Raw genomic sequence first — 144,179 nt, 5'->3', positions numbered from 1 at the left:
CCAGTCCATGCCGAGTATGATCTCAATCTAAATTAGTCCCAACTGCCTGCTCCTGGCCCATATCCCTCCAAATCTTTCCTATTCATGTACTTATCCAATTGTCATGGCAGACAAGGGAAAATTAGTGCCCACTTTGTGGGCAGGGCCTTGGAGGTCCTGCTGCATGGGGTGATACAGTGACAGGATGTCGTCTTTCCCCAGAACCAGCAGTGCAGGCTGTGACACCTGCCCATGCCAGCCTGTCCGAGGTTGTCTCCTGGGTTCTTAAAGTTTCAGCTGCCCGAAGGAATGCCTAGCGCTGTACAAAGTAGGTCAATGTCCTTTGCCACTCTGTCAGCCTAGCCGCCACCATCCTCCATCTCATTCCTCACACATGCATGCCTATGCTTGGCTTGGGCTGCTATGGTTACCTTGTCCCAGTAGCCCAAGCCAAACATAGACACGCACGGGAATTCCTAGAGGCATGGCTCTCCACCCATACTTCAATCAACAAACATATAGAATTGGACCCCGTGTATAAACCCATACAAATCAAAGCCAAAAATGGCACTAACTCACCATAATGGACCAGACAGTATAAATTACAAGTAGAGTGGAATAACATCACTTCATCGGAGGCCTCACAGATGATGTCATCTAGCATAGTGATGAAATGTCTGAACAAAAACAAGCCAGTTTGGTGAGCAAGTCAACAACTTTCTCACACTCTTTCAGATCCATAAACAATAAAAACAATGGACACAGGAACCAGATAACTGCATGAAATGCTGAGATGTAATAATTCACAGAGAAAGGAAATTCACATTAACACTCGATTCAGGAAGTAGGTGAAAAATAGGCTCACAACCAGAAATCTAAAATGATACTTGATATTGGACCATGGAGTAACATCATGCTTTCAATGTACACCAGAAGATCTACCTAATTCTTTGTTTGAAAAATGGGCACCCAAAGGACAACGAGATAACAAGGTGTAGAGCTGGATGAACACAGCAGGCCAGGCAGCATCAGAGGAGCAGGAAAGCTTTCTGCTTAGCCTACTGTGTTCATCCAGCTCTATACCTTGTGATCTCAGATTCTCCGGCATCTGCAGTTCCTACTATCCCCCAAAGGACAATGATCTGAAAGTGAGCAATGTCAAATTTGGTGGCATCTGCATTATGGCGGCTTCACACATTATGGATGCTTCCAGCTGTTATATTAGTCAGCTCCAGTATTATAAAATACATTGTTTGAATGAAATGCTCTTACGATAGGTTCTTTGTCAGCAAACTGTTGGCACCATAGTTCCTATCATTGAGGCCACATCTATTTGGCTGCCACAGAACCTGTTGGAAAGACTTCCTATGCAAGAGTTAACGCTCCTGGTCCTGTCACTCTGCGATTTCTCTCCAAGCCTATTTGAATTCAGTGCCTTAGGGTTGTCAAGGCACTGACCATTGAGTAAACTGCTCATGTTTATCTGGCCAGTTCTAGCAGGACCTCCAAGAAAGCTTTGTGAGAACCTAGGGACATGTCTGTCACTCACGTTGAATGACCACTCCAAAACAAAATCAGTCAATAGTCCCTTTCGAGAGGTACATTTCTGCTTCACAAGTCAGAAAGTCAGTGCCAAGTCTATGAGTCCCACTGGTGAGACTATAATCAGGCCCCTCAGTTAAAATAACAAGACAACAAAATGTGAGGCTGGATGAACACAGCAGGCCAAGCAGCATCTCAGGAGCACAAAAGCAGACGTTTCGGGCCTAGACCCTTCATCAGAGAGGGGGATGGGGAGAGGGAACTGGAATAAATAGGGAGAGAGGGGGAGGCGGACCGAAGATGGAGAGTAAAGAAGACAGGTGGAGAGAGTATACGTGGGGAGGTAGGGAGGGGATAGGTCAGCCCAGGGAAGACGGACAGGTCAAGGAGGTGGGATGAGGTGAGTAGGTGGATGGGGGTGTGGCTTGGGGTGGGAGGAAGGGATGGGTGAGAGGAAAAACCGGTTAGGGAGGCAGAGACAGGTTGGACTGGTTTTGGGATGCAGTGGGTGGGGGGGGGGAAGAGCTGGGCTGGTTGTGTGGTGCAGTGGGGGGAGGGGATGAACTGGGCTGGTTTAGGGATGCAGTAGGGGAAGGGGAGATTTTGAAACTGGTGAAGTCCACATTGATACCATATGGCTGCAGGGTTCCCAGGCGGAATATGAGTTGCTGTTCCTGCAACCTTCGGGTGGCATCATTGTGGCACTGCAGGAGGCCCATGATGGACATGTCCTCTAGAGAATGGGAGGGGAAGTGGAAATGGTTTGCAACTGGGAGGTGCAGTTGTTTGTTGAGAACTGAGCGGAGGTGTTCTGCAAAGCGGTCTCCTAGCCTCCGCTTGGTTTCCCCAATGTAGAGGAAGCCACACCGGGTACAGTGGATGCAGTATACCACATTGGCAGATGTGCAGGTGAACCTCTGCTTAATGTGGAATGTCATCTTGGGGCCTGGGATAGGGGTGAGGGAGGAGGTGTGGGGGCAAGTGTAGCATTTCCTGTGGTTGCAGGGGAAGGTGCCGGGTGTGGTGGGGTTGGAGGGCAGTGTGGAGCAAACAAGGGAGTCATGGAGAGAGTGGTCTCTCCGGAAAGCAGACAGGGGTGGGGATGGAAATATGTCTTGGGTGGTGGGGTCGGATTGTAAATGGCGAAAGTGTCGGAGGATGATGCGTTGTATCCGGAGGTTGGTAGGGTGGTGTGTGAGAACGAGGCGGATCCTCTTAGGGTGGTTGTGGCGGGGGCGGGGTGTGAGGGATGTGTTGCGGGAAATACGGGAGACGCGGTCAAGGGCGTTCTCGATCACTGTGGGGGGAAAGTTGCGGTCGTTGAAGAACTTGTACATCTGGGATGTGCGGGAGTGGAATGTCTTATCGTGGGAGCAGATGCGTCGGAGGCGGAGGAATTGGGAATAGGGAATGGAATTTTTGCACGAGGGTGGGTGGGAGGAGGTGTATTCTAGGTGTATCCTCCCACCCACCCTCGTGCAAAAATTCCATTCTCTATTCCCAATTCCTCCGCCTCCGACGCATCTGCTCCCACGATAAGACATTCCACTCCCGCACATCCCAGATGTCCAAGTTCTTCAAGGACCGCAACTTTCCCCCCACAGTGATCGAGAACGCCCTTGACCGCGTCTCCCGTATTTCCCGCAACACATCCCTCACACCCCGCCCCCGCCACAACCGCCCTAAAAGGATCCCCCTCGTTCTCACACACCACCCTACCAACCTCCGGATACAACGCATCATCCTCCGACACTTTCACCATTTACAATCCGACCCCACCATCCAAGATATATTTCCATCCCCACCCCTGTCTGCTTTCCGGAGAGACCACTCTCTCCGTGACTCCCTTGTTCGCTCCACACTGCCCTCCAACCCCACCACACCCGGCACCTTCCCCTGCAACCGCAGGAAATGCTACAGTTGCCCCCACACCTCCTCCCTCACCCCTATCCCAGGCCCCAAGATGACATTCCACATTAAGCAGAGGTTCACCTGCACATCTGCCAATGTGGTATACTGCATCCACTGTACCCGGTGCGGCTTCCTCTACATTGGGGAAACCAAGCGGAGGCTTGGTGACCGCTTTGCAGAACACCTCCGCTCAGTTCTCAACAAACAACTGCACCTCCCAGTCGCAAACCATTTCCACTCCCCCTCCCATTCTCTAGAGGACATGTCCATCATGGGCCTCCTGCACTGCCACAATGATGCCACCCGAAGGTTGCAGGAACAGCAACTCATATTCCGCCTGGGAACCCTGCAGCCTAATGGTATCAATGTGGACTTCACCAGTTTCAAAATCTCCCCTTCCCCTACTGCATCCCTAAACCAGCCCAGTTCATCCCCTCCCCCCACTGCACCACACAACCAGCCCAGCTCTTCCCCCCCACCCACTGCATCCCAAAACCAGTCCAACCTGTCTCTGCCTCCCTAACCAGTGTTTCCTCTCAGCCATCCCTTCCTCCCACCCCAAGCCGCACCCCCATCCACCTACTAACCTCATCCCACCTCCTTGACCTGTCCATCTTCCCTGGACTGACCTATCCCCTCCCTACCTCCCCACGTATACTCTCTCCACCTATCTTCTTTACTCTCCATCTTCGGTCCGCCTCCCCCTCTCTCCCTATTTATTCCAGTTCCCTCTCCCCATCCCCCTCTCTGATGAAGGGTCTAGGCCCGAAACATCAGCTTTTGTGCTCTTGAGATGCTGCTTGGCCTGCTGTGTTCATCCAGCCTCACATTTTGTTGTCTCGGAATTCTCCAGCATCTGCAGTTCCCATTATCCCTCAGTTAAAATAGCCCAGTGCTATTTTCTGGTCCATACGAATGAGTTTTACGAGCACCACATTACCTACGGCCAAAATCCAACCACAGTCAAAATCGATACCTTTGAGTATATTTACTTTTTGAATAATTTTAAACAATTAGTGATAGCTAGGCAATGTTTGCGGTCCATGATTCAGTATTTAAATTTTAAGCAGTAGCCCTCTAGTGGCTGATTTGGAATAATTTGGAGGAAGATTTAAATTTTTTTAGAGGACTCACTCATAATAATCAATGGTAATTCTTAGAATGTTGTGCTATTCTGAGCCATGATTTTTGAAAATGAAGTTGCCTTGGTTTCCTCTGCATCTCCATTCACACAGGGACCAAGCTTGTAATTTGTTGATATTTTCTCAATACTTTGGAGGTGCAGTCCAATGGATGTGGACAGCGAAGTTGTCGTTTTGAGGTTGGGAAACACTGAAGGATGAGCTTCCGAAACGCACTGTAGTTTTTGGTCACATGGTTCCCTTACATTTGTTCTTTCAGTTTTGTAACAATTGACAGCACAATTGACGCAGCAGGACAGCAGAGCAGCATGGTTCCTCAGTGGTTAGCACTGTTGCTTCACAGCGCCAGGAGTCTAGGTTCAATTCCAGCCTCAGGTGACTGCCTGTGTGAAGTGTACATGTTCTCCCCATGTCTGTGTGGGTTTCCTCTGGGTGCTATAGTATTCCCTCCACTGTGCAGGTTAGATGGATCGGCCATGCTAAGTTGCCCAAAATGTGTCCTTTTTTTTCTATCCATTTGTGGAATGTGGGCATCACAAGTCCACTGATAGAGTCAGAGAGACATACAGCATGGAAACTGACCCTTCTGTCCAACTCATCCATGTTGACCAGTTATCCTAAATAAATCTAGTCACATTTGTCCAATTTCCCTCAAATCCTTCCTATTCATATAAATATTATAATTGTTCCTGCCTCTGGCAGCTCATTCCATACACTCACCAGCCTCTGATTAAAACATTGCCCTTTAAGTTTCTTTCATATCTTTCCCCTCTCTCCGTAAGTCTATGCCCTCTAGTTTTGGACTCCCCTACCCTGGGGAAAAAACATTGTATATTTACCCTATCCATGCCCCTCATGATTTTATAAGCCTCCATAAGGTCATTCTTAGCCTCCAACGCTCCACAGAAAATAGCTAAACCCTATTCAGCCTGTCCCTACAGCTCAAACCCTACAACCATTTGATGGTGATGCATTTTGGAAGGTCGAATTTGAAAGCTGAGTACAGGATTAAGGATAGGATTCTTGGCAGCGTGGAGGAACAGAGGGATCTTGGTGTGCAGATACATAGATCCCTTAAAATGGCCACCCAAGTGGACAGGGTTGTTAAGAAAGCATATGGTGTTTTGGCTTTCATTAACAGGGGGATTGAGTTTAAGAGTCGTGAGATCTTGTTGCAGCTCTATAAAACTTTGGTTAGACCGCACTTGGAATACTGCATCCAGTTCTGGGCGCCCTATTATAGGAAAGATGTGGATGCTTTGGAGAGGGTTCAAAGGAGGTTTACCAGGATGCTGCCTGGACTGGAGGGCTTATCTTATGAACAGAGGTTGATTGAGCTCGGTCTCTTTTCATTGGAGAAAAGGAGGAGGAGAGGGGACCTAATTGAGGTATACAAGATAATGAGAGGCATAGGTAGAGTTGATAGCCAGAGACTATTTCCCAGGGCAGAAATGGCTAGCACGAGGGGTCATAGTTTTAAGCTGGTTGGTGGAAAGTATAGAGGGGATGTCAGAGGCAGGTTCTTTACGCAGAGAGTTGTGAGAGCATGGAATGCGTTGCCAGCAGCAGTTGTGGAAGCAAGGTCATCGGGGTCATTTAAGAGACTGCTGGACATGTATATGGTCACAGAAATTTGAGGGTGCATACATGAGGATCAATGGTCGGCACAACATTGTGGGCTGAAGGGCCTGTTCTGTGCCTTCTATGTTCTATGTTCTATGTTTAACCCTGGCAACATCCTTGTAAATCTTTTCTGAACCCTTTCAAATTGATTGAAGAGGCATTCAATAATAGGCTGGAAGTGGAGGCTGTGTAATAGTAATCGGGGTTGGGTATCAGAGAGGTCAGTGGATTGGTTTTGGGTGTCACGGAGCCCCATACTGGTTGGGAAGGAACAGACAGAGCACAGAGCTTAGTCCAAAGATAATCAGGTGAGCAGACACATTGTGAGAGGTTCTGGCTCTTTTTTTCCCACAAGCAGCACTGTAAAGTACCTCAAGGATTTAGCCCTTCTTGCTCCTTTCATCTGCCAGGTATAATGGGAAATCCAGCTGACATGAGGAAAAAACAGGATGACTTTTAAAATGTAGGAAAACCACCTCATTACCATTTTAAAGTAACCAGTTGCTGTCGTTGGAGGAATTTGGTTGCCTATCCCTGGACCCACCTGCGTTAGAACTCATTTGATGTGGGTTGGGTTCTTGTTTCAGAGTTTGTTAAATAGACCTAACCCCAAAACAACCAGTCTTGGAAAATACTGTTCAACCCATTCGTTTCAGTCACTTCATTCAATGAACTAAATATTCTGCTGTGCCCAGACATGGCTCTTCTTCAGTTCATGGCCACAGATATTTTGAGAGAATCATCATAGAATCCCTGCAGTGTGGAAACAGGCCCTTCAGCCTAACAAGCCCACACTGAACCTCAGAGCATCCCACCCAGACCCAACCCCATAACCCACCTAATCTACACATCCCTGGACACTATGGGCAATTTAACATGGTCAATCCACCTAACCTGCAACATCTTTGGACTGTGGGAGGAAACTAGAGCACCCAGAGGAAACCCACGCAGGCACAGGGAGAACATGCAGACTCCACACAGTCACCCGAGGCTGGAATCAAACCCGGGTCGCTGGTGCTGTGAGGCTGCAGTGCAATCCACTGAGCCACCATGTCACCACTCAGAGTGCCAGCACTTTCAGCAATCATTGGGAGAACTGTTTTCCATAGGACAGACCAGTATTTGTGGAAATGCCTGAGAATATAGCATTACAACATTTTCAGGGTTTGGAGTGTAGGTCTTCTGTAAATAAATAATTGAAAACATTGAGTTAAGCGATTAGATTGTGTCATAATAAATCACTCATAATAATCCATGTACCTCTCCATGCAGGCTGTCTCATCCTAAAAAAGTATTTCATTTCACAGCAGGCCCATAATTACAGAGCCGGCCTCATAAACTCGCTACTGTTCAATTACCGAATGTTGATGTGCAGGACGCTGGAACAACAACTTGTAGCGCCCTGTAGGAGAGGGGGATAGGTTTCCTTTGCCCTTTCAGTTACTTTTCCAATTTCTGAAAGGTTCCAAAGAGATACGCAAAAAGCTAAGAACTTGCATTTAACTAGCACCTTTCCCAACCTCAAGATGTGCCAAAGTGATCAATAACCAAATAATTACCTTTTAGAAGCACAGTCTTTGTTCATGGTGAAGATCATAAGAACCATAAGATATATGAGCAAATTTGAGCACATTGAGTCTGATCCGCCATTTGTTTCTCAAATCCATTCCCCTGCCTTCTCCATGTAGCCCTTGATCCCCTTACTAATCAAGGACCTATCTGTCTCTGTCTTAAATACACTCAATGACTTGGCCTCCATAGCCATCTGACGATAAGTTCCACAGATTCACCGCCCTCTGGTTGTCTTCTCCACATCCACTCTAATCAGGCCTCTCATCCTACTAAACTCCATCAAGGAAAGGAGGAGAAATGTGTATGTAGTTGCCCTTCACTGGAATGAAGGAAGGGGAATGTGCATGCCATCATTCTGTGAACCCACTGCTACAATGTCACTCCAAATCTTACCATAGAGGTGAGCATGTTAACAATTGCGGTCGGAAAATATTTAACCAGTCAACTTGTTAGCTCATTGGTGACTTAAGTATTTTCTACATCCTGCTCCATCTATGCTTTAATTATGGCACGTCTGCACCTTCATTTTCCGTCACTTTCCACTAAAATTTATTGAGTTTTATTTCCCTAGAATAAATAAATTGATTCATCTAGTCACATGTTTGGTGGCATGTTCTGGTGTACCAGAAGCAAATATTCTTTTACATGCATTTAACCCGAGTAGATAGGGCATGATTGGTTCTGGTTCTTGTGGTATGTTCTTTATATCACACACGAGGAGTGGGATTTTTAGAACCAATTATTTCCCCTTCCAAAATTTTTGTTGAGATTCTCTAAGACAGAAGAACGTTTGTGGCTGTTTTTGCACAAAGAATGCAAACTATCACAGGAGTGCAAAAAGAACGGTGGCCAAACCATGGAACCAATCAAGGGAAGTCAGTGATAGTATATCACATAAGAAAAATGCATACAAATTAGGAAGAAAAACAACAGACCTGAGAGCTGGGACCAGATTAGAAGTCAGCAAAGGAAGAAAAAGAGATTGATTAATAAGAGCAAAATAAAGTATGAGAGTACGCTTGCAGGGAGCACAAAGAACTGGCTATAAAATTTTTTATAGGTATGTAAAGAGAAAAAGATTGATGAAAAGTAATGTAAGTCCTTTATAGTAAGAAATGGGGAAATTTATATGGTGAACAAAGAAATGGCTGACAAACTAAATGCATACTTCGTTTCAGTCTGTACAAAGGAGGACACTTATACCAGAAATGGTGGGGAGCAAAGGGTTTAGTGAGAGGGGTGAACTGAAACAAACCTGTTTTAGTAAAAATATGGTGTTTGGAGAAATTGATGGGATTGAAGGCTGATAAATACCCAGGATTTAATAATTCACATTCCAGAGTATTTTAGAGAGTGGCCCTAGAAATAGTGGATGCATTGGTGGTCATCTTCCGAGATTCTTTAAACTCTGGAACAGTCCCTGCAGATTGGAGGATAGCTAATGTAACCAAGCTATTTAAAAAGGGAGAAACCAGGGAATTATAGACTGATGTCAGCATTGGGGAAACTGCTGCAATCCATCATCACTGATTTTATAGCAGAGCACTTAGAGAATTTCAAGGGAGTCAGGGGACAGGCATGCATTGTTAAAGGATAAATTGAAAAATAAAATAAAAGAATTATAATTTGCCAGTTCAATAACCATTTCAATGATGAATACCAGGCTTTCATGAAATTCTTTGGCAGTGGTTTGTATTACAGGTACATAATATATCGTGCTTGAATTCTGAAGCCGCCAGTCTATAGGGTTCTTTTCTCTGAACTTTCAACAGGTCAATAAATGGAAAATAAATAGGGAGAGTAAAATCAAAAACTCAGCTTCTAAAGCAAAACTGCTTGCTGCCCAAAACTCAATCAAAGCCAGTCAATTCATTGTTTTCTCTTTATTTTTCAACATTCTCTGTTATTGGCCAGCACTGTTCCTCCAGTGATTGGCTATTCAACATACAACCAGCCATCAGTCTTTGAGCATAACAACATCTTCGTGCCAGTTCATCTACCATGTTCTGAGACCAGTAATTAACTTGCAGTATCTTTCCAGACCAGGTCCCATCTGGCTTTTGTTCTCTCCTTTTTTTTAGTGGAAACTGCTGTTGAAAATTCAATGTTCAATTCTCCACATCAACTCACAATTCCAAACCAAAAGTGAGAAAATGGTGATAGTCTCAACAGTATGAAAAGAGTGCGTAAAACACCAAATTTGGTACTAAATTGGTAATTTCACTCAGAAAAACCACTGATTGGTTGATATTAAGAATTGGAGTACATTACCTTCAAACAGCAGGACATCCACTCCTAAGACAGGCGCAAAACTCCTTTGCAGGTGGAATCATATTGACTCTAATGAATGTAAGCAAAACAGTGTTCTTCATTCCATTACAAGATTTAAGCATTGCTGGAATTATTGCCATTATTTCCCTTATTTAACAGGGAAGCTGGTTCTGGGCCTTCTTTTCCAAATGCAGCAGACTCTATGAAGAATTGTCATGCTACATTAAATCACTATGTAACTTAGAGGGCTATTTGGTGTTGATGCTACTGACATGCTGCTCTTGTCATTGTTAGTGTTGGAGTTATGAGGTTTGTGGGTGAAATCGAAGAAGCTTGGGTGCAGTGTATCTTGTAGGTGGCACACATAGCAGCAGCTCGGGTTTGACAGTGGTGAGTGCTTGGTTTAGTGGAAAGGGTGTCAATTACATTGATTTCTTTGTTTAGAATGTGTTGGCCCTCATCAGTGTTGTTGCAGCATACTCCAGATTTTCCCCTGTAGTGTGGTAAACAGGGTTTTGAGGGTCAGGAGGTAAATTATTCACTTACAGAACAACTGACCCACTCTAGTAGCCAGGATATTTCTGATTATCTCCAAAATGCTGATGGTGAAATATTCCAAGATGTTAATATTGTTGCATGTTAAAGAGATGGTTAGACTCCTTCTTCTTGAAGGTGACCATTATCTGGCACTGATATGGTGCTAATGTTATTTGCCATTTATCAACCAATATTTCCATGTAGTCCAGATCTTGCTGCACAAGAGAATGGACTTTCTTCAGTACTTCAGGGATGACAAATACTGCATAATCTTCAATGAACCTCCCAATTTCTGAAGAAAATAATATCATTGATGAAGCAGACAACTGGCCCCAAGGTAGTGGGCAGCAACATCCTTTGATTGAAGTGATTGGCCTCCAATATTTACTAGCATCTTCCTTTATGTGAGAATGATTTCTCTAGTTGATCCCCCAGGAATCAGTGGGCAAAATGATCTCTTTCCGTGCAGTAAAGACACTCTGATCACTTGACTTCAGTTTAGGTAGGGTCACAGCTATCTTAAAGTCAAGGGATTTCACTTTTTCCACCTCAGTTCAGTTCTTCCACCCAAGTTTGGATTGAGGCTGCAATGAGTTTCAGAGTTTAGTGGCTCTGGCAGAACTGAGCACTGCTTATTGATGAGTAAGTGCCTTTTGAATAACTGCTTATGACTTTATCACTTGGCTGCTGTTTGTACAACTAACTAAGTACTATTTGTTCTACTTTGTGTGACAAAGCATATTGGGCAATTTCTTTTTAAGTTTTTATTTTTCAGTTGGATTAATTGTCACTTGCAAGGCTGGTATTAGTTGCTCGTTCCCAATTATCCTTGGTCTGATTGACCCTTTCGGCCATTAGGATGTTTCAGAAGGCAATTAATAGAACATAGAACATAGAAGAGTACAGCACAGTACAGGCTCTTCGGCCCACGATGTTGTGCCGTGGCATATTCCTAATCCAAAAATAAAATAACCTAACCTACATTCCCCTCAATTCACTGCTGTCCATGTGCATGTCCAACAGTCGCTTAAATGTCACTAATGACTCCACTTCCACGACTACCACTGGCAAACTATTCCATGCGCCCACAACAATTAACTGTCAACCACATTGCTTTTGGACTAGAATCACATGTAGATCAGGCCGGGCAAGGAAGGCAGAGTACCTTCCCTAAAGGACAAGTCACACATTCCACCTTTTCAGGTAAATGCCAGTGTTGTAGCTCAACTAGGGATGCAGCTAGTTCTGCGGCATGCAGGTCACAGAGTCATAGAATCACACAGTGCAGAAAAGGTCCTTTGGCACATCGAGTCTGCACTGACATATTTAATAAGATTCTACCAATGGCCAGATAATGCTGGGGCCCATAACCTGTCCAGTGCACTCAGCCAATTCTTGATGTTAAACCAATAAATCGAATCAACTGAAGACTGGATTCTGTGATAGTGGGGACTCCATTACACATGGTGAATTGATGCAAAAAATTGTTCTGTGTTTACATGTCCAAAATGGGATGTGTTCCTTTCTCTGGGACTAATCTCTTCAGTTTTATAAGTTAAGAATCATGTCAAAGGTGATTCCTGGGATCATGGAAAAATGTTGATGTTCCTTTCCATTTTTGAGGGGCCTCATGCCTTCTTTAGCTGTAAGGAACACCCGGGGTAAATGTCTGGCTCCATGTGTGCCCATAAAACATATCCTACTTCTATAATTTGTTCTCTAGTTTGGTGTTTTGTCTTTCAAAAACCTTATTTTTCACATTAGAGTAGATCTTTCTTTAAATTTTAGAATAGAACTTAGAATTAATGCAAAACATAACCCAGCATCCACTAAACAAACCTGTGCTTAGTGTGGAACTGCTGTTCAGGAATAAATGCACTTACAGAATGCGTTATAGCCCTGTTTTGCATAAGATCACGTATGTGAGTATCACTTTGAAAATATGGATTCCAGCTGTATTCTGTATCTTGGTAAGGTACTTAGGATTCCTTTCAGCTGCCCCAATGAGCCGTCAGTTCAAAGCCATCTACTTCTCTAATCAAATTTCTTCAAATGGGTGAATTTTGTCTGATGTAATTTGCTTCCTTTAAAGCAGGATTTACTCATTTTGTTATCTTTTACCCAGGGAGTTCTTTGCCCAATAGGGATAAGGGGATTATATTTTGAGTTGAACATGGCTTAATGCCATGTTAAACACATGAATAATGAGGTCTACCTCAATCTCACAAAAAGCAGTGTTTCCTGGCAGCCTGCTTTTTCCACCACTTATTGCCAACACAAACTCTATTGGTTCTTTCAGGGATCAAAAAGCTCAAATTCTGCTCATCAAAGTGATTAATTTGCATTTTTCTTCTTATTTGCTTGAATGGTTTAACTAACTGTCAGTGGCATCTGCAAACAGTGAGAAGAGAAAATTCCGCACATTCAGGGTATTGGCAACAAATTTACTGCTGATTTATCACCAAAATAAGAATGCATCCATGCCTCCAGTCCATATTTAGGATTAACATATATCAAAGTGAAATTCATTCTGGTCTCAAGACATGCTCCAGGAAATCAACGTACAACCAATCATAAAACACGAAGGATGCCCATGTAAAAGCAAAATGCTGCAGATGCTAAAAACCTGAAACAAACACAGAAAATGTGAGAGAAACCCAGCAGGTTTGGCAGTATTTGTGGAAAGAGAATCAGAGTTACCATTTTGAGCTTAGCATGACACTTTTTCTGAAGAAGAATCTTACCAGACTCAAAATGTTACCTCGAATCCACAGATGCTGCCAGACCAGTTGAGTTTCTCCAGCAGTTTCTGAGGATGTCCAAATAGTCAGAAGTACTATTATGTTATTTCCAGGCAATGTGTTGATAGTCTTCCATTTTGAAAGATTTTGCTTTCATTTATTCGCAACTCAATCAACAACTTTGCTTCCTTTCCACTGGTTTCTGTGGCTTCATTTTGTTTGCATTCCTCCAGTTGAGAACCTGGTATCGATTGATCCCATTTGGTACACATCCCAAGTCAAAGCCATGGGCTCTAGAATTTCCTCCCTAAAACTCTCTGCCTCTCTCTTTCCTCCTCTAAGATATTCCATAAAACCAATTTCTTCAGCTAGTGTCTTTTTGTTTCCTGCTCCAGAATCACCTTATTTGGCTTGGTGTCAAATTTTGCTTTATGATGCTCCTTGTAGATTATCTTGGAGCATTTTATTATGTTAATCAGGTTCTGCAAATATGAGTTGTTGTCGTTTTATTGTCGTTGTATTATTGCATGGAATCCAGACCTGGCAGGCAGTTTACCTCAAGATAGTTACATGACATGACATGACATGTGATACTGCTCTGTACATCTACCATATCCCCTTCACTCACACTCTCAGTGCAATGTAGTGTTCAATTGGTCAGCTGTGTAAATATAATGTACAACAACATCAGTAAGAGCAGAACCCAGTCTATCTGTAAGTCTGTGATATTATAAATATTTGATGTTGTTTATAAACTTCAAGACATCAGTCTCAATAAGTACTTAGTCTTTGAGGCAGATGGTACATGAGCTAATGAATAGGACAACATTCAGACTACATCATACTTGCTGTTGCGTTTGACCCAAAAAATCATGTCAGTTGCTGTCCAGATTGTCTATGCGTGGATTTGAATCTAGTTTGTTTATAGTGTACATTTTTCAATTGTTCATTGATCCATAGACACAACACAGATTCCTTCATCAACTCTGTTTCTGGTTTCTTGTCATACCTGCTTCCCTACAACTAACTCTAGGTGTTAGGTTTTTAGCTAAAATATGGTCACAAGAAGTGAGTGGCTGAAAATTATTTGAGCTCAGTCAGGAAGCAGCTGACTTGCTGAAAATTTCTTTTTTGCAGAACTTTGGTGCATAAAAGCTAAAAGAAGTAAGGGCTCCCTAGCTCCCTGAAATATTAGCTTCTGCACACACTGAAATGGAAAGTTGATCTTCCCACCATTGGTTGGGTAGCAAGTTGAACAGCAGCACAGTGGGTTTGGAAACTTAAAGAAATAATACATTGGTGGGTAACATGTGAGGCTGTATAAGGGGTTGGTTGTGGAGTTGGAATAGCTATCTAATTACCTTAAAGTCCTGAGGTAGCAGCAAAATGTTAATCACTCTGTGATAATAACAAAATCTGGTGAGCAGCAAAAGAGAACACAGAATTTTCATCTCTAGTCAGATGCATGGAACTCATCTTAGAATGCACATTGTTAGCCAGTGTTGAGCACACTTTATCAGAAAGTGGTACCTACAAAGAATTAATTCAATGCATCAGTGGTCAATTGTGAACCTTTGAACAGGTAAGGCACAGCTTTAAATGCCAATTCACGCCATTGCATTATGATGGCAATGATCACAGCCCACTTGTGGAATCCCTCCACCAATTCTTTTTAATGTTATATAATAACCGAGTATGATTTTAAAGAGTTTAACTAACTGATTACTCAAACGATTAATGGTAGAACTGATCTCTATTTAACTATATTTCTCATAAATTCTTTGAATGTTAATTAAAGGCAGTGTCATGCATACAAAGGTATAAACTGGCAAAGACCTCACAACCAGTTCTGGCAACAAAATCCCATTCAAATTCATTAGCCTTTCCCAAAACTATGAGTCAAAATTTGATATATTCAATTGTATATGTAAGAGGTGAATCTGAACTCCTGCACAATGACAGTGAAGTGGATGGATTTGTTACAATTAGGCTAGCATGTTACCAAATTCACATTCAAATTGCTGTAGTAGGATTTGAACCCTTGACCCTAGAACAATAGACTGGGTCTCTGTAGCACTAGCTCACATACATCATTGCTAGGTCTCCACCTACTCAGAGCACATCCATAGCCACAGTTGCAAGAGAACGTTGCCAGAGCTTGATTCTCAGCCTGCTCATAGATCATAAAATCCCTACAATGTGGAACAAGTCCACACTGACCCTCAGAGCTTCACACCCAGACCTATCCCCCAATAACCCACTTAATCTACACATCCCTGAACACTACGGGCAATTTAGCATGGCCAATCCATTTAGCCTGCACACCTTTGGACTGTGGGAGGAAACCCACACAGACATGGGGAGAATGTGCAAACTCCACACAGTCAGTCACCTGACGGTAGAATCAAATCTAGGTCCCTGGCTCTGTGAGGCAGTCTATTTCCTCCCTTATGTGTATAAATGTGTGCAAGAACATGACACATTTGCATCTGTTCTATAAACTGTTAAATATTGGTGGACCCTCTATTCCTAGAAATGGAAACAGAGAGATCAAGGAAGGCTGGGAAGATGGGCTAGGTGAAGGTGAGACAAATGGTAAGCAAAGTTGAATAACTTTTCCAATTCCAGACAAGGGCAGAAATCAATAACATCTTCGATGTGCCAAAGAAAGAATTGTGGGTGGGAACTCGAATAGGACTGGAACAAGAAATATTCCTCTTATGTGACAAAGTGATAGGTAGAGCTAGAACACATGAGGGTACCAGTAGCCACGTTTCTGACCTGAAAAAATGTCTGACAAGTTAATGAACAAGTTGTTCAAAGTGAGAAGAAGAGCAGCCAGGCATAGGAGGCTGGTGGCGGATGGAGACTGTTGAGGCCTTTTTTCAAAGGAGAAACAGAGAGTCTTCACACCTTCCTGATAGAGCATGGATCTGTAGAGGGATTACACATCCACCATGAAGAGGAGGCAGCTAGGGCCAGATAACTAGAAATTGTGACACTGGTGTGAAGCGTAAGAAAAATCACGAATGTAAGTAGAAAGAGATTGAACGAGAGGGAAAAAGCAGTGAAAATCAGAAGAAATAAAGTCAGTGGGGCAGGAACAGACCAGAACCATGGGTCTACTCAGACAGTCCTGTTTGTAGATTTTGGGAAGGAGGTAGAAACTGGTTGCCCAGGGTTGGGGAACTAAGAACTGGGAAGTTGCTGAGGGGAGATTTTCAGAGGAGATGAGGTTAGTAACCGTCCTGGCAGCAACAGCTTGGTGTTCTGTGGTGGGGTCATGAACAGGGGAAGATGAAAATATCTAAAAGTTGGCAATCAGCCTTTGCAAAAAAGAGAGTGACTCACCAGATGACAACTGCACCCTCTGTATCAGCAGGTTTAATAACAAAGTCAGAGTTAGACCTGAGAGAACAGAATTCAGACAGAGGGACCAATCCATCTGTGACACACTGTTCCATTCCTCTGTCACTCCTAACATGTTTTCACCTCATCCCTTCTGTGCAATCGAAGAATGTGGAATATTTGCCTGTTTTCCTGCTCTATCCTCACTGTCCAAGGCATTGTGAGGCATTCCACTCCTGCACATCCCAGATGTCCAAGTTCTTCAAGGACCGCAACTTTCCCCCCCGCAATGGTCGAGAACGCCCTTGACCGCGTCTCCCGTATTTCCCGCAACACATCCCTCACATCCTGCCCGCTCCACAACCGCCTCAAGAGGATCCCCCTCATTCTCACATACCACCCCACCAATCTCCGGATACAACGCATCATCCTCCGACACTTCCGCCATCTACAATCCGACCACACCACCCAAGACATTTTTCCATCCCCACCCTTTGCCTTCTGGAGAGACCACTCTCTCCATGACTCACTTGTCCGCTCCACACTCCCCTCCAACCCCACCACACCTGGCACCTTCCCCTGCAACCACAGGAAATGCTACACTTGTCCCCACACCTCCTCCCTCACCCCCATCCTTGGCCCCAAGATGACTTTCCATATTAAGCAGATGTTCACCTGCACATCTGCCAATGTGGTATACTGTACCTGGTGTGGCTTCCTCTACATTGGGGAAACCAAGCGGACGCTTGGGGACCGCTTTGCAGAACACCTCCGCTCGGTTCGCAATAAACAACTGCACCTCCCAGTCGCAAACCATTTTAAAACCCCCTCCCATTCCTCAGACGACATGCCCATCATGGTCCTCCTGCAGTGCCACAATGATGCCACCCGAAGGTTGCAGGAACAGCAACTCATATTCCGCTTGGGAACCCTGCAGCCCAATAGTATCAATGTGGACTTCATAAGCTTCAAAATCTCCCCTTCCCCCACTGCATCCCAAAACCAGCCCAGTTCTTCCCCTCCCCCCACTGCATCACACAACCAGCCCAGCTCATCCCCTCCCCCCCACTGCATCCCAAAACCAGCCCAGCCTGTCTCCGCTTCCCTAACCTGTTCTTCCTCTCACCCATCCCTTCCTCCCACCTCAAGTCGCACCTCCATTTTCTACCTACTATCTCATCCCGCCTCCTTGACTTGTCCGTCTTCCCTGGACTGACCTATCCCCTCCCTACCTCCCCACCTATACTCTCCTCTCCACCCATCTTCTTTTCTCTCCATCTTCAGTCCACCTCCCCCTCTCTCCCTATTTATTCCAGAACCTTCACCCCATCCCCCTCTCTGCTGAAGGGTCTAGGCCCGAAATGTCAGCTTTTGTGCTCCTGAGATGCTGCTTGGCCTGCTGTGTTCATCCAGCTTCACACTTTATTATCATTTCGCTTGTACTTCTTTCAAACTAGTCTGCTGCATTTGCTGTTCTCACTGTGGTCTCCTTTACATTGGCAAGAGAAAAAATGGGGTGGCTCTTTGTGGAACACAGCAGTTCAGTCTATGAGAATGATCCCGACTTGCTTTTGCTCCTCCTCTGCTTCTGTCCACAACAGCTCCTTTTTCAGCTCCTTTTGAGTTCTAAAGCGTAGTTATATTGAACTAAAAACATTAATTTAGTTTCTCCCTCTGCAGATTCTTCCCAGAACTGTTGCTTTTCTCTAGTGTTCTCTGTGTTTACTTTAGATCTCCAACATCTACAATATTTTGTGCTTATTTGACAGTTTTGTGGAGGAATGGTAGTGTGAACAATACATTATTCACAGACGCTACGGGCACTCCCGGGGTGTGCCAAAAGTGAGTCCTCTGTGGAAACAAAAAAAAACTCCGTTCTGGATTTTTCTCTCAGACAATAAAAGGGTCAAATTGTCTAATCACAACATATGGCCTCCTACACAGGCCTCTGCCATAAATCTGCCAGAACTGAGCAACAAAATGGGGGCATATGGTGATAAAGTTACCACAAAACTTTGTCTGACTGGTGTCCATTTTCTTTCTTTATTTATTTATGGCGTGTGGTGACACTGGCAAGGCTAGCATTTGTTGGCTATCCCCAGTTGCCCTTGAGCTGATTGGGTCTCAGGGCCATTTAAGAGGGCAAATTAGAGTTAATCACATTGCTGTGGGTGTAGTGTCACATGCAGGCCAGACTAGTCTTGTAGGCTGGTTAAAAGAGGGTCTCACATGGCGGAATTCCTCATAGTGAAGGATCTCCCCCAACACGTGAAATGATGGCTTAATGAGAACATAGTAAATTAATACTTCATTGACAAATTAATTTTGTATGACTTAGCAAAATGCTGTTTTGTGTATCTGCATGGCATGAGCAACATACGGCAAAGTCCAAATCTCAGGCCTGATTCTGGAATGGAGAAAATAGGTTTTAAATGGAAAATTGCTCATTTGAGCTACTGTTGCAAATCACATCACTGGTGATTAAAGAGAAGCATTTCCAGGCCTTAGGAAATTTTAGCCAAGTGCTAACATGTAGATGTCTGAGATTTCAAAAGGCAAATGTAAAACATCAAGGAAGAGGTGACCCTTTAGAAGTTTTATACAATAATTAGGTGTATAGATAGGGTTAATGGTAGGGGTCTTTTCCCTAGGGTGGTAATTTAAGATTCAAGATTAGGGAGCACATTTTTAAGGTGACAGGAGGGAGGTTTAAAAAAAGATATCAAGGTGAATTTTTTTACACAGAGTGTGGTTTGCATGTGGAATGAACTTCCTGAGGGAGTGGTGGATGTGGGCACAATTACAACGTTTAAAAGACACTTAGATAAGTACATGAATAGGAAAAATTTGAAAGGATAAGGGCCAGGAGCAGGAAAGTGGGACTAATTTAGTTTGGGACTATGTTTGGCGTGGGCTTGTTGGACCAAAGGGTCTATTTCCATGCTGTATGATTCTATGGCTCTCTAACTTGGAGGCAATAAATAAGATTTTGAAATATAATTTTTTTCAAAATCGATATATTTTGTAAAAATATCTCAATATCATGTTTCATTGCTGGAACAATAGAATACTGGACACCCAAGATTTTCACATCCAAGGTTTGGGAAGCATTTAAACTCAAATTACCACTGGGCAAGCCTTTCCATTGTTCGAGTGTTGAAGTGTTGAACTTCAAAAGTACTTGTGTGTCCTTGTTCATGAGTCAATGAAATTTAATATGCAGGTACAGCAAACAATTAAGAAGGCGAATAGTATGCTGGTCTTTATATTACGAAATGATTTGAGTATAGAAGCAAAGATATCTTACTGCAAAATATATAGAGCCTTGTTGAGACCACGCCTACAGCATTGTGTATGTTTTTGATGACCTTACCTACAGAAAGTTTACCTGCCATAGACAGAGTGCTACAAAGGTTCACCAAATTAATTCCTGGAATGGAGGAATTGTTCCCTGAGAAAAAAAAAATTAAACAGGCTGGGCATTTATTCTCAGGAGTTTAAAAAAATGAGCGGTGTTCTGATTCAAACATACAAAATTCTTCCTTGGATCTCCTGAGTAAGTGCAAGAGGGATACTGGTTGGGTTATCTCAAACAAGGGCCATGACCTCAGAACATATAGCAGGCTATTTAGGTCAGAGATGAGGAGGAATTTCATCATTCAGAAGGTGGTGGATCCTTGAAATTCTCTGTTCCTGAGGATTTAGGACAAATCTGTCCAACTATAAGATTGATAGATTGCAAAATGTTAAAAATATCAAAGGTTGAGGGAAAAGTGAAGGAACATGGCATAGAAGTAAAAGATCGACCATAATATCATTGAATGGTGGGTATTCATAGACGCGTTATGAAAAGGAACTCTTTGCAAAGCTGCATTTTTGACACAGAAGAGAGGCAGGAAAGACTGGAAGAAAAGCTGTGCCATAATGTAAGAGAATAACATGTACAGCAGTCATGGCAAACTCAGTCCATTCTGTCCCATAGGCTAAGTGAGAATATTACGTGGCAGAACAATACAACATTGAGACTATAATGGAGAATCATTGGTGCATTTGATAACAACAACCTAGCAACGCCAGAAGAAGATAGCAGTAATATTCTCCCCAAAGCAGTTATCTCAGTATAAAGCTGTCAGCAATAACCATTGAGCACTTAGCAGTTCTTACTGTGGCACAGTGAGCATACAGAAGTCCCTTTCAAACCTGAACCTTTTCCAAATCAACAAGATTTTTTCCGTTCTCCAATTCATGAATTGAGACAGATTATCTTAAATCACAGAGGTAATAGAATAGTCATCCCAATTTGTTTAATGTAACTTAATGCTACTTGCTGACATTGCAGAACAATGAGAACTAGTAATGTGGCCCTAATTTAATCACAGCAACCCACAACCCTTTGATTTTATGGCACAATATCAGTATAGCTGAACTTGATATTCAAATACTGCATTTGCCTGAAAATTACCCGTGGTTTTGTGAATAAATTACTTAAGCAAATTGTGCCCCATGATGATAACTGCCCAGAAAGATTTAACTTCAAAAAGTTGGCAAACAATAATTATCTGCAAAATCCTAGTCCTTAAGTGTTAGAAATTAAATAAAGTGCAATTAATCTAATGCATCTTCCGTGTAAACGAGGCAAACTTCACACCATTATACAGTAATTCAGTTCTCACGAGGTGATGTAATGGAAAAATGGAATTACAGATTAATCACAGCTTAGTCATCTTCAAGAACTTGGTTCCAATGTTCTAATTATGGTGCAGGCACTTATGCACTTATGTCATTGAGAGTGATATTGCTTTTTACGATGTCAAGGAATACTTACTCTGATAAGTCGCTCAATCACCTGACTATTCCTTAATAAGTATAATATTTCACAATGATTTCAAAGCACTGATGTTTATTCTTTGTTGATGTAGCCAAATTCAGCTTTGTGTATTGTGATTGCAAACTACATTGTTACATAAATATTGTGTCATATGTTGGAGTGACTAATCATGTAAATGACTTGTCCTAATACTTTTAGCTGAGCACAGGAATTAGGATCAGTATTGGCTTTTCAGCCATTCAATAAAGTCATGGCTGATTTCCATTTCAACTCCACCTTTCAATAACTGTTCTCCCATACTTCGAACCCCTTACCGTACAGACATCTGTCCGTTCTTGTCTCGAATAACTCAACAATGAAACAGAGTGAGCGCAGTGGGGTAAAGTGAAATGGTATGGTCTACTAAAAAAATCTGCACCTCTTCTTCATTTTTTGTTGGCAGGCAAACAATGAAATTATTTTGTGATTTAGCAGCAAACAAACCACTAAGAAGGAAATGGATACTTGGCACCAGAACAGTGGTTCAGAGTTACTTTCACTTTGAATATCAATTTCTGTAAAAAATCTGATCGAAGGAGCAGCATGGATGTAGTGGCACTAATACCCAAAACAAAAGAAGAATTGGGAGCAAAGCTAAGGTTTCATTTTGCCACCAACTGAGTGTTTCATTTCTTGATTTGGTTTTGCAGGATCATGTTGATGGTTGCATGACCGGTACAGAATCTGTGCTCATTTTCCTGTTACTCCATTGCTGTCCTCTTGATCTGCGACTGTTTTACATAATTTCCTCATGACTATCATATTCTTTCTACATTGTGTGCCTGTGTAGGACCATGGGCAATCTAGGTTCTAAATTTCCTCACAATCTTCAGCATTTGCCACAATGAGTAGTAACAGAATTGTACTCCAGTACAATCTGCAATGTAAGGGGCTTGCATGATCCCTACTTGCGCATTACCATCAATCACGGGTCAACCCTGGTTTGATGGACAGTGCAGAAACACAGCACCAGTCAAACCCCTAAAAATGAGGAGACAACCTTGTGAAGCTACCAAACAGGACCACTTGGGTGCCAAACAGCATAAACAGCTAATGATAGACAGAGGTAAGCAATCCCACATCCTAAACTCTGCAGTCCTGCCACGTACATCATCGTGAATGATGATGGACAATTAAACAATTCATTGAAGATGAGGGTGTATAAATATCGCCATCTTCAACAAGGGGAGGGGAGACCCCAGCATATCCATGAGAAAGACAAAGCTGAAGCATTTATTCAAACTTTCAGCCAGAAGTGCCACATGGATGATCCATCTCAGCTTCCTACAAAGGTCCCAAACATCATGGATTCCAGTCTTCAGACAATTTGATTCACTGCTCATGATATCAAGAAATGGTTGAAGGTTCTGTGAGAAGGTTGAAGAGTTGTGAGAGCATGGAATGCGTTGCCAGCAGCAGTTGTGGAAGCAAGGTCATTGGGGTCATTTAAGAGACTGCTGGACATGCATATGGTCACAGAAATTTGAGGGTGCATCCATGAGGATCAATGGTCGGCACAACATTGTGGGCTGAAGGGCCTGTTCTGTGCTGTACTGTTCTATGTTCTATGTTCTATGTTCTATGTTCTGGATACTACAAATGCTATGACAACATTCTAGCAATAGTACTGAAGATTTGTGCTCCAGAACATGTCATGTGCCAAGGTGTTACAGTGCAGCAAGAACACTGGCGTCTAACAATATGAAAAAAATGCCCCAGTATATTCTGTACCCAAAAAGCAGGACAAATCCATTGACCATAACCTAAACTGAACTATTCATATCAATACTGTAGCTTTAAAAACAGGTCAGAGGCTAGGAATCCTGCAGTGATTAACTCACCTTCCAATCACAGTCGCAGAGCCAGTCCACCACCTACAAGGCACTTGCCCGGATGAGTGCAGCTCCAACAACACTCATGAAGCTTGACGCCATCCAGGACAAAGCATCACGCTTGATTGGCACGACATTTACAATTGCTCACTCCCTCTCCCACTGACACTCACTAGCAGCAGTGTATACTGTCTACAAGATGCACTGCAAAAAATTACCCAGGCTCCTTTGTCAGCATTTCTAAACCCAAACCACTTCCATCAAGTTGGACATGGCAGTGGATGCAGAGGAACACCACCACCTGCAAAAACCCTCCAAATCACTCACCATCTTGACTTAGAAATATAATGTTCTTCCTTCAGTGTTATTGGGTCAAAATCTGGACTTCCTTCCTTAAATGCATTGTGGGTATACTTACATCAAATGGACTGCATTTGTTCAAAAAGACAGTTCACCACCATTTTCTCAAGGGCAACTAGGAATGGGTAATATGAGAAAAATTATGTTTAACACTTTGGTACATTTAAGTGCATTTTTGTGTTGATCTTTTTAATGGTGTACATCCTGTGACAATTATAGTTCCCCTGAGTTCATTTGGAGAGGTTCGCTGCTCACATCCATGGATATTTCCTGGGATTAGCATCTCCTGCACAGAGCATAAGTTACAAACCAACATATCTAGTGTTACAGCTTTCATTGTCATATCAGACTACTGTCAGAGTAGAGTTGGTGTGCTGAAGAGGGAAACCAACTTCATTGATTACCACAGGCTTCCAATCTGTTGAATCACAGACTTCCAAACATCTCAAGCGGAAGGGCATCCAAAGCTGGCCCTGTCCAAGGCTGAAATTGGGAATTTCTCCCACTGTCATTATGAAGATTTACAGACTCATCATGATGTCACAACTGCTCTGCACATGACAATTAATGTTGGGAGTAGCCTCAATCTTCCTGCTTCCACTTTCCTCCCACCACCCACAGCACGTCTGAATAATGTATGTTAGGAAGCTGTCCATTGCGAGAAAGCCATCCTCTTATCTACTTTAAGAGTAACAATAGATGCTTCATGCAGTCTGATAGTTCCACCTGAGAGGCTATTGAATTGATTACAAGTCAATTAGGCAGAAAAAGTAATAAACAGTAATATTGTACTTTGAAAGTGAGAAAAGTACTCTCCCCAACCAGTTGAAATTTCTTGACCTCCTGAGAATCAATATCCTGACAATTCATCTACAAGACACTTCACTATCTACTGAGAATCCACTGCTTTCAAGACCATCACTCCAGCCAAAGCATCAACTTGTTTATAAATAACACATACCTCCCAGAAAAAAAGACTGAGGCAATTATACAACAACATGAATGAAAACAAAAATTGCTAGAAAAAGTCCCAGACCCAACTTCTTGACCCTTGAAGGGTAACCAGACATGAAACGTTAACTCTGATTTTTCTTCACAGATGCTGCCAGACTTGCTGAGCTTTACAAGCAACTTCTGATTTTATTCCTGATTTACAGCAGCCACAATTCTATCAGGTTTTATACACCATCATGAAATTGTTTTTGTTTTCTCATCTTTGTGTGAGGGATAGTGTGTGCAAATGGAGTGAGTGAGGCCTTATATTTTTAGACCTCTATGGTGAGCTTGGGGTCACAAATAACCTTTTCTAATCCAAGGTTCACAAAAAAATCTTCTTGCTGGATTAATATAAATTTGGACAATCTCTTTGAAGATGGAAAACACAAAACTCATATACAAGATACAGTGACCGTGGCCAGCAAGAGAAACGCAGAAATTCTGACCAGGATTGTTCATTCTTGGGACTTTGACATTTCAGGGGATGTTAGTATTTAGTGCTGTACCTCAATCTACTCATGAGAAGTTGGCCATACATTGTCTTCTCAGGTCACTGCAGGCCATGGCCCTTTCATAGTAATTGTACAAAAGCAAAATACTGCAAATGCTCGAAATCTGAAACACAGAGAATGCTGGGGAAGCCCATCTATAGAGAGAGAAACAGAGTTAACATTTCAAATCCAGTATGACTTCAGAACGGCTTCTGTTCTGAAGAAGAATCATACAATACATGAAAAGTTAACTCTGTTTCTTTCTCCATAACAATTATACACACAGTTCAGTTGTATTTCCAATCAATGGTGAACCCTAGGACAGTGATGTTGGCGACCTGGATCACAGTAATATCATTAAATGTTAAGGTTAGATGCAAAACCCCATATGTAAATGGTCCCAACTCTGATCTTATTATGGGAAGGTAATTAATGAAACCATTGAAAGTGGTTGGGTCTGGGACCTGAGGAGCTCCTGCAGCATTATTCTGGGACTGAAATAACTGGCCTGCATTAACCACACACATCTTCCATTGGGCTCGGAATAATTCCAGTCCTTGTTAAGTCTCACTCTGGACCATGTTAAATTCCGTTATACCTGGGCTCAATCTGTAAATTGCATTAATATAGTTACATCAATATTGTACTCATGTTTACAGTGGTTCAGCTCTGACTCTTGTTTTATATGGATCTTGCCAGTGCTTACATCAGTTTATCAAAACTACTTTTCACCAGCCTGTTTGTACATGTTATGAGACACCCCAAGGGCAAGTGGAACTTGAACTTAGGCTTTCCTGTCACAAAGTGGAGACACAGCCACTGCACCACAAGATTCCCTCTGCTTTCAGTTTATAAGCCAATTAAATTGCTTTGAATGTTGATGTGCAACCCCCCTCTACTGGTGAATTGTGTATCTTTTAGTGCAATACTAATAAGTAACTGAGCTGTGCAAGAAATTCAAAGGCCTGATGTTTATACTCTTCTGCATCTGTGAATACTAATCATTCTCAAAATGATTTTTTTTGTTGTAATGCAGGAGCAGAACTGGTCATTGCCAAATTAAAATGTCAAAAACTTACATTTTTGTAGCACCTTTCAGGTAACACAACATGAGGAGTAGCTGAATAGCTGCAAGTCAAAATTAAGGGACAGGCACTGAGTGATGAGCATCATACAAAGACATTTGTGTGCAATTCCCTGTTACAGCAGGGACATACAAATTGTGAAGGAAAGTCAACACTGAGCAGCACAGCAACAAATTACAAGAGTGCAGTAAAAAACTTGAAGAATGTGTATTGAAGTGGCAAATAAATTGCAATAGAGGTGAGTATGAATTGCTATGTGTTGGTGGAAAAAAAGATGATATGCTACTTTGAAAATAGGAATCTAAAAACCTATGTTGTATAAGGAGTTAATATTCTTGTTCCTTTGAGCTCTACCCAACCTAGATATGTCACACAGTCTTTCAGTTCTGTGCAAGTGCTCAAACGGTGCAGATGCATTCTACAGCTCTCAAGAGTCCTTTGTAATTATGCCTTGCAAGTTAATATAAACTGTCTCTATTGCTATCATGCAACAAACTACCTTGTTATGTAAGACAAGTGCCTCTTCTGTTTAGACTCACCAGTGGACTATTCTCTACCACTGACAATTAGCCAGGCCCTAGACACAGCAGAGAGGAAGGAGGACTATTGGCAGTGAGGTATCCAAACAGACTGCCTCATGTTAATGGAAGGGGTATCTGAAATTGTGACATGGGAGAGGAGCAAAGAGATGTGGAAATATATGTATATAAATAACTAAAAGTTGTTAGGTCAATTGAGCCATAACAAAAGTAAACCAAACACAGGGGTTTAATTGAAAAACAGGGAACTTATGTTATGATTATGTAGAATCTTGGGAGTTATCTGGACAACATATTACAGAAAGGATGATAGAGGCACAGGAAAGAATGATAAAGTGATTTATATTGATGCCAGAACTGTGATGTTACAGCTACTATAGAAGGGTGAACAACCTGGAAAGACGAGGCTATGGGGTAATCAAAATTAAAATTATGAAGGTTTGACTGAAGCATAGAGGGCAGAATTTTAATTGTGGCATGCCTTTCCCAACAGTGCAACAGGAAGTGGAGACTACTTCTACCCTGTTGCTTTTTACTGGTTCCCATGAAACCCTAATTAAAATGTAAAATGCTAGTCTATTCATGGGAGACACATGAGATCACGTAGCAGGGGAAATTATTTACCACAAACATAAGACTGATCAAAAGTGCAATGTTGAAGAGAGGGTTTTCCAAATTCAAATATTACATGTAAGTATTTCATATTATATTGGTTTCACTTCATTCAAACGTGCATCATCATGATTTGCTGAAACTAGATTAATCAGAGAATTAAATGCACTGGCACATGGTTGGCATGCATTGATGGTTACAGGGAAGTTAATGTTATTTCTCTATGGGGGAAAAATGTTGAGAATGTGTTTTTTTGGGTCCACTCTTTACTGAATGTTGGTGTTTGGGTTTAGCGTCGTACTCATCACTCTGTGGAACATGATTGAACTTGTAGGTTTAACTGGCCTTCCCTTCCATGCATTGTAAAGAACGTTGCCTGAGCTTGCTCTCTGCAGGATAACAGAAATGTTGTAGGTGAATGTGAAGCCCTTTAAAGACTCTGCCAGCCAACGCTCTGACCCATATGTAGACAGTACTGACCCTACCCCTGAACATCTTCATTTTCTCACCATGGCTGACTGTGTCCAGCACTCATCACCAAACCAATCTGTTTATGTTTCGAATTCTACGTCTCCATGTATCCCTGATAGTCCTTGATTCCCCTGCCTAGAAGAATCCATCCACCTCTGAATGAAAAATAATCAATGAGCCTACTTCCACCACCTTCCAAGGCAGAGAGCTTCAAAGTCGCACAGCCTCTGAGAGAAAACAAATTCTTCTCATCTCTGTCCTTATTGTTCTTTGTTTAAATTATACTCTTTTTTAAAATTATTTTTGCCCAGGTGAACAACTTTACCCATATTAGACTCCATCCGCTAGATGTTTGCACTCTCACCCAATCTATCTGTATCCATCAGCAACCTCTTTCCATCTTCTTTATTCTTACAGAAACAACGATACCAGACATCGTCACATTGGATCATTTATTACCAGTAAAAGAAGACAAATGGAAATCGAAATTCCTTCAAATGCTGTTGGCAATTTTAGGTAACAATGATAAATGTGATACACAACTTGCAATAAACTAGAGGCATTAAAACCCTCTTCATTTTTAAGATAACAAAATAGGATCAATTGGTTCTACTTTGATTGTGACAATTCCTTTTTCAAAAATTAACATTTTTACATATTTTGGAGTGAAATAGATTTTACTGAACAGAATAAAGTAAACTAAAATAAATAAAATATATATCCTCTTTTCAAGTTGCAACATGATGATAACATTGTTATTCATTACATTTCACATTTCTTACTAATCGACACTTCGGCCTATGGCCTAAAATAGAGAAAAGTGTAGTTTGACAGGACCTCAAAACCATCTCAAAAGAATGTTCTAAATAACTCCAAATAAGATTAAATCATCAGTCAAAAGGGCAGAATTGGCAAAAAAAAATTATGAGCTAGTCATACATACCAAGGTATAGAGGTGGATGAACACCAAGCAACATCAGAGGAGCAGGAAGGCTGACATTTCAGGCCTAGACCCTTCTTCAGTCTAGGCCCAAAACATCAGCTTTCCTGGTCCTCTGATACTGCTTGGCCCGCTGTCTTCATCCAGCTCTACACCTTGTTATCTCAGATTCTCCAGCATCTGCAGTTCCTACTATCTCTGAGCTAATCATGGTTTCTTTACAACAGATTTTTTTAAAAATTCTTTCATGGGACCAAAATTATATCTATAGATTTACATTTTTAAAAAATTCATTTAGAGGTTGTGGCATCACTGGCTGCATCAGCACTTTTTGTTCTTCCCTAGTTGTCCTTGAGAAGGTAGTGGTAAGCTGCTTCCTTGAAATGCTGCAGCCACTATGCTGCAGGGAGACCCACACTGCTGTTAGGGAGGGATCTGCAGATACACTGTTTTAGGATACTGTACCAGATGGAGTGGCTGCACAAAAAATACTGCCAGGACTTGGACAACATTTAAGCTCTTCACCTTTGAGCTTTGCCCTTGCAGATTGTGTTGTAATATAAATAGAAAATTAATGTTCCACATTGCTGAAAATATAATGTGCATTTGATAGCACAGAATATCTCACAGCTTATTCTGTTAAAGTAGTTGCACCACCTGTGAATTGTGTATACTTTGTAGGGATGAGAACTTCCATTTTCACTGCACTGTTGTTTGTATTCTGGTGAAATGTTGGCCTCAGTTGCTGCACTGCTGGCAATAATCAGGTTATTTTTGTTTACATTGCCCCACCTCCAACCCCAAGCAATTTAGCATTCAAGGAAAATAATTATCTACCAGGTTTCTTCATATATTTGGAGATGGGGTAAGACAGAAGAGCAATACAGTCAGATGAAAAAGCCCATGACCACTTACTCCCACCTCATACTCAACTGCTTACTCATGTCCAATTATTTTTCCAAAAGCATTATCACAGAGATGAAAATATAACTCTCGACTTTTCCAGGGAAGATGTTATCCTTCCTCTGGGATTAAAAAAAAACGCAAAGTGAAAATGTGAATGAAGTTACAAAATGTGGGCAGGGGGTCATGATGCTCGATTAACTTGCTTTATTTGTTGATTTGTAGGTAGCGCACAAGCCTTATGCTAGCTGCTCATTATAATGGTAATAATGTCCTAACCATCGTTATTGCTGTAGCTGTAGGCCTCATCAGGGAGTCCAAGTTCATGTCAGGCTAGCATCACTTAAAACTAGTCTCTGTTACTTAAAGCCAACTCTTATCTCTTAAAGGGATGGTATATTCGGACTGCAGCAGGAGATACAAGTGTTACAGAATAGCACTTAAGCAGAAAGGAGATTAGAAATGCAGCAAAGTGGGAGAGAACTCTGATGCAGCACTGGAGGACTTGAGAAAGGTGCACAGAGGGAGAGAGGCCCCCTACCTCCAGAATTGGGCAATAAATTGTGGTGCCCACATATTATAAAGAAATTTTACTGACTTTGTTTCTTCTCTATAACTCTACCCTTATAGGCTTTACATAGACATTAGCCCCTCAGAAAATGTTTTATTGTTAATATATCCAAGCTACACTCAGTAAATTCCACAATATTTACAGCTGGTTGCAAAAATATATGGCTTAGTCTGGAGTTGCATGATTTGGAAACAGATGGAAAAGCTTGAAGAACTTGTTTGAATTCCTGGCAGACAGCTTTACAGTGACTTTTGGCTGGCATCTAAATCTAAATATACTAATAGTGCTGTATGATGGAGTGCTAGGGTGGAAAAAAAACCTGACCAGCCAAACTCACTCAGCTTTAGCACTTGCATCAGCAATTCTCTTATATCTTTGATTCCATTGCTTGTAGTAGGAAAGAAAGTAGAGCTACACGTCCAGGTATCTGCTTATTGACCTAAGCTGATTTTGTACCACTGGCCCAAACAAACTTTACTCCAGTAGCAAACAGAATTGTATTTCACAAACCAGGGAAGATCACATGGTGTATTCTAACATTTTATTTGTTTTCCTACATTGTCTTTAACTAAGTTAAGTTGTATCCTTCATGCCACCCCTCACCATCCTCAAAAACCACTTTCCCCCTTTTACTTTAAGAACTTCCTCAAAAGCCACCTCATCACCTCCACTATTCCTTCCAGATATCTCCCACTTTGACTGGCAATCCATTTTTTTTGTCTGATTTCACTGCTGTGGAGCATTTTTGAATGTTTTTCTACATTCTGGTGCTACTTCAATGTAAGTTGTTGTTAACAATATTTTGCACTGGGGCCACTGTGTTTTTCAAATGAAGAAGTCTGTCACAAACAAAAGGAATGTCCTCAAAGTGGTCCATGAAGAGTATCCCTCACTTAGACCTCTTTCAATTTTCAAGCCTATGAATTTGAAGGAAATCAGCAGCATAAATGTATGCTTCAAATAAGATAAAAGGTTAATTTCTTATTCAACTATCACTGAAAATTATTTAGGATAAAAAGTGGGGATGTTATGAACAAAAATTGCAGATACAAAAAGATTTAGGGTAAGCAAGTGTAAAGATTAAAACAAGATCAATCTCTAAGATTGTTGAAAGCCCACTACTCATTTGGAGATTCTCCTTCCAAAGGGAAGATGTTGCAAACTTAAAGTCAGAATTCAGCAGCTGCAATGACTTTTGTAGTTGAATAGTTGGAAGTTAATTTTGTAAGTGGATTCAAAAGACAGAAGCATTGCAGAGAGTAAGGAAATGATCCCTCTCTTCGTAGGATTGTGAGACTTGAAAACTGCTTGGAATCCTTCTCAGCAGAACAGAGAGGCTTCCTGGGGACATTATTTTTCTGTAATTCTGAGTGATAGAGAGAAAAACCCAACTCTCACATGCTGTTCACAGCTAGCTCAGCTGGTGCAGTGGTTAAAGCTGTCTTCACATATCCTCCAGAGATCTCTTCACACTGAGTGGCTATGTCAGGCAATTTTTAATCAAAATCAAACAAAATGGTTTTGGATGTTAGCTTAGATAAATCATTGTTCCACAAAGCAAAGTCAATTATCCTGAAATTCCCTGCAGTATCCTTCCAATCTCCTGTTCAACTCTAAAGAAGCCTTTTGAGTCTTCGTATATTTTGAGGTTTCAATAGACAGTCCTGGCATTCATCGAATTATTTAGTGACCTTTTGTGATTGACTCTTAAGTCTATGTCTGCCTGATTTCAACTGCACTGTATCAACAAGAGCAATCATGTACTTCTGGGAGCCACCTTGTAAGTTTTTGTCTCAACTTTAAAGACAGCATTGCCTTGTTTACAAATACACAACTATGACAAATCTCTGACATTTGGAAGAAAAATCTGCACTGGAATCTAGGGGTAAGGGACAAACAGGTCAAGTCCCATATTGGTGAAATATATCTCCTGGCAGGCCACCAGACAAACCAAAAGCTGAATGCTACACAGTTACCATGTCCAGTATGGTACTGAGTTTATGTTTTGCACCATTCTTCCTTCACCGAAGCATCACTGATCAAAGTCACAAAATATCCATTTATTTGCAAAGGGTATCAAACTCACATCAATGAATCCACGCATGTCAGAGAATCAAACAATCTCTCATGGGCTGCAATTTAAGTGTTTCTTTTGAGGAGTGCGAAAACCGTAGGGCTGTTTCATTTCTGTCTGCCCAAAGATCGATCCATACCGTGTTTAAAGCCAGGACGCCACGGGCACAGTTTTCCTCTGGGCAAGCAGTAAAATGTTTATTTTTGGTGGTTTACTCCAGGAAAATCCACTTCTAGCCAATAACAGCACTTTTAGCTTATGGGCGGAAAGATAAATATTCCAGGATACATTTTATATTAAACTGCCCACTGAATTAACTCACCTGTTGTGAATGGCATTTTTGTTTTAGGAATGACCTGAGGGAATATTGGGTGATACTGCCACTATCACAGTAACTCTGCCTTCATAGTAAGCATGTCAATTGTTGAAGATTTTTTAAAAAGTAAATCAATTTATAGCTTGCTGTGGTCATAGCTGGTGTCCCAAACCACAAGCTGCTGAATGTCAAATGTATCGTGAGAAATTCACAAGCCCCACACTCAGAAGTGAGCTGTGTATACAGCTTGTCTACAAATGAGAAAAATTCCAAATCAAACGTCTTACCATAATTAATTTGCTGCAGATATGACATCAGAGCAAAATGTGATTTTACATCTGCTCATTTTGTTTTAATATAAAAGAACTTTGAGGGCCTTTCTGAATATCTCCCGGGATGAAATACGTTTTAGGCAGTAGTGCAAATCAGGTGAGAGCACAGATTCACAGTCCATTTTAGATCCTGTCTAATTTTCTTCTTCTTTGCAGTGGGTAGATAAAAATAAATTAGTTTGGGCTATTGTCCATTTTGCATCATTGTCCAAGGCCAGTGTTACCCTCTCTATGCCTTTTTGCTAATCACCTATTGTCACTTTCCAGAAGATTATGGTCACTGCTCCAAAAATTCTATTTCCGTGCACATATAAAAATTATCAACATCTTAGGTATCAACAGACAAATCTGAATAATTTGTCATGCAGCTATTTTAAATTTATGGCTCACTGTCATTTGAAATGAATAGAAGAGTGAGTGGCACAATGAGTTAATCGGCAGTCAGCAATCCACTTACCTTCAGAGTTTTAGGTTTTAATCCAATATCATATGGCATTGGTTTGGCCAACAGCAGAGGGAGCTCTCTCATGAATCTGGACTCGCGGTTACTTAGCCATGAGATAACACAGAGTGGAGCCAGAGGATCACTGCAGGCCAGGCAGCATCAGAGGAGCAGGAAAGTTGATGTTTCGGGTCAGGAACCACAGCAGGACAGGCGGCATCAGAGGAGCATGAAAGTCGATGTTTCGGGTCGAGACCCTTCTTCAGAAAATGATGTTCCTCTGAGGCCGCCAGTCCTGTTGTGTTCGTCCAGCTCTCCACATCATGTTATCTCTGACTCCAGCATCTGCAGTTCTTGCTATCACTGAAACATGAGTTCTTGTTTGGCAGTGGTCGGGAAGTGTGATATTTTCTCGAAATGTCACACTAAATTTAAATGTTAGCACGAGCAGAATGTTGCATGGTCCCATGGAGACCTTAATTAATTCTTTAAAAACACATAAGTTATCTATCCAAAAACATTCAAAGCAACCATATCACAATTCAGGTGTCACCCTTCGGACATGAGCACCAAAATTTCAAGGGTTTAATAGAAATGAGAGAGAAAGGTAGACACAGTATGCTGATTTTCTTCTGATTTCAAACTGGAAATTCATAATTAATTTTGTATCAAGCTAATTTACCAATAATAATTTTATTTGTGGTCTCCTCAGGATGCTTTAACAAAGAGCAGCTTTATCTTGGAACACAGAATTAGCCAATTCACCCTTCCAACCCATTCTGCCATTTAATCTTTAACCCAATTTTCCTCATATCCTCTAATGTCTAACTCCTAGGATAATCGGTTTTATTTCATGAGAAAAAAAAATTCAATTTCAGAACATTGTTAGCGGAAGGTAAGTGTAGGTTACTGGTGGATCATTGTAACAGGAAATGGGTGCTCCTACGAAACTGTGTGAGGCGGGAAAGCTTTGTGATTAATATCCAGCAGTACTTTTAAAGTAATAATCCAGTCCAGACTCTGCTGATGTCCGTAAACCTCATTATTTGCAATAACATAAAAGGCTTATAATCGCATTGCTGTTCTCTCATGAGGTGAGGTGAAACTGACTGCCCTTGACATTAAAAGGGTCAAGCAGCCTGGAAAAGGTGGAGTCAATGGGAATACACTCCGCTGGCTGAGGTCACACTAAGCTCAAAGTAACACTGTTGTGGTTGTTAATCATTTCAGTCACAGGACATCATTGCAGGAGCTCCTCAGGATAGATGTTTATCAACCTGTTCAGATATGATATTTTGTACTTCTGGGTGGGACTTGAACTAGGATTTCCTATCTAAGAGGTAGGGGGTGCTACAAGAGCCCTTGAACTCCTTGATAATAAAGTGTGAAGCTGGATGAACACAGCTGGCCAAGCAGCATCTCAGGAGCTTTTGTGCTCCTGAGATGCTGCTTGGCCTGCTGTGTTCATCCAGCTTCACACTTTTTTATCTTGGATTCTCCAGCATCTGCAGTTCCCATTATCTCTGATACATCCCTTGAGCTCCTTGGTGTGGTATGCTAAGTCCAACTCTCCAGCTTCTTCATCAATACCACAAAAGTCAAAACGGGGGCTGTTTGCTTATAAGTGTACAGTACTCAATACTATTCTCAACCTTTTAGTGTTAAAGCAGTCTACGTATATACATGATTCAAACTTGGGCTGATAAGTAGTAAGTGACATCTGTGCCACAAAAGTACTGTGCCTTGTCATGATCATCTCCAACCATCCTCCTGTGCCAATCACTCACATTACTGTCCTGACCAGACCCGAGGTGTGTTGTGATAGTTCAGATAGGATATCCCAAATTGTCAAGCTTCAGTGTGAGTAGGGGTGAACTGCTTCATTCACAGTCCTCTTGAATGGCCATTATAATGTTAATTTACAAAAGACCAATTCTGTGATGGATACCATTCTTCCAGAAAAAATGTTTCAAAGGAGTTAATTTAACCAGGTTTTCCTGTGTTCACAAAAGAGTGAGTTTATTAATTGCCAAACATGAGAATAAGCAATTAGGTAACTCATATACATTTGGATCATGAGCAATGAGTCCAAAGAAAAAGTTAAATGTTAAAAGATATATCAATCAGTCTCTGGGTCATTCATGAAGAGTGGCAAATGGATTTTGATGGTTAAGCAATTGATTTAGGATTCTTGGGTCTGCAAGCGAGTTGAATTCCTCTTGACTAGCTGGCTAGCTTCAAATACTCAGAATGAAAACATCCTTTATCTATATCACAGGGGTGACTAATGGGGAATAGTGTGGTCTTCAGCTGCGATCTTCCTAGTATACTAGCGCTCAAACACAGGCCAATTCACATGAGTATCTCGGCTTAATACACATCTTGACTGATACAATTAAAAGTAGGACCTTGAGTAGGGTTGTAAAACAAAGAGACCTGGGGGTTCATGTTCACAATTTTTTGAAGTTTACATCACATATAGACACGATGGTTAGGAAGGCATTTAGCACACTTGCCTTCATTGTTCAACCTTTGAGTATAGGAGTTGAGCCGACATGTTGAGTTGTACAGGACATTGATGAGGCTTCTTCCGGAGTACAGTATTGCTGTTATAGGGAGGATATTGTTAACCTGGAAAGGATTCAGAAGATACTTACTAGGCTATTGACAGGGATGGAGGATTTGGGTTATAAGGAGAAACTGGATGGGCTGGGATTTTTTTCACTGGAGCATAGGAGATTGAAGGGTGACCTTTAGAGATTTATAAAACCATGAGGGGCATAGATAACAAAGTGTGGAGCTGCATGAACACAGCAGGCCAAGCAGCATCGTAGGAGCACAAAAGCTGATGTTTCGTACCTAGACCCTTCATCAGAAAAGGGGGATGGGGATAAGGTTCTGAAATAAATAGGGAGAGAGGGGGACAAGAGAGTTGCAGTGGGAGAGAGATCCTTTGAGGTTTGTCCGGAGGGAGGAGGGTAACTTCTTCAGGTTAGGCATCCCTGGAAGAGGCTTCGCAGTGAGGTTAAAATTGTATCAGAGATAATGGGAACTGCAGATGCTGGAGAATCCGAGATAACAATGCGTAGATAAGGTGCATGGGAGGTGTCTTATCCATAGAGCCAGGATTTCAAGACTAAGAGGCATATTTTTAAGGTGAGAGGGGAAAGATTTTAAAAAGACAGAATGGGCAATTCTTGTTATACAGATTGTGGTTCATGTGTGGAAGAAACTTCCAGAGTAAGTGGTGGATGCAGGTACAGTGACAATGTTTAAAAGACATTTGGATAAGTACATGAATGAGAAATGTTTGGAGGTATATGGGCCAAGAGCAGGCAGGTGGGACTAGTTTAGTTTGGGATTATAGTTGACATGGACTGGTCAGACTGAAGGTTCCTGAGTTGTATGGCACTATGGCTCTATGAGTAGCTCAGAACACCAGAGCACCTCAGTCTACTAGCACACTTTCAATCACTAGCACACACAGCCCATAGTTGAAATGGCTTTTAACTCCTATCCTCATGTATTCTTAACAGGAAAAGACACAAAACATGCCTCTTACTCAGACCACAATCTCTTCTCCCATCATGTTCACCATCTGAGATAAATCCCAGGAGATTACAGTTCAGTTTGTCATCTTACTCTTTTAAATCCATCTCTTTGAAGCTTCCATGAAAGTTCATTAGGTCTGATATTCCAGGGAATCTGCCCCTCTCTAGACTGCCACTGAAATTATATCACCATCATCTGTAGGCTGTACATCCTTTTATATAAAAAATAACAATTAAAAGTTCAATGTGCCTGTAAGTACTTCAAGGTTCCTCTGTTGTCACAACAATTACTGCTGCTGAACTTCCCAGTACTAGCAGCTTGCAGACCAGAAACTGAACTGAACTAACCATATAAATACTGTGACTACAAAAGAAGCCAGAGGCTGGGAATTCCAGGATGAGTATCCCACCTCCTGAATCCCTAAAGCATCTGTAAGTCATGAAGTCAGGTGTGTGATGGAATACTCTCCACCTTATTGATGGGTGCATCTACAAACACACAAAGGAAGCTGAAATAATTTTGGACAAACAGTCTGCTTTTTTGATCCCCCATCAACCAACTAAACATTGAGTTCCTCTCTTGCCAACGCACTGTAGTGTATAGCATATGCAAGGTGCATTGCAGCAACACAGACTTGTTTGATGGCACCTTCCAAGCTCTTTACCAGCCCATAGCAGACCAAACACCTGCAATTTCCCCTCCAAGACATACACCATCCCGATTTTGATCTGGAGAATGACCAGGCGATTGGAAAACGCGAGGATGACATGCCTATTTAAAAAGGGATGGAGGCAAAAGTAGGGTGACGACAGGCCAACTGGCCCAATATCTATTGTTGCAAAGGTATTGGAATCATGGTATTGGAAGTCAGAAGAGAATATTTGGAAAATCATTAACTAATCAAACAGAGTGAGCATGGCTAAACAAAAGGAAAGGTATGTCTGACTCATTTATTAGTGTTTTGAGGAAAACTCAACCAGGTGGATAGAGTAGATGTGTTGCATTTGGACTTCAACAAGACATCTCACAAAATGTTAAGCCATAACAGCCTGTGTTGTTAGGGTAGTATACTAGTATGGATAGACAATTGGCTCCTGGGCGTAAAAAGTCTGTGAGAATAAGTGATAATGGGAACTGCAGATGCTGGAGAATCCAAGATAACAAAATGTGAAGCTGGATGAACACAGCAGGCCAAGCAGCATTCCAGGAGCACAAAAGCTGACATTTCGGGCCTAGACCCTTCATCAGAGAGGGGGATGGGGTGAGGGTTCTGGAATAAATAGGGAGAGAGGGGGAGGTGGACCGAAGATGGAGAGAAAAGAAGATAGGTGGAGAGGAGAGTATAGGTGGGGAGATAGGGAGGGGATAGGTCAGTCCAGGGAAGACAGACAGGTCATGGAGGCGGGATGAGGTTAGTAGGTAGGAAATGGAGGTGCGGCTTGAGGTGGGAGGAAGGGATGGGTGAGAGGAAGAACAGGTTAGGAGGCGGAGGCAGGCTGGGCTGGTTTTAGGAAGCAGTGGGGTGAGGGAACGAGCTGGGCTGGTTTAGTGGTGCAGTGGGGGAAGGGGAGATTTTGCAGCTTGTGAAGTCCACATTGATGCCATTGGGCTGCAGGGTTCCCAAGCGGAATATGAGTTGCTGTTCCTGCAACCTTCGGGTGGCATCATTGTGGCACTGCAGGAGGCCTATGATGGACATGTCGTCTAAGGAATGGGAGGGGGAGTTAAAATGGTTCGCGACTGGGAGGTGCAGTTGTTTATTGCGAACCGAGCGGAAGTGTTCTGCACAGTGGTCCCAAGCTTCCGCTTGGTTTCCCCAATGTAGAGGAAGCCACACCGGGTTCAGTGGATACAGTATACCACAATGGCAGATGTGCAGGTGAACATCTGGTTAATGTGGAAAGTCATCTTGGGGCCTGGGATGGGGGTGAGGGAGGGGGTGTGGGGGCAAGTGTAGCACTTCCTGTGGTTGCAGGGGAAGGTGCCAGGTGTGGTGGGGTTGGAGGGGAGTGTGGAGCGGACAAGGAAGTCACGGAGAGAATGGTCTCTCCAGAAGGCAGACAAGGGTGGGGATGGAAAAATGTCTTGGGTGGTGTGGTCAGATTGTAGATGGCGGAAGTGTCGGAGGATGATGCGTTGTATCTGGAGGTTGGTGGGGTGGTATGTGAGAATGAGGGGGATCCTCTTGGGGCGGTTGTGGCGGGGGCAGAGTGTGAGGGATGTGTTGCGGGAAATGCAGGAGATGCGGTCAAGGACATTCTCGACCGCTGCGGGGGGAAAGTTGTGGTCCTGGAAGAATGTGGACATCTGGGATGTGTGGGAGTGGAATGCCTCATCCTGGGAGCAGATGCGGCGGAGGCTGAGGAATTGGGAATAGGGGATGCAATTTTTGCAGGAGGGTGGGTGGGAGGAGGTGTATTCTAGGTAGCTGTGGGAGTCGGTGGGCTTGAAATGGACATCAGTTACAAGCTGGTTACCTGAGATGAAGACTGAGAGGTCCAGGAAGGTGAGGGATGTGTTGGACATGGCCCAGGTGAATTTGAGGTTGGGGTGGAAGGTGTTGGTGAAGTGCATGAACTGTTCGAGCTCCTCTGGGGAGCAAGAGGCGGTATCGATACATTCATCAATGTAACAGTTGAAGAGGTGGGGTTTGGGGCCTGTGTATGTGCAGAAGACGGACTGTTCCACGTAACCTACAAAGAGGCAGGCAGACATTCACCTGCACATCTGCCAATGTGGTATACTGTATCCATTGTACCCGGTGTGGCTTCCTCTACATTGGGGAAACAAAGAAGAGGCTTGGGGACCGCTTTGCAGAACACCTCCGCTCCGTTCACAATAAACAACTGCACCTCCCAGTCGCGAACCATTTCAACTCCCCCTCCCATTCCTCAGATGACATGTCCATCATGGGCCTCCTGCAGTGCCACAATGATGCCACCCAAAGGTTGCAGGAACAGCAACTCATATTCCGCTTGGGAACCCTACAGCCCAATGGCATCAATGTGGACTTCACAAGCTTCAAAATCTCCCCTCCCCCCACTGCATCCCAAAACCAGCCCAGCCTGTCTCTGCCTCCCTAACCTGTTCTTCCTCTCACCCATCCCTTCCTCCCACCTCAAGCCGCACCTCCATTTCCTACCTACTAACCTCATCCCGCCTCCTTGACCTGTCCGTCTTCCCTGTTCTGACCTATCCCCTCCCTACCTCCCAACCTATACTCTCCTCTCCACCTATCTTCTTTTCTCTCCATCTTCAGTCCGCCTCTCCCTCTCTCCCTATTTATTCCAGAACCCTCTCCCCATCCCTCTCTCTGATGAAGGGTTTAGGCCCGAAACGTCAGCTTTTGTGCTCCTGAGATGCTGCTTGGCCTGTTGTGTTCATCCAGCTTCACACTTTGTTATCTTGAGTGAGAATAAGTGTTCTTTTTCAGGGTGATGACCCATGATGTGTGGAGTTTCATGGGGATCAGTGCTGGGAGCACAACTGTTTACAATATAAATTAGTGACTTGGAGGAAGGAAGAGAATGTAGGCAAATTTGCAGACGACACTAACATAGGTGGAAAAACAGATCATGAGAGGAATACAGCAATTCACAAAGATATTGATAGATTAGCTAAATGGGCAAAATGTTAGAATATGGAATATAATATGCAAAAATGTAAAGTTGTTCATTTTGGAATGAAGAACAAAAGAACAGAACATTATTTTGTCCAGACCAAACCCCTTTCAGATATACCTATGAGACAGCTTCGAACCCAACTTTTATCTTATTTAAAGGCAAGTGTAAGGTGCTGTGTTCCAGAACTAATTCGATTGGTTACACTATTCGACTTTAAGCACTTCAGTTTTACACTATAGTTAAAAAAACAAACAAAACAGGAAATGGGATAACTCCGATTCTATTGGAAAACTTAACAGAATAATGGATTTTTTTTAACTACTAAACAGCAACTGTTCCAATACAGTAACATCCAATAGACAAAGCCGTGGTAAAGGCAAATTCAATAAATAAGATTGTTTCATATGTCATGTTTCTTCAGTCCAGGAGGAAAGAACATCAAGAAAAAATTTTGGCGTAGAGACAGTGAACTCAAGCATTTTGTGGTAGCTGGGAGAGATGTATAGCAACTTCCAAACCCTAACTACTGAAAGCTAAACAAAAACCCTGGTTCCGTGGGAGCCTGACCCCACCCATTCAGGCTGCTTCTATTCTTCCAACTTTAAAAAAAACCCAAGGCCTCACAAGCTGTTTGCTTTATTGTCTTGAATCATGCTGCTTTGTATCTCTGTCTCAACCTCTCTTCAAAAGAAAAACTAGAACAAAATACACCATTTAAAGCCATAATATGATCACAATTTAGATGGAGGGAAACTGCAAAAAGCTGAAACACAAAGGCACTTGGGGAATATTTGTGCATGAAACACAGAATCCAAACACACAGGTGTTGCAGGCAATCTGGAAATCTTATGAAATGTTGGCGCTTATTTCAAGGGGATTGGAATATAACAGGAGGAAAGTCTTGCTACAATTGTGCAAGATGCTAGTGAGACCACTTCTGGAGTATTCTATGTAGTTTTGGTCCCCCTAATTAAGGAAAGATATCATTTCATTGGCGGCAGTTCACAGAAGAATCAGTGGGATATCCCTGGAATGGAGAATTAATTGATTAAAAGATTAATCAAGTTGGGACTCTACTCATTGGTATGTAGAAGAATGAGAGGTGTTCTCATTGAAACAGATAGGTTTCTTAAGGGGCTTAACAGGACAAATGCTGAAAGAATATTTTCCTTCATTTAGAAGTCTAACATAAGAGGACATAGTCTTAGAATAAAGGGTGTCAATTTAAAACTGAGGTAAAGAGGAATTTCTTCTCTGACAGTTGAGAATCTTTGGAACTCCTTGGCCATATTTAAGGCTGAGATAGGTAGATTCTTGATCAATAGGAGAATGAAGGGTTATGGGGAAAGAGAAGGAAAGTGAATATGAGGAATGGTGTCAGATCCTATTGTACGGGGGAGCAAGCTCAATGGCCTGAACGGCTTACTCCTATTTCTATTTCTAATGGTCTTATGGACTCCCTCCTAAACAGCACTGTGTACTGAAGCTCACCTTCATCATCTTAAGGACGGCTCAAAATGGGCAACAAATGCTGATATAGCCAATCTGCGAGTCACTGTAAATGTTAAATTAGACAAAATATCATGCTGGTAGTAAAATTTGCATATTCTTCTGTCAGTCATTCAATATTACTTTAATACTTCTGGCTTTGTACTTTCAGCCTTCTGCAGAGTTCGGGGATAATTCTGATTATGTGAAGACTTTTAAAACGTGAGATAGTAAATCTGAGTTCATACTTCAAGCTTAGAGAATCTGAGATAACAAGGTGTAGAGCTGGATGAACACAGCAGGCCAAGCAGAATCAGAGGAGCAGGAAAGCTGAAGCTTTGGGCCAGATAATAAAATGTGAGGCTGGATGAACACAGCAAGCCAAGCAGCATCCCAGGAGCATAAAAGCTGACGTTTCGGGCCTAGACCCTTCATCAGAGAGGGGGATGGGGTGAGGGTTCTGGAATAAATAGGGAGAGGGGGGAGGCGGACCGAAGATGGAGAGAAAAGAAGATAGGTGGAGAGGAGAGTTTAGGTGGGGAGGTAGGGAGGGGATAGGTCAGTCCAGGGAAGACGGACATGTCAAGGAGGTGGGATGAGGTTAGTAGGTAGGAGATGGAGGTGCGGCTTGGGGTGGGAGGAAGGGATGGGTGAGAGGAAGAACAGGTTAGGGAGGCAGAGACAGGTTGGACTGGTTTTGGGATGCAGTGGGTGGAGGGGAAGAGCTGGGCTGGTTGTGTGGTGCAGTGGGGGGAGGGGACGAACTGGGCTGGTTTTGGTCTGAAGAAGGGTCTAGGCCCAAAGCATCAGCTTTCCTGCTCCTATGATGCTGCTTGGCCTGCTGAGTTAATCCAGCTCCACGCCTTGTTATCTCATACTTCAAGCAGCTCCATTCAGGCACCACAGATTCTGTTCTAAAATTTCAATCCAACACAATTCAGTCATTTGGTAATTCATCATTAGTAGAAAAATGACAGGCTTGAGACCTCTCAAGCAACCTGGGCAAAACAAAATATTGAATTCCCAAGAGGACGAGAAAGGAATTAAAATGGGGGCAAGATTTATCTTAATATGTTAGAATAATTTTACGGAAAAATATTTAGGAGGAGACTAGTTCCAATATTACTTCCTTCCTCCCAAACCTGTTTGGGAACTTGGTAAAGCAGCTTGTTTGTTGGTTGCACTCCAGGCAATAAATGCTGATCTAGCCAGCGACGCCAACATCCCATAACAAGTAATTTAAAAAGATACATTTTGATTGATGATTTGGTTATAGCTGATGGTGGCGGAGGGGTTGGATGCTTGTGGGTGGATGCAAGTAGGCTGCTTTGTCCTGAATAAAAGCCAGACTTCTTGAATGTTGTCAGACCTACACTCATCCAAACAAGTGGAGAACTGCAAATGCTGTAAATCAGGAACAAAAACAAAGTTGTTGGAAAAGCTCAGCTGGTCTGGCAGCATCTGTGAAGGGAAAAACAGAGTTAATGTTTCGGGATAACAAGGTGTGGAGATGGATGAACACAGCAGGCCAAGCAGCATCTTAGGAGCAGGAAAGCTGACGTTTCAGGCCTAGGCCCTTCAACAGAAATGGGGGAGGGGAAGTGGGTTCTGAAATAAGTAAGGAGAGAGGAGGAGGCGGACAGAAGATGGATAAAGGAGAAGATAGGTCGAGAGGAGACAGACAAATTAAAGAGGTAGGGATGGAGTCAGTAAAGGTGAGGTCAAAGGGGCGGGATGAGGTTAGTAGGTAGGAAATGGGGGTGTGGCTTGAGGTGGGAGGAGGGGATAGGTGAGAGGAAGAACAGGTTAGGGAGGCGGGGGCGAGCGGGGCTGGTTTTGGGATGCTGTTGGGGGAAGGGAGATTTTGAAGCTTGTGAAATCCACATTGATACCATTGGGCTGCCGGGTTCCCAAGCGGAATATGAGTTGCTGTTCCTGCAACCTTCAGGTGGCATCGTTGTGGCACTGCAGGAGGCCCAGGATGGACACGTCGTCTGAGTAATGGGAGTTGGAATGGTTAGCAAATGGGAGGTACAGTTGTTTATTGCAAACCGAGCGTAGGCGTTCTGCAAAGCGGTCCCCAAGCCTCCGCTTGCTTTCCCCAATGTAGAGGAGGCCACAACGGGAACAGCGGATGCAGTATGCCACACTGGCAGATGTGCAGGTGAACTTCTGCTTGATGTGGGGCCTGGGATGTGGATGAGGGAGGAGGTGTGGGGACAGATGTAGCACTTCCTGCGGTTGCAGGAAAAAGTACCGGGTGTGGTGGGGTTGGAGGGGAGTGTGGAGTGGACAAGGTAGTCACGGAGAGAATGATCTCTCCGGAAAGCAGACAAGGGTGGGTAGGGGAAAATGTCTTTGGTGGTGGGGTCAGATTGCAGATGGCAGCAATGTCGGAGGATGATGCATTGTATCCGAGGTTGGTGGGGTGGTACGTGAGGACGGGGGGGATTCTGTTTTGATTGTTATTGTGGGGAAGGGGTGTGAGGAATGAAATGCGGGAGACACTGTCGATGATGTTCTTCACCACTGAGGAGGGGAAAGTTGCAGTCCTTGAAAAACGAGGACATCTGGGATGTGCGGGAGTGAATGCTTCATCCTGGAAGCAGATGCGGCGGAGGCGGAGGAATTGGGAATAGGGGCTGGAATTTTTGCAGGAGGGTGGGTGGGAGGAGGTGTATTCTAGGTAGCTGTGGGAGTCGGTGGGCTTGAAATGGATATCGGTTTGTAGGTGGTTCCCCGAGATGAGACAGAGAAGTCCAGGAAGGTGAGGGAGGTGTTAGAGATAGTCCAGGTGAAGTTGCTAGTGACCCTTCCTCACAACAATGTGTTCATTGGAAGAACCCACATTGACTGTATGGGCCGAATTGACACCATCTGCACTGTGACTAATTCTGTCATTTCAACATTAGTCTTCAACCCACTGCTGACTCTTTCTGAGAGCAAATCGAAACTTAATCTCGCTGCCCGTTGTTCTGGAGAATGGAAAGAGAAAATACTTCCTACCAAGACGCAGTTAGAAACAAGCCTAACAAAGTGTGAGGCTGATTGAACACAGCAGGCCAAGCAGCATCTCAGGAGCACAAAAGCTGACGTTTCGGGCCTAGACCCTTCATCAGAGAGATCCTCAGACATCCTCTCTGATGAAGGGTCTAGGCCCGAAACGTCAGCTTCTGTGCTCCTGAGATGCTGCTGGGCCTGCTGTGTTCATCCAGCCTCACATTTTATTATCTTGGATTCTCCAGCATCTGCAGTTCCCATTATCATAGAAACAAGCGTATTGCACAGAACCCGGCCTTCCAGCAGGAGGCGCAGGCACTCAGCAGGGGGCGGAATGCGGGGAGGCACGGGCGGTGGCGGTCGGCAGGGGGCGGAATGCGGGGAGGACCGGGCGGTGGCGGTCGGCAGGGGGCGGAATCCGAGGAGGACCGGGCGATGGCGATCGGCAGGGGGTGGAATGCGGGGAGGACAAATCGGTGGCGGTCGGCAGGGGGCGGAATGCGGGGAGGACAAATCGGTGGCGGTCGGCAGGGGGCGGAATGCGGGCAGGATCAGCCGGTGACGGTCAGCAGGAAGCGGTTTGCTGGGAGTTCCTGTCCCCCGGTTGCTAGGCTGATTAATCGTGCGGCGGTTGATTGAGGGTCAGTGCCGGTGCGGAATTTGCTGATCCTCCCCGTACACACCCACCGGCTTCCGGGAAGCTGGAGCGCGGTCTCGGTCCGTTTTACTGGACGTGGCTGGCGTCTCGGCTAGTTTCGACATTAGAGCCGCCGGTTTCGGGCCTGTGACTGTGGCGGCGAGGAGCAGTTCCCTGGGGAATGATGTGAGGAGGAAGAGGCGGTGAGATCGTGCGCTGGGTGAAGGATGGAGGATAAATACACCAACAACATCATCTCCAGCACCAGGCTGGGCCCTGTGGATGCACCCAGCTCCAGGTAAATGTGTCCCGGGACTGTCAGTGAGCCGATCAGTCAAAATATCAGGAGCGCCAACGGACTACATAGGACGGAACACGTTTTCTTAACAAAGTGGTCAATTACCAGAGGTAATAGATTGCAGAGTGAGAGGGAAACTGAGTAATTTATTCACCCAAAGGGTAGTAGCGATTGGAACTCCCTAAAAAGCTCTTGGAGCTGGAACGTCTCATTGCATTCAACCACATCACTTTGATATACACATGATCCCCCCCCCGCCCCGTCAAAATCCCAGGCCTTATCTTTCCTGAAACGTCAGCTTTTGTGCTCCTGAGATGCTGCTTGGCCTGCTGTGTTCATCCAGCCTCACATTTTATTATCTTTAAACTGTACTGGGCATGACTAAAGATGCAGTTCTCAAATTTAAACAGGTGTGGAAAAATTGATTTGCAGATTTAGAGTTTTCTCATCTACTTCATGACTGTTGTTGGTATTGGGATAGCAGGGTTAATATTCTGTATACTTTTAAAACAAAATGTTGGCATGATCCAAAATTCTGCATGTTCTATTTCTGCTGCTCAATTTCTGTGAGGGTTATGAGGAGTAAAGTAGGAGACAGCATTGTTTTTAAATTTATGAATATTTATTTATATTTATTAGTCAGTTTTAAATTATGTAGGATTCGATACTGTCTTGTAAAATATTAAATAATTATGACTGCATTTAGTTTAAAGTAGCACAGTGATTAAAAGCTACCTTAAAAGAATGAGTCTGACAGCATCTGTGAAGAAAAATCATGTTACTGTTTCATGGCCAGTGTCCCTTCCTCAGAACTGATGGTAGCTAGGAAAATGTCAGTTTATATTCCAGAAGATAGGTTGGGGGGTGGTGGTAAGGAGTAAATGTCAGATAGGAATAGAGCCCAAAGTGACAGAGGAACAGTTGGACAGTCAAAGGAGTTGATAATGATCTGGCTGGGAGGGTGAATTGTTGTTAACGGGGACTGTTAGTAACGAACAATTGGTAGTGTCTAATGACAGGCTATGTGATAACAAGGCCTGGGGTGGGGGCTAGGACATGGGAGATTTTAGGCCCTAAGATTATTGAACTTGATTTTGAGTCTGGAGGGCTTCAGGGTCCCCAAATGGAAAATGACATGTTCTTCCAGCTTGTGGTGTGCTTCACTGGAACACTGCAGCAAGCCTGAGACACAGATATTGGTTAGGGAACAGGGTGTTGTGTCAAGGTGGTAGGCAACTGGAAGCTCAGGATCTCTTCTGTGGGCAGAATGTGGGTGTTTTGCAAAGCGGCCATCCAGCCTACCCTTCGTTTCCCTGGTATAGAGGAGACCACATTCTGAGCAGTGAATACAGTAGACTAGATTGTGGGAAATGCAGGTAATGTGCTGCTTCACCTGGATGATATGTTTGGGCCTTTGGAAACTAGGGTGGGAAGAGGTAAGTGGGGTAGGTATTACACCTACAGCAGTTGCAAGGGAAGGTGCTGTGGGCAGGTGTTGGGAGTGAAGGAAGACTGGACCACGGTGCCCCAGAGGGAACGGTCTGTGCGGACAATGGAGGGGAGGTGTGGGGGGCGCGGGGGATATGTGTCTGTTGGTGGTATCTCACTGGAGGTGGTGGAAATGGTGCTGATGATCTTCTGGATGTGGATGCTGGGGGTGGTAGATAAGGACAAGGGGTCCCCTGTTGCTGTTCTGGGAGGGAAGAGAGGGGTTAAATGCAGAAGTGTGGGAGATGGGCCAGAGGACTCTTTCAACAACGATGCTGAAGAATCCAAGGTTGAGGAAGAAGATTGACACTGGAGCCTCCGAAATGTCTATGTTGGCATCATCTGAAAATATGTGACAGAGTCGGAAGAACTGAGAGAATAGAATGGAGTCTTTACAAGAAGAAGAGTGCAAGGATATATAGATCAGGTAGCTGTGGAAGTCAGTCGGTTTATAGTGGATATTAGTGGCCAGTCTATTCCCAGAAATTGAAACAGATAACGAGGAAGTGAAAGGAGGAGTCAGAGATAGACCAAGTGAAAGTGAGGGCAAGGTGGAAATTGGAAGCAGAATCAATGAACGTTTCCAATTCCAGATGAGAGAGGGAAGCAGCACCGATGATATCATCGATATAGCAGAGAAAGTGTTCCGGGTGGTGGCCAGAATAGGACTGGAGCAAGGAATGTTCCACGTACCTCACAAAGAGACAGGCATAACTGGGACCCATGTAGGTGCCCATGGCCACCCCTCTGGCCTGAAGAAAATGAGAGGAGTTGAAAAGTTGTTGAGGGTAAGGATGAGCTTGGCCAAGTAGAGGGTGGCGGTGGGTAGGAACAATTCAGGCCTTTGCTCCAGGAAGAAGCGGAGAACCCTGAGACCATCGTGGTGGGGGATAGACCTGTAAAGGGATTGCACATCTATGGTAAAGAAGAGATGGCAGCAGCCACTTCTGAAACTGGCATAAAGTGTCAGAGGATTCACAAATGTATGTTAGCAGGGACTGGACAGGAGAGAAAAGACTGAGTCAAGGTAGGAACAGATGAGTTCTGTGGGGCAGGAGCAGGCTGACACAATAGATCTGCCAGGCAATCCTATTTGTGGATTTTTGAAAGGAGGTAGAAGCAAGCTGTGCGGGGCTGGGGGCCTGTCAGCTTGGAGGCAGTGGGGGATGAGAGATAACCTGGATGAAATGAGATCAGTTACCTGATATGCCATGGTGAGGTCATTGTACTTATCTCTTCCTGCCTTGACTCGGTCTTTGGCAGGGACTGAACCAGGGGAGAAAAGGCTGCACATATCTTAACATCTAACAGAGAAATAATGGCATAAACCCAAGGGTAGGTAAGAATTTCTTTTATGCAGCAAGTGATTATGACCTGGAACAAAAACAAAGTTGCTGGAAAAGCTCAGCAGGTCTGGCAGCATCTGTGAAGGAGAAAACAGAGTTAACATTTTAGGTCCGGTGACCCTTCCTCAGGTTATGACTTGGAATGCATTGTCTAAGAGGGAATTGAATGACAACTTTTGAGAGGGAATTGGGAACACTTGTAAATTTTGCACGACTGTAAGTGGCAAGGGAGTGCAGCTTATTAGATAGCTCCTTTCAAAGAGAAGACCGATGGGCTGAAGAGCCACTTTCTGTATCATTCTTAGAGGCTAAGAATGTTGTGCATTGGGAATTTTGAAAGGATTAACTATAATGTTCAATGTATAAATAATAAAATGTTTCTTAATCTGCACCCATGTTGCTGAATTTGTATCCATAGTTTAAAAATTAGGACGGTTACTATAGTTTGTCATTTATCTTATTTAATTCACTGGTATATAAAACAAAAGTACTGATCTGTCTTCTCTGATGAAGGGTCTAGGCCCGAAACGTCAGCTTTTGTGCTCCTGAGATGCTGCTTGGCCTGCTGTGTTCATCCAGCCTCACATTTTATTATACTGATCTATCTTTGGTATTTTTGCTGCAGGTTTACACGATATATCACACTGCTGTGCCTGGCCAAGTTCCTTAAAGTTATTGGGATTTTTGAATCGTATGACCTCCTCAAACTTGTCCATATTGTCCAGTTTGTCTTCATAATCCAGCTGGGGTAAGTTTTTTAACATGAAAATCATTCAAAGTCACCTGCAATGATTTAAGAACAATCTGGCAATTGGATGAACATCTGTGATTCTGTAACTTTACAGTTGCTTTAAAATGTATTATTATTTTGATAGCATTGTAGACATTCATAAGGGCTATGTTATAGTAATTAAAAAGCTCTAAGATTTTTTCTTTCTTAATTGCAATGAAAAGCAAGGGATAGGCAGTGTAATTATCTTAAATTTATTCACCTTTATGATCTCTTTGCATCTGGGCTACCTGTACAAGAACGTGAAACTAGTGGGATAACAAATAATGCAATGTTTCAAAATTGTCATCACCACTTTGGTAATTAATTAACAAGTTTATCAAATCTGCTTTAGGAAGGGTGTATCTATTTGGGAGCACTTATTCTCTAGATCTGAAGCAGCGTCCAGATTCAATAAACAATGCTATAGATGACATAAAGGAATTAATTATCTTTTGATAGTAAGAATAGAAAAGTGGAATGCTGTTTAAATGAAGAAAGATTGTAGAACAATGAGGTACAAAGGGATCTAGTGTGCTGATACATGAATCACAAAGTTAGCATGCAGGTATGGCAAGTGATAAGGCACATGGAATATTAGTATTTATCGCAAGGGGAATGGAACATAAAAGGAGGGAAATCTTACTCTGACCATATCTATTTTATTGTGTACAGTTTTGCTCTCCTAAAAATGAAAAATGGTATTGCTTCAGAAGCAGTCCCAAGATGGTTCAGTTGATTAATTCCTGAGATAAGTGAGTTACCCTGTCAGGAAATGTTGATCAAGTTGGGCTGTATTCGTTTGAATTTATAAGAATGAGAGATTATTTTGCAGAAACACAAGATTCAGAAGAAACTTGATAGGGTGATACTAGAAGTATGTTTCCTTTTTGGAGTGGGAGGGAGGAGAGTAGAGCTGGGGACACAGTTTAAGAATACAAAGAATCCCTTTATGACAAAAGTTGTGTTTTGTTATTTCCTCAAGGTTGCTGGTCTGTGGAACTCTCTTCCCTCAGAAAGTAGTGGAAGTTAAGCTTACTCAGGCAGAACCATTTTTGCTTTGGTTTATTATTGTCACATATACTGCATGTAGTGAAATACATTTTATTGCATGCTAACCAGACAAATCATACCTTACATAAGTACATCAGGGTAATAGACCAGGATGCAAAATATAGCCTTGAGAAAGACCAACACTACCATGAGGGTTCTGTTCATAAGTCTAACAGCAGGGAAGATGTTCTTAACTTTGTTGGTATGTTTTTTTCAAACTTTTGTATCTTCTGCCCAATGGAAGAACATGGAAGAGAGTATAATCAGTGTGTGGGGGTGGAGTCTATGATTATGTTGGTTGCTTTCCCAAGACGACAGGAAGTGTATACTGAGTCAGTGGAAGGGAGGCTGGTTTTCGTGATGGGCTGAACTGGATCCACAACTGTCTGCTGCCATACCAAGATGTGATGCATCCGTTTTAGGATGTTTTCTATAAAAACTGGTAAGAGTCTTTGTAGACATGCCAAATTTCCTTAGTGTCTGAGGGGCATTGATGTGACTGGACCAGGATAGATATTTGGTAATATTTACTTCCAGGAACTTGAAGCACTCAACCATCTCCACCTTAGCACCATCGATACAGACAGGGGTGTGTCCTTGACTCTGTTTTCTAAAGTTGATGACCAGCTTCTTCATTTTTGCTGACATTGTTGCCAGCTGAGATTGTCGTCTTCACACCATGCCAGTAACCTGTCTGTCTCCTTTCTGCACTCTGTCTCGTTGTTGTTTGAAATCCGTCTCACCACAGTGGTGTTATCAGCAAATTTGTCAGTGGAGTTCGAGCTGAATTTGGCCACACAGTTATGAGTATGTAAGGAGTATAGTAAAAGGTTGAGTGCACAGCCTTGCGGGGCACCTGTGTTGACGATTATTGTGGAGGAGATGTTGACACTTATCCTTATCGATTGCAGTCTGCAGGCCAGGAAGTCATGGTTCTAGTTGCAGAGAGGGGAACAGAGACCTAGGTCTTGGAGTTTAAAATGTTTAGAGTTTAGAATCATGGAATGCACTGAGCTCATTGGAGAGGGATGCATTGTTGTCAGCAGTTATACTCAGCTTCACATTGTAGCCCACTATATTGTGTAAGCCTCACCACAGTCAACATGTGTTCGTATGGTTAGACTGGGAGTCTAGTTCAATCTGGTATTGTCTCTTGGTGTCCATGATAAATTTGTGAAGATTGTACCTAGGTTTCCTCTATAGGTCAAGGTCACCCGACTTGAAAGCCTTGGACCCAGACTTCAAGAGGGAATGGATCATCCAGCTCATCCCTGGTTTCTAATTCGGGAGTACTGGAATTAACTTCTTTGGCGTGAAATCCTCTGCACAGTTACTGAAGAAGCGTGTGACAGTAGTGGCATACTCATTTAGGTTGGCCACTGAGTTCTTGAACATGGACCAGTCCACCAACTCCATTACCTCAGACCAACATTGTATGACTTTCCATAACAGATCTTCAAGCTTCAGTTTCTGCTTGTAAGCCAGGAGAAGGAACACAGCCTAGTGGTCTGATTTACCCAAAAGGATACAGGGAATGTTGCAGTAGGCATCCTTGATGGTTGTATAGCAATGGGCAAGGGCATGTTGGCCTCTAGTAAGACAGGAGACGTGTTATTGGCATCTTGATAGCACACTTTTGAGGTTGGCCTGGTTGAGGTTACCAGCTATAATGAACAAGGCCTTGATATTCCATCTCAAGGCTGAATATGGCAGTGCACGTTTCATCCAATATGCTTTTCACTTCTGCATAGGGTGGGATGTTAACTGCAGTTAGGATAGCAGGAATAAACTCATGCAGTATGTAGTAGGGACAACACTTCACTGTTAGATGTTCTAGGTCCAGGGAGCAGTAACTTGTCATAGTCATGTCCGAACACCAAGAGGTGTTGGTCAAGAGGCCTTTGCTTTGTCTGAGGACGTCACACAGTACATCTGGTAGATTAAGAAAGCCTCCGATTGTAAGGCACGGTTAAGTGAAAAAGGAGTGGGCCATATCTCTCTAAACCAATGCATGCAGTCGTCTCTCAATTCTGTTTGGTAAGTGAGTCTCTCTTTAAGTTATCCAGCTTGTTTTTAATGGCTTGGATGTTTGCCAGGACTAGTCTGGGGAGGGAAAACTTGAAACTGTGTTGTTTCCATCTCACCTGCAGGTCGGTGTGTCTCCCACATTTCCTAGGTAAGTGGCTGTGTTTGTTTGGGCCTGGGAGTTGGAGTGATGGTCTGCTGTTCGATGGGGTCCTCAGCACTGGTTGTGGCCTCGGGCACACCGTGGTTTGTTCTCGGTTTTAGTCAACCCTCCATGTCAGGGAAGGGCCCTAGTGACAAGTCAGACCTTTGTGAAGCCAGTAATTGATAAGCCACTTTGTGATCACAGTCACAGTTCCAGCATCGGCAGTCAGATCCCATTGGTTCACGCAGTCGGGTGCTCCCTGTGGCCCTGGCCTTCGTCTGGTCAAATCTAGTCAGGCCATTGGTTGTTTCCAAAGATCGAAAAATCACCAGACCTGTAAGTAAATTTAAAAGAACATTGTTAGTAATTCTGACAGATTTAGAATTTAGCTTTAAGACTAAAATGATTATAAAAGATGTAAGGGATGACCTGCTTGGGAGAGCTTGCTTAGAGTGGCTGATCTCAGGCACCATATTGGAAAATTAGATGGACTGTAGGAAGATAGTGGAATTGAGCAAGTATCCAGATCAGTCATGAGCTTATTGAAAGTGGAGCAGGTTGGAAGGGCCGAATGGCCTAATGTTGTTTCCATGTACTATGTTACTGTATAATCAAATTGTTTGTACTCTTGAGGTTAGCGTCAAATGCTCTACATTTGCACCTTCTGTTGCTAAAGGATCAAATGTGTCAGATTTGCTCCAGGAAGGAGAGTACCCATTTGGATAGGACCTATACTCGAGATCTGAAGTTGTACCCAGATTCAATAAAAATGGTGTGGATGAGATAATAAATATAAAAGAATTAATTTGTGAGGAAAAGCTCAATGTAACAAAAATTCATTTCTCATGATTCTGTTCACCCATTCAGCTGATAGTGAGAAATGGAGATGACTACATCCACCACCTGTTTTACTTAACTAATCATTTATCCAAGTTGGAAAACTAGACCATTCTAAAGCACTTATTCTGTTTTCTCTGTTGTCAGATCTGCGATATTCTTGGTTTTATTTCAAAAACCATTTTCTACTGGCAAACCAATATCAAGACGGCTGGTGAGTTACATTGTGTTTCAAGAAGATAACTGCAACTGTTATTCACTATAACCTTACCTCAGCTCATCCCTCTGGCCAAATTTATTTATGTTATTAATTTTGTTGATTGGGATTTGGCATTCTGGATTAGGACATTGTCTTTGTGAGTTATAGCTTTAAATGTAGGAAAATAATGAAAGTAGTTGAAGAGTTTATATTTTGTTGTAATTATGGCCATTCCAATTGGTCTTGTATTTATTGACAAATACTTGTAATAAAAACCTTTTTTATTACTCAAGTGCCTTGTCATGTTAACAGAAGCTCAGTTATATAAACTGCGCTGCCATTTGGATGGTTAAACTGCTAATCTTGTAGTTGTAGTTACAGCATACAAAATTTGAATCTGCAGTAACATCCTAGCATCGTACATGTTAGTTCACCACATTCTATATGTGAATATTAAGATAATTCAACTTTTCAGTTTATTGTGCTGTCTTTGCTTCAAACATCAAATTAAATATTGTTGCAAATCCTACACTTGTCAATCCTGATTACACTTAATAAACTGAATATTTTTCATATCTAGATTTAATTTTTAGCATGGTGAAATAACGTTAGTGCTCTCCCTTTGCAGGGGACGGCAGAATTGAAGTCCGTTTTGTACCAACGCATTAAATGTTTTAATGTGCTCCATTACAAGGATTTACTTAAAACAAAAAGAACATTTTTAACTCCATGATATTAAGCACTTAAGTTCAATGATGATGAACTGGGAAGTTATTTTTGTTGTACGTTAGCACATCACTATCCTTTGTTCAGTGAAAGGTTAATTTAGATAACAGTGAGGTATTGCATTTTGGTCAGGCAAATCAACACAGGACTTATGAACGTAATGGTGGGGTCCTGGGGAGAGTTGTCAGAGACCTTGGGGTGCAAGCCCATAGCTCCTTGAAAGTAGAGTCGCAGGTAGACAGAGTAGTGAGGAAGGTGTTTGGTACCCGAACCTTTATTGGTCAGTACATTAAGTGTAGGGGTTGGGAGGACATGTTGCAACTATACAGGATATTTGTGAGGCCACTTTTGGAAAGTTGAGTTCAATTCTTGTCTCGCTGCCATGGTCAAGATATTATGAAACTTGAAAGGGTTCAGAAAAGGATATTGCTGGGGTTTGAGGGAGTGATGTCTAGGAAGGCTGAATATTTTTCCTGGGGTGCCAGAGGTTGAGGGTTGACCTTAGAGGTTTATACAATCATGAGGGGCATGGATAGGGTGAATAGCCGCGGTCTTTTTCCCAGGCTAAGGAAAACTAGAGGGCATAGGCTTAAAATGAGAGGGGAAAGATTTGAGAGAGACCTGAGGGGCAATTTTTTCCACAGAGCGTGGTGCATGTATGGAATGAGCTGCCAGAGGAAGTGGTGGAGGTGGATACAATTACAGCATTTAAAAGGCATCTGGATGCGTACATGAATTGGAAGGATTTAGAGCGATATGGGCAAAATGCTGGTAAATGGGACTGGATTGATTTAGGATACCTGGTCGGCATGGATAAGTTGAACTGAAAGGTTTGTGTCCATGCTATACTTGTCTAGGACTCTATCTAAGACTTGAGTTGGAATCACCTGAGATTTATGTTGTGTTTTTATTTTTGAAAATTTTGTAACAATATTTTGTTCTTTAGTTGTGTTTCAAATAACTTTATCAAATGGTGGAGCAGGCTCAAGGGACTGACTTGCTGACTCCTGTTCCTAGTTATGTTCTTATTTCCAGCAACATAATCTGGTGCAGATTGTACTATCCAGTCATAAAGTGGTCATATCACAGCTGGCTATTTGGCCTCTTGCGTACTACACGAACAATCGAGCTCATTCTGCTCTCTCACCTTTTCTGCGTAATGCTTCAAATATTTTCTTCCCCTTGTCCCACCAAGCTCTTTCATATAAAGCCCACATCCAGTGTGCCTTTTTAAACTGGCGTCTTAATCTACCCACTCACCTCACTGATTTTGGTTAATGTACTCCTATGTCTCCGTGTTCCTGCGTCCTGACTGTACCTTGAATTTTAAATTACCTCTTCTTGTTCTTCTGACCTAAATGCACTGCTTTGGACTTTTTTACATTAAATTTTGTTTGTCATATATGTTCATTCCACAGTTTGTCAGTAGAGTACAATGCGATTCAGCAAGCAGGAATTGAGGTAAAGTTACCATTGATCTACTGAACCATTGGACTACTCTGTCATTAGAGATGGATGACTGGTAGCGGTTTAACCGGAGGGTCACATGCCTTAGACAGGGCAGATCTTTAAAAGGAGAGTCCTTCATGGTAACTTCAGCCAGTTGCGGGAATTGAACCCACACTGTGGACATCACTGTGCATCACCGACAACTGTCTAGCCAACTCCTAAGTAAAGCAAGCATAGTAAGTGTCCGATTGATAATGCCCGGCTGACTGTAGAAAGTTCACACTGATAGTAAAGAAGAAAATGAGTTTGAGAAGAGACCAACAACTAACACAAGAGAATCCAAAAGTCTTCAATGCCAGATGAGCATTAGGGAGAAGGAGGGGTGGTGCTGATTAGTGACTAAAAAGAGTATGTGCCAATAGAGGTAAAAGGCATTGCTGGGGTACTTCATAGCTGGTGATGCTGCACTAGATGTAGTGGAGGAGGAGGCAGTTGAAGTACTGGACGATCGAAAAAATTTTCGAGGAGGAATTGGCTGTGCTCCAATATTAATAAACTACCAGGACGAGAAGGGCTGCATGTCAGGATAGCAAGGGAAGTAATGGTAGAAAATGTAGAAGCACTGGCATAAGCTTCTAATTCTCTGAAGGAATCGAGGTAGTGCCAGAGGGTTGTTAAATTGCTAAAGTTGACAGCAGCATGCAAGGATAAACCCAGTCAGTTTAAGGTCAGTGATGGGAAAGCTTTTAGAATTTATTATCTTGGACTATATTACCAATCGTTTGATCAAAGGTGAATTAATTTAGGAAAGTCAGAATAGATTTGAAAAGCAAATTGTTTAACTAGTTTGATAGAGGTTTTTGAAATTTGTTTTTCAGACATGAGAAATATCTACAATAGTGTTCCCCCAAAGTTCAGTCCCAGGAGCACTTATTTTCTGGAATGATATTAACGTTTAAGACAATTTCAAAGTTAACAGATGAGCAATACTTGCTTATTCCCGCAACAAGCTGAAAATTGGCTTTCTCAAGTCTAATTTATGCACTAAACTAGATGTGCTCATTGATATTTGTATATGGTGCCAAACCAGTCCGCAATAGAGTCTCCCAGTTCTGAAGAAGGGTCCCGACCCGAAATGGTGACTTTCCTACTCTGATGCTCCCTGACCCGCTGTGTTTCTCCAGCTCCACACTGTTGTCTCCATCCACTGTAGATATTTTGCTAGGAATGCAGATTACCAAGGGAGACTAATAGCACAGATTATAGTGCAAAGCCCTTTGTGACGATCATATTTAATTTATGATGGGGTGACAATATAAGAGCCATGTGTATCTGTTTCACCTGGTTGATTACACTGTTGCCCCTTAAAAGTACAGAAGGCAGTGAGTGTAAAAATCAGCTGACAGTATGTAGAGGAGAACTGGATTTTTAAAAAAATTCAGCAGTACTATATATACATTGTAGAACTGGTCAGACAGGTAACTGGTTTTCTTTCATTTTCAGGTTTCAGCATTTCCTACTTAAAGCTTTACTCAATAGATTATGTAATCAGGTAGAGTTTATTGGGTTTATGACAAATTTATGATCAATTTTATTTATTGAGTTGTGCTTTAGCCTCATGGGTCTGATTCAACCCACATGTCCCAGCAGATTTAACATTGTATTTGAGACTGTATTCACTTCAGAATGAAAAGTTTAAAAAGCATTTTTAATAACAGAGTCACATTATGAAGCCATGCTTTATGTGAAAAATATATTGTTATTTTACTGGTCAGAAAACACTTCAGATTTTTTTTAAAAATCTGAATCAACATTCCGGTAACATGAAGCCAGTGCTCCTAAGAATATTTGCGTCACCGTACAGTATAGATTCCAAAGCCATTTTGCAGAGTCAACCCTAGGTGATATAATTACGTTGAAGGATAATAAATAGGATCATCTCCTGAACCTGTTTACACAAGATCAGACAGTCACCTAGGTTGGGGGCATTAGATATAATAACCCCCACCTCGACTACCCAATACATTACCATATTAGAGTTGCTGGTTAGTAGGAGAGGATCGTATGATAAGCAAGCTATATAATTCACACTCAATGGCAAGAAACCTTTTCCAAAAAAGCTGCTGTCATCAATTGAGTCCGTTAATTCAAGTGAACTGAATATCAAGGGTTGATGGTTAGATTCTCTTTTGTTTGAGATGTTATTGCCTGATATGTGTGTATTGCAAATGTTACCTCCCATTTATCATCCTTGACTTGTCCTGTTATCCAGGTCGTGCTGCTTTTGAGCCATGAATGGTTTTAAGCATTGAGTAATTATCAGCAAACATCTTCACTTTTGACCTTCTGATGGAGGAAAGGTCATTTATGAAGCATTTGAAGATGATTGTGCCTAGGATGGTATTCTTTGATTTATTGTTGTCAATGTACCAAAAAGAGTGAAAAATGTTGTTTTATGTGCCATATGCGCAGATCATTCATTACAAAGTGCATCAGGGTAGCAGAACAGAGTCAGAATACTGTGTTACAACAACAGAGAAGGTGCAGAGAAAGAAAATATAATTAACATTTGAAAGGTCTGTTCAAAAGTCTGATAACAGTGGACAAGAATCTGTTCATACATGTATTCAAACTTTTACATCTGCCTGATGGAAGAGGGCGAAAGTATGAATAACCAGGTTGGGACGGGGTCTTTGATTATGTTGGCTGCTTTCTCAAGACAACAAGAACTATAGATGGAGTCAATGGATAGCAGGCTGGTTTGCATGATCAACTGAGCTGTGTTCTGAGGAGCACTTGCAATGACATCCTGGAACTGAGATAAGTAACCTCCAATAACCACACCCATGTTCCCTTTTTGCTATGTATGACTCTAGCCAGTGGAAAATTTTCCCTTTATTCCCAATAACTCTAGTTTTGCTGGGGGTCTTTGATTTCATACTTCGTCAATACTGCCATGATGTTAAGGGCATTCTTACGTCATCTCTGAAGTTTAGCTTTTTACAAGTGTTTGGAGTGAAGCAGCAGAAAGGTCAGGAACTGAGTACGAATTAACAGACTATTGCTGAGCAAGTCACAATTGAACCAGGGTTCACCTTCTGGCTTCACAATAATAATAGAGGCGCAATTCTGTAAATGTGGCTATTGCAGTTGGTTGCTTTATTAGTCTGTGGGACAGCCCTGTAAATTTTGGCAGAAATTCCCAGATACTATTAGGGAGACTTCATTCCTTAAGGGGACATTTGTAAACCAGACGGGTGTTTGCAATAGTTGACTATGTTTGCATCACCGTTACACTAACTTCTAACTTTGATATGACAGCTGTACTGAAGGAGGGCACTATGGAGGATTTGAGCAGTGAGGCAATATGGGCAGAACTCTGAAATAGGAAGGGTGCAGTAACCATGTTGGGGCTGTACTGCAGGCCTCCCAACAGCGACTGTGAGATAGAGGTACAAATATGTAAACAGATTATGGAAAGGTGTAGGAGCAACTGGGTGGTGGTGATGGGAGATTTTAATTTTCCCAACATTGACTGGGATTCACTTAGTGTTAGGGGTCAAGATGGAGCAGAATTCGTAAGGAGCATCCAGGGGGGTTTTCTAGAGCAGTATGTATGTAGTCTAACTCGGGAAAGGGCCATACTGGACCTGGTGTTGGGGAATGAGCCCGGTCAGGTGTTTGAAATTACAGTCGGGGATTACTTTGGAAATAGTGATCACAATTTCATAAGTTTTACAATACTCATGGACAAACATAAGAGTGGTCGTAAAGGAAGAGTTCTAAACTGGGAGAAGGCCAACTATACCAAAATTCAGCAGGATCTGGGGAATGTAGATTGGGAGAAACTGTTTGAAGATAAATCCACATTTGATATGTGGGAGGATTTTAAAGAGAGGTTGATTAGCATGCAGGAGAGACATGTTCCTGCGAAAATGAGGGATAGAAATGGCAAGATTAGGGAGCCATGGATGACAGGTGAAATTGTGAGACTAGCAAGGTGGAAAAAGGAAGCATACATAAGGTCTAGGCGACTGAAGACATACGAAGCTTTGGAAGAATATCGGGAATGTAGGGCAAATCTGAAACGAGGAATTAAGAGGGCTAAAAGGTGACATGAGATATCTTTAGCAAAAATGGCTAAGGAAAATCCCAAAGCCTTTTATTCATATGTGAAGAGCAAGAGGGTAACTAGAGAAAGGATTGGCCCACTTAAGGTCAAAGAAGGAAAGTTTTGCGTTGAGTCAGAGAAAATGGGTGACATTCTTAACGAGTACTTTGCATCAGTATTCGCCAAGGACAGGGACATGACGGATGTTGAGGTTAGGGATAGATGTTTGATTACTCTAGGTGAAGTCGGCATAAAGAGGGAGGAACTGTTGGGTATCGTAAAAGGCATTAGGGTGGACAAGTCCCTAGGTCCAGATGGGACCTATCCCAGGTTATTGAGGGAAGTGAGAGAGGAAATAGCCGGGGCCTTAACAGATATCTCTGCACCATCCTTAAACACGGGTGATGTCCCAGAGGACTGGAGAATTGCTAATGTTGCCCCCTTGTTTAAGAAGGGTAGCAGGGATAATCCGGGTAATTATCAACCGGTGAGCCTGACATCAGTGGTAGGGAAGCTGCCAGAAAAGATACTGAGGGATAGCATTTATTCCCATTTCGAAGAAAACGGACTTATCAGTAGTTTTGTGCAGGGAAGGTCATGTCTTACCAACTTAGTAGAATTCTTGGAAGATGTGACAAAGTTGATTGATGAGGGAAAGGCTGTTGATGTCTTCGCAAACACCTTACTGAAGTCCACGTGAAAGGTTCCCCATGGCAAGCTGATGGAGAAAGTGAAGCCGCATGGCGTCCAGGGTGTGCTAGCTAGTTGGATAAAAAAATCTGGCTAGGTAACAGGAGACCGACAGTAGTAGTGGAAGGGGGTTTCTCAAATTGGAGACCTGTGACCAACGGTGTTCCATAGGGATCTGTGCTGGAACTACTGTTGTTTGTGATATATGCAAATGATTTGGAGGAAGGTATAGGTGGTCTGATCAGCAAGTTTGCAGATGACACGAAGATTGATGGAGTAGCAGATAATGAAGGGGACTGTCAGAGATTACAGCAGAACATAGACAGATTGGAGGGTTGGGCAGATAAATGGTAGATGGAGTTCAATCTGGGCAAATGCGAGGTGATGCATTTTGGAAGATCTAATTCATGAGCAAACTATACAGTAAATGGAAAAGTCCTGGGGAAAATTGATGTTCAGAGAGATTTGGGTGTTCAGGTCCATTGTTCCCTGAAGGTTGCAACGCAGGTCAATAGAGTGGTCAAGATGGCATCCGGCATGCTTTCCTTGATCGGACGGGGTTTGAGTACAAAAGTTGGCATGTTGCAGTTGTATAAGACTTTGGTTCGGCCACATTTAGAGTACTGCGTATAGTTCTGGTTGCCACATTACCAAAAGGATGTGGATGCTTGGAGAGGGTCGAGAAGGTTCACCAGGATGTTGCCTGGTATGCAGGACGCTAGCTATGAAGGAAGGTTGATTAGATTAGGATTATTTCCATTAGAAGGACGGAGATTGAGGTGGGACCTGATTGAGGTCTACAAAATCATGAGGGGTATAGACGAGGTGGATAGCAAGAAACTTTTTCCCAGAGTAGGGGACTCAATTACTAGGGGTCATGAATTCAACGTGAGAGGAGGAAAGTTTATGGGAGATCTGCGGGGAAAGTTCTTTGTGCAGAGGGTGGTGGGTGTCTGGAACTTGTTGCCAGCAGAGGTGGTATGAGGACATGATAGTGTCTTTTAAGTTGTATCTGGACAGGTACATGGATGGGCAGGGAGGAAAGGGATACAGACCCATAGAAAATAGGTGACAGGTTTAGACAGAGGATCTCAATCGGTGCAGGCTTGGAGGGCCAAAGGACCTGTTCCTGTGCTGTAATTTTCTTTGTTCTTTGTTCTTTTAGTTTCAGATTTTGTTAAAATTTCACAATCTGGAACAGTTGGGTTTGATTGCCCTAGGGCATAATTACCAGTTTTTTTTTAACCATCTCTGCTGTTTGGAGAACTTGTCAAATAAACCTTAAGTTCTGATTCAACTCCTATCATTTTCTAAATGTGTTTCAGTTGGAAATATTTCTGACAAGCAACTGGATTTAGCTTTAGCAAAATTCTATTGGCCTAGAAAATTTAAATACTTTCCACCTAAAGCAAACCTCTTTGACCTTTTAAACAGTTGGTCTGCCAAGCACTGTTTGCAAAATTAGCCAGTCGTGACTTTCTGTCAAGAATCTCAAGCAGTTTGGCATACTGTCTGTTCTCCATTGAAGAAATTATTATAAGTTGCATTGATTTATATGGTAATCATGAATCCATTAGAAGTAAAATTTACTTTGGTGTAGACTGAGCTAAACAAAATACACCATTCTGAAATACATGATTATATTTTTGCAGTGGGTCAAGATCGGTAAACATGCGGTTGGTGGTTGCATTATTTTGCTGTTGTGGTTCTTTGGACTCACGCTTTGTGGACCCTTGAGGTAATTCTTTTTTAAATTATGTATCAATATTTAGCTTTGGTGTAATGCAATAATTTTCATGGACAGTGACTTGTCTGCAGGATTGCAACTCCAAGACATGTAATAAGATCAATACCATCCAGAATGAAGGAGCTTTCTACAAGTTGCTCCTCCTCTATCAACACGTTCTGGCCGTAGAAAATACCATTTACAAACATAGTGCAGCAAGGTTCCTTTAGCAGCAGGTTCTAAAACATTGATGGCAAGGGACTAAGTAGAGTTGTAGAACAGGAGCTTAAGAAGTTGGTTAATTGTACATTGAGAGGAAATTCTATGAAAAATGAGTTAAATTGTTTGCAAGTCTAAACATTTAGACCACACAGAGAAGCTGTAAGCACGGTGCCTTAGGAGGTAACATAAATTGTAGAAATTACTGGGACGTGGTTACGTAAAAATCAGGACTAGGAATTAAACATTTATGGCAAATTTTAAAAAGATAGAGGGATAACAGGGAGATGGACTAACTACTTATTCGGGATATTGGCAGTAGAAAAAAGGAGCTCAGTATCAGCAAGAAAAAAAGTAGAATCCATGTGTATAGAGGTAAAAACAATACAGGTTCAGTTCAATAATTGGTGTTAGTCCACAAACCACATAGTAATGAAAGGCAGTTCAAGAGGAGGTATACAGACAAATTGGAGAATTGAGTGATAAGTGTAGAATAGTAATCACTGGGGATTGGAACTCCCCAAATTTAATTGAACAGAAGATGTAGAAAAAGGAAATAAGGAAGTAAAGTTCCTACAATTTGTACAGTGTCCTATCTAACAAATGTGTTAGAAGTTTAAGAAGAGGAAGATTTACAGTACGATCTAGTAATGGAGAATGAACCGAACAGATGAGAGAGACAAATAGAGCAACACCTAGGCCATATAATGCAATTTAAGACGATTATGGAGGAGGATATCAAAATTACAGAATCAAGTTGATAGATTGGATAAATACTAATTTTGAGGGGCTGAGAACAGGGCTGGATGAAAGTGTAGTAGACAACCATACTGACAAAGAATAGTGTAGATAAGCTATTTGAAACATTTTTAAAAATGTTAACCAATAATACTAATGGTTTTTAATAATGCAAAGGATAAATTGCAGATTGTTTGTATTGGAAAATTAATATATTGACTAATCAATTTTGGAATATCAAACATGGAAACCTGTAAAATCATATAGTTAAGTAGACAAATTTAGCAGATAACATTGGACAGGATATTGAAAAAAAATAAAAATTATAAACCAAAGTGCAATTCTTACGTTGCAGGTACTGAAGCTTGTATAGATTTCATCAATTGATTTCTTCATGGAGGACTTGAACCAGCTGTATAAAGTGACTTTCCTCATAAAATTCAGTTTAGTTCAATTCAGTCAAATTTTTGAGTTGCTGAAGTATTGCCAGTATACATTGTGCCATATCTTAGCCAGAATTAGCACATTTTGGGAAGGAAACTGTAAGACTGCAGAAACAAATCTATATAAGCATTGATTTGACTTTTCAAAAAATGTCAAAATTTAAGTGAACATTAAGCTGAAGCATTAAAATTCCAATGTACCTACTTGAAAAACCAGAATGAAGATCAAACCTGCAGTAGGTAATTGTGAATGTGCGCTTATCTGTGCTACTTTCCAGGCTCCTTCACATGTGCTAATATCTTTAATGTGGTAGTCAAACTCTCGTTCTGCAGAAGATCTCTGCATGGTAAATGTAGTAAGGGCCCTAATTCTAACTGCTTGGGTTCTGCTCCTCCTCTTAACTTTAAGTCTGCCAGGAACATTCTTGATTTGGAATTGCGACACAGGTGAGAAGGAGCAGGGGAAATTAAGGCTATGCTTTTTGGTAAAGTGCACCTGAAACTTGAATTCTTACTTCTTACAAAGGGTTCAAGCATTTCTTGGCTAACGTTTATCCTGAGATCCTGAGCACGGCAGCATTAGTTACAATATTCAAAATGGCAATGTTCAAAATTGCAGGACTGTACACACAATGGGAAATTTGCTTAGACTTTATAGATGGTAAAATCATGAGGTAGTTAGTGTATTTTAAAAATAATTACTGAAAGAGACCTTTGTTTATCAGTTGTTTTACATTTTAAGCATGTTTTTCACTTTTATGCATTTTTCTTGGCATAATTTTGACAGAATCAGAAGCTTCCACAGACTGAAATTTGCCCAGGTCGTCTCAAGGTTATCTTATGCTATATGTTTGTTCTCATTTGCTTGCAGGCTTTTACAAGTGCCTTGTATTTAGCAAGATGCAAGGAAATAGGCAAATGCAGTTTTCATATTGTCTTACAAGTTGTCTTTCTTTTGCCAACATATAAAATAGATTTCTAGAAGCTTAAGGTGTCAAGTGGTGAGGGGAGAGAGCGAGACTGAGGCATTAAGTTGGAGGATCAGCCATGATCATACTGAGCAGGCTCAATAGGATTAATTACCTACTCCTCATATTTCCTATGTTTCCTTTCCGTGGAGCAGTGTCCTTGCATTCATTTGGTGCTTTTTAATGATCATCCAATTCAGTCCATTTTTATGTTTTTGGAATAATGTATGACTTTGAGCCAGTTCTACTGCATTTTGTGGCATATTTATTGTGATATGGTTTTTTCTAATCATTTTAATTAGGGACTTTAAATACTAAAAATATGTGCCATTACATTATGTCTTTACAGAACAGTACTTCTATTTGAGCACAGTGACATTGTTATCATTTCTCTGCTTGGTGTTTTGTTTACCAGCTCCAGTGGAGGTCCAGCAAAGGTACAGTGCATCTCAAATGCATTCTGTGCAGTTTTTATTATTGTAAAAATACAAAGAATATCGTTCTTGGGAAATGTTGCCCTTCGAAGTTTACGGGATAAATTCCATAACTGTTTAGATTAGTTTCATGAGATAAATAGACAATGCAACTTAAAACATTTTTACAACTGATTTTTTTTTTGGACAGACTGTGATAATTATTTTGGTTTGTGTGTTTGTTTATGTGAAGACAACTTTTCCTGAAGTATTGTATATACTATAAATAGATCTTTGAAATCAGGAGTTTAGTTTAATTAAACAAATGTGTTTGTAAAGCTGTATGTTAAATATTTACTTTACAAATCTGTTGAATTTATTACTTTAAATTTGAAACAATAAAGTGGAGATTTTTTAAAATATTGAACAAATTTACTCCTGGGAACAAATGCCTAAAGGTCTGAAAATGGCCACAAAACAAATATTGCTTAATTTAAGCTATGATTTTAGAAGAATTCTAATGATGAACATTAATTAAACCTGTTTTCTGAATGGCATGCTTATCAATGTCTTTAAACATTTACATATTTTAACTCTTGGCATATGATCACAACCCTAGATTATACCTGAGAAACACAAATGCAACATTAATCAATATCATCCATTAGTAAGAATGAATCTGCACAATGCATTGATATAACATCTTTGAATTAATTTGTTTCAATTAAAGTATCTTTGTGATTTGATGAATTGACATGCTTTGAGGAATGGCATCATTCACATCTTTGAAGCAACCAGGTTAAATGTTGAATGATAAATAAGTAAAGTGGAATTTTGAGAGATTGCCAAACTATTATGTCTTTGAAATTTCATTGACTGCTAAGGTGAGCATCTAGTCTGTTTTCAGGTTCAGAAGTTGCATCTTGACAATTAGATAATTTATGGATAGACTAGTATCTATTTATTATGCTATAATAGAAGATTCTAAATTGATTGTTATACAGTGACTAATTTTAATGTATTTTAATTAGTCTTCATTTTATTCAACTTGAATAAGTTTAAGTATAACCACATGCAACGCAATCAGAGGGTTTCTATAATGTGACCGAAGATTGAGTAATGCATTTTCTAAACATTATTGCTTTTGCTGTCCTGTATTTCTGTAATGCTTATGTATGTGTTTCATTTTTCCCCACTCTATTTGGATATTTTGGTATGAAAAGGATATTTAATGAAGCCAATTGTAAACTGAGAATCATCAATTGCAGGTTTAACAAGTTATATTTATAAATATTGTGTATTATTTATGCAACATGATACAGTACATTCTTATTGCATTTTTTGTTGAAACCAGTTAATGTTTTTTTAAAAATCTGAAATCTTGTAAATTTGCTAAAGAAAAGATGCCGCCAGATTCCATTGTTTAAAAAGAGTTTTTTTTACCTTGCAAAAAATCAAGCAAAACATTTTCGCCACCCATGGTAATACCAAAAATCACTATAAACTCTGTGTGAATTAACGGGCAAGTTGCTGTTGATTATAAATTATAACTTCCTTTATTCATTTATGGGATGATGACATTACTGGTTAGACCAACATTTATTGACATCCTGAATTGCCCAGCGGGCAGTTTTAAGAGTCCGCCACATTGCTGTAGATCTGGAGTTCATGAGTACGCCAGATCAGGTAAGGAGGCCCAGTTTCCTTCCCTAAAGCATATTAGTGAGCCAGATGGGTTTCCCCTCAATAATCAACAGTAATTATGCCCATGAATCCTGACTGTTAACTCCAGATTTCTATTGAAATATGCTATGATGGGATTCGAATCCAGGACATTACCTAAATCTCTGGATTAATAGTAGATTAATAATACCATTGGTCCATCACCAGTAACTGTCATACACAGTAAATCGGTCTTTATGAATGGTCATTGTAATTCATTCAATATATAGGATATCAACCTGAGTCATAAAGTCCTTCAAAACTGTCTTCATGAAAAACTTCAAGATGTGTACTTCCAGGAGCTATCCTATTCCACAAGCGATGACAGCACAAATTAACCTGAGTTCTGTGAGCATGATCTTAGGAGCGTAGAGACAGGCGTAGGCCATTCAGTACCTTGAGCGTGCTCCATTTAATGAGATCATGGCTAATCTATGGCCTGACTCCATATACCTGTCTTTGGCCCGTGGCCCTTAGTACTTATGCTTAACAAAACCCTACTGATCTCCGATTTAAAATTAACAACTGACTTAACGTCCACTGCCGTCTGTGGAAGAGAGTTTCAAGCATCTCCCACCCCAATGTTTCAGGGCTCCTGGCCTTTAAGCTTTTGAAAGGGCCTGAGTTTGCTCTACTTGATGAATTTCCTGCGTTTGTCAGTATTATCAGTTTACCAGCAAATATGAAAATGACTGTTTTCTTCATTTTAACATTTTCTTTTTCTAATCTTTTTAAAGACTTTACAAATCTTTAGGCAAGGGATCCCTTGGAATGTGTAAAATATTAGGTGGAGGCTTCCAGCCATTTAAAAACTCAAAAGCTCTTGGTTTAACAGATTGTATGTAATCCAGTTAAACTTGCGATTTTACATTTAATTAATCAAAATGCGTATATTTTTTCCCATCCGTAGACAAGAGGAGCAGTTTTCTTCATTATCGCTGTCATCTGTTTATTATTGTTTGACAATGATGATCTGATGGCTAAAATGGCTGAACACCGTATCCTTTCTGATAAGAGCTGGTGCGTTGTATTTGTGTAAGATGTATGTGTGGATTTCTCTTTATTAATTGGGCAACATCTGTTTTTTAATTAGTGAAATCTGACTGATTTATTTAACCAGTAAATAATATACATATACTGCTTGTTTCTTTAACTAAATTCTATCTTGTAGCTGAGGGCCATCATGACAGTGCATTAACACATGCACTGTACACAGTCATCTCTCTTCTTGGAGTAGCAGACCACAAGGTAATTCCTTTGGAATAGCAAGGGTGACATTTGCTAGCAGTATTGATAGGATGCCATCCTAACATTCGAAACATCTTTAAGGAATTAACATTTTAGTATTATAATCTGTATTAACAATTGTCAAATGAAGTCACACTCAGCATTCCAAAAGTATACATTTTTGCCAAGACTGTTTGCTAAAACTTTGTGTTTAAAGAACGCGTAATGCATTGTTTACCATTTCTATTATATTTTAGTTGGCGTGTGCACAGCACCACGCTGTTGCCTTGTCAAGTGTAGTCTACATTCAGTCTTCAACCGTGTGAGTCATTGTTTAGTCTGCACTGCAAAATGGTCTTGCTGACCAAACTGATTTTGAGCAGCAGTGCAGGCCTTAGAAACTGCTTAAAAGACCCTACTATGAAAGCTAAAAAACAATTAGGTGAGCAGTGGGGATCCCCAACGAGCGAGCAATTTCTGGTGGATACTCTTCCTGCCAATCTTGAGTGACAGAGCCTGTCAATTTCTATAATTCAGGCATAAATTAGAAGCGATTTTCAATTCGGCAGTTAAGTGACCACCTGCCTTGTGCAAGGGCTGCCAGCTTAATGGAGTTGGCTTCCCTACAACAGTCCAGAAGGCATTGGAGGAGAAGGTTCTTCCATTTAGGGGGCGCAGCAATTGAAGACTGGCTGCCCAGTCCTAAAACCCAACAAAAGGGATTTCCCTGTTATATGAATGGTACAAAAGTGTGAGCTGATTCAGTTTTGAAGGATAAATTTGAAAGCAGAATACAGGTTCACGGAAAGATTCTTGGCAGTGTGGAGGAGTAGAGGGATCTCAGGGTTCATGTCCCCAGTTCCCTGAAAGCTGCCATCCAGGTGGATAGAGTTGTTAAGAAGGCGTATGGTATATTAGCTTTCACTAATAGAGGGATTGAGTTCAAGAGCCATGAAGTTATGCTGCAGCAGTACAAAAGCCTTGTTTGGCCACATCTGGAGTATTGTGTCCGGTTCTTGTCACCACATTACAGGAAAGATGTGGAAGCGTTGGAAAGGGTGCAGAGGAGATTTACCGGGATGTTGCCTGCAATGGAGGGAATGTCTTACGAGGAAAGGTTGAGAGAGCTAGGGCTTTTCTCTTTAGAAAGACTAGGGATGAGAGGTGACTTGATAGAGGTGTACAAAATGATCAGAGGTATACAAAATGATCAGGGGTATAGATAGAGTAGACACCCAGAGACTTTTTCCTAGGGTGAAGGTAGCTATTACGAGGGAGCATAGTTTTAAAGTGAGTGGAGGTAGATATAGGGGAAACGTCAGAGGTACATTCTTTACTCAGTGTGGTCGGGGCGTGGAATGCCTTGCTGGAGAGGGTAGTAGAGTTGGCCTCATTAGGGGCATTTAAGCTGCAATTAGATAGGCATATGGATGATAGTATAAGGTAAGGGGTAGAAGTTAGATAGACCATAGGATTAGGGTAAAAGTTTGGCACAACATCGTGGGCCAAATGGCCTGTACTGTGCTGTACTATTATATATTCTACGTTTTATGTTCTACATTCCTTCCCCTCCCAACATTATTATGGTTACACCTGAGATGCCCTGGAGGCCTCAGCTGTATTCATGCCTAAAAGTGGGGCATGAAAAGTGCAGCCTTCTAATTATGCTGGTAACATTGGGGGCCCAATTGTTTTGTAATCAATTTATGAAATTGATACATGCATATTCATGCCTTTGTTTTCCTGTGTTAAGCACTAGGCTGTTCCATCCAAGGGAAGCATGAAATGAACTCCAGAATGGCTGACCACTCATTGTAGTTTAGAACATAGAACAGTACAGCACAGAACAGGCCCTTCAGCCCACAATTTTGTGCCGACCATTGATCCTCATGTATGCACCCTCAAATTTCTGTGACCATATACATGTCCAGCAGTCTCTTAAATGACCCCAATGACCTTGCTTCCACAACTGCTGCTGGCAACGCATTCCATGCTCTCACAACTCTCTGCGTAAAGAACCTGCCTCTGACATCCCCTCTATACTTTCTACCAACCAGCTTAAAACTATGACCCCTCGTGCTAGCCATTTCTGCCCTGGGAAATAGTCTCTGGCTATCAACTCTATCTATGCCTCTCATTATCTTGTATACCTCAATTAGGTCCCCTCTCCTCCTCCTTTTCTCCAATGAAAAGAGACCGAGCTCAGTCAACCTCTCTTCATAAGATAAGCCCTCCAGTCCAGGCAGCATCCTGGTAAACCTCCTCTGAACCCTCTCCAAAGCATCCACATCTTTCCTATAATAGGGCGCCCAGAACTGGACGCAGTATTCCAAGTGCGGTCTAACCAAAGTTTTATAGAGCTGCAACAAGATCTCACGACTCTTAAACTCAATCCCCCTGTTAATGAAAGCCAAAACACCATATGCTTTCTTAACAACCCTGTCCACTTGGGTGGCCATTTTAAGGGATCTATGTATCTGCACACCAAGATCCCTCTGTTCCTCCACGCTGCCAAGAATCCTATCCTTAATCCTGTACTCAGCTTTCAAATTCGACCTTCCAAAATGCATCACCTCGCATTTATCCAGGTTGAACTCCATCTGCCACCTCTCAGCCCATCTCTGCATCCTGTCAATGTCCCGCTGCAGCCTACAACAGCCCTCTACACTGTCAACGACACCTCCGACCTTTGTGTCATCTGCAAACTTGCTGACCCATCCTTCAATTCCCTCGTCCAAGTCATTAATAAAAATTACAAACAGTAGAGGCCCAAGGACAGAGCCCTGTGGAACTCCACTCACCACTGACTTCCAGGCAGAATATTTTCCTTCTACTACCACTCGCTGTCTTCTGTTGGCCAGCCAATTCTGTATCCAAGCAGCTAAGTTCCCCTGTATCCCATTCCTCCTGACCTTCTGAATGAGCCTACCATGGGGAACCTTATCAAATGCCTTACTGAAGTCCATATACACCACATCCACAGCTTGACCCTCATCAACTTTTCTAGTCACATCCTCAAAAAACTCGATAATGTTTGTAAGGCATGACCTACCCCTCACAAAGCCGTGTTGACTGTATTTGATCAAGCCATGCTCTTCCAGATGGTCATAAATCATATCCCTCAGAATCCTTTCTAACACCTTGCAGACGACAGACGTGAGACTTACCGGTCTATAATTGCCGGGGATTTCCCTATTTCCTTTCTTGAAGAGAGGAATTACATTTGCCTCTCTCCAGTCCTCAGGTACGACTCCAGTGGAGAGCGACGATGCAAAGATCTTCGCAAGTGGCGAAGCAATTGCATTTCTCGCTTCCCAAAGCAGCCGAGGACAAATCTGATCCGGGCCTGGCAACTTGTCAATCTTAATGTTTGACAAAATTTTCAGCACATCAGCTTCGTCTATCTCTATCCATTCCAGCATGCACACCTGCTCTTCAAAGGTTTCATTCACTACAAAGTTGGTTTCTTTCGTAAAGACAGAAGCAAAAAACTCATTTAGGGCTTCCCCTACCTCCTCAGGCTCCACACACAAGTTCCCTTTGCTATCCCTGATCGGCCCTACTCTTTCTTTGACCATTCTCTTATTCCTCACGTAAGTGTAAAATGCCTTTGTGTTTTCCCGGATTCCTTCTGCCAAGTCTTTCTCGTGCCCCCTCCTGGCTCTCCTCAGACCATTTTTGAGCTCCTTCCTTGCCTGCATGTAATCCTGTCTAGCTGAACTTGACCCTAGCTTCCTCCACCTTATGTAAGCTACCTTCTTCCTTTTCACTAGAAGCTCCACCGCTCTCGTCATCCAAGGTTCCTTAATCTTACCCCTTCTTGCCTGTCTCAGAGGGACATATTTACTCATCACTCCCAACAACTGTTCCTTAAACCGTCTCCACATGTCTATAGTTCCCTTACCATGGAACAACTGCTCCCAGTCCATGCTTCCTAACTCATGTCTAATCGCATCATAGTTTCCTCTTCCCCAATTAAATATCCTCCCATTCTGCCTAATCCTCTCCTTCTCCATAGCTATGTAGAATGTGAGGCAGTTATGGTCACTATCACCAAAATGCTCTCCCACCACAAGATCTGATACCTGCCCCGGCTCGTTTCCGAGCACCAAGTCTAGAATGGCCTCTCCCCTCGTCGGCCTGTCAACGTACTGCGTTAGGAAACCCTCCTGAACACACCTTACAAAAACAGCTCCATTCAAATCTTCTGCTCGAAGGAGGTTCCAATCAATATTCGGAAAGTTAAAGTCACCCATTAGTTTACTGGACCCAAGGTGGAGATCAAATTGGTGGATGTCAGGAGTGACCACCTTACTACTTCACTGTCTCAGCCAGAGACTGAAGCACAGAGTGCTACCCTAAACAGACAGCAAAAAAACAATTTTTAAAGAATAGGGCCAAGGAAATATCTTTCTGATGTGGAAGCATAAAAACTAGTTCATATTCAGTTTGTGGAATTTCAATTTCCCGCATGCATTTTTTAAATAGTGTTGTTTTCAAGTTCACCATCTCACATTTTTTTAATTTGTCCCTTTTAGGGTGGAGTTTTATTACTGGTGATGTCGTTGTGTTTCAAAGTTGGTTTTCATACAGCTTCCAGAAAGCTGTCTGTGGATGTCGGTGGAGCCAAACGCCTGCACACCTTATCTACCCTAACTTCAGCAATGTTATTGTTTCCGTGGGTAGTCATATTGACTGTAACAACAGAGGTAATAGACATAGCATATTTACCACTCTGATTGCAATTATCAAAATGCTGGGTAAGCGGGTTTGCTGAAAATTAACAAATTGTCCATCTTGGTTTAAAGTAATATAAATAAAATGAATGGTGTATCATTTTTCTTCTGCATCAAAACATCTCCTCCATTGTCACTGACTCCATCCCTTCCCTTGGTTTTAAATAGGCTGGGCAAGCTGTTCAGTTGGTAATCTGCACAACTTCAGACTGAGCTTTAAACTCATTCTATAAAATGACCACAATCACTTATCTCAACCTTCTTGACATTATCTTCATTAATTCCTGCCTTCCCACTTTTGCCTACGTTGCTACATGCACCTTCAGCAAAGTGTAGAATGTTCTTCTAGGCTTTCCAACCTATTTCTTCATTAAAGTACAAAATCTAAATCTCTGTTTATTACACCATAAACCACCAGCACCATTACTTAGTCATGACCATCCTTACTAATTTAAACTCTCATCTTGAGCCCCAATAAATCAAATTTAGAATTCTCATTCTATTTTGTATTTTGCTTCGCTTGGCAATCAAAGGTAATGATCAAATGAGCTCTCTGACTCTAGCTGCTTTCGAATGACCCCTCTGCCCATTTGTTTGGGGAAGAGTCCTTGACTGTCCTCGCTCTGTCTTCGAATTACAGAATGTACAGCATGGAAACAGAGCCTTTGGTCTACCTTGCCCATGCTGACCAGATATCCTAAATAAATCTAGTCCCATTTGCCAACATTTGACTCATATTCCCCAAACCCTTCCTATTCATATACCTATCCAGATGCCTTTAATTGTAGCAGCCTCCACCACTTCCTATGCAACTCATTCCATGTATGCACCATCCTCTGTGTGAAAGGTTTCTCCTTAGATCCCTTTTAAATCTTTCTCCTCTCACCTTAAACCGATGCCCTCTAGTTTTGGACTCCCTTACCCCAGGGAAAAGACCTTGTCTATTCATCGTATCCATGCCCCATGATTTTATAAACCTCTATAAGGTTACTCCTCAGCCTCCAATGCTCCAGGGAAAATAGCCCCAGCCTGTTCATCCTCTCCCATTAGCTCAGAACTTCCAATCCTGGCAACATCCTTATAAAGAGAGTATCAGAGATAATGGGGACTGCAGATGCTGGAGATTCCAAGATAATAAAATGTGAGGCTGGATGAACACAGCAGGCCAAGCAGCATCTCAGGAGCACAAAAGCTGACGTTTCGGGCCTAGACCCTTCATCAGAGAGGGGGATGGGGGGAGGGAACTGGAATAAATAGGGAGAGAGGGGGAGGCGGACCGAAGATGGAGAGTAAAGAAGATAGGTGGAGAGAGTGTAGGTGGGGAGGTAGGGAGGGGATAGGTCAGTCCAGGGAAGACGGACAGGTCAAGGAGGTGGGATGAGGTTAGTAGGTAGCGGGGGGTGCGGCTTGGGGTGGGAGGAAGGGATGGGTGAGAGGAAGAACCGGTTAGGGAGGCAGAGACCGGTTGGACTGGTTTTGGGATGCAGTGGGTGGGGGGGAAGAGCTGGGCTGGTTGTGTGGTGCAGTGGGGGGAGGGGGGGGGGTTAGGGTTCAACCAGCCCAGTTCGTCCCCTCCCCCCACTGCACCACACAACCAGCCCAGCTCTTCCCCCCCACCCACTGCATCCCAAAACCAGTCCAACCGGTCTCTGCCTCCCTAACCGGTTCTTCCTCTCACCCATCCCTTCCTCCCACCCCAAGCCGCACCCCCCGCTACCTACTAACCTCATCCCACCTCCTTGACCTGTCCGTCTTCCCTGGACTGACCTATCCCCTCCCTACCTCCCCACCTACACTCTCTCCACCTATCTTCTTTACTCTCCATCTTCGGTCCGCCTCCCCCTCTCTCCCTATTTATTCCAGTTCCCTCCCCCCATCCCCCTCTCTGATGAAGGGTCTAGGCCCGAAACGTCAGCTTTTGTGCTCCTGAGATGCTGCTTGGCCTGCTGTGTTCATCCAGCCTCACATTTTAACATCCTTATAAATCTTTTTTGCATCCTTTCGAGTTTCACAATATGCTTCCCATAGTGAGGGACCAGAATTGCTTGCAGTATTCCAAAAGTGGCCTATCCAGTATCCTATACGGGCACAGCATGACCTCCCAACTCCTGTAGTCAATACGCTGACCAGTAAAAGTAGCATACCAAATGCCACCTTCACTATTCCGTCCACCCTGGAACTCCACTTCCAAGAAACTATGAACCTGCACTCCAAGGTTTCTATGTTTGGCAACACTCCCCAGGATCTTACCATTAAGTGTATAAATCCTGCCCTGATTTTCCTTTCCAAAGTGCAGCACCTCACGTTTATCTAAATTTAAATTTCATCCGCCACTCCTTGGCCCATCTGATCAACATTTTCTTGTACTCTGAGTTAACCTCCTTCGCTGTCCATTACACCTCCAATTTTGGTGTCACCTGCAAGCTTACTAACCATACCTCCTATGTTCATATCTAAATCATTGATATAAATGAGAAAAAGCAGTGGATCCAGCACTGATTCTTGTGGCACACTGCTGGACACAGGCCTCCAGTCTGAAAAGCAGCCATCCACTGCCACCCTCTGTCTTCTATCTTTGAGCCAGTTCTTTACCCACACAGCTAGTTCTGCCTGTGTTCCATGTGATCTAACCTTGTTAACCAGCTTACCTTGTGGAACAAGTAGAACTTGTCGAATGCTTTGTCGAAGTCCATATAGATCACGTCCAGTACTCTGCTGTCATCAATCCTCTTTGTTATTTCCTCAAAAACCTCAATCAAGTTAGTGAGACACAATGTCCCATGCATAAAGCCATGTTTACTATCCGTAATCAGTCCTTACCTTTCCAAATACATGTAAATCCTGTCCCTTAGGATAGCATCCAAGAACTTGCCTACCCTGGCTGTTCCTTACCGCCTTAAATAGTGGCACCAAGTTAGCCAACCTCCAGTCTTCTGGCACCTCACTTGTGGCTATCGATGATACAAGTATCTCAGTGAGGTGCCCAGCAAGCACTTCCCTAGCTTCCCACAGAGTTCTAGGGTACACCTGATCAGGTCTCGGGGATTTATCCACCCTCATATGTTTTCAGACATCCAGCACCACCTCTGTATTAATGGACATTTTTCAAGATGTTGCTGTTTATTTCACCATGTTGTCTATCTTCCATATCCTGCTCCACAGTAAACACTGATGCAAAATACTCATATAATATCTCCTCCATCTCCTGCACTTGCACACAGTTGGCTTTGTTGATCTTTTGGAATTCCTTTCATAAATCTCGCTGCCTTTCTACCTATTTCCACGCTTAAAATCATTTCAACAAGTGACTTAGTTCCTAATGCCTTAAAACGTTTTTTTCCACATTAAATGAAGCATGTAACTTTGTTATTCAGTAAAATAGACTGTCCAAAAGATATTGTAGATAATTTATGAAATGGGTATTTTGAGGAGTAAGCAGTTGATTTGTGCCCAGAGCTTAAATCTGGCCAGTTAAACTGCAAGATCAGTATATGTCCTGTATCTCCCTCTGCTTTACAATAATTGCAAGCGAGAAAATGATGCCGCATTAGAAATCTCCAATTGAGAGTTGCACCTAGTAATATCTTTAACCCTGTTAATTGTATTGAGAATTTAATATTGTATGAGTATTATGTTGGTTGTTCACAGGCTGTAAAGTCTAGGAGCTTAAATAATGTCAGTATTGTTCTTACAGTTGCCCAGCTCTGATATTGAGGGCGTTAATCAGTTAAACTAATTGTTTTAGTAGTGATTATGTGTCTTCTGAGCATCACCCCATTGAAATTTATGTTGAATTACAACTATTACATTGCCCTATTATAGTAGCTTAAGTTTCTTAGAACTTCTGTCTTTTGTGTTATAGAGTAAAATAGAATCCTGGTCTTCTCTTATTATGCCGTTTGGGACTGTCATCTTCTGTGTGCTAATGTTGGACTTCTATGTAGAATCTATTTGCTCTGCCAAAATGGAAGCTCCGAAGTGTGCACAATATGGTTCAATCCTTGTCTTTTTTGGAGCTTTACTTCTTGCTAATTTCTGGACACATCCAATAACTGATCAGCTACGTGTAATCAACAAACAAACCCAGCAGCACAGCAATGAACATGTATTGTCAGGTGGAGTCGTGGTTAGTGCCATTTTCTTCATTCTAGGTGAGTAATCTTGTTCTAAGTCACTAAGGAACAAAGCTTATTGTGTTTGTGCCATTGGCAGCTTTTAGGTATGCAATCTTATTTCAGTTCCTTTTTGTTATGTTCTTTTGCCACTCCTTACTCAGCACTTAGTCAGTTCTCTTTTGAATGCTGCCTCAACAGCCATAGTTATAAAGTTCTGAGCTCATGAGTGAAAACATTTCAGATAGGGAGGAGACAGGAGGAGCTGGAGGAACACAGCAGGCTAGGCAGCATCAGAAGAGCAGGAAAGTTGACATTTCAGGTTGGGACTCTTCTTCAGAAACGAGGAGAGGATGTTTCCTCTTGTGGGGAAGTCTAGAATGAGAGGCTGTAGTTTTAGGTAAGGGATAGATGATTTGAAACAGAGCTGAGGTGAAATTATATCTCGCGAAGGGTCATGAATCCGTGGAATTCACTGTCGTGGAGTGTGGTGGATGTCAAGATACTTTTAATTAATAATAACTGTTTGAAGGGTTATGAGGAGTGTCAGGAAAACGAGGTTAATGCCAAGATGGAATCAACCGTAATCATATTGAATGGCAGAGCAGGCTCGAGGGGCTAATTTGTCTACTCCTAGTTATTTCCTCTAACCTACGCCTTTGGCCTCCAATCATCACCCTAGCTTTTTTCCTTATTAGCCAATTGCAACTCGTGGAAAATCATTTACTGTTTATCCAATATTGAACAATGTTGTTAGATGCCCTTTGACCATTTCTAATCTAACAGATAATATGTCCAATTCGTACGTGATTTTCCATTATTATTCAAATTACAAAGGGATAGACAAATTACTATTTTCAATATTTTTGAGAAATATCTGCCCAAAATCGTTAGCTTTATATTAGACTCGCATGACTTGTTCATTTTTCCTTTGAGTGCAACCACTTTTGTAACTACACGAAGACCTTAGTTAAGGGGAAAAGTTCCTTATAGAAACTTCAGAATGTCAATTCAGGAAATAATTTCTGTTGTTCTTTGTGCGATATGCATTAGCACCTGAAATCAAGTATATCAAATAGTCATATGTGGAATTCTTGAGCAATATTCCTCCCTCTAACAAAAGCCCCATCTCACAATTATTTTATGTGCCATCTCTTTTCAATGTGTCTAATCATTAAAGTTGTACTTGAAGGGCTTTGAAATTTTTCTTGTTTTAAACCTTTATCAGTATACAGTGTTGATTAAAGGAATACAAATGTTCTGAGTGTTAAAGAGATTAAAAAAGAAAGAGGCTAATATGCAGACTTCTATGAATGTTGAATATAAAAAAGCTTAGTTGAACTCACACTTGTGTTTATCTATCTCTCCAGCTGCCAGCATCTTATCCTCACCTTCTAAGAAAGGTCAAAAGGGTACTCTGGTTGGTTACTCACCTGAAGGTACCCCACTGTATAACTTTATGGGTGACGCCTTACAACATACTTCCCAGTCAATGCCCAGGTTTATTAAAGAATCTTTGAAACAAATCCTTGAAGAGTATGACTCCAGACAGATCTTCTACTTTCTCTGCCTTAATCTAGTGAGTATTTCATGTTTGTGATTTTATTTTTCACACTTGAAATAAAAGAACATTATGAATTTTATGAACAAAGGGATGGCATTATGGAGTTTGAAGAAACGAATGCAGTCTTGCGTGCGTTAACACATGGGGAAGATAGCTGTGATTGTTAGAAGCTAATTTAAATCACCTCAGCTCAGGATAGTACTGAAGGAGTTCTTCAGGGCCCTAGGCAAACTGTCTTCATTTTTTTCCATCAATGGCTATCTTCCATCATGAGATCAGAAGTGGGATTCACTGACAATTACAGCAATTGGTACCATCTGTATCTCCTCAGGTACTGAACCAGTTCATTTCCATTTGCAGCAGGACAAGGGCAACATTCATGCTTGAGCTGATAAGTTGCAGGTAACGCACAAGTTGATGACCACCAACAAGCAAGAATCTAAATAAAAACTGAAAGAACTGCGGATGCTGTAAATCAGGGACAAAAGCAAAGTTGCTGGAAAAGCTCAGCAGGTCTGGCAGCATCTGTGAAGGATAAAATAAAGTTAGCGTTTTGCGTCTGGTGACCCTTCCTCCGAACTGGACAGAATCTACTCACCTCCCTTTAATATTCAATGGCCTTACTGTCGCCACTACCAAAATCTGGGTTACAATTGACTAGAAATTGAACTGGGCAGCTGTATAAATAGTGGTTACAAGGGTGGCCCAGAGGCTGTAAATTCTCTGGCAAATAACTCATCCTATCTGTCTTCCCAGTGTCTGTCCAAAAAGCAGCAGAAATTCAACCAAGCTCCTTCGACTGCATCTTTCAAACCCCTGACCTCTACTACCTAGAAAGACCAAGGCAGTGATGCATAGAAACACTACTGACTGAAAGTTTTCCTCCAAGTCGCACACTATCCTGACTCAGAGCTATGTCACTATTCCTTCACAGTGAGTGCGTTAAAATCCTAGAACACCCTCATTCATGGTGCTGGTTTTATGTACATCTTGAAAACAATAGTGGTTCAAGGAGGCAAGCTTCACTGCTTTCTTCAGGGCTGTTGTGTGGCACTGCCAGTGTTGGGTTGAGGTGGACAAAGTCCAAAGTCACACGACACCAAGTTATTGTCCAACAGGTTTATTTGGAATCTCACAAGCTTTCAGATGTTTGTCCCTCATCTGACATAGAGGCTGTGCTCCGAAAGCTTGTGTGATTCCAAATAACCTGTTGGACTGTAACCTGGTGCCGTGTGACTTCTGACTTCAGGCCTATTGTGGATGGCAATTAAAGGTTGAACAATGTGGTGATGCCCACATCCATGAATGAATTGTTTTTAAAAAAAAGTCACAAGTAGGATAGAACATTGTCCACTTGCTTGGGTGAGTGCAGTTGCAGCAACATCCAAGAACCTGTGCACTGTTCTGGACAAAACTTCATCAATAGATGATGCTAGATGGAGGAGTTGTTCAGGTCATATGAATTTATCCATGAAAAAATTCTAGAAGTTTTTTCCAATGCTTAATTTAATAGATTAATAAATATTTCCTGATTTTCATGTACTATTTCTTTTGAGAGATCACTTTTCATATATGAAGAAAAATGTGCTGCTTTTAATTTTTTCCTTCCTTTCTCAAAATGCAGATTTGATGTCAATTACGGAGAGTACATTGCTGTACTTCATATAATATGAGACTAGTGAGACATACAAGTTTAAAATTCTGTCAACAAATTGAGGTTATATTCGGACCATCTAAGTATTTGTAGTCAACCCCAAATGGCTTTGGAGTAACTAAGATTCAGAAATAAATGTTTCATAACATTGTCCATTTCCCAGGACCAAATTTTAAAATGTTAGTCTACATCCAAAGTAAAGAAGTAATGCACAAGATTAGTTTTCCATCTAGGCTCCTCAATATTGTCTTTCTATATTTAAGAAAAATTGGCTGCTTCAACTGATCTCTAGGCAATCTCTTATTGAGATAAGCCTTTGAGACCTTGTGATTTATTTTGAAAGGTGAACAAAGCCAAGGGCATTCACGTTTAATTTTTTTTTTAAAAGCCGTGGCAGTACATAAAAAAAACTAAATAAATGTGGAGATTAGAGGTGAACTTTAACTTGGTCAAAGATCTGAGTTTAAACAAGAGCTGAGCAGGGAGAGGATGATTGAAAGCAAAGCATCTTGTGGACATGATTCCTAAAGTCATCCTAAACCAGAGATGAAAGGGCAAATAGGAAAACGAGAAAATTTTGACCAGGTGTGAAGTACAGCTGCAGGAGATTGAGTAGAGATCATTAAGTAAATTAAACATAAGAATGGTCTTTAAATTTTCGGTGTTTAGGCACCAGGAGCCATTGAAGTTTAGCAACAACAGGGGATAATGGCCGAGTGGAACTTGGTTTGGCTAACACTGCAAGAAATATTGAACGAGGATGGTACTAAAATAATTGAGTACATAGGTGACGAAGAAGAGTCTGAGGGTTTCCGCACAACAGCTGCCACAGGGCTAAAAGAAGTGTGCCTATTGGAAATGATGTTAAAGAAATCAGCATTTTGTGATGTGGAAGGAAGACCCGGCAGTTGTACCTGGATATAAACAGGTGTATTTTGTGACATATCTGCCCATTTGCATCTGTAGTGTTGCTGTGACTCCATACTTCTCAGAAATTAGTTCATTCGTTTGTGAAGAAATTATAACTACAATGCGTAGAATGAGCAATTCTCTTACATATTAAGCTGGATCTAAACAACAAATTGATTCATTGAGTAGACATTTTCTTTTTGTTTTAGGCCTTTACATTTGTGGAATTGTTCTATGGTGTGTGGACCAACAGTCTTGGCCTTATCTCTGATGGTTTCCACATGCTGTTTGACTGCTCAGCACTAGTCTTGGGCCTCTTTGCAGCCCTAATGACCAGATGGAAGGCAACTCGAATTTACTCTTATGGGTTAGTTTTCCTAATGTTGATTTTTCTCTTTCCCTTCAATTTACACAAATGCTCAAAAGTAGAAAAGTCTGGTACTGTCTTCAGAATTGAAAGAGGATTTGAATAAATTGACAGCTTTGAGATCTCAAAATTCTACAGCGAGATGTATTTTTAATAACTGGTTGAAGAGTATAGGGAGCGGTGAGAAAGTGGAGTTGACAACGATATGAGATCAGCCATAATTGATTTCAATGGTGGAATAGGCTTGAGGGGCTAAATTGCCTACTCCTGCTCCTAGTTCTTATGTTCTCAAACACAGATGGTAAGTTCCCACATACAGCAGACAGTTGTCAACTTATCGGTAGTGTAGTAAAATAAGGTTTTCAATAAAAGAAATTCCTGCATGAGTGACATGATCTTTCTGTACACACTTTCAATAGGCTGCTTACAAATTGCAGTTTCACACACAGAAGGTTATAAGTTGTTATCTGACATGATGTTGCTGTGTAAGATATTGTATTTGATTCTGATGTAATTACAGTAGTTTTTGATCTTGCTGGTAATTTCTCAAATAAATCGAATAATGACTTTTTCCCTCCCCACCTACAGATATGGACGTCTTGAAATTCTGTCTGGATTTATTAATGGACTTTTTCTAATGGTTATAGCATTTTTTGTTTTTGTTGAGTCTGTGGCTAGAGTCTTTGATCCCCCAGACATCGATACAGAAATGTTAACGGTGAGTGTTTCTTGGTATTATCTGCATGTGTATATTTGGCAGTGTTTAAGGGCATAAATTTTGTAACTTTACTTTAGTAATAAAGGTTTAATTTTTGATTACAGTGTTATTCAGTTGTGCACAATGAATGCTGTATAACAATATAAGAAGTTTGTGTTACGTATATTTATTGCTGAAGTTGATGTTTTCATTGTAAATTAAAACAATATTGCAAAGGATGTATTTATTTCCTTATATCTTCCTTACTGTTGAACAGCCTGTTTCCATTGGGGGTCTGATAGTGAACCTGATTGGTATCTGTGCCTTTAGCCACGCCCATTCCCATGGTGGTTCTCGAAGCAGTTGTTCTTCACATGAGCATGGCCACAGTCACGGACATGGGCATTCTCATGGCGATCATGGACATGGAGGAGTACATGGCCATAGCCATAGCCACAACCATGGTCACTCCCATGGATCTTCAGGTGGCGGGATGAACGCTAACATGCGAGGTAAAGCATGCAAATAGTTGTAGTGTGCAGTTAAATTAAGCAGAAAGTAAAAATAATTTAGACACAAGCATTTTTAAATTATCATTAAAATGTACTCAGAGGCAGTAGCTTATGCCTTTAAAGTTTAGTCTGTATGAACAGTCATGTTAAACTAATATTTACGAATCATAAATTTGTGCGACGTAACTGGACATTAGCTAGTGTTATTCTCAAAGAGCCACCTAGCCACAATTCCACTTCCAAATTTTTATTCATTGAGTCAAGTGCCAAGTATTTGATGTTAAATGAGGGTAGGTTGTCTGTTAGCCGCCTTTTGTGTGCTTTAAATTCAATTTGAAATATTTTCAACCTCTCTCATTGCTATGTATATAAGATATTGCATTTCTGCCACTGAATGTCCAATATTATATATTCTTTGCGTTTTTCTACAATGGAGATCCAGTTATTGCTCTATGGGTCAATAATCTGATTGAGGGCATATAGGGAGGGTTAATTAGAAGCAATGGGAGGAGGAGTTGCCATTCCCTATAAACATATAAATCCCTTAAAGACTGAGCTTGACTCTCAAAGAAAGTGCAGAAATTACCAGAATATGAAAGTGTGATATTTGTCACTTCTGCAAAGTGTTTCTTTTTTTTGTCTATGTAGCAGTTATCGTTTCATAAGTACTTAAATGTAATTGAAGTGGCTTGTTGTTTAATCCACCTACCTTTGGGAGCTGAGTGGCTTTTTGTTTACATGTTGGCTTCCATCATTTCAGCACAGCTAATGATGTCTCTGAGCATTGAACTTTTAATGTATCAACTGGTAACAAGCTCAACTCTAACTCCAAATTGTGGATTCAAATCAGATGCCAGAGACTTTCAGGGCAAAATCTAGACTGACACTCCAATACAGCAAGCATCAGCTTTTGGATGAAACTTTAATCCAAGGTCTTGCCTGGCCACTCAGGTGACCATAAATGATTCTATCACACTATTTCAAAGAAGAGCAGAGAAGTTCTCGCTCTGTTCTAGCTAGTATTTATTCATCAACAAGCTTCATTCAAGTGGATTATTTGATCTTTTTCATGTTACTGTTTCTGGGTCTTTGCAATTTGCAAATCAACCACGATTCAGATTGTGTCTTTGACTGTAAAACTACTTTGAGATATCCTGAAGTCCCAGAAGATACAAGGCTTTTGTTTAACCCTGTATATTCTTAGCTTCAATGCACCTAACAGCCTACATCAAAAGGGCATAAACATGAACTTGCAAGGGTGAAAAGGAGAGATTTAATTCGTGCAGTTTTAATTTTTTGGGAACATAGGTATGTTCATCTACCAGTGACAACAAAGGGACAATTTGAATCAGATAATTTAAAGCCGTTAAATAACAAAACAAATGTTATAGAGAGAAAGGCAAATACTTTGTAATCTGTTTTCCAGAGAGTGGACTGTCAAAATAGACTTCAGTGATATTTTCCATTGCTACCATTCCAATGTAAAAGTACATTTTGTGTTGCAGGAGTATTTCTCCATGTGCTGGCAGATACACTCGGCAGTGTTGGAGTGATCATCTCATCTCTTCTAATTCGTCAGTTTGGATGGCTAATTGCTGATCCTATTTGCTCTCTTTTCATTGCTATATTAATATTTCTAAGTGTTATTCCACTTATGAAAGATGCTTGTCGATTATTGCTGCTACGGACGCCACCAGAACTTGAGAAGCAACTCATTAGTACCCTAAATAAGGTCAGAATCTGTTTACTTCTGAATATTCAATTACAAAAAAAATTTACATTTCTATTTAAAAAATCAAACTTGCTGATTTGCTTAACTTTGCTTAAAGTTATGACCTCAGGTAATATTGAGCGAAATTTCTAAATCGATCTTGATCTAGTGATATGTAGATTTTGCAGTAGGCAGTCTTATCAGACTTATTAATTGTTTCATATTTCCACAAATTGGTTTGCGTTACATGTCCCTTGGTTCAACATCATTGTTAATTACACCACTGTCTAGTGCTTTTGAGTTTTTCTATGATAAGAGCACTAAATAAGTGTAAGTAGTTTATAGGGTAAGGTAGTGAGCTTTTAAAAAAAACACAAAACATACTAGCGAGTTTTGAGAAGATTTGTAGCTCAGGTTGAGGTTCTGGATGTGAGTTTGCTCGCTGAGCTGGAAGGTTAGTTTTCAGACGTTTCGTCACTTTTTTATATTTGAAAAAAATATACTTACAAAAAATAAAACATATTTATACACCTACCCAGTCATGCAAGCCGCTCTGGGTTACCCAGGGGGTACGTACACCAACTAAAGGGAAAAAAAAACAAAGAAAATAAAAACAAAGCAAAGAAAATACCCCGGCAGTCGTCTCCCCGTTGGCCCCCTGACCAGTTGGGGAAGGTGCCAGCTGGGCCCAGTTACCAGATAGGGTTCTTTTTTCTATTCTGGACGAGGGGTTTCATACAGTGGTCTTTCCCCACCGCGCCTTGGCGGCGGCTGCCCCAAGCTTTAGCGCGTCCCTCAACACGTAGTCCTTAGAGTGCGCCAGTCTGCAACACTCGGTTGGGGTCAGTTCTTTCAGCTGGCAGACCAGCAAGTTGCGGGCAGACCAAAGAGTGTCTTTCACCGCATTCATGGTCCTCCAGGCGCAGTTGATGTTGGTCTCGGTGTGCGTCCCAGGAAACAGCCCGTAGAGCACGGAGTCCTGCGTCACGGAACTGCTCGAGACGAACCTCGACAAATACCACTGCATCCCCCTCCAGACCTCCTGCGCATAGGCACACTCCAGAAGGAGGTGATCGACAGTTTCGTTGCCCCCGCAGCCACCTCGAGGGCAGCATGCGGCGGCGCAGAGATTCCGGGCATGCATAAAGGATCTCACTGGCAGAGCCCCTCTCACCGCCAGCCAAGCAATGTCCTTGTGCTTGTTTGAAAGTTCTGGCGATGAGGCATTCTGCCAAACGACTTTGGCAGTCTGCGTGGGGAACCACACAATGGGATCCACCCTCTCCTTTTCCCGAAGGGTCTCGAGGATACTACGTGCTGACCACTGCCTGACGGCCTTGTGGTCAAAGGTGTTTCCTTTCAAAAATTTCTCCACGAAGGACAGGTGGTACGGGACGGTCCAACTACTCGGAGCGTTCCGCGGCAACGAGGCCAGGCCCATCCTCCGCAACACCGGGGACAGGTAGAACCCCAGTAAGTAGTGACACTTGGTGTTTGCGTACTGAGGATCTATGCACAGCTTGATGCAGCCACACACAAAGGTAGCCGTCAGGGCGAAGGTGGCGTTCGGTACCTTTCGCCCATTTTCCAAGTCTTTGTACATGGTGTCCCTGCAGACCCAGTCCATCCTCGACCCCCAGATGAAGTGGAAGATGGCCCGGGTGACCGCAGCAGCACAGGTCCAGGGAATAGGCCAGGCCTGCGCCACATACAACAGTACCAAAAGCCCCTCGCACATGACAACCAGGTTCTTACCCGCAATGGAGAGGGACTGGAGCGTCCACCTGCCCAGCTTCTGCTTTAGTTTGGTGATACGCTCCTCCCAAGTCTTAGTGCACGCCCCAGCTCCACCGAACCAAACGCCTAGCACCTTCAGGTAGTCTGTCCTGACGGTGAAGGGGATGAAGGAGCGGTCGTCCCAGTTCCCGAAGAACATGACCTCGCTCTTACCCCTATTGACTTTGGCACCCGAGGCCAGTTCAAACTGGCTGCAGATGTCCAACAGCCTACTCACTGATGGACGATCGGTGCAGAAGACGGCAACATCGTCCATGTACAGGGAGGTCTTGACCCGAAGGCCTCCGCTGCCTGGGATAGTCTCGCCCTTCAGGCTCACGTCCTTCCTGATGGATGCGGCGAAGGGCTCCACACAGCACACGAACAAGGCAGGAGAGAGCGGGCAGCCCTGCCTGACTCCAGATCTGACGGGAAAACTGTCCGATTCCGACCCGTTGATCGGGACTGCACTAACGATGTTGGTGTAGAGCAGCCGGATCCAATTGCAGATGCCCTCCCCAAACCCCAATTTGGAGAGGACGTCCCTCATGTAAGCATGAGAGACCCTGTCAAAGGCCTTCTCCTGGTCCAGGCTGACGAGGCAGGTGTCCACCCGCCTGTCCTGTATGTAAGCGATCGTATCCCTGATGAGCGCGAGGCTCTCAGCGATCTTCCTGCTCGGTACAGCACAGGTTTGGTAGGGGTGAATCACCGACTCCAGGACAGACCAGACCCGGTTGGCTATGACCTTGGCCAGGATTGTGTAGTCCATGTTCAAAAGTGAAATGGGGCGCCAATTCTTAATTTCTTCCCTCTCCCCCTTCCTCTTGTAAATGAGGGTGATGATGTCTTTCCTCATGGACTTGCACATTTCCCCTGCCCGAAGCGCACTATCGTACACCTCCAGCAGGTCGTGGCCGATCAGGTCCCACAAAGCGGAATACAGATTGACCGATAAGCCGTCGCTCCCAGGAGTCCTATTCCTCTCAAAGGACTTGAGGGCTCTGGTCAGCTCGTCCAGGGATATTGGCCGGTCCAGCCACTCCCTCGTGCCGTCGTTTAAGACCTCCGTGATAGACGACAGGAACGACTCGGAGGCCGTCCTGTCCATGGGTTTCGTGTCGTACAGTCCGGCATAGAAGGATCTGCTGATCCTCAAAATGTCAGGCTGAGATGATGTCACTGAACCATCGTCCTCCTTCAGCCGGCTAAGCACAGAGCTCTCTTTGTGCACCTTCTTAAAGAAGAAACACGAACATGTCTCGTCCTGCTCCACAGAGTGGACCCTGGACCGGAAGATTATCCTGGAGGCCTCTGCGGCGAAGAGCGAGGCTTGCTGGCCCCTCACCTCACGGAGGTCCTCCGTGACATCGATCCCCATCAACTGCAGAAGGAGCAGGTTCTGCACCCTTTTCTAGAGTCGCGACAGCTTTCCCCGCCTCTCTCTCGCCTTCCGAACACCCTTGAGGACAAAGAACCTCTTGATGTTCTCCTTCACCGTCTCCCACCAGTCGCCCGGAGACGCAAAGAGGGGTTTCACGGTTCTCCAACGGCCGTACTCCCTCTTAAGCTCCTCGACATTCTCTGGGGTCAAGAGTCGTGTTGAGCTTCCACGTCCCCTCGCCGGCCGGCTGGTCGTCCTGTAAGTGACAGTCGGCCAGCAGGAGGCAGTGGTCTAAGAACAACACCGGCTCAACGGCGGTGGACCTGACCGAGAACGCCCGTGACACAAACAGGAAGTCTCTCCTTGAGCGGATAGACCCGTCCGGCCGCGACCAGGTGTATCTCCGCTGCGCTCCGTCTGCAGGGGTGATGAAGACATCGAGCAGATTGGCGTCCTTCACCGTGCCCATCAGGAATCTGGACGTGACGTCCAGTTGACTCCCCCCACCCGCTGTCCCCACGGCGGATCTTCCATCTGCATCGATGATGCAGTTGAAGTCTCTGCCTAGGATGACCGGCCTGGACGAAGCCGGCAGGGGTGGAAGCCACTGCAGGACGGCCAACTGGTCACTCCGTACTGCTGGGGCGTACACGTTGATCAGCCTCAGGGGAGCGTTCCTGTAGGTGATGTCAGCCACTAGGAGGCGCCCACCCCACCACCTCCTGAACTTGAGAGATGGTGAAGTTGCGCGCCCCCGCAGCAGAATAGCCAGGCCCGAGGAGTGACAGTCGTTACCCTCCGACCAGACTGAAGGCCCACAGGTCCAGGTGCCGGACCATTTCCCATACCTGCCGAGGTGCGGTATCCCGCACTCCTGCAGAAACAGGAGGGGTCCGCCTTGACAGTGGTCAGGTAGGCCAACGTGGACACACATCTTGCGTTGGTCTTGATGCTGCGCACATTAATGCTCGTAACTCGTACCCCCATTGTGGGCAGTGACCGCAGTACCCTCCCCAAGTCCAAGGTCCAGCCCCTCCATCTGTCCCTTCATGCCCATTGCCCGGGCTAACTGCTGGATGCTCTCCGGGCTCAGGAAACCGTCCGTGCTGCCTTCCGGGTGGCAACCCCCCGTCCGGGGTACGGAGGCAGGAGAGTCCGGCTCTGGGTCAGGCTGGGGACGCACTGTTTCCTCCTTCAACCTGGAAGTTCCGGGGGGCCCTCCAGGGCCCCAGCAGCGCTTGGCTGGGTGTCAGAAGGAGCCTCAGCACACCCCCCGTCACCTGGAAGTGGGGTGCTGCTTTCCTTCTCCCTTGAGATCTTTAGCTTCTTCTTCGGGCGGGCCCCCTCCAAATCTCCCTCGTCAGAGGAGCTCTTATAGCCCCCCTGTAGCTGGCTCTTCCCTCCTGATGGTTGCGGTTCCTGGGCCCGCCGACACACCTTCCTCCTGGCTTTCCATACCATCGTCCACTCCCCTGGGTCGCCTGTCGCTGCCTCCATCGACTCCGGGTTGTCGGTGGGGAGCGGAGCCTGGAGGGGCGCTTTGCTGGCCTCGGGCCCATCCTGCAGGGCTGGGCCCTCCTGCACGACCTGGCCCTCCTGCACATTAGTGGGGTCCTTGCTGGGCCCTGGTGCCTTCCTCTCCTCCGGGGGGGCCTGGCCCCACATTGCCCTGCCGGCCCCCACCGCGGCCATGCCATATAGAGGTGGCCCACTTCCCTGCAAAGGTTGCAGCTTTTTTCTTGTGGGCAATCCTTTGCAAGGTGTCCCTCCTCCCTGCAGTTCCTGCAGATGGTGGCTTTGCAGTCGGCCGCCACGTGACCTGACCTACCACAGGCATGGCAGACTTTAGGTTACCCTGCATAGGTCAGGTAGCCCTTGCTCCCGCCGATCGCGACGCTGGATGGTGGGCGTACAATGTTCCCGTCCGAGCCCATCCTCAGCGTCACCTTGACCTGCCTCTTACTGGTCCACATGCCATAGGGGACCTTGATATCAGTTATGTCCCCTTCCACCTTCACGTACCTTCCAAGGAAGGTCAGGACATCAACTGCTGGCACATGCGGGTTGTACATGTGTACAGTCACCATACGGCTCCTCTGCGCTGGCATCACGAACAGCGGGACAGCAGTCAATACAGAGAGGGGGCCCTCACATCCTTTCTCCTTGAAAACCTCCAGGAAGCGCTCGCAAAGCTTGGCACTCCTGAAGGTTACATCGTAAAAACCTCCTCCGGGGAAATCCTGCAGGCAGTAAATGTCCGCAGCAGCAAACCCACAACAGTCCAACAGGACCCTCTTCATGAAGAAGGTGCGGTCCACAGGTGCACCTTCATCCACGTTTTTTACGGAAAAGACGGATGGTATTCCGGACCCCCTGACCTGGGGCATGAGCACTTGCCGCAGCCATCGTTGCAGGTTGGCTGCTCCCCTGAACCAGCGTTAGGCCGAAGCCAGCATTAAGATCCACTGGTTGCAAGGGTGCACAGCCAACCCGACGTCCTCCTTTCACCTCCAAGATAGCACTCTCCTCCTCTCGGTCCACAAGAGAGTGGGTCTTTATTGTGTTCCAGATGTAAGCTAGTTCACTGAGCTTGAAGGTTTGTTCCCAGACGTTTTGTCACCTTTTTTTTATTTGAAAAAATATACTTTATTCATAGAATGTACAAAAAATAAAACATTTATACACCTACCCAGTCATGAAAGCCACTCCGGGTTACCTGGGGGTACGTACACCAACTGAAGGAAAAAAAAACAAAGCAAAGAAACCGCCCCAGCAGTCGTCACCCCGCACAGTCCCAGTTGGCCCCCTGACCAGTTGGGGAAGGCGCCAGCTGGGCCCAGTTACCAGATAGGATTCTTTTCCCTTTTCTGGACGAGGGGGCTCATACGGTGGTCTTTCCCCACCGCGCCTTGGCGGCGGCTGCCCCAAGCTTTAGCACGTCCCTCAGCACATAGCCCTGGACCTTGGAGTGCGCCAGTCTGCAACACTTGGTCGGGGTCAGTTCTTTCAGCTGGCAGACCAGCAAGTTGCGGGCAGACCAAAGAGCGTCTTTCACCGCATTGATGGTCCTCCAGGCGCAGTTGATGTTGGTCTCGGTGTGCGTCCCCGGAAACAGCCCGTAGAGCACGGAGTCCCGCGTCACGGAGCTGCTCGGGACGAACCTCGACAAATACCACTGTATCCCCCTCCAGACCTCCTGCGCATAGGCACACTCCAGAAGGAGGTGACCAACAGTCTCGTCCCCCCCCGCAGCCACCTCGAGGGCAGCGTGCGGTGGTGCAGAGATTCCGGGCATGCATAAAGGATCTCACTGGCAGAGCCCCCCTCACCGCCAGCCAAGCAATGTCCTTGTGCTTGTTTGAAAGTTCTGGCGATGAGGCATTCTGCCAAACGACTTTGGCAGTCTGCGTGGGGAACCACACAATGGGATCCACCCTCTCCTTTTCCCGAAGGGTCTCGAGGATACTACGTGCTGACCACTGCCTGACGGCCTTGTGGTCAAAGGTGTTTCCTTTCAAAAATTTCTCCACAAAGGACAGGTGGTACGGAACAGTCCAACTACTCGGAGCGTTCCGCGGCAACGAGGCCAGGCCCATCCTTCGCAACACCGGGGACAGGTAGAACCTCAGTAAGTAGTGACACTTGGTGTTTGCGTACTGAGGACCTACGCACAGCTTGATGCAGCCACACACAAAGGTAGCCGTCAGGGCGAGGGTGGTGTTTGGTACACCCTTTCCCCCATTTCCCAGGTCTTTGTACATGGTGTCTCTGCGGACCCGGTCCATCCTCAACCCCCAAATGAAGTGGAAGATGGCCCGGGTGACCGCAGCGGCGCAGGTCCAGGGAATAGGCCAGGCCTGCGCCACATACAACAGTACCGAAAGCCCCTCGCACCTGACAACCAGGTTCTTACCCGCGCTGGAGAGGGACCAGAGCGTCCACCTGCCCAGCTTCTGCTTAAATTTGGCGATACGCTCCTCCCAAGTCTTAGTGCATGCCCCAGCTCCACCAAACCAAACACCCAGCACCTTCAGGTAGTCTGTCCTGACGGTGAAGTGGATGAAGGAGCGGTCGTCCCAGTTCCCGAAGAACATGACCTCGCTCTTACCCCTATTGACTTTGGCACCCGAGGCCAGTTCAAACTGGCCGCAGATGTCCAACAGCCTACTCGCCGACCGACGATCGGTGCAGAAGACGGTGACATCATCCACGTACAGGGAGGTCTTGACCTGAAGGCCTCCGCTGCCTGGGATAGTCACGCCCTTCAGGCTCACGTCCTTCCTGATGGAGGCGGCGAAGGGCTCCACACAGCACACGAACAGGGCAGGAGAGAGCGGGCAGCCCTGCCTGACTCCAGATCTAACAGGAAAACTGTCTGATTCCCACCCGTTAATCGAGACTGCGCTAACGATGTTGGCGTAGAGCAGCTGGATCCAATTGCGGATGCCCTCCCCGAACCCCAATTTGGAGAGGACGTCCCTCATGTAAGCATGAGAGACCCTGTCGAAGGCCTTCTCCTGGTCCAGGCTGACGAGGCAGGTGTCCACCCGCCTGTCCTGTACGTAGGCGATCGTATCCCTGATGAGCGCGAGGCTCTCAGCGATCTTCCTGCCCGGCACAGCACAGGTTTGGTCAGGGTGAATCACTGACTCCAGGACAGACCTGACCCGGTTGGCAATGACCTTGGCCAGGATTTTGTAGTCCATGTTCAAAAGTGAAATGGGGCGCCAATTCTTAATTTCTTCCCTCTCCCCCTTCCTCTTGTAAATGAGGGTGATGATGTCTTTCCTCATGGACTTGCACATTTCCCCTGCCCGAAGCGCACTATCGTACACCTCCAGCAGGTCGTGGCCGATCAGGTCCCACAAAGCGGAATACAGATTGACCGATAAGCCGTCGCTCCCAGGGGTCCTATTCCTCTCAAAGGACTTGAGGGCTCTGGTCAGCTCGTCCAGGGATATTGGCCGGTCCAGCCACTCCCTCGTGCCGTCGTTTAAGACCTCCGTGATAGACGACAGGAACGACTCGGAGGCCGTCCTGTCCATGGGTTTCGTGTCGTACAGTCCGGCATAGAAGGATCTGCTGATCCTCAAAATGTCAGGCTGAGATGATGTCACTGAACCATCGTCCTCCTTCAGCCGGCTAAGCACAGAGCTCTCTTTGTGCACCTTCTTAAAGAAGAAACACGAACATGTCTCGTCCTGCTCCACAGAGTGGACCCTGGACCGGAAGATTATCCTGGAGGCCTCTGCGGCGAAGAGCGAGGCTTGCTGGCCCCTCACCTCACGGAGGTCCTCCGTGACATCGATCCCCATCAACTGCAGAAGGAGCAGGTTCTGCACCCTTTTCTAGAGTCGCGACAGCTTTCCCTGCCTCTCTCTCGCCTTCCGAACACCCTTGAGGACAAAGAACCTCTTGATGTTCTCCTTCACCGTCTCCCACCAGTCGCCCGGAGACGCAAAGAGGGGTTTCACGGTTCTCCAACGGCCGTACTCCCTCTTAAGCTCCTCGACATTCTCTGGGGTCAAGAGTCGTGTTGAGCTTCCACGTCCCCTCGCCGGCCGGCTGGTCGTCCTGTAAGTGACAGTCGGCCAGCAGGAGGCAGTGGTCTAAGAACAACACCGGCTCAACGGCGGTGGACCTGACCGAGAACGCCCGTGACACAAACAGGAAGTCTCTCCTTGAGCGGATAGACCCGTCCGGCCGCGACCAGGTGTATCTCCGCTGCGCTCCGTCTGCAGGGGTGATGAAGACATCGAGCAGATTGGCATCCTTCACCGTGCCCATCAGGAATCTGGACGTGACGTCCAGTTGACTCCCCCCACCCGCTGTCCCCACGGCGGATCTTCCATCTGCATCGATGATGCAGTTGAAGTCTCTGCCTAGGATGACCGGCCTGGACGAAGCCGGCAGGGGTGGAAGCCACTGCAGGACGGCCAACTGGTCACTCCGTACTGCTGGGGCGTACACGTTGATCAGCCTCAGGGGAGCGTTCCTGTAGGTGATGTCAGCCACTAGGAGGCGCCCACCCCACCACCTCCTGAACTTGAGAGATGGTGAAGTCGCGCCCCCGCAGCAGAATAGCCAGGCCCGAGGAGTGACAGTCGTTACCCCCCGACCAGATTGAAGGACCACAGGTCCAGGTGCCGGACCATTTCCCATACCTGCCGAGGTGCGGTATCCCGCACTCCTGCAGAAACAGGAGGGGTCCGCCTTGACAGTGGTCAGGTAGGCCAACGTGGACACACATCTTGTGGTGGACTTGACGCTGCGCGCATTAATGCTCGTAACTCGTACCCCCATTGTGGGCAGTGACCGCAGTACCCTCCCCAAGTCCAAGGTCCAGCCCCTCCATCTGTCCCTTCATGCCCATTGCCCAGGCTAACTGCTGGATGCTCTTGTAAATGAGGGTGATGATGTCTTTCCTCATGGACTTGCACATTTCCCCTGCCCGAAGCGCACTATCGTACACCTCCAGCAGGTCCTGGCCGACCAGGCCCCACAGAGCAGAATACAGCTCGACCGGTAAGCCGTCGCTTCCGGGAGACCTATTCCCCTGCAAGGACTTGAGGGCTTTGGCCAGCTCGTCCAGGGATATCGGCCAGTCCAGCCACTCCCTCGTGCCGTCGTCTAAGACCTCCGTGATAGACGACAGGAACGACTTGGAGGCCGTGCTGTCCGTGGGCTTCGTGTCGTACAGTCCGGCATAGAAGGATCTGCTGATCCTCAAAACGTCGGGCCGAGACGACGTCACCGAGCCGTCGTCCTCCTTCAACCGGCTAAGCACAGGGCTCTCTTTGTGCACCTTCTGAAAGAAGAAACGCGAGCACGTCTCGTCCTGCTCCACAGAGCGGACCCTGGACCGGAAGATTATCCTGGAGGCCTCCGCGGCGAAGAGCGAGGCTTGCTGGCCTCTCACCTCGCGGAGGTCCTCCGTGACATCGACCCCCATCAACTGCAGAAGGAGCAGGTTCAGCACCCTTTTCTGGAGTCGTGACAGCTTTCCCCGCCTCACTCTTGCCTTCCGAACACACACCCTTGAGGACAAAGAACCTCTTGATGTTCTCCTTCACCGTCTCCCACCAGTCGCCTGGAGACTCAGAGGGGTTTCACGGTTCTCCAACCGGCGTACTCCCTCTTAAGCTCCTCGACGTTCTCTGGGGTCAACAGAGTCATGTTGAGCTTCCACGTCCCCTTGCCGGCCGGCTGGTTGTCCTGTAAGTGACAGTCGGCCAACAGGAGGCAGTGGTCAGAGAAGAACACCGGCTCGACACCGGTGGATCTGACCGAGAACGTCCGTGACACAAACAGGAAGTCTATCCTTGAGCGGATAGACCCGTCTGACCGCGACCAGGTGTACCTCTGCTGCGCTCCGTCTGCAGGGGTGCTGAAGACGTCGAGCAGCTTGGCCGCCTTCACCATGCCCATAAGGAATCTGGACGTGACGTCCAGTTGAATCTCCCCACCCGCTGTCCCCACGCCGGATCTTCCATCTGCATCGATGATGCAGTTGAAGTCTCCGCCTAGGATGACCGGCCTGGACGTAGCCAGCAGGGGTGGAAGCCGCTGCAGGAGGGCCAACCGCTCACTCCGTACCGCTGGGGCGTACACGTTGATCAGCCTCAGGGGAGCATTCCTATAGGTGATGTCAGCCACTAGGAGGCGCCCCCCCCCCACCACCTCCTGAACTTGAGAGATAGTGAAGTTGTGCCCCCGCAGCAGAATAGCCAGGCCCGAGGAGCGACAGTCGTTACCCCCCGACCAGATCGAAGGCCCACAGGTCCAGGCGCCGGACCATTTCCCGTACCTGCCGAGGTGTGGTATCCCGCACTCCTGCAGAAACAGCAGGTCCGCCTTGACGGTGGCCAGGTAGGCCAACGTGGACACACATCTCGCGGTTGACTTGACGCTGCGCACATTAATGCTCGCAATTCGTACCCCCATTGTGGGCAGTGACCGCAGTATCCTCCCGAAGTCCAAGGTCCAGCCCCTCCATCTGTCCCTTCATGCCCATTGCCCGGGCTAACTGCTGGACGCTCTCTGGGCTCAGGAAACCGTCCGTGCTGCCTTCCGGGTGGCATCCCCCCGTCAGGGGTGCGGAGGCAGGAGGGTCCGGCTCCGGGTCAGGCTGGGGACGCGCTGTTTCCTCCTTCCCGCCTGGAAGTTCCGGGGGGCCCTCCAGTGCTCCAGCGGCACTTGACTGGGTGTCAGAGTGAGCCTCAGGACGCTTCCCGTCACCTGGAAGCGGGGTGCTGCTTTCCTTCCCCCTCGAGACCTTTAACTTCTGCTTCGGGTGGGCCCTCTCCGAATCCTCCTCGTCAAGGACCTCTTATAGCCCCCCTGTAGCTGCCTCTTCCCGCCTGATTGTTGCGGTTCCTGGGCCCGTCGACGCACCTTCCTCCTCGCTTTCCGGACTGTTGTCCACTCCCCTGGGTCGCCTGTCGCCACCTCCATTGGCTCCGGGTTGTCGGGGGGTATCGGAGCCTGCAGGGGTGCTTTGCTGGCCTCGGGCCCATCCTGCAGGGCTGGGCCCTCCTGCACGGCCTGGCCCTCCTGCACATTAGTGGGGTCCTTGCTGGGCCCTGGTGCCTTCCTCTCCTCCGGGGGGGCTGGCCCCGCATTTCCCCTGCCGGTGACCTGGGCGTAGGTTGTACCCCGCCGCGGGCATGCCCTATAGAAGTGGCCCGCTTCCCCGCAAAGGTTGCAGCTTCTCTCTCTTGGGCAATCCTTTGCAAGGTGTCCCTCCTCCCTGCAGTTCCTGCAGATGGTGGCTTTGCAGTCGGCCGCCACGTGACCTGACCTACCACAGGCATGGCAGACTTTAGGTTGCCCTGCATAGGTCAGGTAGCCCCTGCTCCCGCCGATCGCGAAGCTGGATGGTGGGTGTGCGACATTCCCGTCTGCGCCCATCCTCAGCGTCACCTTGACCTGCCTCTTACTCGTCCAGATGCCAAAGGGGTCCACGATGTCAGTTAGGTCCCCTTCCACCTTCACATTCCTTCCAAGGAAGGTCAGGACATCAACTGCTGGCACATGCGGGTTGTACATGTGTACAGTCACCATACGGCTCCTCTGTGCTGGCATCACAAACAGTGGGACAGCGGTCAGTACAGAGAGGGGGCCCTCACCTCCTTTCTCCTTGAAAACCTCCAGGAAGCGCTCGCAAAGCTTGGCACTCCTGAAGGTCACATCGTAAAAACCTCCTCCGGGGAAATCCTGCAGGCAGTAAATGTCCGCAGCAGCAAACCCACAACAGTCCAACAGGACCCTCTTCACGAAGAAGGTGTGGTCCACCGGTGCACCTTCATCCACCTTCTTTACAGAAACACGGATGGTGTTCCGGACCCCCTGACCTGGGGCATGAGCACTTGCTGCAGCCATCGTTGCAGGTTGGCTGCTCCCCTGAACCAGCGTTAGGCCAAAGCCAGCGTTAAGATCCACTGGTCGCAAGGGTGCACAGCCAACCCGACGTCCTCCTTTCACCTCCAAGACAGCACTCTCGTCCTCTCGGTCCACAAGAGAGTGGGTCTTTATTGTGTTTGAGATGTAAGCTGGTCCACTGAGCTGGAAGGTTAGTTTTCAGAAGTTTTGTCACCATTCTAGGTAACATCATCAGCGAGCCTCCAACAAAGCATTGGTGTTGTGTCCCGCTTTCTATTTATCTGTTTAGGTTTCCTTGGGTTGGTGATGTCATTTCCTGCATTGGTGATGTCATTTCCGGTTTTTTTTCTCAGAGGATGGTAGATTGATTTAGATCCAATGTGTTTGTTGATGGAGTTCCGGTTGGAATGGCATGCTTCTCGGAATTCTCGTGCGTGTCTCTGTTTGGCTTGTCCTAGGGTGGATGTGTTGTCCCAATCAAAGTGGTGTCCTTCCTCATCTGTATGTAAGGATACGAGTGATAGTGGGTCGTGTCATTTTGTGGCTTAATGAACGATACGACCCACTATCAGTCATATCCTTACATACAGATGAGGAAGGACACCACTTTGATTGGGACAACACATCCATCCTAGGACAAGCCAAACCGAGACACGCACGAGAATTCCTAGAATCATGGCATTCCAACCGGAACTCTGGCTCCAAGTCAATGTGTTTGTTGATAATCTCCCATCCCCTGAGAAAAAGAACAGGAAATGACATCACCAATGCAGGAAATGACATCACCAACCCAAGGAGACCTAAACCGATAAATAGAAAGTGGGACATAACACCAGCGTTTCATTGGGGGCTGACTGATGATGTTACCTAGAATGGTGACAAAACGTCTGAAAACTAACCTTCTAGCTCAGCAAGCAAACTCACATCCAGAACAAAACATACTGTAGACAAGGCAGCTTAATACGTAGAAAGTTATTCATTTTGTTTTACAGTAGGCATAATTGTGGCAAAGAGCAGTTCAACATTTAAGAAAGATATAGATAGTTAAAGGTTTGAAGTCGAGGAGCGAATGTGATCAGTTCGAAATTATGCCACTGAAGTCTTTCCGATAAGATAGTTCAAATTGTTTCCTCCTTTGTCGATTTCTGTAATATCATTCTCCAAAAATGAAGTTTTTAACATTTGGAAGTCTCCTGTTGCATTGTAAAGAAACAGTAGTTTTTTTTTTGAATTCTATAAATTGTTTCAGATCCAGAAAATTGAAGGTGTTCTGTCTTATCGAGATCCTCATTTCTGGCGCCACTCAGCCAATGTAATAGCAGGAACCCTGCATGTGCAGGTCATGCCAGATGTTGTGGAGCAGAGAATTGTACAGCAGGTATAGTGCTGCTTAGTTGTATGTGCTGTATATTTATCTCATGTTTTTAAGAAAATTTTTAATATGAAGCTTGATTTAACTATTCACGTTTGCTAGTTATTTCACAGATCTCCAGTAAATTCGACTTTACCTAATTACATTCAATGACTTGAAGCTTGCTGTAGCATTAATGTCCATATTGTATCAATATTTAGAATGAATAGGAGCATGAGAAAGTGGGAGACTTCTTAAAATTACACTGCAGTCTATTTGGTTGGTCCCAACAACAAGTACTGTCAAAAACTTGTGAACTGTACGAGTACAAGCATGCATTCAGCATAAAGCATTCTTTTTAAAAATTGTCCAGTTTTTACAAAAGCATTTTGTGAAATCCATTGCAAATTTTGTTACGTATTAGTCGCAGGATACAATGTCACATTGAAGTTCTTGTTACAGTTCTAAGTAAACTTTTGCAAGGCAGGAGAAATTAGATGTAATTCTATTCTGAGTTGAAAGCGTGTACAGCAGGCTGTCTTGGAGCCAACCTCATTGGTTGCAAAAGACTTAGAAGGAAATCCAGTGAATGATGAACTGTCCTCAAGATGGTTATATTCTGAATATGTACAACACAAACATCGCCAGATTCAGTGTACCCAGCCCGAGGGTGAAGTTATCTCTATAAGCAATTAACACACATCCACTTCCCAAAACGTGACTAGTATTATTAACTAAAGCTAGACACTTCTCGAACCAAGTCATCTGTGCCAGCTGCAATATTGGGCAACTTCCCTGGAACTGGAACTTGAATAGATCCATAAAAATGCATATTTATCCTCATTTACATCACTCAGTACTTCTGTTTCCCTTCCTTTCCTCTCACCCATCTTGAGTCTCTTCTGTCCAAGTCTTCTCCCCACCCCACCACTCTCTACAAGGAAATTCCTCTTCCCCTCAGCATATTCCTTCCTCTCCCTCTTATTTCCAACGTTCCCTCCATCCCAAACCTCTCCTTGACTGTCCTCCCCACTCCACGCTCAGGTATTTTATATGCTAATAGAATTGTCATAAAATATAAGTATTATTTTTTATTTTTACACTTGCTGTAAGTGAAAATTGCATAGCAAGAGCTTTGAGAAGAATATTAAAGTATGCGTTAATGGATTCTGATCACTTTTTCTATAATATAACCAGGTGATAGCTGCTTTAAAAGATGTTGGTGTCAATAACTTGTCGGTTCAGGTGGAGAAGGAGTCCTACTTCCAGCATATGTCGGGTCTGAGTACAGGTTTCCAAGAAATCCTTGCTATGACACAGCAAATGGAAACTGTAAAACTTTTAAAAGATGGTACTTACATTATGTGACCAAAACCCTGAAATACATCTTCCTGGAAGCTCCAGAAAAGCGACAACACTTACTGTGTACTAACGGTTTTGTATAAAACATATTTATTTTAAGAAAACCTGTGCAGAATTATATGCATTATATTGATGTGTCTCATTTTTCTTTCTGTGGATTTATTAACAGAAATTCAAAGATCTGATAGCAGTAAAAAGGACAACTTTAGCATTAAATGTATTGTGTAAAAAATATATTCTGAATTTATATTAAATGGGCCAACAGGTGTTATCCTGCTGTTTACATTTTAGCAATAAGTATTAGATTTATAATTCCCTTTATGTACACTTTGGTCATGCAAAGATTGCATTAAGTTTAGAATAGAGGTGTCAAAATAGATAGATAACTCCAAACATTTGAATGAGACTTGTACTTATTTTTAAAACTGTCGGTGTGTTTCATGTGGAATTAGATTGCTAATGATGTACCAACAATTAACTGGTAATACCAGTTGTGTCTGTCCTTTATTTATATTTTGCTTCTCTATTTCGTATCCAAATCCTGTGGATTTTTTTCTCACTGTTAATTCATGTGTTGAAAATACTGAGTTGTCTTTTCTTGCATAAAGATGTTTGGAAAAGCTAAGAGAGAAGCTCCTGACTATTCTACAGACTTCTGTGGCCATACTATGCGTTATCATCCACAAGTTTCCACAGCCCAGGCAGATAAAATTTTAAACTTTGATTTAATTTTCCTCAATCTAAGACAACAATGGTTGCAACATTCATGTCTCCTTGCTACTCAGCGTACTTTGTTTACCAAAGAGAGAGCGCATGCATAAATTTTCCTCATCACTCTGTCGTTTTCCAAGATACTTGGCCAAAGCTGTCAGAATCACTCCCTGTATAAACCGGAATTTAACTTGGACCCCCTACTTCAGAACTCTGCCTTTTAATATTCTAGCTATGAGGATAACCATAAAATGTTTCTCTATAAATCAGTGATTTTTTTGGATTTTAAAATGGGATCTAAATGTCAATAAATTTGTTGTCCACACAACAATTGTGTATTATAATTGCTATTGATTATTGTTCTCTTAAATGTGTTTCAGAAGTATAAAAGAGCATTTGATACAAACTAGCTTTCTCTTTATAGTTCAGTTTTCTCCAGTTTTCAAATCCAACGGCGGCACAGTGGTTAGCACTGCTGCCTCTCAGCACCAGGGACCTGAGTTCAGTTGCACCCATGGAGAACTGTCTGTGTGGAGTTTGCACGTTTACCCCGTGTCTGTGTGCATTTCCTCCAGGTGCTCCGGTTTCTTCCCACGGTCCAAACATGCAGTTTAGGTGGATTGGCTATGCCAAGTTACCTGTAGTGTCCAGTGATGTGCAGGCTGGGTGGATTAGCCATGGGAAATAGTGTTACAAGGGTAGGATAGGGGAGTGGCTCTGGGTGAGTTGCTCATTAGAGCATTAGTATGGACTCAGTGGGCTGAATGGTCTGCTTCCATGCTGTAGCACTTCTGTGAATGGTGTAGCATTGCCAAAAGCTGAAGTAACATTGGGTCACAGAAAACTGTTTGATTGATATTATTTCTCAATACTTGAGCACATAAATAGGCCACATGCTGGCCGTGACACTCTAGTGTAGTGTCCTTGTAGGCTGCTATTTCTATCACACAATCCTGAATTCACATTCTCCACTTCTCCAGGACTGCCCATTTACTATCAGTCCCCAACTGCCCAGAGAACAATTAAGTCAACAACATTGTTGTGGATCGCAAGTCACATATAGGTCAGACAGTATAGATAGTAGATTTCCTTGGTTTTGCAACAATCAACAGTATTTACAATCAGGATATCTTTTAATTCAAATTTTTTATTGAATTTAAATTTTACCGTCTCCTGTGGAACATTAGCTGGGTTCTGGAATGCTGGTTCTTTCAAATTACTACTGCACTACCATCTCTCCCTTGTAAGTATCCACACAGTTCACCACAACTTTTCCATATGGTAACAGATTCCACAATCTTCCACCCTCTGGCTAGAGATGTTTCTAATTGATTTCTTGATGCCTATTTTATATTGATGGCCTCTAACTTATGCACTTCCCAACAAGTGGCAAGTGCGCTTCCTCACTTACGAATAGCGAAACATATTGCAGCATATCATCTGTGAAAGAAAACACGGAGTTAACATTTCAGGTCTGGTGACCCTCAGAACTGCTGAGCTCTTACAGCAACTTTGTCTTTGTTCCTTATTTACAGCATCTGCCATTCTTTCGATTTTTATTTTGCAGTATGTCATGTTGGTGCAAAACAAAAAGTAAGACGTGCCTAGATTGAAATGAAATAAGAAAAGATATTGAACTGCAAGAACATCAGAACTTCCATTATTTCTTTGCAGAATATTTTTGGGAAATTTCTAAAGTAGCAGCCAAGATTTTGCATCCCGAAAGTATGCCCAGAATGCACAATCCACAACAGTTTGAACAATAAATTGTCTCTTAAATCTTGATCAGTACCTTTTGACAATGAGAATTATCAATAACGCTGCTTGGTATTTTTCCATTTGTAGTTGGAGATAAGTAATTGTGCAAGGTGAGAAGTCTGAACGAGTAACTGTCTCCTTGACTCCGAAGTTGGCTTGATGGTCCAGTTGCTGTTTTATGTTCAGAATGTTTTCTTGGTCAAGCAGTTTAGGGAAGGGATGGTCTAGTTGTATTATTGCAGGACAGCTAATCCAAGAGACCCAAATAATGTTCTTGGGACCTGCGTTTGAAACCCATCGTAGCAGATGATGGAATTTGAATTAACTTTTAAAAATCTGGAATGAAGAGTCCAATTATGACCATGAAAACCATTGCCAATTGTCAGAAAAACCCATTTGGAAGCAAGTCTGTCATTCTCACCTTGTCTGGCTTACATGTGACTCCAGACCCAAAGTTTGACTCTTTAATGGCTTTCTGGGCAATTAGGAATGGGCAATAAATGTTGTCCAATCCAGTGATGACTTCACCCCATAAAGGATTTAGTTTTTAATAAGTTATGATTAGGTAATTGAGTTTATCTTATGGATTTCTTAAATTACAAGAGTGGTAGGAGCTATGAGTTTTTCTCTGAAGTAGTTGATGTTTATGTTGAAACTTGTATTCGGTATGATCTGCTGAATAGTGATATCAATAAGCAATGTAATTCTATTAAGATAATTGTAAAGAATAATTACATAATCTCTTGTCATTTAAGGATACACTAATGCACTCACAATTTAAAGATTGCACTGAATAGAAGTTGTATTTAGGGCATCCTTAAAGAGAAGGACTAACAAAAAAGTGTAAGTACTAGAACCTTCAAAGGCCAGAGCACTGATACATGATAGTATAAACAGTGAAAAGGAAGTCCCACATTCAGTCCCCTGCTATTGAGTTAGTTGCCATACATTATTGCTTTAATTGGCCTAAAGAGTATTGGGAAGGGACGGGAAGATTGATCACCACTAACACTCCTAATTGCCATCAGAGATAGTAGGAACTGCCAATGCTGGAAAATCTGTGATAACGCAGTGTGAAGCTGGATGAACACAGCAGGCCAAGCAGTATCAGAGGAGCAGGAAAGCTTTTGGATCGGGACCTTTCTTCATAAATGGAGAGGAAGGGGATTCTGAAATAAATAGGGAGAGAGGGGGAGGTGAATAGAAGATGGATAAAGGAGAAGATAGGGTGAGAGGAGACAGACAGGCCAAAGAGCCAGTGAAGTACAGATACAGTATATATAGCTGTTCCCGTTGTGGCCTCCTCTACATCGGGGAAATCAAACGGAGGTTTGGGGACCGCTTTGTGAAACACCCATGCTCTGTTCACAACAAACAACTACATCTCCCAGTCGCGAACCATTACAAGCCCCTCCCCCACCAACTCGTCAGACGACATGTCCATCCTGGGCCTCCTGCATTGCCACAATGATGCCACCCGAAAGATGCAGGAACAGCATCTCATATTTCATTGGGAACCCTGCAGCCCAATGGTATCAATGTGGACTTCACAAGCTAAAAAACTTCCCCTCCCTCGACCACATGCTGAAACCAGCCCAGCTAGTCCCTGCCTCCCTAACCATTCCTCCCATCTCAAGCCCCAACCCCATCCCCTACCCACTTACCTCATTCTGCCCCCTGACCTGTCCATCCTCCCTGGACTGACATTTCCACACCTACACTCACCTTCACTGGTTCTAACCCCACGTCTTTGACCTGTCTGTCTCCTCTCCACCTATTTTCTCCTTTATCCATCTTCTATCCGCCACCCCCGTCTCCCTATTTATTTCAGAATCCCCTTCCCCTCCCCCATTTCTGAAGAAGGGTCCCAACCCAAGACGTCAAGCTATCCTGCTCCTCTGATGTTGCTTGGCCTGCTGTGTTCAACCAGCTTCACACCGTGTTATCTCCTAATTGCCATCAGCCTGTTTCTTCTGCAAGAAGTGTGGAACTGCAGGAGGTGGGTGAAATACCATATGAATATTTTGCAATAGTATTTACTGTGGAGGACATGGAAATTGGAGAACTTGGGTGAATGAATACTTATGTCTTGAAAAGAGTTCATATTGCAAAAGAGAAGGTGCTGGAGGTCTTAAAATGCAGAGAGGTAGATAAATCCCCAGGACGGGATCAGTGTTTCCGCAACTTCGTGGGAAGCTAGGGAAGAAATTTTTGTGACCCTTGCTAAAATATTTCTCTCATCATTAGACATGGGTGAAGTGACGGTAGACTAGTGGTTGGCTAATGTGGTGCCATTATTTAAGAAAGGCCATGAAGAAAAGTCAGGGAATTATAGACCAGTGAGCCTTACGTGAGTGGTGGATAAATTGTTGAAGGGCATTCTGAGGGATGGGGTTTACAGGCATTTGGAAAGGCAAGGACTAATTACAGATAGCATGGCTTTGTGCATGGGAAATTGTGTCTCACTAACTTGATTGAGTTTTTTGAAGAGGTGACGATTGCTGAAGCAGAGCGGCAGACACCTATATTGATTTCAGTAAAATGGTCATCAAAGTTCCACATGATAAATTGGTTGGTAAAGTTAGATCATATTGGATCCAGGGGGAGCAAATCAATTGTATGTGAAATTGGCTTGTAGGTAGGAGACAGGGTGATGGTGGAGGATTGTTCTTCAGACCGGAGGCCTGTGACCAGTAGTGTCCAACAAAGATTTGTTTTGGGTCCACTCCTTTTCGTCATTTATATAAATAATTTGGATGCGAATAAAGAAGGTATGGTTAGTAAGTTTACACATGACACCAAAATAGGTGGTGTCATGGATGGTGAAGAAGAATAACTCAGAATACAATGGGACCTTGATCAGATGGGCCAATGGGCTGAGGAGCAGCAGATGGAGTTTAATTTAGATAAATGTGAGGTGCTGTATTTTTGTCAGGCAAACACTGACAGGACTTATACACTCAAAGGTTAATGTCCTGGGGAGTGTTGCTAAACAAAGAGACCTAGGGGTGCAGGTGCATAGTTCCTTGGAATAGGAGTCACAGGTAGACAAGGTGATGAAGAAGGTGTTTGGCACACTTGCCTTCATTGATCATAGCATTGAGTATAAGAGTTAAGATATCATATTATGTCTGTACAGGACATTGGTGAGGCCACGGTAGAAATAATGCATATAATTCTGGTTGCCTTTCTCTTGGAAGGATGTTGTTAAACTTGACAGGGTACAGGAAAGATTTAGAAGGATGTTGCTGAGCCTAAAGAGTTTGAGCTATAGAGAGAGGCTAAATAGGCTGGGACTTCTTCCCCTGGAGGATCTGAGACTGAGAAATGACTTTATAGAGGTTTATAAAATCTTGAGGGGCATGGTGAATAGCCAAGGTCTTTTTCTAGAGTGGAGGAGTCCAAACCTGGACAACATGTGTTTAAGATAATGGAAACATTTTAAAAAGGATCCGAAGAGTAACTTTCTCATGCAGAGGGTGGTGCATGTATGGAATGAGATGCCAGAGGAAGTGGTGAAGGCAGGTACAATTACAACATTGAAAAGGCATCTGGATGGCTATATAAAAAGGAAGGGTTTAGACTGATATGGGCCAAATGCTGGCAAATGGGACTATGTCGGGTTGGGGTGTCTGGTTGATGCAGATGAATTGGGCCGAAGGTTCTGTTTCTGTGCTGTATGACTGTGACTCTAAGAAAAATAAGCCCAAGTCTCTCTTCATATCTGAATTGCTCCAGCCCTGACAATATCTTGGTAATTCCAAATCCGCTCCACACTCCCCTCCAGCCCCACCAATCCCCACCTGCAACTGAAGCAAGTGCTACACCTGCCCCTATACCTCTCCCCTCACCCTGATGCCAGGTCTGAGGAAGACTTTTCACATCAAACAGATGTTCACCTGCACATCTGTCAATGTTATATACTGTATCCGCTGTTCCCGTTGTGGCCTCCTCTACATCGGGGAAACCAAATGGAGGCTTGAAGACCACTTTGCGAAACACCTATGCTCTGTTCGCAACAAACAAATACACCACCAAGTCACGAACCATTTCAATTCCCACCCTGCCCCACTCCTCAGATGACATGTCCATCCTTGACCTCGTGCATTGCCACAATGATGCCACCCGAAAGATGCAGGAACAGCATATTTTGCTTGGGAACTCTGCAGCCCAACGGTATCAATGTGGATTTCACAAGCTTCAAAAGCTCCCCTCTCTCGACCACATGCCGAAACCAGTGCAGCTAGTCCCTGTCTCCCTAACCATTCCCACCCCTACCCACTAACCTCATCCCGCCCCCCCAATCTGTCCTATCCCCCCTAACTCCCCAACTACATTCACCTTCACTGGCTTTAACCCTGCCTTTTGACCTGTCTGTCTCCTCTCACCCTATCTTCTCCTTTATCTATCTTCTATCAGCTTCCCCCGTCTCCTATTTATTTCAGAATCCCCTTCCCCTCCCCCATTTCTGAAGAAGGGTCCCAACCCGAAACGTCAAGCTTTCATGCTCCTCTGATGTTGCTTGGCCCACTGTGTTTATCCAGCTTGACACTGTGTTATCTAGCATCCTGGTAATCTCCCCTGCACCCTCTCTACTGCAATCATATTCCTTTCTATGGTGTGGTGATCAGAATTGCACAAAGTACTTTAGCTATGGCCTATCTATTACATACATTTTAACGTCTTTATTTTCTAGCCAATGCCTTGACAAATAAAGGCACCTATCTCATTTGTTATGTTAACCATCTACTCCCTTCAAGGATCTGTGTCCATACACACCAATGTTCCTCGGATCCTCTCCACGTTTTAGGGTCCAACCATTCAATGATTACTCCCTTGCTATGTATCCATCCCAAAATGCATCACCTCACACTTTATAGAATTAAATACCATTTGCCACCATTCAACCCATCTATACCTTCCTGTCTTCTAAGGCTTTCCTCCTTGCTATTTACTACACCACCAAATTTTGATCTATTTTCGAACTTATTGATCATACCTCCTGCATTCATGTCTAGATCATTAAGATACACAACAAAAAGCAAGGACCCCAGCACAACATGCGGTATACCACTAGAGACAGACTTGCAGTCATCCACTGCTTCCTACCACTAAGACAATTTTGGCTCCATTTGTCCTGGATCCTATAGGCTCTGAGCTTCTTACCCAGTCTGCTATGTGAGACTTTGTCAAAAACCTTACAGAAGTCCATTTAGCCTACATCTGCTGCACTCTCATCTACCTCTGAAAAATACAAACAAATTTGTTAAATGTCAGTTCAACCTGACAAACACATGCTGACTATCCCTGATCAATCCTTGCCTTTCCAAGTGGAGTATAGTTCTGTCCCTTGGATATTTTTTACCAGTTATTTCCCTACAACGAATGTTAACTGGCCTGTAGTTCCCTGTTTTATTTTCCTACCACCCTTCTTGAATAATGGTCCCGTATTAGCTGTCCTCCATTTCTCTGGCATTCCTCTTGTGGCCAGAGAACATTTCAAAATTAATATTTGAGCCATTGCAATCTCTTTTGCCTCCCTCAGCAGCCTGGGATAGATCTTATCTGGACCTGGGGATTTATCCCTTTTGAAGTCTACTAAACCATCACTTCCTCTTGTTGGAGGTGGACACTGCCTGGGTACTTGAAGACATGCATGCTATATTCAGCACAAAATTCAGGGTGACATGGTGGCATGATGGTTAGCACTGCTGCCTCACAAGTGCCTGAGACCCAGGTTCAATTCCAGCCTGGGTGACTGTCTGTCTGGAGTTGGATGGTTCTCCCTGTGTCTGTGTGGGTTTCCTCCGGATGCTTTGGTTTCCTCCCACAGTCCAAAGGTGTGCAGGTTCGGTGAATTGGCCATGCTAAATTGCCTGTAGTGTCCAGGAATGCCTAGGTTAGGTGGATTAGCCAATGAAAATGCAGGATTACAGGGTTAGGGTAGTAGGTTATCTCTGGGTGGGATGCTCTTTGGAGAGTTGCTGTGGACTTGTTGGGCTGAATGTCCCGTTTCCACACGTTAGGAATTCTATCGAAAATAAATTGCAGCCTCCGTCTCTTGCAACGGCTGCATAGGTTCGGTTGCTTGTGCTGTTACTAGTGCTATCAATGAATTTGAGTCTGAGTAGCAATTAAATAGAGAGGACTTAGTAGACTTGAAAATGCCGACATTTGAGCAATGATGATGACCGGGACTAAAAACAACAAATGCTGGAGATCACAGCGGGTCAAGACAGCATCCGTGGAAAAAAAGCAACCTAACGTCGAGTTCATAGCACCTGCAGTAATTTGCTCCTATAACTACCGGGACTCTGAGATGCTTATTGAAAATCTGGGGACGTTCTGACAAAACTTGGAGTTCTGGTTACCTCAGGCATATTTAAACATGTATTGCAGAGAATTTATGCTAATTGAGTTGTAGCAGATAGTCGGGGAACAGTACAAAACTGTTAATCAAACGTTTCCTGAAAGTTCTAACAATTAGCTTAATTTCGGTTTGCCAGATTCGTTTTCTTGCAGTGATTTAAGGTTGAAATGTTTGCAGCTAATCACACAGTCCACCTCTTCACTGCAAAAGCCCTTCAGTGTATTGACTGATCGAGAGCCGTTGGGTGGGCTGGGCTGCACTGTTTAAATGGCACAGTCCTTCCCCTCCATCCGTCTCCTCGTACGATTGGTGGCATCCAAATGGACCAATCATAGCGACTCAAAGTTCGCCTCTATGTAGGGAGGAAAAAAGGAGAGAAACGATAACATTCACACAAACGGGCAATAAATGTGTCCGGTGCCCAGCAGCAGCTGCCTCCAGCTGATCGCTACATTTCCAATGATGCGGGGGTAAACCGATACAAACCGCTGACGTCAGGCAAACCCGTCGCCAGGGCAACGCATTCTAGTGGAGCGGGCTGCGCCAATCAGAGTGGGCGGAATGTGGAACGGCAGCGAATGAGCGTGCAGCGGCGGGGAGTTTAAACCTGAAGCCGGCTGGTGTTGGACTGCAGTCCGTGGCGAGTGCTCAGGCGGTTAGCAATGGCTCTTCGGATGGTTAAGGTAGCGTTTGTTATTGGCTTTTTTTAAAAGAAAAATCAACCAAACCACCTCCTCGTTTCCACCACCGTAATTACTCACTCTAAGGCGATATTTTCCAGCAGGACCAACCGGGAGTTTAACGGAATTGGTTCGCTTGTAAACTAGGCTTTTTTAAAAAAAAATGTTGGTAATGAAATTTGGAGTAAAAATAAATAGTGTTTTTTAACTTAAAAAATTCTGTTTTCATTTTCCTAGTGGAAGCGAATCCTGTAACCATGCTTAACACTGTTATGGTAGGCTTTTTAAAGTGGAAGTATTGTGTGTGGCAACTTCACTTCAGACCTGATTCTGTTAACCCGCATAACAGACCGAAGCTAAAACCAAAGACTGCTATAAGCGTTTGGTTATGTTTTAATGTCTGGGCCGAAGTAGGTGTGCAATTGTTTTGGTTTAACTCTTCTCTTGTGTAGCGGGTGAACTTAGCGATAACTTTTGGCTGGGTTGCTGCTGGGCGTGTAGGGAAGAGCGGTGGAGCTCTGCAATGACGTTCAGTGGGATTTTCCGAAGCTTCCTAAGGAAAGTCAACTTTCTGCGACTGGCATAAGTGGCTGGACCCACAGGCGGGTCCACATTCGTATAATGCTACATTCTGTAGATAAGCGATAGCCTCATGTTTCAACGCAGGGATGGAGGGGGAAAAAAATAACAGCACTTTTATTTTTTAAGGCGGGGCTCCCAGATCATGTGCTTTTGCAACGTTGCAAAGTCCTACGGGAAGGCGCCATTCAGAATCTGGCTCCAATCTCAATTTGTCATAAACCAGTCAAATACGCCCCCTCTCTATTTATTTCAGAACCCCATTCCCCTCCTCTCTTCTTCCCCCCCCCCCCCCCCCCCCCGCCATTTCTGAAGAAAGGTCTAGGCCCGAAACTTCAGCCTTCCTGCTGCTTGGCCTGCAGTGTTCATCCAGCTTTAACACCTTGTTATCTCACTTAATGTTGGGTATGGGGGGCTGGGGGGAACCCCTCTGCTGTACGTGGCTGGAGTGGTACTTCATATTTATGTAAACGCTCATTGTGTAACCGATTCCTCTAAACCCATGGTTCAGAACAGCTGTTAATTCTTTGGCTTTAACTGGGATTAGTGTTGGAGCCAGACATGTGAATTTTCCTTAACAATTGCTAGCCTTGGTTAATGACTTTACTTCCTCTTGCCAAGTTCATGATGGCTACCCTGTCTTACAAATCTATAAAGCAATCTGATATTATGTGAGTAAGAATGGATGGGGAGAAAATTGGCCAACTGCTCTACTGCAACAGATTAGGAAAGTGGAATGGAACAACAATATTCTTATGAACAAATACCTCCTGTGCTATTGCAGTACTGCAGCTGTGCCCAGTTGTTTTTGTTCATTCAGTATTAACATCCTAACGAACTACTTTGACAGACTAATCATGTTGGTAAAGACAACATTGAACCAAAAGTCCTTCCAGGAAAAATTGGAACAAAGCTTGGCTTGAGACCTAGAACTGCTTTGGTGGACATAGGCAACAAGACACTGGGAACTAAACTCCCAGTGAAAAAGGTATGTTGTGCATTGCTAGATAACCTGTACCCTTAATGGATTTAAATTCCTAGCAGCTGTATTTGGTTTTTTTTGTCCCTATTGTGGCAAATGTCTTGACTGACTAACTTGCAGAATGCTTCTCCAGTATAAAGTGCAACCTGGAGTTTGCCTGTTTTTAATTCATCTAGTGCTGGCACTCCTCTTCTGTCCTTGGTCAACTTGAACACTTCAATGTAGCTCAACACTAAACCACCCCTTTTCATTAAATAGATTTTTGTTACTTTCTGAACTCACTACAACTTCATAGCACTAACTGATCCCATGGTTTTTTGACCATATCACTGAATTTTTTTAAACCAGTTCTAACAAGGGGGCACCCCTGCCAACCTCTGGATCCAACACATCAATCTCCAACACTTCTGCCATCTGCAATTTTCCCCTCAACCTTGCCTGCTGTACAGAGGGACCACTGTCTCTGTGACTTCCTCATCTGCTCGTCACACTCCTCCAGCCCTGCTACACCTGCCCCTCTATCTTCCCTCCTCCCAGGCCCTAAGACTGCCTGCATCAAACAGATGTTCACCTGTGCATCTGCCAATGTGGCATACTGCATCCACTGTACCCATTGTGGCCACCTCTACATCAGGGAAACCAAGCAGAGGCTTGGGGACTGCTTAGCAGAATACTACACTCGGGTTGCACTAAACAACAGAACCTCCCAATCGTGAGCCATCTTGACGCTCCCTCCCATTCCTCAGATGTGTCCATCCTAGGCCTTCTGCAGTGCCACAGTGATGCCACCCAAAGGTTGCAGGAACAGCACCTCGTTCTGCTTTGGAATCCTGCAACCCAATGGTATCAATGTGCATTTCACAAGTTTAAATCCCTTCTTCCTGATACTAACCTCATCCTGCTCCCTTGACTTGTCCATCCTCCCTTGACTGACCTATCTCCTCCCTACCACGTCACCTCTTTGACTTGTCTGTCTCCTCTTCACCATCTTCTCTATCCAACTTCTATCTGCTTTCCCCCCTCTCTTTATTTCAGAAGACCCTTACCCTCCCCCCACTTCTGAAGAAGGGTCTAGGCCTAAAATGTCAGCTTGCCTGCTGTGTTCATCCATCTCCACACCTTATCTGTTTCTCCAGCATCTGCAGTTCCTATTACCCTTAACAAGGGGGCTTTCAGGTTATCTTTTCAACAACTATAGCCATGCTTTTGTCACATGCTTCTAATCTCTCCTGGTCTTAGTATTTCAGACTTTGACAATGCATTCTTTCTACCTCCTGTCTGAAAGGCATTGCCTATCTGTTAGTAGAGCTTTCCAGATATCTCAGCAAACTCTCCATGTTGCTAGACTTGCTTAGTTTCTCCAGAAGCTTTTTTCTCTCTGGATTTCCAGCATCTGGAGTTCTTTTTCACTTTAGTACTAACTTTTTTTTTTAGTTTTTGACTGATGCTCTGTAAAGGTGGTTAACTACTGCATAGACAATGCAATAAACTAAACTGCATTGAGGGGGTGGGGAAGAAAAGTGCTAGCATGAAATAACATTATTTTAAATTCTACAGGGGAAGAGTACAGTGGCCCCAAAGGTGGAACTTGTGAAGAAGGTCAACAAACCAGTAGCTCCACAAACAGAAAAGCAATGTGAAGATATACCAAAGGTAGCTGTTCCAAAAGCCTGAGTCAGCTGTAAAAGCAGGTCAAAGCATTATTGCATGAAGCAATTCCATTTTGGTGAAAGGATGCATCCTTCACTAGCCTTTGCAAATGCACTATCTTGAAGGAAACTAAAGTAGACTTTTTTCTTGCTCTCTATCCCAGACCATTAAACCTGTACATCCCAGGATGTCTGTATCCATAGCAATGCCGCACATCAGCAGTTATTTGCTGTTGTCCTTAAGACTTCAGTTAATTTGTTATTGACATCTTGATGCTGTTTGCACTTTTTTGAATGTAGCACTTAGCTTGGAACTAAATTGTACCAGTGTTCTCTAAGATATAAGTATGAATAGATAATAAAATGTGAGGCTGGATGAACACAGCAGGCCAAGCAGCATCTCAGGAGCACAAAAGCTGACGTTTAGGGCCTAGACCCTTCATCAGAGAGGGGGATGGGGGGAGGGAACTGGAATAAATAGGGAGAGAGGGGGAGGTGGACCGAAGATGGAGAGCAAAGAAGATAGGTGGGGAGATAGGGAGGGGATAGGTCAGTCCAGGGAAGACGGACAGGTCAAGGAGGTGGGATGAGGTTAGTAGGTAGCTGGGGGTGCGGCTTGGGGTGGGAGGAAGGGATGGGTGAGAGGAAGAACCGGTTAGGGAGGCAGAGACAGGTTGGACTGGTTTTGGGATGCAGTGGGTGGGGGGGAAGAGCTGGGCTGGTTGTGTGGTGCCGTGGGGGGGAGGGGATGAACTGGGCTGGTTTAGGGATGCAGTGGGGGAAGGGGAGATTTTGAAACTGGTGAAGTCCACATTGATACCATATGGCTGCAGGGTTCCCAGGCGGAATATGAGTTGCTGTTCCTGCAACCTTCGGGTGGCATCATTGTGGCAGTGCAGGAGGCCCATGATGGACATGTCATCAAGAGAATGGGAGGGGGAGTGGAAATGGTTTGCGACTGGGAGGTGCAGTTGTTTGTTGCGAACTGAGCGGAGGTGTTCTGCAAAGCGGTCCCCAAGCCTCCGCTTGGTTTCCCCAATGTAGAGAAAGCCGCACCGGGTACAGTGGATGCAGTATACCACATTGGCAGATGTGCAGGTGAACCTCTGCTTAATGTGGAATGTCATCTTGGGGCCTGGGATGGGGGTGAGGGAGGAGGTGTGGGGACAAGTGTAGCATTTCCTGCGGTTGCAGGGGAAGGTGCCGGGTGTGGTGGGGTTGGAGGGCAGTGTGGAGCCCCATCCCAGGCCCCAAGATACACTTGTCCCCACACCTCCTCCCTCACCCCCATCCCAGGCCCCAAGATACACTTGTCCCCACACCTCCTCCCTCACCCCCATCCCAGGCCCCAAGATGCTACACTTGTCCCCACACCTCCTCCCTCACCGCCATCCCAGGCCCCAAGATGACATTCCACATTAAGCAGAGGTTCACCTGCACATCTGCCAATGTGGTATACTGCATCCACTGTACCCGGTGCGGCTTTCTCTACATTGGGGAAACCAAGCGGAGGCTTGGGGACCGCTTTGCAGAACACCTCCGCTCAGTTCGCAACAAACAACTGCACCTCCCAGTCGCAAACCATTTCCACTCCCCCTCCCATTCTCTTGATGACATGTCCATCATGGGCCTCCTGCACTGCCACAATGATGCCACCCGAAGGTTGCAGGAACAGCAACTCATATTCCGCCTGGGAACCCTGCAGCCATATGGTATCAATGTGGACTTCACCAGTTTCAAAATCTCCCCTTCCCCTACTGCATCCCTAAACCAGCCCAGTTCGTCCCCTCCCCCCACTGCACCAAACAACCAGCCCAGCTCTCCCCTCCCCACCCACTGCATCCCAAAACCAGTCCAACCTGTCTCTGCCTCCCTAACCGGTTCTTCCTCTCACCCATCCCTTCCTCCCACCCCAAGCCGCACCCCCAGCTACCTACTAACCTCATCCCACCTCCTTGACCTGTCCGTCTTCCCTGGACTGACCTATCCCCTCCCTATCTCCCCACCTACACCCTCTCCACCTATCTTCTTTGCTCTCCATCTTCGGTCCGCCTCCCCCTCTCTCCCTATTTATTCCAGTTCCCTCCCCCCATCCCCCTCTCGGATGAAGGGTCTAGGCCCGAAACGTCAGCTTTTGTGCTCCTGAGATGCTGCTTGGCCTGCTGTGTTCATCCAGCCTCACATTTTATTATCTTGGAATCTCCAGCATCTGCAGTTCCCATTATCTCTAAGTATGAATACTTTGGTTCAGTCTGAACTTGGCATGTAAATTGTGCTGAGTTGGCATAACACTAACTTTCAAACTGCTGACTAAGGCCACCTTTAAGAACTGGAGTAGACCATGTGGTCAGTTAGTATTGAATGGTGAGCAATATTGCTGGCTGATTGTGTAGTTTTACTTCCATGTCTCTTCACCCTGTTTAGTCTGCTCTCCATTTATTCCTCAACCCAGTCCCATGTCCTTTAAAATTCATGAACAATCAAGTATCTTGAAATTTCTGCAAAGATTCTTGAACCCCCCCACCATGAAGAAATTTTTATCTTGTGCTCAAATGATCCATTCCTCCTGACATTACCTAGTCTAGATTCCTGACAGGCTGAACAAACCTGTCTAATCCTTTAGAATTTGACTACAGTTTACCTCTAATCCAGGATGGCATTGAATAAATTTTAAAGATGCTGCCTTGATCTAATGTGTTGTCTCACTTGTTATATGACTGCACTGATTAAACTGTAGTTGCTACCTGTGTTTCTTGCTAGTGACGCTACTGTTAGTATGAGTAAATAATTGGAAATATTAATTACAAGCAATTCTACCTCCACGATATGAAGCAGCATGCAGTCCTTGCTGTGATCTTTGTTACACTTTGTAACCATGCCATCTCTTCAGTTGCAGGTGCCAACGTCACCATCCCTGATGGAAACATCAGGCTGTATACCTGAAGACTTGTGCCAGGCATTTTCAGATGTTCTCCTTCCTGTTAAAGATGTTGATGCAGATGATGGTGATAATCCCATGCTATGCAGTGAATATGTTAAAGATATCTACAAATACCTGAGACAACTGGAGGTCAGTCTTTTATTTAGTTGACTGCTTAAATTCTAGCCTCCTATCTTCCACTTTCTATAAACATGTCCTCTTCAAAAAAAAACTCTGCATCTGCTCATGCAAGTGCTGTTCATCCTTCTCAATGCACTTCATAAATCCTTGTCTAGGACTTTAATATAATTGTTCTTTGAAAAAGATCCCCTGTGTGACTTCAGTTTTCAGTTGTTAAATACTTTGGTCCTCCCAGGATCTCTGTATCGCTTACTTCCTGAACTGATTGTGGTTTGGGGTGGGACCTCCCAATGGCTGGCTGCCTTCAGCTGAGATCTCCCACTTTCTAATGTCCTTAACAACCTTGTTTATCTATCTTTCTCCTGTTTTCAACAGGAGAATGTTTACAGTATTAAAGTTACCAAGAGCAATATTGTGCCAACTCTTTCACTATTTTTGAAGCCTGCAAGATAGAACATAGAACAATACAGTGCGGAACAGGGCCTTTGGCCTTCATGTGCTGACCTGTGAACTAATCTAAGCCCCTCCCCTACACTATCCCTGTAAAGATCTCTTCAGTTATGTTTAGTGATGACAGCTAAAGTAGCTAGGGTCTTTCATTGAGGAAATGAGACTTCCTTAGAACACTTGTTGACAAATTCTTAGGTTTACCTTCTCCTGCTTATGGGGAAGGCCACCTCAAACTTTTCTCTCTATGTTGCAAATTAAGTGTCGGGCATAACTCTGCACTTCATACTAGTTTACTTGAGTAATGGCCACTTTACTGCTGTTCAAAGCAGTGGCTTGCCCATTTTGAGGAATCACGTGGGTCTGAAGTTGCGTCCAGGTCAGACAAGACCTGCAGCTTTCCTTCCTAAAGGTCATATTACGGGGTGTGCGTCTGCACGTCCAATGCTAATCCCACCAGCTATCACAGTGGGAGTTGAATCTGTACCTGTCACAGGGCCTTTAGATTCTTGGTCATGTTATGTGCCACATTTGGAACTTAAATGCATTCACCTGAAGTAGTGGAGAGAGATCTTTGAAATTGATCACTGTTTTAATAAACTTATTGCCACAGTGGTTTCTGGCTTTGAGTTTAAACAAAAATTTAAAGTGGATTTTCTTACTGAAAGGTGGAACAGTCAGTGAGACCAAGGTACCTGGAGGGAAGGGAGATAACTGGGAATATGCGTGCTATCCTCATAGACTGGCTTGTGCAAGTTCAGAGGAAATTTCAGCTGCTCCAAGAAACACTATACATGACTGTATCAATCATTGATCGATTTCTTCAGGTAAGAATACTCCTTTCATTCTGACATCACATGAAGCCTTATTTGGATAATGTTTCTTAGTCATCTGTTTTTAAATATAAGAATTAACCCAGTGTTAGAAACTGGTTCATGGACTGGAAGCTGCATAGGCAGCTTTCTCCCTGTTAACCTGGTATCTCATTCTGCAGCAGAGTTAAGATTAAATGTTGGTGTTACCCAAGGGTTTTTTGGTTCTTTGTACGAAGACTTGAGCCCTATGAACAACAGGAGCCTGCCTCCCAGTTTGGAAGCTTCCTCCTTTTTTGTAGAAGGACCAATATTATGAGCCTGTATTTTGGGCCTGATACAACTTTCCAATACAGCATTTTTGAGAACCCATCCTTTGAAGGTCATGAATCTAGGATATGAAGAGTTGCCATTAAAAAATTTGAAGCATGGGTGTGCATTTTCCACTTATCAGGCTGCAATGTTGGACTGCCAATTGTTTGAATCCCATTCTGATCAAAGCTTGTAAACCAAGTAACAAGCATCTCCTAGCTTTGTGTACATGCCAGTGTCTTTGTTTACTTCTTGCCACTTTTTGAATAGGGTGGTGAGCTGCCACCTCAACCACTGCAGTCCATTCTGTTGAGTAGACCCACAGGTCTACTAGGAGTTCCAGGAGTCTGTCATTCAATGACACTGAACAAATGGTGATATAACAATATTTCTAACTCAGGGTGGTAAGTGGTGGTCCTGTGGATGTGCTACCTAGCTTGCCCTTCTAGATAGCAGTTGCTGGTTGGGAGGGTGCTGTATAAGAGCCTTGGTGAATGTCTACAGTGCTTCTTCTAAGTGGTATACACTGCTAGACCTGAGCAGTGGTGAAAGCAGAATATCTATCTGAACATTCTGCCAACAAAGCTTTGTCCTGGATGGTGTCAAGCTTCTTGTGCTGGAGCTGCAGCCATCTAAGCAAACAGAATACACCTTTGTAGACAAACAGGCTTTGGGGTTGAGAGTTAAGAGATTCCTAGCCTCTTGACATTCAGATAACTTTAATTGGTTTAAGACTTCATCTTTTGGGAACCTCACCAGAGGTGCTGGCTGTCACCACCCCAGGGTGGATAAATCCCTGGGAAGCAAGGGGACAGATTGATAATACAAATCTCCAGGAATCTTCATGTGACATGCTAGAAGACCTGACATCAGCTAATGTCTTAGCACCTTTTAAGGGGTGGCAATACTCAAGCCAGTGAGCCTGACATCAGTGGTAGGCAAACTGTTGTGAGGAATCCTGAGGGACAAGATTGACATTCCTTTGACGAGGTGTTGACTGACTGAAGTCAACATGGCAGTGCATGGGGAAACCAGGTCTCTAACTTGATTCCTGTTTTTCCCTCTTCCAAAAAAAAAGAGGGAAGTATGAGGATTGAGGGCAGTGGTGGATGTGACCTATATGGGCTTCAGTAAGGTGCTTTGACAAGGTTCCTCTTGCTAGACTGGTAGCAAGATTTGTATAACAGGGAGAACTGGCTGAAGGCACAAGGATGTTTCATAGACTAGAGACCTGGGACCAGCAGCGTCCTGTAAGAATTGGTGCTGGGTCCACTGCTTTTGATTGCAAATCATAAGCATATGAACATAGAAGGTATGGCTACTAAGCTTGCAGATGGAACAAATTAGAGCTGTAGTAGAAGGCAATATTGCCTCAACAGGATTTTCCTCGACATACTGAGTGGCAGATGAGTTTTTACAGATGAGATTAGACCACAAAACTTGCAACTATTCAGTCACTTCTCATCCAATAGAGGCCTAGTTTGCAAAGGTAAACTAGAGCAAGAGTTGCAACACCCTTAATTGTAAGGTTTAGGGAGTGATGCTGAACAAAGGCCTTGGAGTGCAGGTTCATACTTCCCTCAAAGGTGGTGTCCCAGATTGATAGGATAGTGAAAAGGCACTTGGTATTGTCTTTATTGGTCAGTGCATTGAGTATAGGAGTTGGAAGGTCGTGTTGTGAATATACAGTTATTCCACTTCTGAAATACTGTGTTCAATCCTGGTCTCTGCTATTGGCAGAATGCCATGAAACCTGAGGATTTGGGGGAAGACTTACAAGGACATTACCAGAGCTGGTGGGTTGCCTCTATAGGGAGAAACAGAATAGGCTGGGCCTATCTCTTCTGCAGAGCCTCAGACTGAGACTGAGGGATGACATAGAAGCTTAGATTCCCTACAGTGTGGAAACAGGCCCTTTTTTTTGGCTCAAGTCCACACTGCCTCTTGGAGCATCCCTCCCACACCCATCCCCTATAACCCACACCCCTGAACACTATGGGCAATTCAGCATGGCTAAATTGAAGGGCATGGATAGTGCAAATAGCCAAGGTCTTCTGGAGTCCAAACTAGAGGGTGGGTTTAAGGTGAGAGAGGAAAGATTTTAAAAGGTTCCCAAGGAACAGCTTCTACGTGCAGAGGGTGGTGCATATAATGAGCTGCCAGAACTGGGAGGCTGGTACAATTAAAAGGCCCCTAGAAGGGTTTTGGCCCAAATGCTGGCAAATAGGACTAGATTGATTTAGGAATCTGGTCAGCATAGACAAATTGGACTGAAGAGTATATCTGTGTATGTATGATTAATTCTGGTTGAATAGCATTACAAATGCCTCAGCCTTTAATACTACCTGGATTCCCTGCTTTTGAGGGTGGGGATATTTGAAGTGTTGCTCCCCCTTTATCACTTAACTATCCACCACCATTGAGTAAGATGACAGAACTTTGATCTGATCCACTTTGGAATTGTTTAGCTGTTTTGTATCAAAACAGCAGAGGCTAATGTGGTGTCACTGATATGCTTGGTGCTAATTATAGCCCTTTGATAGGCCTCTTTATTGGATGACAAATAACTAAATAGCTGCAAATTTTATGGTCTGATCTGCAACATCCCCTGGGGATTAACATTACCCAGTTCAATAACTGGGGTTCTGGCATTGAAACAACTTTCTTCCTTCACCTAGCCACGTAACAATCACCACACCAGTGGTAACGTCCCCCAAGCTTAGTTTTAAGTGTCACTTTCATCTTGTTCAGTCAACCTCTGGGTTGGAGAAACTCTTGGAAAGTTGAACTCCAGAATAGGACATAGATCTCGAATGCTTTAGTCACCTAAATGTCCACTGCTTCATGGTTCTTCAAATTTGAGCATTTAAGGTTGTAGTCCTAAAGCTGAATTTCAACAGCTTAATGTAAGTCTGATCAAAAGTAAAGAGCAGACAAGATGTCCACTTGTTTAGAACTGTTGCAACTGTCTCACTGCAGGATAATCCAGTAACCAAGAACAATCTACAACTCGTTGGTGTGACAGCAATGCTGGTAGCATCCAAATATGAAGAAATGTATCCTCCAGAAATTGGGGACTTTGTCTATGTCACAGACAACACTTACACTACAGCTGCAATACGTGAGATGGAGAGGAAGATTCTCAAGAAGCTTAACTTCTCTCTTGGTCGACCTCTTCCTCTGCACTTTCTGAGGAGGTCTTCAAAAGTGGCAGAAGTAAGTTTTAGCTTTGCCAGCAAAGACTTGAGTTGCATTCCAATTCTATACTGAGGAATTACCTTTATTCTTGTCAGCAAATGCTTAGGCTTAGTAACTTCAGTTGCCCAATAACACTGGTTTTTAAAATGTAGGATTGGCCATGGGACCCACTGAAATCTTTCTATGTCCATCTGATCTAGTAGATCTAAGGCTGGCTTTTTTGGGTATAGTTTTCTGATATTCAAAACAACTGATCTTGGCATTCCTGCCACAATTATGTTATGGGTTCAAACATCCTAGTAAGAATTAATACTTGACTGCTATAATCAGTTCTGTCCTTGTCTGGTTATTCAGCCCAAACTGCCAGTGGATTACTTGTCTTCATAACTCACTGAACCACTGGTCTCCAATTTGACTGCCCAGTTCTTGTAATCCAAAAATAAGGAGCTGTGGCACTAGAGACCCTTCAATATTGAAGGAAGCCTCGTAGCCTGGGATTGCTACCTAAACCCTTCTGGCTCCAGTGTTCTGACAAGCAAGAATATCTATCTGTCTGTCCATCCCTCCCTCTTCTAGGGAGGAAACTGCCATCCTTGCTGGTCAGGCCCACATGTGACTCCTGATCCACAACGTGGCTGATTCATCAGTTAGGGATGAGCAATAATGCTGGCCTAGCCAGAGACACTCTCTCATCCTATGAATTTAAAAAGTGGCATCTCCTGCTCTTGAAGTAATACAAACTGGAAGAGTATCTACATAAATAATTCTACACAACCATAAGTGTGCTTTTACATTAACTGCCTATAAATCTCCACCAAAGAAGCTAAAAAAGCACTATTTTAAATTCACTTTCATCTTTGTTTTTACTGTTCTGATATTAGGTAAGCTCTGAACACCATACTCTGGCTAAATATCTAATGGAACTGACTATCATTGACTATGAGATGATCCACTATCTTCCATCTCAGATTGCTGCTGCAGCTTTTTGTCTTGCCCAGAAAGTCTTAAATAGTGGAGAGTGGGTAAGTATTCATAAAGAGCAGGATTAGTCCAAGTCTGTTCAGCCACTTGCTGATAGCAGTGTTTCTCAACCTCACTTTCTGCTTGCTCACCTTTAACACCTAGTTCCCATACTAACCAGAACTTCTGTCCTAAACACCACTGACTTGGTCACCCACAGCTTTCTATTGCAATGAGTTTCATGGATTCACTAGCCTCCAGCTAAACATTCCTTGTCTCAATTCAGAGTTCACTAAGACTGCCCTCAGGTCCTGGTCTCTGCTACTCAGAGAAGCAACTTCTCCATGTCTGTTCTATCGGGCTTTAGTATACTCAGTTTCACGTGAGATTCCCACCCACAACTTTTCTTAGTGTTTATATGATAGTACAGACCATGAGTTCTCACCCACTCATGATGACAAGATCTTCATCCTGGGATTATTCCTCTAGACCCCCTTCTAGACATGGGGCACAAAAATTGCTCTCAATCTTTTTGAAACAGTCTGACCAAAGCCTTATACAGCCTCAGCAGTACACCTCTGCTCTTGTATTCCAGTCCCCTAAAAAAACACTAACATTGTATTTGCTTTCCTAACTACCAACTGAACTTGCATGTTAACATTGAATCCTGAACTATGACTCCAGTCCCTCTTGGACTTCTGACTTCAAAAAATGTTCCCAATAGTCTGTGTGCCTCTATTTGCAGCAAAGTGCACAACATCACACTTTCCCACATTGTCCTTCATCTGTCACTTTTTTTTTTCCCCCCCACTCTTAGGCTAAGTCCATCTGAAGTGTTCCTGCTTCCTCTGCACTACCTTTCACCCAACTGCTTGTCATCTGTAAACCTGGCAACAATGACATCTAGCAATTCCTCTTATCTGATTGCTAATGTTTAATATGAATAGCTGGTCCCAGTACTGACCCCACAACTCCTAGCCACTAGCTGTCATCCTAGATAAAAAGTTCCTTTATCTTTGCCTTCTGCCAGTCAGCCAGAGTCTCTTAACTATGCCAGTACCTTGCTCCTAACACCACAGGTTCTTTAGCAGCCCCTTGTAAGGAACTTTGTCAATTTCTTTCTGGAAATCCAAATAGACCATGTCCACTGCCTTTAACTCTCTGTACCATGTTATTCTAACAGACTTTCAGGCATGACTTTCCCTTGAAGCCCTTTTTTTGACTCAGCCTGTTTTACCATGTGCTTCCAGGTATTCTGCAATCTATAGGCTATTTTAAAAAAAAATAGCCTTGTCATAGTAACAATTGACTAACTCCTAATTCCCATCTGCTGCCTACCTTTTTTACATGGATTATTGCAGTAGCTATTCTTCCCACCATACCCCTTAACTACAGTGACTCCTGGATTACTACCAATGCCTCTATGATTTTTGTCAGCTAATTCCAGAACTTTAGGGTATTCTCTGTTTAGTCCAGGTGACTTAGCAACATCAGTCCTTTCAGCTTCCTCAGCACCTTGATAGCTCCTCTTTAATGGGGTGGTGATGCCCCAAATCAAAGTTCTGGTGTGCTGCCAGTATCTGTCATTGCAAACTGCAGGTGCTCTTCAGTTCCATCATTTCTTGGTACCCATTACAATGATAGCTTTTTCCAAAGCTGTCCAATCTCCACTCCTGCCCCTTCACTACTTTTGGTATATAAAGCTGGCAATATTTACCATAATTCAGCCAGAATTGGGCTGAAAAGTAGCAAACAGAGTTCAATGCAGGTAAATGTGAGGTGATTCATTTTGGGAAGAATAATAGGAAGACCATACCAGTCAATGGAAAGATTCTTGGTATCATGGATGTACAGGGGGATCTTGGTGTCCATGGACACCTAGTTCCCTGAAAGTTGCCACCCAAGTTGGTAGTGCTGTGAAGGCTTGCAGTGGGTTAGGTTTTATTAGTAGAGGGATTGAGTACCAGTGCTGTGACATCATGCTGCAACTGTACAAAACACTGGTGTGGCCTCATTTGGAATACTGCGTGCAGTTCTGGTCACCCCATTACAGGAAGGATGTGGAAGCACTGGAAAAGTGCAGAGGAGATTTTACCAGGATGTTCTCTAGTCTAGAGTGCAGGCCCTATGAAAGGCTGAAGGACTTGGGTCTCTTATTGGAGAGAAGGAGGCTAAGAGGGGATTTAATAGACATACAAGATGATTAGATAGCGTGGACAGTGAGTCTTTTTCCGAAGATGAAGACTCCAGCTTGTAGAAGGGGGCATAGCTACAAACCAAGGGTGATAGATTTTAAGGCGGATGTCAGAGGCAGGTTCTTTGCTCGGTGGGAAGGGTGTGGAACATCCTGCCTGCCAATGTAATTAACTTGGCCACATTAGGGGCATTTAAACAGTCCTTGGATAAGCATATGGATAATAATGGGGTAGTGTAGGGGGAGGGGCTTATTAGTTCACAGGTCAGGGCAACATTGAGGGCCAAAGTGCCTGTTCTGAACTGTATTGGTCTATAACTTGCTAGCTTTGCCTTGCACCATGTGGCATTATTACTATTTACTGCCCTCTATTGGTGCTCTAAAGGCTTCCAACTAACCTCCACCACATCATACAATTCTTACTTGCTCTTGTGCTGTCAACCAATTACCATGCAGTAATGGTTGCCTTGCTACCCCTTTGGCATACTACTTCCTTGGGAGGAAGAGCAGAAATTCATCCCAGAAGCACCTGCCATTGCTCCATCTTCCCTGCTGGGCTCCCCTTCCAACTAACTCTGGACAGCTCTTACCTCCCTTGCCTTTTGAGTTGTGACTATTTAAAACAATATCTGCTTCAAGCTGAACTGAAGGATGAATTTCATTATATAATGAACCCCCCCCCCCCCCCCCACCCCATATTCCTTCACTTTAAGCTCACTAATCCCTTGTTACACCTCACCACCAAACCCAAATTAGCTATTCCCTGCGGGGCCCTACCACTAGCTTCTCAAAGTACTTCTTGAGGAAGAAGACTGTGTAGTTTGGCTGCGGATCAAGAGGCAATCTGTTTGTTTTTCCTCCAGTCCACCTGCCAGATGAAGTTCCCCTGACATGACATGAATTGTAATTGTTCCTTCCTTTTTTAAAACCTGACAATAGGTAGAAGGCCTGTACATAACTCCTATCGGTGTTTTCCCTTTTGTAGCCCCCTCAACTCTACCCACACTTTCCCTTCTGACTGCATAATGCTTTCTAGCAAGCTAAGAAACAAGACCAAGGTGCTGTATCTGTCTTCGGTTTCTCCTTTCTGTATTTTACTAAGATCCACTTGGACATGTGATCACTTCACATTTTAATCACCCCATCACTAACCAGCAATCCTCCACCCTGCCTCTTCCAATGTTCCATGCCACCAAACCCTGTACCCCCATGCCATGCTGCTGCTGCCCCCCCTCCACCCCCAATTACTTAGCTTACACCCTAGTTATGTTCTGGTCCTAGCAAACTCTGGGTGATGCCCACCCTAGAACAGTACTGGTGTCAATGCCAGACTTCAGCTGAAAGATAACTGTCTATCTCTGACATTCTACAAGCCCTAATTAGTTTATTCATTCTTTCAGTCTCTTCTCCTGCGGCGTTACATGTCTTACAAAGAAGAGGATCTCATTCCAGTGATGGAACACATTGCTAAGAATGTTGTGAAAGTCAATCAAGGCCTCACTAAACACATGGTAAGTGCTTGTATATTCAGTAACTGGATCTTGAGCTCTATACCTTTGCCTGAAATGGCAGTTCTTAAATTCATATTTTGAAGTCAAAGTTTAAGTAGGTAATCTGAGCTTGGTGTTTACACACCAGGTTTCAGAGCTGCATTTTGCAGTTGATGTGGTGTCTAATATTGCCACTGAATCTCCATGTAGTCTAACGAGACAAGAGTCTTAAAAGTGACTCGCTGCAAATGTACAGTTCAGTTCCTAATCTTTTTTCAGATGCCCATTGCAGGGAAATTACTTTTTGTCTGCTCCCTAATGTGTTTTCAAACTTTGCCTTCAGCTGGCTGGTGTGAATATCTTCATGCATTAAGATTCCAGCTCAGTCAACTGAATTACATGACTTTTCTGGCAAGTGTCTCTTGTGTACTGTTCCAAATGAATTTTGGACTTTAAGCCACATCTGCCTCCTAAAACTCAATGGTCTTAGTATCGTGCACATTGGAACAAGCTGGCTATAGAGGCCATGCAGCTTTTCTTGCACTAATTCTGCAAGATCAAAACCCCTCTTTCACCCTAAGCTGTACCTTCTGTACACTAACAACTTGCTGCAATAAAGTTTACTCTTATTTGCACTTACTCTTACTAACTTTTTAACTTTTTATTTTGTCCACCCAAAACCATTTTCTCCGTCTGACTGCACCTCCAGCATGGCAGCTCAGTGGTTAGTGCGCTCAGCACCAGTGACACAGGTCCAATTCCATTCTCTTGCAACTGTCTGGAGTTTATGCATTCTCCATGTCTGTGGGCTTCCTCCCACAGTGCAAAGATGTGCAGCTGAGCTAGATTGGGCATGCTAAGTTGCCTGCATGTTCAGATGCTTAGCTTTTAGCAAGCTAAGAAACAAGATCAAGGTGGTGTATCTGTCTTCTGTTTCTCTTCCTGCATTTTACTAAGAGCCACTTGGACAAGGGATGGGTCTGGCTGGGATTCTGAGGGTCAGTATAGACTCATTGGGCTGACTGCCAGCTTCCACACTAGGGATTCCATGATTGACTTTTGGTACCTTGCAATAGTGAGGAGGGGAACAGTCTCTCTCAGCTTATCTTGCAGCAGTTCCCCATTTGAACAATGTGTTATGCAACCCTCTAACATCACCTTTTGTCCTATTCCATGATACTACAGTCAACTACATAGATCCATTGTATGCCATCCAGACCTCTTGTTCTGTAACCAGTACTTAAATTCTTGATTAGGCCAAACTATAGGCAGGCAATATGGCCTTGTTTTAAACATTGCTGTGTATTTGACCTGTTTTAACAAGTAGAGACAACTTAAGATCTATGGAGGCTATCAGGTGCCAAGATTGCAATTTTTGACACCACTTTATCAGAAGTGGATAGCTGACCTGCAGATTAACTAACTTGGTCTGTTTTTCAAGCAAGCTTTTAATGCCACTTTTTTCCTGCAAGTGCTCTGAGGGTCAAATCCAAGGAAAAGGGAAATCCTTCAGATGCAACTATTGTAAGTGTTGGAAATAGCAGGAAAAGTTCAGGCCAGGCAACAATGGAGACACTACTCTCTCTGCTCCTGTTCACTCTTGATCTATCTTTATGCTCCCTTCACTTGGAAGGGGAGGAAAGCTAGGCCAAAACCATCAGCCCTAACCATGCCAGTACCTCTTAATTACTAATTCTTCCCCACCCCCTCACCTCATAACTAACTTTGTCACATCTCAGGTAATCCAGAACTGCTTATACTGACATAACATGCTATATGTGCAAAAAACATACTTTTGGCTCTTCTAACCTTTGCATGAGCCTCTGCTTTTTTTTCTACCTACACAGCCACTGCCAAGGATCTGCAGCATGAATTTCCCAAATCATATTTCCTCCTGCACTTCAGTAACCATCTCTCTCACTTCCCTATCTTCATGCAATTCAATGCCTTTATTCTCAGCATGTTGTCATTGGTTTTTTCCTTTTCTTGATCAACTATGCAGCCAAATAGTCTGCAAAACTTAATGTCCCTCTTGCACTGCACTAAATCATGTCACAATTGCCCTTTGATTCTTGCCAGAGAGTCAACTTTAGTTTTTTTGACTAACCTGCCTTTTGAACCTCTTGAATCCAAAGTCTTGCTAGAATCACTGATATATGGAGTTGGATTTTTCTGAAGAGCTGTAGTCTTGAGTTGTATTACTTGCATAGCCTAGAACAAGCAACAATATCTTCACACTGGAAGAAGCTATTGCTAAGCCATGTTACGAAACTTTTTTCTTTAGTACTAAACATCACTCCTCTTCTCCCCCCGCCAAAAAATCCAATACTTGTGGTTTGATTACTGTTGTAATCTCTAACTGTTTCTTTTTTGTCTAGACTGTTAAGAATAAGTATGCCAGCAGTAAGCAAATGAAGATCAGCACTATTCCACAGCTAAAATCTGATGTGATACTCAACCTTTCAAAGCATTTAATCTCCCAGAAATAACTTCACTTTCTCTGAGCAGCATATTCTTGTAGAGTCTGTCTGAGATGCTTGTCAGCACCATGTGCTACTGTAAATAAATGTAATTATCCATTTTATCTACTGACTTTCATTAATAAAACTGATTTTAAAAAATTCAGTTGTTCAATATTGGTGTTTAATGCATTAGTTCAAATGCAGCTCTTGAGCTCTCCAATCCATTTAAGTGTACTTTGGTTCTCGGGTTTGGCTTGATTTTTCTACTTATCAATGCAGAAGATAGAGTTTGATATTGGTTTCCAGTAAGGAACCACATCTGAAATTCCATTTTGATTAGTTTTAATCATTGTCAACATTTTACATGATTGAACCACACCTTGTCTAAATCATAACACAGCATAGACATCAACTTTCTCCAATCTCCATAAATCCCTTGAAGTAATTTCCCCAGCAATCAACCAATTTCTACCCCTAGGACTTAAATGGTTTTTCCTCAATCAAATTCTCCTGGTTTTAGACTTGTTCAGTGCAGACAGCTGATCTAACACTAACTAGCTTCAATTAGTCCCCAGTTAGTGGTAATGTTCCAGAGGCCTGGTCAAAGGCTTCTGACAAATGGCCAAACTTGAATTGGACTTGAGTGGAGAGGCAACTTCTTTGGAATGAAGTCTGATCATGAAACCATTATGGGCCCTCTTGTAATCCAGTGGTAGTGTCCCTACCACTGGCCTGAAGCACTCAGGTTCTATGTCCTAACAAATCCAGATATGGATATCAACTGCCAAACAGGCAGATCAGGAAAATAACTGTATACAGTGCCCTCTTAGCTTCCAAAAAAAAACTAACCCCAATGCTAGTGTCACTGCCTTTTGAGCCAGGACACCTAGGGTCAAGTACCACCCGTTCAAGACTTAATTTTTTATTCAAAAGCCTACTTCCCTTTTGACCCTTTAGACTTCAGGGCATGGTCTCTCTTCTCTCAAATACGGTCTTGGGTGAACCTGTTTGCAATTTGTCTTTTAAAGTATATTTTTCCCCTCTGCATAAGGTTACCAATAATGTACTTAATGCTCCAGTTTGCTGTCTAAACACTGTAAAGATACAGTTGTGTTGTGCATGGCTTTCTAAGACTTCAAACCAGAGGTTCTACCAAGTCAGGATGGTAAGCATTGATAAGCACTGCTATTGTCCCAGTGTGATAGAGGTCACAAGTCTGGGAGGTATTTCTGAAAAATTCTGTCAACTGGAGGAAAGTGAATCTCTTCAGGGTGGTTTTAAATAGAACTTAATTTTAAATTATTTCAAATCAACATTGCAGGTGCTTTAAATTAGAATAAACCTAGTTTGTTGCCACTTTTCCCAAACTATCTCTTGGTTACAATTTTTAAATAGTCTTTGGGCCTGAGCTAATTTAGAGGTTTCCCCTAGTTAAGGAGACTGACATTCCATTGGTTATAGCCTAGAATATGAGCATTGGATCACTAGGGTAAATTCCTTCAATAAGGAATAGTGGTGGCCATTCATTTCCACTAGTAAAAGTTAAGCTATTTTACTTGATTTTTCAAGTAAAGCATAGCTGGACTGCGCTGTGTGGGTTTTTAAAGAAAAAAAAACTGGCCCAAGTACACTTTCCAAGCTTACTTGTATGCACACAACCTAGTTAACACACTTTAATTATGAAAACAAAGTACTGCAGATGGTAGAAATCAAAAATTTGAGAAAGTGCTGAGGAAACCGGGTCTGGCAGCAGAAGAGAGTCTGACTTTTTCATAACTCTTACTGAATTCAATGTTAACTGTTTCTATGCATTTATTAGGTAGTGGGCGTGCAAAGTGCACCTGATCATATGAAAGCAATCTGGTGTGACAGGTGAATATTCTATAGTTACTTATAGATTTATCAGAACAATGGATGCAAGGTTATGCAACTAAATCCAACATATCAATAAAGAATACAAGATACCAGTTGGTATTTATGTAATTTGCCTTCACAGTTATAGTTTTCCTTGTTTTCTAGGCTGTATCTAAAGCTGTGCCTATTTTGCTGATGCTATGATATTCTCTAATCTTAACTAAATTGGGCAAAATTGGCATTAAATAGCCTGTGCTCAAGGAAACTGAATCCATATCCATACATCTCTTGAGTCTTAAAAATCTACAGTTTCAACTTCTCCACATTTATGCACGTTCGGCCAAGTAGGTTGAAGAACCTAAAGCCAAGGAAGCTTTTGTTTTGGTGACCTTATGGCATTAAAAATGCATTGCAAATAAATAAAATAGTCAAGGGTGTGGTGTGGATCATTTTAAGGTAAATGCAAAATTGCAATTTAAAATCTGTAATCGCACTTTATGGTTGCACCTGAAGATCTAATGGCATGAGAAAAGACATCTCGCACAGGGACAACTGGTGTGGCAAATGTTTGGAATGACAGGAAAAAAGATTGTGATTTGGGTATGCAATGAAACCAGGAAATAGGAACAGGAGTAAGCAATTTGGCTTCTCAAACCTGTTCCACTATTCAATAGGATCATGGCTGACCCAACATTCCTCGTTCACTTTCCTGTGTTTTCCCTAATACCCTCGATTTCCCCACCTGATCAGGAATTTATCTATCTCGGTCTTAAATATACACAGGGACTCTGCCCACACAGCTGTCTGTGGCAGAGTTCCAAAAGCACACTGCTCTCTAAGAGAAGAAATTCCTCCTCATCCCAGTCATCCCAGTCTTCATTTGGCACCCTTTAATTCTGAGACTTTGAGGTCCTAAACTTCCCATGAGGGGGAAACATCCTCTCAGCATTTACCATGTCAAGCCCTTTATAATCCTACACGTTTCAATAAGATCATGTCTCTTTCTTCTGAACTCCACACAGTAGAGTCCCAACTTGTTTAGCTGTTGTTGATAAGAACATCCCTCCATACCAAGGAACACATCAAGTCAAATTCAGGTAAGCTGAAACCTGTCTTAATGTTGTTGGCCATTTCCACCAACTGAATAGGAAATCCAATAGAAGGCTACCATTGACATTTCCAGACAAGTGACTCCAGATTTGCCAAACAAGTCTAAACCTGAGGTAACAAGGTATGGAGCTGGATGAATACAACAGGTCAGGTGGCATCAGAGGAGCAGGAAAGCTGATGTTCAGGTCTGGACCCTTCTTCAGAAATGGCAGAGGAGAAAGTGGCTCTGAAGTAAATAGAGAGAGGGGGGAGGCAGTGATGGAAGGTGGATTGAGGAGCAGATAGATGGAGAGAAGACGGACAGGTCAAGGAGGCGGGGATGAAGCTAGTAAAGGTGAGTGTAGGTAGGCAGTTGGAACAGGGGTTGGTCAGTGAGGTAGGGGGGTCGGTAGGTGGGAGAGAAGATGGTCAGGTCAAGGAGGTGGGAACGAGAGGGAGGGGCAGGTCTTGGGATGAGCTCGGGGGTGGGGAGATTTTGAATCACATAAAGTCCACATTGAGACCATTGTGTTGTAGAGTTCCCAGGCGAAATATGAGGTGTTGTTCCTCCAGTTTTCGGGTGGCATCGTTGTGACACTGGGGGAGGCCCAGGATGGACTTGTCATCCAGGGAGTGGGAGGTGGAGCTGAAGTGGTTCGTGACTGGGAGGTGTTGTCGTTTGTCATGAACCAAGCATAGGTGTTCCACAAAGTGGTCTCCGAGTCTTCACTCGGCCTCCCTGATGTAGAGGAGGCCACAGTGGACACAATATACCACATTAGTGGATGTGTAAATGAACATCTGTTTAATGTGGAAGGTTTTCTTGGGGCCTGGGATAGAGGTGAGGGGGGAGGTGTAGGGGCAGGCTTCGCACTTCCTGCGGTTGCAGGGAAAAGTGCCGGGGGTGGTGGGGCTAATGAGGAGTGTGGAGCGGATGAGGGAGTCATGGAGAGAGCAGTCCCTCTGGAAGGCAGATAAGGCTAGGGAGGGAAATATATCCTTGGTAGTGGGGTCAGATTGCAGATTGCAGGAGAATGATGCATTGAATCTGGAGGTTAATGGGGTGATACATGAGGACAAGAGGAATTCTGTCTTTTATTGCAGGAAGTGGGGTGTGAGGGATGAGGTGCAGGAAATGCAAGAGATGTGGTCAAGGGCGTTTTCGACCACTGTGGGAGGAATATTGCGGTCCTCAAAAAACAAGGACATCTGGGATGTTTGGGAGTGGAATGCCTCACTTAGGAGCAGATGCGGTGGAGGTGGAAGAATTAGGAATAGGGAATTACATCCTTGCAGGAAGGTGGTGAGAGGACGTGTGGTCTAGGTAGCTGTGGGAGTCAGTAGGCTTGAAATAGGTAACAGTTTACAGATGTTTACTAGAGATAGAGTCAGAGAGGCCCAGGAAGGAGAGAGAGGTATCAGAGATGGACCAGGTGAACTTGAGGTTAGGCTGGAAGGTGCTAGTAAATTGGATGAACTGTTCGAGCTCCTCGTGGGAGCATGAGGCGGCGTTGATACATTCATCGATGTAACGGAGGAAGAGGTGGGAGTTAGGGCCAGTGTAGTTGTGGAAGAGGGATTGTTCCACGTAACCTATAAAGTGGCAGGTACAGCAGGTACCCATGGCCATGCCCAATGTCTGTAGGAAGTGGGAGGAGTTGAAGGAGAAGTTGTTAAGGGTAAGGACGGGTAAGGATAAGTTGTTAGGTGGGTTAGGGTGTCGATGGAGCGGGACTGGTCAGGCCTGCAAGACAGGAAGAAGCGGAGGGCCTTTAGGCCACCTGCATGGGGAATACAAGTGTACAGGGACTGGATGTCCATGGTGTTGACAGCTAGAGAACCGAAATTTTTGGAGGAGGTAGAGGGCATGGGTAGTGTCCTGGATGTAGGTGGGGAGTTCCTGGACCAGGGGGGAGAAAGTGGAGTCAGTAGAGATGGGGTTCCCCTCCCCCATTTCTGAAAAGGTGTCCAGACCCGAAACGTCAGCTTTCCTGCTCCTCTGATGCTGCTTGGCCTGCCATGTTCATCCAGTTCTACACCTTATTATCTCGGACTCTAGCATCGGCAGTTCCTACTATCTCAGTGAAGTTTAAACCTGATATCACCAACTCGAATGGGGCAGAGCAGTATGACATCAGGGGCAAGCTACCATTCAACATTGTGGCCTCTCTGAAACCACCCAAAAACTGCTAAACATGTAAGACATCCAACTGGAAACAAAATGAAGTTGATATAGCAAGTGGAAAACTATGATGTGACGTGAAGAGTGAGCATTATGAAAGGAGGGGAATTTCCACCATGGAGCTTATCATCTAATCTGAAACACAAGTTGGGGAAGCAGGCAATCTTGCCAGCGAGGAAGAGAAAGAGAAGAGATTCTTATTGTGACATTGAAGAAGCTCTGCTTCTTGATCCATGGCATCGCGAGCAGAGACCATTCCCATCTCCTGTCCAATCCTACGGGAATGTGGAGTTATCCTGGCAAAGCGCCTTGACCACAAGGAAGTTCTGCAGCAATGAATGAGCAGGCCATTTAAGGCAAGATGAAGTTGGGTGCAGTCTCCCACACAGTGAGAGTGTGGCAGTTATGTCAGCAGTAATTGACTGATAAATGGTCTTATCCACGTTCTGAATAAGTGTCTGTAAAGTGACATTTTTTGTCTGGCCAACACCATTTTCGCCTTAATCTTCCCCAAATGCACAGCATCAGGAAGTCTGATTGAAGTATTCATATTGCTAAAAGATACTGATTCCTGCTTCTTGTTTGGGTTCGGTGTCCTGCAAAATCTAATAAAACACTACTAAACAGTTCTTCAAAACTGGTATTCAATGTTAACTTGCAGGTTTAATTGATGGTTGGGTTTTCTCCATTATTTAACATATATGGTATGTCTGGGAAACCTTAGCTATGTGTTTAAGTAATCCTGGCCAATTTTTTTTTAAAAATAGCATTTTCCCAGCATTTATTTAATAGCTAAATAACCTGACATTGGAATTTTGTGAGTCACTTGATACATTTTATTATGATATTCAATTACAACCACTGTCTAATGGACTATTACCCAATCATCTTCCACTGATATTTGAAGTGATCTCCATTTCTTCACAAAGACTTTATCTTTCCAATAATACCATTCAGGTATTGGTTCTGATTTAATTTCTAAGAAGGCAGTTTATACCATTGTCTTGACTCAGGGTTTATCTGTCATTATTAATAAGGAAGATGGATAATCACGTCAGCCTTATTCTCTTTACCTTCATCCTTTCAGTTTAAGTTTTCGAAAGTAGTGTCTGCTAATTGAATTTCCAATTTGTCTCCCTTTTTCAAAAACTCTTCCTATAAATTTCTAAGTTGCAAAAAAGTCAGGAAACAATACAGGACGTTCCTGTTGTAATATCTTTATTTTCAGACAATATATCGTTGAACCTTCTTCATATTGCACATTTATTTTAAGTCCAACACATTTTAAAAATTAATATGGACACCATTGAAAAGCTTGGTCTTCATTGTCATTTCTAAATGCTGTGTGGGTGCTAAGCCTTCTAGCTGAACTGAGTGGCTTGTTAAATCATTTTATGCAAATGTAACCTCACTATTTGAAAAAACAGAATGCGTACCAATACTTGGAAGATAGCCTCAAGTGTAAAATAATCATTTTAAGGCTTAGTCACTCATTCCAAATACTGGTAAATTAAATTGAAGTCTTAAATTCATGGAATTAAATTAAATTAAATTCTTAAAGTCTTAAATTCAGACTTGTCATCTACGTCTTTTAAGTTGCTTCCTCCTTTATCACAGATGCTAGTGAATGTATTTTCAACTGTTTTCTGAACAATTAGATGTAAAGAGACATGTAATTTGTTTGGTTAGGTTAGCACTGTACAACACACCCTGGCTAAATGCCTGATGGAACTGACCAGTGGGGAGAGTATGAGGTGGTGTGTTACCCTCCTTCCCTGATTGCTGCAGCTGCCTTCCATCCAGCTCAAAAAGTCTTTAATTGTGGCAAATGGGTAAGAACGCTTCTTCAATGGCAGATCAGCAAAACAAGCCCTTTCACTGCCTGCTTTAAAGCCTCGTTTTCGGACTCCCCGCTTGCAGCTTTACATCTCCTGTGGAAAGGATGAACTACTTCCTGTTATGCAACACGTGGCTAAGAATGTGGTGCTGATTAATAAACAATTCGCCAAGCACATAGTGAGTGAACGATATGCTTTTTCTAAAAATGAAAGCAGATTTTTAACAAGCTTTGAGGCTACAGCTACCTCTAGTATTTGATTAAATCAAGGAAGGTACTTCTATGAATAAGTCTGACCAGAGTGGTGTTAACGTCAGCTTTTAGTTTACAAGAGTACAATAACCCAAACAGCATACTTCACTTCGAATACTTGAGCTAACAAGGCAGCTCAGTAACTAATTATCATTACTGATACTAAATTGGAGGCAACAATAAAGGCTGGCTTGTGTAATGTTAAACATGCTTTATAGCATTTGACTGACTAAAAAGGCTGATTTTCTTTCTTGCAGATTATTAGAAACCGGTATGTTAGAAAAAGCCAACTGAAGATCTGTCCCACAACTGCACCTCCCAGTCACAAACCATTTTAACTCCCCCTCCCATTCCTCAGATGACATGTCCATCATGGGCCTCCTGCAGTGCCACAATGATGCCACCCGAAAGTTGCAGAAACAGCAACTCATATTCCACTTGGGAACCCTGCAGCCCAATGGTATCAACGTGGACTTCACAAGCTGCAAAATCTCCCCTTCCCCCACTGCATCCCAAAACCGGACCAGCTCGTCCCCATCTCCCTAACCTGTTCTTCCTCTCACCCATCCCCTCCTCCCACCTCAAGCCGCACCTCCATCTCCTACCTACTAACCTCATCCCGCCTCCTTGACCTGTCCGTCTTCCCTGGACTGACCTACCCCCTCCCTACCTCCCCACCTATACTCTCCTCTCCACCTATCTTCTTTTCTCTCCATCTTCGGTCCGCCTCCCCCTCTCTCCCTATTTATTTCTGCACCCTCTCCCCATCCCCCTCTCTGATGAAGGGTCTAGGCCCGAAACGTCAGCTTTTGTGCTCCTGAGATGCTGCTTGGCCTGCTGTGTTCATCCAGCTTCACACTTTGTTATCTTGGATTCTCCAGCATCTGCAGTTTCCATTATCTCTGAAGATCAGTACCATCCTGCAACTCACATCTGTTTTATCTTCAACTTGTCAAAACCACTAATGTCACTCTCAAACTGCTTCAGTCTTTAAAGCAATGCTGTCTGAAAGTATAAGCACCTTTTTAAAGTTTGTTTATATGTTTTTAAATCTGTTTTGCTTAACTTCTTTATTCTTGAGTTAATAAAACAGCATTTAAATGCAAGTCTGTTTAAACTGTGTCCAACTGGGACCACCACTAAGTTCGATCTGCGTCCACTTGCACTTCAAACTGGCAGATCTCATCTTGGTGGAATTGGCAAAGTAAATGAGACTCCAGACCCAGAGCAATGTGACTGATTCCAAACTGTCCTCTGGGCAATTAGGGATTGGCAAGAAATGCTACCTAGCCAGCAATGCCCCCATACAGTTAATGAATAAAGAAAAATACCTCTAGAAGCTAGATGGCTGCCCAAATCCATGAATACAGTGGCCTAATTTACATGATACCTAGACTTAGAACATAGAACATAGAAAAGTACAGCACAGTACAGGCCCTTCGGCCCACGATGTTGTGCCGTGGAATAATCCTAATCCAAAAATAAAATAACCTAACCTACATTCCCCTCAATTCACTGCTGTCCATATGCATGTCCAGCAGTCGCTTAAATGTCACTAATTACTCTGCTTCCACAACTTCCACTGGCAAAGTATTCCATGTGCTCACAACTCTCTGGGTGAACAACCTCCCTCTGACATCTCCTCTGTACCTTCCTCCTAACACCATAAAACTATGACCCCTCGTGGCAGTCAATCCTGCCCTGGGGAAAAGCCTCTGGCTATCGACTCTATCCATGTCTCTCATTACCTTGTACACCTCAATCAGGTCACCTCTCTTTCTCCTTCTCTCCAGAGAGAAAAGTATGAGCTCAGTCAACCTCTCCTCGTAAGACAAGCCCTCCAGTCCAGGCAGCATCCTGGTAAACCTCCTTTGCACCTTCTCCAAAGCCTCCACATCTTTCCTATAACAGGGCAACCAGAACTAGACACAATATTCCAAGTGTGGTCTCACCAGGGTTTTGTAGAGCTGCAGCATAACCTCGCGGCTCTTAAACTCGATCCCCCTGTTAATGAAAGCCAAAACACCATATGCTTTCTTAACAACCTTATCCACTTGGGTGGCAACTTTGAGGGAGCTATGCACTTGAACACCAAGATCCCGCTGTTCCTCCACACTGCCGAGAATCCTATATTCAGCATTTAAGTTCGAAATTCCAAAATGCATCACCTCGCATTTATCCAGGATGAACTCCATTTGCCATTTCTCAGCCCAGCTCTGTATTCTGTCAATGTCTCGCTGAAGCCTGCAATAGCCCTCGATACTATCAACAGCACCTCCAACCTTTGTGTCATCAGCAAACATACTAACCCATTCCTCAACCTCCTCATCCAAGTCATTTATAAAAACTACAAAGAGCAGTGGCCCAAGAACAGAGCCCTGCAGGACACCACTTAGCACTGACCTCCAGGCAGAATACTTACCATCTACAACCACTCTCTGCCTCCTGTCAGCCAACCGATTCTGAATCCAGACAGCCAAATCATCCTGTATCCCATACCTCCTGACTTTATGAATGAGCCTGCCGTGGGGAACCTCATTAAATGCCTTGCTGAAGTCCATGTACGCCACATCCACTGCTCGACCCTCGTCAACCTGTCTCGTGACTTCCTCAAAGAACTCAATAAGATTTGTAAGGCATGACCTGCCCCTCACAAAGCTATAATGACTCCCTTTAATCACGCTATGCTTTTCCAAATAGTCATAAATCCTATCCCTCAGAATTCTTTCCAAAACCTTGCTGACCACAGTCGTAAGACTGACTGGTCTGTAATTTCCAGGGATTTCCCTATTCCCTTTCTTGAAAAGAGGAACAACATTTGCCTCCCTCCAATCATCCGGTACGACTCCTGTGGCGAGTGAGGAAGCAAAGATCTTCGCCAGTGGCTTAGCAACCTCCTTTCTCGCTTCCCGGAGCAACCTAGGATAAATCTGGTCTGATCCTGGGGACTTATCAATCTTAATGTTTGCCAAAATTTCCAGCACATAACTTCCTCAATCTTGATCTGTTCAAGCCTGTTTTCCTGCTCCTCAAAGTTCTCATTCACAACAAAGTCCCTTTCCTTAGTGAAAACTGAAGCAAAAAACTCATTTAGGGCTTCCCCTATCTGCTCAGACTCCACGCACAAGTTCCCTATGCTATCCCTGATCGGCCCTACCTTCTCATTGATCATTCTCTTATTCCTCACGTATGAGTAAAATGCCTTCGGGTTCTCCCTAATCCTTCCTGCCAAGCGTTTTTTGTGCCCCCTCCTGGCCCTCCTCAGTCCACTTTTGAGCTCCTTCCGAGCAAGGCTGTAATCCTCTAAAGCTGTGCTAGACCCTTGCTTCCTCCACCTTACGTAACGCTGCCTTTTTCTTTTTGACGAGAAGCACCTCTGTTCCCGTCATCCAAGGCTCCTTAATCTTACCCCTTCTTACCTGTCTCATAGGAACAAATTTATGTATCACTCGCAACAACTGCTCCTTAAACAGCCTCCACATGTCTGTTGTGCTCTTTCTGTGGAACAATTGTTCCCAATCTGTACTTCCCAACTCCTGCCTGATAGCGTCATAGTTTCCTTTTCCCCAGTTAAATATCTTCCCCTGGTAACTGCTCCATTCCCTTTCCAAGGCTATGGTAAATGTGAGGCTGTTGTGGTCATTGTCGCCAAAGTGTTCTCCCACCACGAGATCTGACACCTGTCCTGGCTCATTGCTGAGCACCAAATCCAAAATGGCCTCCACCCTCGTCGGCCTGTCCACATACTGAGTAAGGAAACCCTCCTGAACACACCTGACAAAAACAGCTCCATCCAAACCATCTGCACTCAGGAAGTTCCAATCAAAATTGGGAAAGTTGAAGTCACCCATAACTACAACCCTGCTACCTTTGCACTTTTCAACAATCTATGTGTTCTTCGATCTCTCTACTGCTATTTGGGAGTCTGTAGAAAACCCCCAGTGAGGTGACTGCTCCCTTGCTGTTCCTAACTTCCACCCATACTGACTCAGGTGACAAACCTTCCTCAGCAACCTCAGCCCATACCACCTGAGTAGATGAGTCTGCATCAAAAGTTCTTTCAGCCACCGTTATACTGTCCTTGACCAACAAAGCCACACGTCCCCCTCTTTTACCACCTTCCCTGACCTTAATGAAAGGTCTAAACCCTGGAACCTGCAACGTCCATTCCTGACCCTGCTCTATCCATGTCTCCGAAATGGCCACAACATCGAAGTCCCAGGTACCTATCCAAGCTGCAAGCTCACCTACCTTATTCCTGATACTCCTGGCATTAAAGTAGACACACTTCAATCCAGCTTGCTGTCTTCCAGCACACTCCTGTGACAGTGAGGTCCTGACCATGTCCTCCCTACGCTCATCCTCCTGTATACTAGGACTACACCTCAGTTTCCCATCCCCCTTCTGAGCTCGTTTAAATCCACCCGAATAGCACGAGCAAATTTCCCACCCAGGATATTAGTGCCCCTCTGGTTCAAATGGAGACCGTCCTGTTTGTAGAGGTCCCACCTTCCCCAGAATGAGCCCCAATTGTCGATGTACCTGAAGCCCTCCCTCCTGCACCATCCCTGCAGCCATGTGTTCAGCTGAAATCTCTCCCTGTTCTTTGCCTCACTATCACCTGGCACGGGTAACAAACCAGAGATGACCACTCTGTTTGTTCTAGCTCTCAGCTTCCACCCTAGCTCCCTGAAATCCTGCCTGACATCCTAATCCCTCTTTCTACCTATGTCGTTGGTGCCTATGTGGTCCACGACTTGGGGCTGGTCACCCTCTCCCTTCAGGACCCCAAAGACACGATCCGAGACATCACGGACCCGGGTACCTGGGAGGCAACACACCAACCGTGAGTCTCTTTGGTTCCCAGCAAACCTTCTGTCAGTCCCTCTAACTATTGAGTCCCCAATGACTATCACTCTCTTCCTATCCCCCCTTCCCTTCTGTGCAAGAGGGACAGACTCTGTGCCAGAGACTTGCACCCTACTGCATGCCCCTGGTAAGTCATTCCCCCCAACAGTATCCAAAATGGTATACTTGTTTTTCAGGGGAACGACCACAGGGGAATTTTTTTTTTACCATTTGCAGCTGAGTGACTTATTTTGAACAATACTCAAATTTTGAGTCTGATTTCTTTTCCAAGTCAATTTCACAACTTCCTAGTGTTTGAAATCCACTTTCACAAGCTGACATGACTATAAATGGCTAGGCCACCAAGCTATTCCTTTACTGTAACTTGTCATGTACCTTAACAGATTCATGCATTTTCTCCCTCAGATGTTCTCCATCAAAGGCACATAAGATTTTTAAACCTTGTTTATGACTTCCTTTCCATTTGAATAATTTATCAGCCTGTGTTGAACTTATTGTGCCATTTTTTCCCAATTTAGTTTCAAGTGCGTGAACTGGGATGAAATTCATCTCCATGCTTGATCAAACTGTTGGCGTAAAACAGTCTGGTTGTGTCTGTGGAGAAAACAGTTAATGTTTCAGGTCAATGATCATCTTTGAATGAAATTAAGTGACATGATGTGAAAATGGGACGGCGCAAGATGTCTTTTTTTTACAACCCATAAACTTCCTGGAAAGCACCATGGTAAATAGTAAGCTGGTGCTTTATAAGGTGTAAAGAAGATGCAATTAAGAGACAAAGCAGTAACATGACTATATAGCAGAGTGATCAGGGTGGTTACTAATCAAGTTCAAATCTTGCATATCAGCAGGTTTTAACATTAATACATTATACGTGATACAACTTGGTGACCAAGTTCAGATTAAAGCAGTTTTGTTTACTGAATGATCCTTAAGCAGAGATACTGCTTTATGGGCAAACCAGGCTTTTATTCTCTGGAGTCTCAAATGAAGCATTCTCATTTAAAACCTACAAAATACCTGTACTTACCCTTCCATCACTGACTGAGGTGCTCCAGATTAAGAAGTTTGGAACCAGGGACAGAATCCTAAAAATAAGTCAGTTAGCACGAAGATGAGAACTCACTTCATTGAAAGGATGGCGACGTTTATGTGAAATCTTAGTAGGATCAGCAGCATGGGCTTGGGTAAGATGAGTGTTAAAATCAAGCAATATGTTCAACACACCCCATCTTGATATACAGATCAACTTACCACATCTTCTATTCCGAATCAGTCTGTTTCCAAATGTCATGACCCACTTCCAGAGCTAATGGGACTTGATTCTGGACCTTCTCACTCAGAGCCCAGGACACAACCATGACAATCCTCAATGTTTATTCAGCCTGTTCAGGCAGGTTATGATATGTCTCTAGAACAGGTGTGATTTGAACACAAATCTCTGGCTCAGTGGTAGGGCGCTATGATGCCATAAGAGCCTTTCACTATGTCTTGTATATATTTTCAGCAGTGACTAAAATTTTTCTGAAGAAGGGTCCCGACCCGAAACATCAACTTTCCTGCTCCACTGATGCTGCTTGGCCTGTGTGTTCCTCCAGCTCCACACTGAGTTATCTCTCAGATTCTCACTAGGTGGTAGCAGCAATTTCCCAATTGTGAAGAGTCCATTTGCAGTAAGTTGCAATCTTATCAAGCACCATACAAAACTCAACATGCAAGGCAAAACAGGCTCTTGGTAGATTTAACTCTCCTGTTCCAAATATCCAAGCATTGGCACCTACCATATGCCAGTTAACATGAACCCTCATCATAATCTCCCATTCACTTGCAGGATGCTTCTGCATTTCAGTGCTGCACCGGCAACTAGCGCTGAAATGCTGCAGTAAGGATATTGTACACTCTGGGACATGCTCCCAGTTCATGGATTAAACCAGGCTGTATCTCCTGCCTCTTTGCTCACCATCAATGTGCACACTACCTCAGCTTACCTGGATATGTACATTATCCCTGCCGTTCATTACTTTGCCCCCTGGGCTACAGGCACCTGGTTAGTAATACTAGGATAACAAGGTATAGATCTCCAGAACACAGCAGGCCAAGCAGCATCAGAGGAGCAGGAAAGCTTGACGTTTCGGGTCGGGACCCTTCTTCAGAAATGGGGGAGGTGAAGGGGATTCTGAAATAAATAGGGACACAGGGGGAGGTTGATAGAAGATGGATAAAGGAGAAGATAGGGTGAGAGGAGACAGACAGGCCAAAGAGGCGGTGTTAGAGCCAGTGAAGGTGAAGGTAGGTGGGGAGTTAGGGGGATAGGTCAGTCCATGGAGGATGGACAGGTCAGGAGGGTGGGATGAGGTTAGTGGATAGGGGATGGGGGTGGGGCCTGAGGTGGGTGGAATGATTAAGGAGGCGGAGACTAGCTGGGCTGGTTTTGGCATGTGGTCAGGGGAGGGGAGATTTTGAAGCTTGTGAAATCCACATTGATACCCTTGAGCTGCAGGGTTCCCAAGCGGAATATGGGATGCTGTTCCTGCAGCTTTTGCATGGTGTCATTGTGGCAGTGCAGGAGGCCCAGGATGGACATGTCGTCCAAGGAGTTGTGGGGGGAATTGGAATGGTTCGCGAGTAGGAGGCGTAGTTGTTTGTTGCAAACAGAGCGTAGGTGTTGCGCAAAGTGGTCCCCAAACCTCCGTTTGATTTCCCCGATGTAGCGGGGGCCATAACAGGAACAGCTATGTATACTGTATCCACTGTTCCCATTGTGGCCTCCTCTACATTGGGGAAATCAAACGGAGGCTTGGAGACCGCTTTGCAGAACGCCTATGCTCTGTTCGCAACAAACAACTACATCTCCCAGTCGCGAACCATTACAATCCCCACCACCCCAACTCCTCAGACGACATGTCCATCCTGGGCCTCCTGCAGTGCCACAATGATTCCACCCAAAGGTTGCCAGAACAGCATCTCATATTTCACTTGGGAACCCTGCAGCCCAAGGGTATCAATGTGGACTTCACAAGCTTCAAAATCTCCCCTCCCCCGACTGCATCCCAAAACTAGCGCAGCTAGTCCCCACCTCCCTAACCATTCCTCCCACCTCAAGCCCCACCCCCATCTCCTACCCACTAACCTCATCCCGCCCCCTGACCCGTCCGTCCTCCATGGACTGACCTATCACCCCCTAACTCCCCACCTACACTCACCTTCACTGGCTCTAACCCCGCCTCTTTGACCTGTCTGTCTCCTCTCCACCTATCTTCTCCTTTATCCATCTTCTATCTGCCTCCCCCATCTCCCTATTTATTTCAGAATCCCCTTCCCCTTCCCCATTTCTGGAGAAGGGTCCCGACCCGAAACGTCAGCTTTCCTGCTCCTCTGATGCTGCTTGGCCTGCTGTGTTCCTCCAGCTTCACACCGTGTTATCTCAGGTTCTCCAGCATCAGCAGTTCCTACTATCTCTCCCCAGAATGGTACCTGGGTCTCTGGATTAACAGCCCAGTGATTATACCACTAGGCTGTTGCCTCCCCTAAACAAGAGGCACAGGCAGCATGGAAGACGAAAGTGGGTGCAAGAGCTAATACTATTGACATGGCTGGGAAATTTTCCGGAGTGAATGGCAAGGCTGTGAAGGGCTTCTTGTCTCAAGTTGGTGGGTGAGGGCAAGAAAATGAAGATTTCTGAAAAAGGGTCTCGGCCTGAAACGTCAGCCTTCCTCCTCCTCTGATGCTGCTTGGCCTGCTGTGTTAATCCAGCTCCACACCTTGTTATCTCAGATTCTCCAGCACCTGCAGTTCCTACTATCTCTGGAGTAGATCCACTTGTTCTCCTTTCCTCCAGCGTGTATCTTCCAAAAATAACATGCTGAACCTTCTCATTCTTTCCAATCTGGAATCCACAAAATTCTGCAAATTTAAAACCAAGGAACAGCAATATTTATATAACCTTCTAGATTGTGGTGTCTAGGGGATATGATGGCTTTTGAGCATTTTCTTTTCTTCTTCATTTCTCCTGCTCTGAAGGGATCAATGAATTTTCTGTAATCCTTTTATATTGTAACAACTCTTACTTGCTGTTTCACTTTTGCACCCCACATCCCAATTTTATCAATTTCTTTGGTTTTAAAATTCCTAAAGGATGATCACCTGAACTCTTGATGATATTTATAAGACTTTTTAAAGCCAATACTTTAGTGATAATGGGAACTGCAGATGCTGAAGAATCCAAGATAATAAAATGTGAGGCTGGATGAACACAGCAGGCCCAGCAGCATCTCAGGAGCACAAGCTTTAGCTCATTTCCAATGGGAGTTTATTTGTCATGAGGAAAAAGATATTTTAATTTCTTTCCAATGGTTGTTATTATCAATCTTAATCTGTATTGTCTAATCTGCCTCAGCGAAATCACCCCTCTACTTCTACATGGTTTGCTTTTTAAATGCAAGCTCAAACACATCACAAACTTAATGAAATTTAATCTTTTTGTGATTACTCTTCCCCAGTGGATCCTTTTGTTAGAAAATCACTAA

General features: G+C 43.8%; 2 protein-coding genes across 3 annotated transcripts; both read left to right on the top strand.

Moving 5' to 3' along the window:
* Positions 1-45,691: 45,691 nt before the first annotated feature.
* On the top strand, positions 45,692-100,960 carry slc30a5 (solute carrier family 30 member 5). 2 transcript variants are annotated; one of them, XM_059644827.1, is made up of 16 exons: positions 45,692-46,095; positions 49,555-49,677; positions 53,906-53,972; positions 62,586-62,671; positions 65,377-65,464; positions 68,073-68,160; positions 68,334-68,410; positions 72,928-73,098; positions 76,988-77,276; positions 78,608-78,816; positions 81,574-81,731; positions 82,320-82,449; positions 82,706-82,940; positions 84,446-84,672; positions 98,442-98,570; positions 99,741-100,960. In XM_059644827.1, exons 1-16 carry the CDS (start codon positions 46,025-46,027, stop codon positions 99,909-99,911), a joined length of 2,319 nt encoding a protein of 772 aa, XP_059500810.1. In that variant the 5' UTR covers positions 45,692-46,024; the 3' UTR covers positions 99,912-100,960. The 2 variants fall into 2 exon arrangements, with proteins under 2 accessions (XP_059500810.1, XP_059500811.1); XM_059644828.1 differs by lacking the exon at positions 82,320-82,449 and having other exon boundaries at positions 82,759-82,940.
* Positions 100,961-109,274: 8,314 nt separating this feature from the next.
* On the top strand, positions 109,275-127,726 carry ccnb1 (cyclin B1). Its single transcript, XM_048525666.2, has 9 exons — positions 109,275-109,427; positions 110,854-110,991; positions 112,543-112,638; positions 115,525-115,704; positions 116,811-116,969; positions 120,246-120,482; positions 121,346-121,486; positions 125,019-125,129; positions 127,487-127,726. The coding sequence occupies exons 1-9, from the start codon at positions 109,407-109,409 to the stop codon at positions 127,595-127,597; spliced, it is 1,194 nt and encodes a 397-aa protein (XP_048381623.2). The 5' UTR covers positions 109,275-109,406; the 3' UTR covers positions 127,598-127,726.
* Positions 127,727-144,179: the final 16,453 nt, after the last annotated feature.

The sequence above is a fragment of the Stegostoma tigrinum genome, chromosome 3, assembly GCF_030684315.1.
Source record: "Stegostoma tigrinum isolate sSteTig4 chromosome 3, sSteTig4.hap1, whole genome shotgun sequence".
Lineage (NCBI taxonomy): Eukaryota > Metazoa > Chordata > Chondrichthyes > Orectolobiformes > Stegostomatidae > Stegostoma > Stegostoma tigrinum.
The sequence above is the reverse complement of the archived record's forward strand: the minus strand, read 5'-3'. Positions and strand labels throughout refer to the sequence as shown.

Excerpts from the sequence above, each read along its gene's own strand:
- slc30a5 (XM_059644827.1), top strand. The coding sequence starts at position 46,025 with ATGGAGGATAAATACACCAACAACATCATCTCCAGCACCAGGCTGGGC. Across the intron at positions 82,450-82,705 it reads TCGATACAGAAATGTTAACG|CCTGTTTCCATTGGGGGTCT; the intron begins GTGAGTGTTTCT and ends ACTGTTGAACAG. Across the intron at positions 82,941-84,445 it reads GATGAACGCTAACATGCGAG|GAGTATTTCTCCATGTGCTG; the intron begins GTAAAGCATGCA and ends TTTGTGTTGCAG.
- ccnb1 (XM_048525666.2), top strand. The coding sequence starts at position 109,407 with ATGGCTCTTCGGATGGTTAAG. Across the intron at positions 110,992-112,542 it reads CTAAACTCCCAGTGAAAAAG|GGGAAGAGTACAGTGGCCCC; the intron begins GTATGTTGTGCA and ends TAAATTCTACAG. Across the intron at positions 116,970-120,245 it reads TCATTGATCGATTTCTTCAG|GATAATCCAGTAACCAAGAA; the intron begins GTAAGAATACTC and ends GTCTCACTGCAG.